We start from the raw sequence: 144,179 nt of genomic DNA on the forward strand, positions 1-144,179 counted from the left end.
ACCCAAATAACTTCCCTGGATGGATTTCTGGGACTATCCTCCCTCAGCACAGCTGTAATGCTGTCCCTTATCAAAAATGCCACTCCCCCTCCTGTCTTTTCAATCTTGATCTCAAAATGCCTGAGCATATTAGCCCACGCCACGCAAAGCCCACCATCCTTCAGATCCTTTTCCTGGTCAATACTGATGCAAAGTACTCATTTCGGATCTCATCCACTTCCTCAAAGCTGCACATCATTGGACTGTGGGAGGAAACCGGAGCACCCCACGCAGACACAGGGAGAATGTGCAAACTCCACACAGACAGTCGCCCTGAGGCTGGGATCGAACCTGGGTCCCTGGTGCCGTGAGGCAGCAGTGCTAACCACTGAGCCACCGGTATACTTGCCGTTTTTGGTCAGTCCGTTCAGTATAGGAGTGGGGAGTTCATGTTGTAGCTGTCCCAGGACATGGATTCACTTTTGGAAGACCACATTCACTTCTGGTCTTCCTGTCGTGGAGACAAATGACAAGGATGCAGCCAGGGCTGGAGGGTTTGAACAATGGGGAGAGGTTGGATAGGCTCTTTTACTGGGAGGGTCAGAGGCTGAGGAGTGTCCTTCTGAAAAATTATGAAGTCATGTGGGCTATGGATAGCCAAGATTTTCTTCCTGGGGTGGGGGAGCCCAAAACAGAAGGGCAGACATTTCACGTGACAGGGGGAAGATTGAAAAGGGACCCAAGGGACAACTGTTTCAGACAGAGAGTGGTCTGTCTATGGAAGGAGCTGCCAAAGGAAGGGTGGAAATAGATCCAGTTACAGCATTGAAAAGGCATCTGGGTGGGTACGTGAGCAGGAAGGGGTCAGCAAGTTTGGAGAAGATTTGTAGCTCAGGTTGAGGTTCTGAATGTAGGTTTGTTCACTGAGCTGCAAGGTTCATTTTCAGACGTTTCGTCACCATACTAGGTGACGTCTTCAGTGAGCCTGAGGTAAAGCACTGGTGTTACTGACCCACTTTCTCTTTGTGTGTTCAGGTTTCCTTGGGTTGGTGATGTCATTTCCTGTTCCTTTTCTCAGGGGGTGGTAGATGGGGTCTAACTCGATGTACTTGTTGATAGAGTTCCGGTTGGAATGCCGTGCTTCTAGGAATTCTCGTGCGTGTCTCTGTTTGGCTTGTCCTAGGATGGATGTGTTGTCCCAGTCGAAGTGGTGTCCTTCCTCATCCGTATGTGAGGATACTAGTGAGAGAGGGTCATGTCCTTTTGTGGCTAGTTGGTGTTCAGCTCAGCAAGCAAACCTATATCCAGGAAGGGTTTAGAGGGATATGAGCCAAATACTGGGAAATGGGAATAGCTTGATTTTTGAATATCTGGTTGGCATGGATGAGTTTGACCGAAGGGTCTGTACATCTCTATGATTCTAAGGCTGGTTTCTCTGGGGTGACCTGAGGTACCTGCTGGAATAGGGCTAAGAACGCAAACAGTTGTCAGTGATACTCTGGCTGTGATTAGATAGAGAAAAATAACATGTTGCCACGCAGGTGGATAGTGCTGTTAAGGAGGCATACGGTGTGTGAGGTTTTATTGGTAGAGGGACTGAGGGCTGCAGCCGTGGTGTCATGTCAAACAAAACGCTGGTGCGGCCATACTTGGAATATTGTGTACAGTTCTGGTCGCTCCATTACAGGAAGGATGTGGATGCATTGGAAAAGGTGCAGAGGAGATTTACCAGGATGTTGCCTGGTCTGGAGGGAAGGTCTTATGAGGAAAGGCTGAGAGACTTGGGTCTGTTCTCATGGGAGAGAAGAAGGCTAAGGGGGGATTTAATAGAGACATTCAAGATGGACAGAGGATTAGAGGGTGTAGACAGTGACAGTCTTTTTCCTAGGATGATGATGTCAATGTGTACGAGGGGGGATAGCTACACATTGAGGGGTGATAGATCTAAGACAGATGTCAGAGGCAGGTTCTTTACTCCGAGAGGGGTAAGGGTGTGGAATGCCCTACCTGCTAATGTAGTCACCTCAGCCACATTAGGGAGATTTAAACAATCCTTAAATAAGCACATGGATGATGATGGGATAGTGTAGGGGGACAAGCTGAGAATAGTTCACAGGTCAGCGCAAAATCGAGGGCCGAAGGGCCTGTTCTGCGCTGTATTGTTCTATGTTCTAACATCACACAAGTGCAGTTGGGCAATAGCAGAGGGTCATGGGGAAGAGGGAGAGTCTTTCAAAACGAACTAAATTGCATTACAGATGTTAACAAATACTCTCATTGTGTATTTAGCACAAAGCTGATTTATTTGACATTTCTCCAGAATAATCATCCTGATGACTGGGCTTAAGAATTATTGAAGATCTGGATCCCAGGCGGGACCCCTCAGCTTGGAGATCAGTCTAAGAATGAACAGATGCGGTCGGTATACAGCAAGGTGACCAGGTTAATAAAGTAAGGCAGCCTGACACAACTCTGTCCAGCAACACCGAGCTGAAAGCTTCTGTGCTCCATGGTGAAATTGTGCAATTACAATTGAGCACTGAGCAATTTTTATGTTTTTCAAGAATCAGTCCAGCCTTAATTACGAGAAAAGTCCAAACAACTATAATAAGGTGACATGATTGACATTCGGCTAATCCACCACTATTCCCTGGGAAATGGTTCTTGTTTTACGTAGATCAGTATCTCATGCTAGGAGTTCAAGGTTAGTTCAAGTGGTCAATTAATGCTTCATAATTTATTTTATCAAAACTCCAGTGTTTGTCCTGTCTTCTGTTCCAGCTAATCCAGCAAAGCAGTGGTACAGTTCACAAAGAGAAATCCGAATTGGCAGCCATTTTGTTGTGTTGTTTTAAATTGAAAAGCCATTTTGCTATTAAAGAAAGCCTACATGTATTTGTTGCTTCGGACAACAGCCAAGATTGAAATTTGGAAACCTCACCATAACATGAGCAGACTTCAATGAACTTGGTTCAGTCCTGGATGTGATTAGCACGAAATATTATCAGCATTGATACTTGTGAACTCCCTGGTGTGTGGTCACCTGAGAGGGATCCTTTTGCACAGTTCGAGCAGGTGAATGGTCTGTTGTCAGTCTGCGCGCACTGGTGGGAAGGTGGATTGGGTGACTGAGTGAATCCCTTCCCACCATCCAAGCAGATGGATGATCTCTGCCGAGTATGAACCCACTGGTGTACGGTGAGGTGGGATGAAGGAGCAAAGCCCTTCCCGCACAGCGAGCAGGTGAACGGCCTCTCCCCGGTGTGGACTCGCTGGTGGACAGTGAGTTGAGACGATCGCTTGAAGCCAGTCCCACAGTGAGAGCACCTGAACGGCGCCTCATCCGTGTGCACACGCTGATGGGATACCAGTCCCCCAGCACTTCCCACGCTCCGTACACCGGAACGGTCTCTCCCCTGTGTGAACGTGCTGGTGTATCGCTAGGCTGGATGGTGTAACACATCCCTTCCCACGCTCCGTACACCGGAACGGTCTCTCCCCTGTGTGAACGTGCTGGTGTATCGCTAGGCTGGATGGTGTAACAAATCCCTTCCCACGCTCCGTACACCGGAACGGTCTCTTCCCCTGTGTGAACGTGCTGGTGTATCGCTAGGCTGGATGGTGTAACACATCCCTTCCCACGCTCCGTACACCGGAACGGTCTCTCCCCTGTGTGAACGTGCTGGTGTATCGCTAGGCTGGATGGTATAACACATCCCTTCCCACGTTGGGAGCAGGTGAACGGTCTCTCCCCTGTGTGGGTGCGCCAGTGCATGTTCAGCTCGGATGGGTAATTGAATCCCTTCCCCCACACACTACATTTCAATGACTTGTCCCCACTGAGTGTGCACTGACCCGTCTTCAGCTGGGGTGGGTAACTGATTCCTTTCCCACTGTCCCCACATTTCCACAACTGTTTCCCAGTGTGACCATGCAGACCAGACTGACTGAAGCCTTGTTCTCTCACACACAGCATGAGTGCAGTTTCTCCCCACTATTCACCGTCCTTGTTATTTCCACGTTCAAATCTGATGAGATGCAGGTTGCAATAGATTAGTTCAATCCGACAGAATCTGCTCAAATTCAATTTCCAGATCGTCACTTTCCAATGCCCTGTAATATTGATGCAAAACAGAACAAAGTAAGAGACAGCCAACAAATCCCCACAAAGGTGACACCTGAAATTCACCTGAACGGATCGGATAAGTTGAGGGCCAGCACTCGAGAAGGGACAATGACATTTTCTGAATTGTTACGAAACCACAAATGGATCAGGCATGTCCTTCGGGGAGGAGAACCGTCTACACAGTTAAAAATCACACAACACCAGCTTAGAGTCCGACAGGTTTGTGTGGAAGCACTAGCTTTAAGAGCACTGCTCCTTTATCAGGTGGTTGTGGGGAATAAGATTGTAAGGCACAGAAATTATAGCAAAAGTTTACAGTGTGATGTAACTGAAATTATTTATTGAAAAAGACCCGGATTGCTTGGTAAGTCTCTCATCTTTTAGAATGACCTGATGGTTTCAGTTCTTTCATATGTAAATCGCAAAACTTTCTTTAAAAGTTACATTCTCAAGTGAACTTTAACAGCTGGTGTCACGTCAGCCTAGCCTGTGTGAGGCAGTCTGTGCCCCAATGGTCAGACTGGTTCCAATCTGAAAAACGGATTTACAGAATCTTGCATCGATTCATGCAGTTTTTTTGAGCAAAGTAGAGTATAATTCTGCAAGTCCAAATTCATCCCACAAACTTAAGTGTTTGTGTGTTGGGGGTGGGGGTGATGAGAGTGTGTGAGTCTAAAGGTGACTAAGTCTGTGAGAGGCTGTGTGTGTGTGAGTATGTGAGAGAGGGTCTGCTTGGGTGTGTGTGTCTGTCTGTGTTGTGTGATTTTTGACTTTGTACATTCCAGTCCAACACCAGCATCTCCAAAACCTGATTACACAAAACCTTGCAGACTCACCTGGAGAAAATCTAGAGGAAGAGAGAGCAGCAAATGAGCAGAAATGTCTTCCAGTTAAATTGTAGCAAGACCAAAACCCACTGTCTCCGTTCCCGACTCCACACTCTGCTGCCTTATCGCTGAAACCATCCCTCCTCCTGGCAAAGCAGTCTGAAGCAGGCAGTGCACAACCAAGGTGCTGACATACTGAGGAAGTGGGGAGGCTACAGAAGGATCTAGACAGGTTGGGAGAGTGCTCCAGGAAATGGTTGATGGAATTTAATGTGAGCAAGTGCGAGGTCTTGCACTTTGGCAAAAAGAATAAAAGCATAGACTACTTTCTAAATGGTGAGAAAATTAATAAAGCCAAAGTACAAAGGGATCTGGGAGTGCTAGTCGAGGATTCTCTAAAGGTAAACATGCAGGTTGAGTCTGTGATTAAGAAAGCGAATTCAATGTTGTCTCTTATCTCAAGAGGGTTGGAATATAAAAGCACCGTTGTGCTACTGAGACTTTATAAAGCTCTGGTTGGTCCCCATTTGGAGTACTGTGTCCAGTTTTGGTCCCCACACCTCAGGAAGGACATACTGGCCCTGGAACGTGTCCAGCGGAGATTCACACGGATGATCCCTGGAATGGTTGGTCTAACATATGAGGAACGGCTGAGGATCCTGGGATTGTATTCATTGGAGTTTAGAAGATTAAGGGGAGACTTAATAGAGACGTACAAGATAATACATGGCTTGGAAAGGGTGGACGCTAGAAAATTGTTTCCATTAGGCGAGGAGATTAGGACCCGTGGACACAGCCTTAGAATTAGAGGGGGTCAGTTCAGAACAGAAATGTGGAGACATTTCTTCAGCCAGAGAGTGGTGGGCCTGTGGAATTCATTGCCACGGAGTGCAGAGGAGGCTGGGACGCTAAATGTCTTCAAGGCAGAGATTGATAGATTCTTGTTGTCTCGAGGAATTAAGGGCTACGGGGAGAACGCTGGTAAGTGGAGTTGAAATGCCCATCAGCCATGATTGAATGGCAGAGTGGACTCGATGGGCCGAATGGCCTTACTTCCACTCCTATGGCTTATGGTCTTATACTTCACCCCAGGATGGCCTTCCACCCATTTATCCCCATCATCACCAAAACTGCTGACTCCCACCTCCGTAATTAAAACGGAAAGACTTGTAAGCTTCAGCAAGTCAGGTAGCTTCTGTGAACAGAAAGAGAGTAAACATTACACATCGTGATCAGGTTTTATCGGAGCTGACAAAAGGTGGAAATAACTTTGGTTTTGATTAGTGAACTGCCATTAGTATGGTGGATTTACATCAATAACATCCCGTGGGGAGGAGCGGGGGGTTGGGGAATGTAAGGATGGCAGTAATATCAGAACTTTGATTTTTCCTCAGCTCAGTTGTTTTGGAAACGCTTATTTATCCTTTTAACCCCAAATTTGATAACTCTGACACATTTCTATCCAGTTTCCTAATGCTCTTAAAGACTGTGAATATATAAAACTCTGCTGCAAGTGTTGCTATTCCCTGTCACTATCAAGACTGTGATCGACGTTACTCAGATTTTCATGAATTGACTGAATCTGTCAGATTCCGACATAAGCTTAAGTTTCTTGTTCGAAAATCCCTCACGGTTGACATTGTGTAAAAGGTGTCAGGATAAAACAAAAATCCCTCACTGTTGGTCCAGAATAGAAATTCAGAAGGGACAAACATCACAAGCTGGGGCAATACGGTGGCTCAGTGGTTAGCACTGTTGCCTCACAGCGCCAGGGACCCAGAGATGATGCCAGCCTCAGGGGACAGTCTGTGTGGAGTTTGCACATTCTCCGTGTGTCTGCCTGGGTTTCCTCCCGGTGCTCTGGTTTCCTGTCACAGTCCAAAGGTGTGCAGGTTAGGGTGAAGTGGCCATGCTAGATTGGCCATAGTATTCGGGGACGTGCATTGGTCAGAGGTAGATGTGGAGTGATGTGGTAGGGGGAACGGGTCAGGGTGGGTTACTGTTTGGAGGGTCGGTGTGGACTTGATGGGCTGTTGCCCCACGATAGGGATTCTACGATTCCAAACATAACTCTTGGTTTGAATTTGCTGGCTGTGAATCTTCCCTTCTGAGACGAGAAGGCTGCACCCAGTAAAGATGGGGGTGGCAGACTGAGCCTGTCTCTGCCTGGTGAGTCCCGTTGGCAGCACACCCGGACTGGGACCTTCTCAGTCAGACGTGAGCGTTTACAAAGCCTCGCAGACCAATCCTCCACCAATTCTTGCTTGCTCTGCCTTTTACTGGCCACCAATTTTACCTCCTTCATCATCTTCCACCCCATCACCCCCCCCCCAACACCAACTGGCACCCTTCACCAGGCCACTCTTGCCCACCAATTGGATGTGACAGGCTAATGCAGCTGGGTGGACAAATCATTTCCATTCTGAACCATGGCCACCAATGCCCCTCTCTCTCAGTGTTGTCAGGTGTTGCCCTTTACAAACATGGCGGCCGCCCCCACACAAACATGGCGTCTGCGCATGCGCTGGGCCCTTTCCTGCGCGAGAGACGCTGTCATTGGCGCTCTCGGCTGACGCGGCGCTTGCCCCATCCCCGACCTGGCCGATTCTCAACCGTTTGTCGGTCGGACCGGTACTGCGCATGCGAGCGGCTGATCGGCGGCGCCTCCCGACCAATTGGAAGCGATGGGGCGGGGCTGGAGGTCTGGTCCTCCGAGCGTTGGTCGTGAGTGAGGGGCGGGGCCAGGGATGTAACAAAGGCAGAGCCATGGTTACGCAACAATGAACAGCCTTCAGCAGGAGGGTTCCCCAGAAGGGGGCGTTGCAACATGGTGCCCGGGGAGAGGTGGTACCACCACCACATGTCATCATAGGATAGAATGGAATTCCTACAGTGTGGAAACAGGCCCTTCGGCCCAACCAAACCAAACCTATCCCTTAACACTATTGCCCCTGACTAATGCACCTAACCTGCACATCTCTCAACACTCTGGGCAATTTAGCCTGGCCAATCCACCCTGACCCGCACATCTTTGTGACTGTGGGAGGAAACCCACACAGACACGGAGAGAATGTGCAAACACCACACAGACAGTCACCCCGAGGCTGGAGTCACATGGGTCCCTGGCGCTGTGGGGCAGCAGTGTGAACCACTGAGCCACCTCCTTTTTGTTTCCAAAAAGACCGAGTGCATTGACCCTGCCTCTCCTGATCACAGGTAATAGCAAAAACATCAAAAACTGTGCATCGCATCGCGCAACAAACCTCAGGTTATTCAGCCAAGATGCTTAATATTATTGATCAGACTGGGGCAGTGTAAAACTCTATGTCTCAGAGGCATTTAGACAGGCACATCAGCAGGTGAGCAGTGAAGGGACCCAGGAGATGTGCAGGCGGGTGAGACAGGTTTGGAATGGTCTCACGGGCAGTGCAGACACAGTGGGGCGAACAGCCCTGTTTTGTGGTCTGCTTCCATTCGCAATCAGTGCACAACAGCTGGCGTTGTGACTTACTCAACTCCATGGAGGCAACTTCAAGGTTGCCTATTTTCCTACTAAGCTTGACCCTGTTGCTTTGGGACATCCCCGCTGTACTCCGATTTTAACTGCCATTTACCTCCGTTTACAATCAGCAGAGAACCTTACCCTGCAACAAGACTTTGTCATCTACAGTTCACATTCAGTAGTTGCCCTTTTAGGGAATTTGCAAACTCAGCATTTGACAGCAGCCCAACAAAACCTTTGAGATTAATCTTTTGAATAACCCTTGACTGACTTAAGAATTGCACTACCATCAATCCAGCCGATTTCTTAGCTCACCCTCCTTCAATATTGTTGATTCCAGACTGGACTGGACAATAAACTGTGAGGGGTCACATCAGATTGTTTTCTCCTCATTAATGAGAATGTCCAACTTCAGCCAGATCTCTCTGACATCCCAATCTCCAATCCAATCAAGGGCGCTGTTTCAAGGTCTGATACTAACTGTCGGTCAGAAATAGGAGTACCAGATGATGTCAAGAATCCCCTGATACTCCTAAGTTGCCCACAATCATACACAACCCCAAAAGCATATTGGGAATCAGTATACATGTTAGTGCAGAGCCCTGTCCCTGGAATGCAAGCACGAACGAGTGCAAAACGTTCGGCTTGCTGAGCTGAAAAAAGGGCTATCAAAGGCAGCTGACTCTAGGATAGAACCATAGTCATCAACTAGAGCATAACCTGTATGGTGGATAAAGGAATTTCCATCAGCAAACATATTGAGATCAGGATTGGAGATTGGCATGTCAGAGAGATCTGGCCGAACTTTGGACATCCTCATTAATGAGGAGAAAACAATCATCCTCTGGAGTTGTGACAATATTGAAGGAGGGTGAGCTCAGAAATCGGCTGGATTGATGGTAGTGCAATTCTTAAGTCAATCGAGGGTTATTCAAAAGGTTAATCTCAAAGGTTTTGTTGGGCTGCTGTCAAAGGCTGAGTTTGCAAATTCCCTAAAAGGGCAATTACTGAATGTGAACTGTAGATGACAAAGTCTTGTTGCAGGGTAAGGTTCTCTGCTGATTGTAAACGGAGGTAAATGGCAGTTAAAATCGGAGTACAGCGGGGGTGTCCCAAAGCAACAGGGTCAAGCTTAGTAGGAAAATAGGCAACTGCATGATGTTTACCTCGATGGAGTTGAGTAAGTCCTGAAGAGGCACAGTCATCCAAAATGGTAAAGTATAATTGGAAAGGTCTATCATGAAGTGGTCTTCCAAGAGCTGGAGCTATGATAAAGTTTGTTTCAGTTCATTAAAGGTGTGCATTGTTTCTGAGGAAAGGGTGAGTGTACCCTCGTTGGAGGTCTAAGGAGTTAACTTCTTAATGAGGAGAGCTGCGTTGGCAAGCCATTGTCTACTGAAGTTGACCATGCCCAGCCATTGGCGCATTTGCCTCGCGGTAGTTGGGGTTGGGAGGTTGACGATAGGAGTGATGCGGCTCTGTTCCAAAGAGCATGAATCAGCTGATATAATAAAACCCAAGAACTTGACTTGGCATAGTGCGATGGGAACTTTGTGAGGAAACTACACATCCTAAGTGCTTCAAGTGATTGAGGAGAAGGATGACATCGGATGGGTTTGGCTCTTCATCAGTGCTGGCTACAAGGAGGCCGTCCACATAGTGAACTAATGTAGATCCACTTGCTAAGGTCAGACATTTCAATTGTTTCTGTAAGATCTGAGAGAGAAAAAAAGTGTTGGAGAATGAACAAAGCCCTGAGGTAGTCGTAGAGATGTACAGCACGGAAACAGACCCTTCGGTCCAACCCGTCCATGCTGACCAGATATCCCAACCCAATCTAGTCCCACCTGCCAGCACTGGGCCCATATCCCTCCAAACTCTTCCTATTCATATACCCATCCAAATGCCTCTTAAATGTTGCAATTGTACCAGCCTCTACCACTTCCTCTGGCAGCTCATTCCATACACGTACCACCCTCTGGGTGAAAAAGTTGCCCCTTAGGTCTCTTTTATATCTTTCCCCTCTCACCCTAAACCTATGCCCTCTAGTTCTGGACTCCCCCACCCCAGGGAAAAGACTTTGTCTATTTATCCTATCCATGCCCCTCATAATTTTATAAACCTCTAGAAGGTCACCCCTCAGCCTCCGACACTCCAGGGAAAACAGCCCCAGTTTGTTCAGCCTCTCCCTGTAGCTCAAACCCTCCAACCCTGGTAACATCCTTGTAAATCTTTTCTGAACCCTTCCAAGTTTCACAACATCTTTCCGATAGGAAGGAGACCAGAATTGCACGCAATATTCCAACATTGGCCTGGTTAGCTGCTGTCCATTAAAGGTGAAGGGATATAAGCACTGGCTGTTCCCATGAAGAGGCAGTGAGAAAAAGGCATCATCAACAACAACAACATCATATTTAGTAGCTGCAGGTATCGTTGATAAAACATGGAGCTGGGTTTGGAACTAAGGCATGAAGTGATTGTAGAATGGCACCGATAGTTCCTAAATCTTGTACCATCCTGTATTGATCTGGTTTTCCAGGCTCTAGGAGAGCCATAATTGGAGTGTTTTGATCAGAGTGGTGCTGGAAAAGCACAGCAGGTCAGGCAGCATCCGAGGAGCAGGAAAATCGACGTTTCAGGCAAAAGCCCTTCTTCATTCCTGAGTTCCCTCTGACTAGTGCACCTAACACTATGGGGCAATATAGCACGGCCAATTCACCCTAACCTGCACATCTTTGGACTGTAGGAGGAAACCGGGGCACCCAGCGAAAACCCACGCACTCACGGGTAGAGTGTGCAAACTCCACACAGTCGCCTGAGGCTGGAATCGAACCTGGGACCCTGGTGCTGTGGGGCATCAGTGCTACCCACTGAGCCAGCATGCCATTAAAGCAGTAGTGCTCACTATACCTTGATGGTTCAGTGGGTACTGGCCAAATGGATGGCAGAACAACATTCGGCTTCAAAGCGACGTGGATGGGTTCCCAGTCTGTAAGTCCAACATGAGAGGATGTCTCAGCCCATACACCTGGGTTGACCAAGTCCTGACTGTCATGATGCTGAAGTGTAGCATTGCAGGAAGTAGGATTCAAATGGTATAGAACAGTCACTTCCTCCTGAATCGTCTGCAGCATGTAGCAATGTGGGTCAGCGCCTTGGGAACTGCACAGTGAGACAGAGGCATGGTGAGGCAGGTTGACTTTGAGTAATAGGAGGTGCTGATGAGTCCCCGTGCTTCCATAGATGAGAAGGTATTTCAACCAAAATCTGCCGCTCCTTCTAGACCGGTGACAGGGGTCAAAATCCGCACAGTCCATTTGGTTCCAACTCAATCTGTGAAGCAATTTGAGAATTTTATCTTGGCCTGTTCAATCATAAGCAAGAGTAATGTGATGGGTCAGTGGGGCTGGAAGAGCACAGGGATGGATCAGTGGGGCTGGAAGAGCACAGGGATGGATCAGAGGGGGTGGAAGAGCACAGGGATGGATCAGTGGGGCTGGAAGAGAACAGGGATGGATCAGAGGGGGTGGAAGAGCACAGGGGTGGATCAGTGGGGCTGGAAGAGCACAGGGATGGGTCAGTGGGGCTGGAAGAGCACAGGGATGGGTCAGAGGGGCTGGAAGAGCACAGGGGTGGATCAGTGGGGCTGGAAGAGCACAGGGATGGATCAGTGGGGCTGGAAGAGCACGGGGTGGATCAGTGGGGCTGGAAGAGCACGGGGTGGATCAGTGGGGCTGGAAGAGCACGGGGTGGATCAGTGGAGCTGGAAGAGCACAGGGGTGGATCAGTGGAGCTGGAAGAGCACAGGGATGGATCAGTGGGGCTGGAAGAGCACGGGGTGGATCAGTGGGGCTGGAAGAGCACGGGGTGGATCAGTGGGGCTGGAAGAGCACGGGGTGGATCAGTGGAGCTGGAAGAGCACAGGGGTGGATCAGTGGAGCTGGAAGAGCACAGGGATGGATCAGTGGGGCTGGAAGAGCACAGGGAAGGATTAGTGATGCTGGAAGAGCACAGGGATGGGTCAGTGGGGCTGGAAGAGAACAGGGATGGGTCAGAGGGGCTGGAAGGGCACAGGGATGGATCAGTGGGGCTGGAAGAGCACAGGGATGGATCAGTGGGACTGGAAGAGCACAGGGATGGATCAGTGGGGCTGGAAGAGCACAGGGATGGATCAGTGGGACTGGAAGAGCACAGGGGTGGATCAGTGGGACTGGAAGAGCACCGGGATGGGTCAGTGGGGGTGGAAGAGCACAGGGGTGGATCAGAGGGGCTGGAAGGGCACAGGGATGGGTCAGTGGGGCTGGAAGAGCACAGGGATGGATCAGAGGGGCTGGAAGGGCACAGGGATGGGTCAGTGGGGGTGGAAGAGCACAGGGGTGGATCAGTGGGGCTGGAAGAGCACAGGGATGGGTCAGTCGGGCTGGAAACCAGATTCTGGATTAGTGGTGCTGGAAGAGCACAGGGATGGATCAGTGGAGCTGGAAGAGCACAGGGATGGGTCAGTGGGGCTGGAAGAGCACAGGGGTGGATCAGTGGGGCTGGAAACCAGATTCTGGATTAGTGGTGCTGCAAGAGCACAGGGATGGGTCAGTGGGGCTGGAAGAGCACGGCAGTTCAGGCAACATCCAAAGTGCAGTGAAATCGACGTTTCGGACAAAAGCCATTCACCAGGAATACAGGCAGAGAGCCTGAAGCGTGGAGAGATAAGGGCTCACTGCCTTTATTCCTGATGAAGGGCTTTTGCCTGAAACGTCGATTTCGCTGCTCCTCGGATGCTGCCTGAACTGCTATGCTCTTCCAGCCCCACTGATCCAGAATCTGGTTTCCAGCATCTGCAGGCATTGTTTTAACCCCTTGAACAGGAGGGACTTCAACCCATTCCCGGTTATCGGTCTTCACTGTTGTGGTTACAGAGGGCGGCAATAACACCGAGTCTTACTGAGTATGGACAGCATTGAAATTTCCATCTGGATCTCCGGCATAAGATTCATAACATTCTCTAAAAAATCCTCAGCAGTCTGTTCATTTTCCAGAATGTGAGCAAGACCAGGCGGCTTTGCCGATACACCGGGCAGAACAGGGTCTGGTCTCTGTAGCTCCTGGACTACAGCCCGGTCAGGGAAATGGTTAATGGCTTCAACAGAAAGGGCATATTCACAGCAGGTAAAAAGGTTTGCTGGAAGAGAGCCCAAAGGGCTTTTGCATTGCCATCATAAACCTTAATTGTAGTGTTTAGGAGATGGACACATTACTGAGGATGGATATAATGTCAGGGGGATTCTGTGGTGGATAGTGGTGCTAGGGGCAGCCGCTTGTGGGCGCGGTAGTTCCCTCACAGAGTGTCTCATCCTCCCGCTGTCCTTTGTGGAGAAGTTTATGAAGAAAAACACCTTTGACCACAAGTCCATCAGGAAGTGGTCAGCACGTAGTGTCCTTGCGACCCTTCGGGAAAAGGAGAGGGCGGATCCTGTCGAGTGGTTCCCTGAGCAGACTGTCAAAGCAATTTGGCAGAATGCCTCATCGCCAGAACTTTCCAACAAGCACCAAGACATGGCTTGGCTGCTGGTGAGAAGGGCTCTACCTGTGAGATCCTTTATGCATGCCCGGACTCTCAGCCGCACCGCACGCTGCCCTCGAAGAGGCTGGGGGGGCGGGGGGGGGGGGGAACGAGACTGTCACACACCTCCTTCTGGAATGTGCCTAAGCAGAGGAAGTCTGGAAAGGAATGCAGTGGTATTTGTCGAGGTTCGTCCCGAGCAGCGCCGTGACGCGGGACTCCATGCTCTACGGTCTGTTCCCGGGGACGCACACCAAGATGAACATCAACTGCGCCTGGAGGATCATCACCTCGGTGAAGGACGCTCTCTGGGTGGTCCGAAACCTGTTGATCTTCCAGCTGAAGGCGTTGACCCCGACTGAGTGTTGCAGACTGGCACATTCCAAGGTCCAGGACTACGTGTTGAGGGACGCGCTGGAGCTTGGGGCAGCTGCTGCCAAGGCGCGGTGGGGAAAGACCACCGTTTAACATCTGCCTGTCTAAAGAAGAACAGGGGGCCCGCGCAGTCATTTTGGGCTCTGCTGGCACCTCAGCTAAATATATGGGCATATGATTGAAAAATGTACAGACCTGTATATAACAATGATAATTTCTGATCTGTGTATGTAAATGTTGACATATGTATGGCATGACCAACTGTACAGACCCACAAATTATTTTATGATGATTTTACGAATAAAGTATATTTTTGAAGTATATTTTAAAAAACCTCCTGCTTCCTCAGGAGAGGAATTTGGAAACGTTTCTGACCATGACACTTCCTAAAAGATCGGGACGGCCTTAAATCTTTTCTGACGGCGAGTATTGTATGAAACGTGGTGTGTATCCTGCAAAAAGCGAGGAGGAGGAGGAGGAACATTGGGAAGTCGAGGGAGCATTTCCAAGACGCAGGAATGGGCTGTGGGGTGGGGAGGAGGAGGAATGTGAGAATTCAGTGAAACCGCTGGACATTGCAAAGACGGAGCCCAGGCTGGAAGGAAGGGTTTGAAACGGGGTCCGCTTAAACCAAACCACCACCCCATCGGAATGGGAATCAGTCTCCCAGTGTCAAGGTGAAGCCGCCCAGTAAACCGTGTGCTGTGATGTTGTCCCAGGCAGTTTCCCTTTTGTTGCAGTTGCTGGTTTAACCCAGCACCCTCACTCTGGGGGACTTAGACAGATCCCATCGCACCTTTGGCGGTTCATTCAACCCCCCCCCCCCCCATATTCGGTGGCAGCAGGATCACAAAGCGGATTCCTTCTGCCTGTCCCCACAAAACCGGCGCCACAGCCCTGTTAACTCTTTGGTCCCCACTCCCATGTGAGGTTGCCAAAGCAATTGCTGAGGCCCATTAAACCGGTTGATCAGCTTCAGGGCCAGCTCATGCCCGTCCTTCCACCAGCCCAGTGTTTAGCTGAGACCTCACAGCCTTCTCAAGGCAGCAGAGTTTGCAGGAAATCCTTCACCTCATGTCCCTAAGGGTTGAGGATGGATCATCTGTTCTGTCTCTGTCATTCCCCATTTTTCAATCACTTCAGTTTTCTAGCAACTAATTTTTTAAAAAATTACTCACTCATCCACAAACCCTCATTAATTTCACAAACCATTTTCTTAAAAAAGTTTCTTTTATTAAGCAACTTAAGTTTTTTTTATTATTATTAAGTTCCAGCCCTCCTTTCTACCTATTATAAGCAGATCAATCTTAGTCAATACATCTTAACAGCAGCATCCACCGCCTGTGTTTACATTTCGGGGCCTACTCTCTCTGTAATCCGTCAAAAATATCGGATCTACCCCCATCTGAAAATTGCCGAGGATTCAAAGATCGGGAGTTTTTTAAACTTTGGAAAAGCCCGGGAGAAATTGGAGGGTTTTTTTTCAATCTGGAAATTAACAAAGCTCTAAAGATCAGAGGTGAACAATTTTTTCAGAAGCCCTTGTCAGTGACTACAAAAACACCCCTCCCCAAATTTCAGTTACTCTCTTCCTCCCCTCCCCCCCCCCCCCCCCCCCCCCGACCCCTTTTTCTAAAGTCTCCCAGACCCTACCCCCTTACTAAGACCGATCCTTTTGGGTTGGAAAATGAACACCGAGGGGTCAGGTCAGACGCCACTTGAATGAGGGGAAGAACCCAAACACTATAAAATACTCACATCTGGCCGCCGGAATTCCTCAACACTCAATGGGGGAAGGACATTTAACTCTTACAACTGCTGTTCACAATCTGTCCGAGCTAAAACAAGTCACGGCACCAAAATAAATACCTGCAGAGATCCCCTGTGGACATTGCCCTCAGCAATAAGTATCCCGTTTTGGAAACTACTGAGGGGGGAGGGGGGGGGCGGGGATATCTCTCCACCCTGCAGGCTCTCTGCCTTTATTCCTGATGAAGGACTGTTGCCAGAAACGATTTTCCTGCTCCTCGGATGCTGCCTGAACCACTAATCCAGAATGTGGCTTCCAGCATCGTTTTGACCTAGTTGGTTTTAACCCTACTGCGAATCCTCTTGCAAGGCTGCCTGCCTGGAAGAAGTTTTCCTCCTCTCTCTACAAGAATCTCAGGGAGTTCCCTCTCCCACTGCAACTCTATGCTACTTTCTCCCCCCCCCCCCCCCCCCCCCCCACTCTCCCCTAGCTTACCTCTCCACCCCTCAGGCCCTCTGCCTTTATTCCTGATGAAGGGCTCTTCCCCGAAACGTCGATTTCGCTGCTCCCTGACCTGCTGTGCTCTTGCAGCCCCACTAACCCAGTACCAGAGGGAAGGCAGAGTGGCCAGTTCTCTGGCACTGAGCCTGACACTGTGACCCAGATGGGAAGGGGGCCAGAATAGGAAAGGACTGGTGGTAGGGGAATCGACAGGAGATTCTGTGGTCAGGATCGGGATTCCCAGAAGGTATGTTGCCTCCCTGGTGCCAGGGTCCGGGATGTCTCCGATCGGGTGTATAAGGTTAAAGGGGAGGGCGAACAGCCAGAAATCGTGTTACATATTGGCACCAAGGATATAGCCAGGAAAAGGTTCGAGGATATAAAAAGTGATTTCAGGGAGTTAGGATGGAAGCTGCAGAGCAGGGCGAACAGAGTAGTGTTCTCTAGTTTACTACCGGTGCCACAAGATAGCGAGGCGAGGAACAGGGATTGGGCACAGCTTAACACATGGCTGCACAGCTGGTGTAGGAGGGAGGGCTTCAGATATGTAGATAATTGGGATGCCTTCTGGGGAAGGTGGGACCAATACAAGAAGGATGGGTTCATCTGAACTGGAAGGGGACCAATGTCCTGGGTGGAAGGTTTGCTCGAATAGTTCGAGAGGGTTTAAACCAGTATGGCAGTGGTGTGGGAACCTGAGCTGTATACCGGAGGTGAGGGTTGATGCAGATGAGGCAATAGCAAGAGGCAGATCAGCTAGTGGGAAGGATTTTCCTGGGAAGGAACCAAGGGATCAGTTACAGTGTGTTTGCTTTAACGCAAGGAGTATCAGGAATAAAAGTGATGAGCTTAGAGCATGGATCAATACCGGGTGCTATGATGTTCAGGCCATAACAGAGACATGGGTTTCTCAGGGGCAGGAATGGTTGCTGAATGTTCCAGGGTTTAGAGCATTTAAAAATAAAAGGAAGGGGGGGGGAAAGAGGAGGGGGTGTAGCACTACTAATCAGAGAGGGTATCACAGCTACAGAAACTTCCATTGTCGAGGAGGGTCTGCCTACCGAGTCAGTATGGGTGGAAATTAGGAACAGCAAGGGAGCAGTCACCTCATTAGGGGGTTACTACAGGCCCCCCCAATAGCAGCAGGGAGATGGAAGAAAGCATAGGTCGGCAGATTTTGGAAAAGTGTGGACGTAGTAGGGTTGTTGTAATGGGTGACTTTAACTTTCCCAATATTGGTTGGAACCTCCTTCGAGCAGAAGATTTGAATGGAGCTGTTTTTGTAAGGTGTGTTCAGGAGGGTTTCCTAACTCAGTACGTTGACAGGCCGACGAGGGGAGAGGCCATTCTAGACTTGGTGCTCGGAAACGAGCCGGGGCAGATCTTGTGTTGGGAAAGCATTTTGGTGATAGTGACCACAACTGCCTCACATTCTACATAGCTATGGAGAAGGAGAGGATTAGGCAAAATGGGAGGATATTTAACTGGGGAAGAGGAAACTATGATGCAATGAGACATGAGTTAGGAAGCATGGATTGGGAGAAATTGTTCCATGGTAAAGGCACGATAGACATGTGGAGACTGTTTAAGGAACAGTTGTTGCAAGTGATGAATAAATGTGTCTCTCTGAGACAGGCAAGAAGGGGTAAGATAAAGGAACCTTGGATGACGAGAGCGGTGGAGCTTCTCGCCAAAAGGAAGAAGGCAGCTTACATAAGGTGGAGGAAGCTAGGGTCAAGCTCAGCTCTAGGGGATTACAGACAAGCGAGGAAGGAGCTTAAAAATGGCCTGAGGAGAGCCAGGAGGAGACACGAGAAAGGCTTGGCAGAACGGATTAGGGAGAACACAAAGGCATTTTACACTTATGTGAGGAATAAGAGAGTAAGTGTGGAGGAACAGAGGGATCTTGGTGTGCAGGTACATAGATCCCTTAAAATGGCCACCCAAGTGGACAGGTTTGTTAAGAAAGCATGTGCTGTTTTGGCTTTCATTAACAGGGGGATTGAGTTTAAGAACCATGAGATCTTGTTGCAGCTCCATAAAACTTGGTTAGACCGCACTTGGAATACTGTGTCCAGTTCTGGTCGCCCTTTTACAGGAAAGAAGTGGATGCTTTGGAGAGGGTTCAGAGGAGGTTTACCAGGATGCTGTCTGGAATGGAGGGTTTATCTTATGAAGAGAGGTTGACTGAGCTCGGACATTTCTCATTGGAAAAAAGAAGGAAGAGAGGGGACCTAACTGAGGAATACAAGATAATGAGAGGCATAGATAGAGTCGATAGCCAGAGACTATTTCCCAGGGCAGAAATTGTTAACATGAGGGGTCATAGTTTTAACCTGTTTGGAGGAAAGTATAGAGGGGATGTCAGAGGTGGGTTCTTTACACAGGGAGTTGTGAGAGCATGGAATGCATTGCCAGCAGCACTTGTGGAAGAGAGAGGTCATTGGGGACATTTAAGAGACTGCTGGACATGCATATGGTCACAGACATTTGAGGGTTCATACATTAGGTTTACCTTACATGAGGATCAGTGGTCGGCACAACATGGTGGGCTGAAGGGCCTGTTCTGTGCTGTACTGTTCTATGTTCTAACCCCTCCAACGTGGCCTCTTGGTTTGAGATCGTTCAAAAGAATCAACGGAATGCAGTCTGTACAAAGCAAGGGTCGAGTTTATTGAATTAAGGAACCTTGATGCAATTCTGTCCATCAACTCAGAGGTTAAAGCTTCTGTGTTCCATGGTGAAGTTGCACAATTACATTTGAAAATTACACATTATTTATATGTTTTTTAAAAGACGGAACAGCCTTAATTACAGGAAAAGACCAATCAACCGTAATATGTTTGCATGATTGACAACAGGCTAATCCAATGATATTCCCTGGGGAATGAGTCTTAATTCCGTAAATGCCATATATCAGTTCAAGGTGAGTTGGACTGGCCAATTAATGTGTCAGTACTCATTTTATACAAACTCTACTGTCCTCTTATCTTTGGATTTCAGCTTAATCCTGCAAAATCAGTACTACTTCAATCATTATTCTCAGCCACGTTGTGTTATTTTAAATTGAAAAGCCATTTATGGTTAGTAAAACTCTACATGCTGGGGGCTCCTGACAATAACCAAAATTCAAATCTTAGATCCTCATGGGAACTCGTCTTTCAGGTTACACTGTAGTTGATGACTATGGCTCTATCCCAGAGTCTGCAGCCTTTGATAGTCCTTTTTTCAGCTCAGAAGTCGAACATTTTGCACTCATTCGTGCTTGTATACTAGGGACAGCGCTCCACACTAACACTTAAACTGATACCCGATATGCTTCTGGGGTTGTGTATGATTTGGGGAAACATTGGGGTAACAGGGGGTTCTTGACATCATCTGGTACCCCCACTTCTCACCGACAGTTAGCATCAGACCTTTCAACCAGGCTCCTGCTCCCAAAGCAGGAATCGGTTCTAACGTGTACTGCTCATGGAAAAGGCCAAAACTCGGTTGATGTTGGCAACCGTGCTGTTGGATATGGCCGACTGTGCCTAAAATGGAGAGTCAGACTGAAAGCTCTGACAAGAGTAAGTCTACCTCCGATAAACAGATGCCAACCATTCAAGATGTGGTTACCTTACAGAGGGACGCCTCGGAATCCGAAAGGCAGTGGGGGTCCACAGCTGGTTGCTTTTGTAATCCAGTGTAAAAACTTATTGGGTGGCACGGTGGCACAGTGGTTAGCACTGCTGCCTCACAGCGCCAGGGACCCGGGTTCAATTCCCACCTCAGGCGACTGACTGTGTGAAGTTTGCACGTTCTCCCCGTGTCTGCGTGGGTTTCCTCCGGGTGCTCCGGTTTCCTCCCACAGTCCAAAGATGTGCGGGTCAGGTGAATTGGCCATGCTAAATTGCCCGTAGCGTTAGGTAAGGGGTAAATGTAGGGGTATGGGTGGGTTGCGCTTCGGTGGGTCGGTGTGGACTTGTTGGGCCGAAGTGCCCGTTTCCACACTGTAAGTAATCTAATCTAATCTAATCTAAACTATGGACCACTCCAGCCGGACAGGTTTGTATGTCTGATCAACTTATTCAGAATGCTGCTCACTCAGTGTCTGACTAATAGAGTCATAGAGATGTACAGCACGGAAACAGACCCTTCGGTCCAACCCGTCCATGCCGACCAGATATCCGCAACCCAATCTCGTCCCACCTGCCAGCACCCGGCCCATATCCCTCCCAACCCTTCCTAGTCATATACCCAACCAAATGCCTCTTAAATGTTGCAATTGTACCAGCCTCCACCACTTCCTCTGGCAGCTCATTCCACACACGCACCACCCTCTGTGTGGAAAAGTTGGCCCTTAGGTCCCTTTTATATCTTTCCCCTCTAGTTCTGGACTCCCCCACCCCAGGGAAAGACTTTGTCTATTTACCCTATCCATGCCCCTCATGATTTTATAAACCTCTAAAAGGTCACCCCTCAGCCTCCAACACTCCAGGGAAAACAGCCCCAGCCTGTTCAGCCTCTCCCTGTAGCTCAAACCCTCCAACCCTGGCAACATCCTTGTAAATCTTTTCTGAACCCTTTCAAGTTTCACAACATCTTTACGATAGGAAGGAGACCAGAATTGCAGGCAATATTCCAACAGTGGCCTGACCAATGTCCTGTACAGCCGCAACATGACCTCCCCACTCCTGTACTCAATACTCTGACCAATAAAGGAAAGCATACCAAACGCCGCCTTCACTATCCTATCTACCTGCGACTCCACTTTCCAGGAGCTATGAACCTGCACTCCAAGGTCTCTTTGTTCAGCAACACTCCCTAGGACCTTACCATTAAGTGTATAAGATTTTCTTTCCCAAAATACAGCACCTCACATTTATCTGATTTAAACTCCATCTGCCACTTCTCAGCCCATTGGCCCATCTGGTCCAGATCCTGTTGTAATCTGAGGTACCCTCTTCGCTACCCACTACACCTCCAATTTTGGTGTCATCTGCAAACTTACTAACTGTACCTCTTATTGCTTTTGAATACCTGGTGGCATCCACGCCTCCAGCAGATGGCTCAACAACTAGGTGATGGGTGTCTCATTTGTCAGGGACACAATCCTGGAAAAGATATTCTTTGCCCTCCGGGTCAGATACCCCTCCCTGAGGAACCTTTTCAAACTCTTCAACTCGACTTTTTTGAATTAGAAAAGGGTCAAAATTATAAGTATGTTATAGTTCTTGTTGACGTTTTCTCTAAATGGGGCGGCACGGTGGCTCAGTGGTTAGCACTGCTGCCTTACAGCATCACAGACCTGGGTTTAATCCCAGCCTCGGGGGTGACTGTTTGCGTGGGTTTCCTCCGGGTGCTCTGGTCTCCTCCCATAAGCCATGGATCTGCAGGTTAGGGTGGATTGTCTATGCTAAACAACACCGTAGTGTTAGGTGCATTGGTCAGGGTGGATAACTTTGTGGGCAGCACAGTGGTTAGCACTGCTGCCTCACAGCGCCAGAGACTCGGGTTCAGTTCCCACCTCAGGCCACTGTCTGTGTGGAGTTTGCACATTCTCCCTGTGTCTGTGTGGGTTTTCTCCGGGTGCTCCAGTTTCCTCCCATAGTCCAAAGATGTGCAGGTCAGGGTGGATTGGCAATTTAGCATGGCCCATAGTGTTAGGTGAAGGGGAATGGTCTGGATGGGCTACTCTTCAGAGGGTCAGTGTGGACTTGTTGGGCCGAAGGGCCTGTTTCCACACTAAGTAATCTAATCTAAATCTTATCCTACTGCAAAAACTGTTGGAAGTAAGCAGATTATTCCCTTCATTGGTATTCCCCCTGTGTCTGTCTTCAGGTAATGGTCCTCATTTTATCGGTGATATAAATGAGGAACTGTGCCCTCAGTTTGGCATCAGACATCACCTTCACTGTGCGTATCACCTGCAGGCCGCAGGCCTTGTGGAAGGCTGTAACTGAACTCTGAAAACTAAATGTGCCAAATTAACTTCGGAGACAGGCCCTTCCTGGGCTAAATGATTGCCCCTGGCTCGGTTTCACCTGCACTGCACCCCAGCTGGAAAGACCCATTTATCCCTCGCCGAAATAATTAATGGCTGAGCCTTGGAACGACATCACTGTCCCGGTCCACTTCCACCATATGGGGGATGACATGACTTCCTATGTACCTTCCCTGACTAAACTTTTGTGAGGATTTCATTCTCGAGTGCGTACATCTTATAGAAAACTCCACTCCTTTGAAAGAGTTCACAATATTAAGCCAGGATTCTTTGTCTTTGTCAAAACTTGGATGCGGCGGGGCCTATAATTCCAATGGGAATGGCCCCATCAGGTCCCCCTCAGCACCCCAACTGCTGGCAGGGAGATCTGCATGGATTTACACCTGTCATTGTAATGTCATTGGAGATGTATCTCAGTAGGGGAGGGAACGACAGATCTGCTGGAGATGATGAGAGTTAATCGGAAGATGAAGATAGTCAGACTGTAAGAAAGCAGAGAAAGAAATCGGAGCCAGGCTATTAGGTCATAGCCTCCTTTTTGAATTGTAATTTTCTTTCTGTATGAGATATTTTACACCTTGCTACAGAAATGACGAGGGCAGAAGTGGGGAACCATTTCATGTTGGAAGGCGTTATGTTAGTTGTAATCTAATAAGGCCGCATCCAGGAAACTTCAATTAGATATTCTTCAAAGTTCACATTTTGTAAAAATCTAACTACTACGCACTAAGAAAAAGAAAAAAAATGTTAATTCTAAAGTTAATGACTTTGTTGAGACTGCTTTTTGTAGCAATCATGAGTATAGCAGGTGTCGAAATAGCCCTGATGACTTAACAATTTCTTTTAAATTGTGGCGGTCAGTCTGTGAGGATTACTTCGTTGAACTTTCTCTGGTATCTTAAATACATTCATTTTATGATTAAAATAAAAATAATAAAAGGACAAAAAAAATTAACAAAAAAATAAAAGATTTGTTCAGCAAAATTTGGATTCATTCAAAAGGCCACACCCAATGCCCTGGAAGGCCGCAGGTTCCCCACCCCTGGATTAGGGGATTAGAACCACTTCCATCCTCATATGTGGACTTGCCTTGGCCAGCATTAGTACACAAGAGGGGACCATCTATCGGTGTGATCCTGAACATCAAGACACTGCCTACCACCTCTGCCAGGGCAATGTTCTTGTATGCCAAGAGACGGATGAATGGAACATGACCCAAGAGGAAGGTCTACGAGACCAAGCAGCCCATTTACAGAACATCTCCCAATGGTCTTTGCCTTGTCAAGGTGGGATGTGTCAATTTGATTTCAGTTACACTCTGGGTAACCCTGGGAAGCCTTGTCCTCATTCAAATAGATCACGTAGTCAAAGAGACAAAGGGAGGTTATTCTCCTTCACTAACAATCTGGTTTTTAGAAACCCATAATCAAATATTTGGAGAGTTATGAAGTAGCTTGTTGCTCTCCTATTTTGAAGGGAGACTCCTTTTTTCCTTCCAAACCCTAAGGTGGGGGTATGGAATAGTACTAAAGTATCTGCAGGCTGTCATCTCTTTGTTATTACCTATCCCCACCTGCTGCTTGCTCATAGACTTTCTCCAATAAATCCACATTATCCTACCCAAATCACTACAATGGTAACGGGTGGGGGTGCGCTGATGTAAGAGTGCCTAGCTTTCCCCCCCCTGTGCTATGATTAAGTGTCTTAGTCGTCACTGCTTCTCTGTAGGCCCTTCCATCTCATGCGTGTGCCTTAGGGAGGAATGTGTCTCTATCACCACCGGAATTCAAACCCCTATGTGAAGACGATGACAACACCCAGCTTCGTTATGACACCCCTAACGGCACTAATATTTTCCCCGTTACTGGATGGGTAGAACCATTCTGGGTGGTCAACCACGTCTCTTGTCAAGAGACCCATCCTGTTCCATTAGCTGATTTTCACCCTCAGTGCCCAGGCCCACACTATATAAGCATGGACTATCCCACATACTCCAGGAAGTCACAAGGGTAGGTCTGCTTCTTACTGGGAAGGACCCTGCATTATCTGTACTAAACCGGGACAATATTTTTCCAGTTATATATAAAGGCATCTAACTACCTTGTACTGAATACAGGAAGTACTCCCCGAGCTGTAGGAACTCTTTCCAACTCGTGTTCCCTACCTGGCAACGAGATCTAACTCCCCTTTGGTCATTCTGTGACCACATGATAAAGGCAGGGATCAAGTTATTCCCATTTAATGCCAGCGAAAGACAGCCGGACATCCCCTTCCTCCGAAGGGGAACCGAGGGCAGCCTTCGGTGCAGAATAGAAGGATCCAAAGGCCATATCAAGGAGTAAGACTCCCTCATTGGTACATGCAGCTCTTAGTGTTCTTTCAGCAGGAGGGTCTTCAGGAGTCATTAGTCATCACAACCGTCATTCTCTCATTTGCGGACTCACGATTTTGGGAAATGGGACAACTGCTGCTTTAATAGAAGTTAGGGACATGCTGTCAGAATAGCGCCTATTCACCCAACAAAACCGCTGTGCCCTCGGTTAGATACCTGCGAAGGAAGGTGGAGGTTGTGCTATAGTTACAGGACAAGGCATCATGGGGTGGGGTGGAGGGTAGGGAAAGGGTCACTGATCTTATCGAAAAGATTAGTCGACATAAAAGATAACACCCACCAAATGACCGAAGGTGCGGGATGGGGAGATTGGGGTGTTGGCTCATGGAATGACTGGCTAATTGACGTGGCTGTGTATGCTGCTATTGTTTTAACTGGTCTTTTTCTTGGCATTGCTATAGTTGTGTGTATTATTGCTATAATATTGACAATATCGGTTCCACCTGGAGAATAATTCTTCTCCACTTGTTGGAAGGGGGAGGAAACCCCACTGGCTGCCCTCGGTTCCCCTTCGGAGGAAGGGGATGTCCAGCTGTCTTTCGCTGGCATCGAATGGGAATAACTTGATCCCTGCCTTTATCATGTGGTCACAGAATGACCAAAGAGGGGGAAATGAGGATCTAAAATTTGAATTTAGGTTATTATTAGAAGCAACAAGTGTATGTAGATTTTTTTACTAACCACAAAATGGCTTGTCAATTTAAAAGAATCCTATAAATGGCTGAGAATAGTGATTGAAGCCTGTGAACCGGTCCTGCTGATATGCAGTATGAAGCTAAAATCCGGGGACAATGGAGGTTTTTATAAAGTGGATACCGACACATTAATAGGCCGGCCGGACTAACTTTGAACTGCTGTCATGACGACGATTGACGGAATTAAGACTTCTTTCCCAGGGAATATCATTGGAAAAACCTGCTGTCAAACATGTCGCCGTATTGTGTGAGATTGGACTTGTCCTGTAAAATGGGCTGTATTGTCTCTTTAAAACAAATGTAAATAATGTGTGATTTTCAAATGTTCGTGGCGCCATTTCTCGGTGGAACACAGAAGCTTTGACCTCCGTGCTGCTGGACAGAACTGTGTCAAACGTTAACAAAGTAATGACTCTTGCTTTGTACGGACCACATTGCTCGTCAGAAGAGCCTCACAGTTCGAGATCGGTCAAAAGAATGGAGCAGAATGTGGTCTGGTAAAGCAAGGGGACCAGCTTCATAGATCAAGGCAGAATAGTCCAGCATCATGGAGGTTAAAAGCTTGTGTGTTCTGTGGGGAAATGGCACCATCACATTCAAAAACTACACATTATTTATATGTTTTCTTAACAGAGAGTACAGCCTTAATTACAGGAAAAGACCAAATCACACATAATAAGGTGACAAGGCCCTAATATAAAGATGGAGTTGGTTCGGGGAGTCTAGGTGGGCTGTTTTGGCTGCTGTAACTGCAGAGGGCGGGAGGCAGTTTTATAGCATGGAACTATACTGGACATGAATGGCATTTCCATCCCAAGCCCGATCGCCGGAATAGGACTCATAACATTCTCTAAAACGTCCCATAAAGTCCTCAGCAGCCTCCTGCACACGTGTAAGGTCAGGAGGCATCGCCAGTGCAGGAGATGCAGCAGCCAGGATGTTATCCTGTGGCTGTTGTTGCTGGCCTCCAGCATTAGCAAAGGCAGACACATTACCACCGTCCGTGTGGTCAATGAAACGGGCGGACTCAGAGCCGGTAAGCGCTTGCTGAGGAAGGGCCCAGAGATCCTGGGCATCGCCACCATAAACTTTATAATAAAAAAAACTCAGCAAACTACCGTGGCACCTTCTGGTGGCCCGGTGCATTACTGAGGATGGGTATAATGTCATGGGCAATAAAGGTGGATAGTGGTGTCAGGGGCAGCCGCTTGTGGGCTCGGTAGTTCCCTCACAGGGGACATTCCTAAGGTTAGATTAGATTAGACTTACAGTGTGGAAACAGGCCCTTCGGCCCAACAAGTCCACACCGACCCACCGAAGCGCAACCCACCCATACCCCTACACTTACTCCTTACCTAACACTACGGGCAATTTAGCATGGCCAATTCACCTGACCCGCACATCTTTGTGACTGTGGGAGGAAACCGGAGCACCCGGAGGAAACCCACGCAGACACGGGGAGAACGTGCAAACTCCACACAGTCAGTCGCCTGAGGCGGGAATTGAACCCGGGTCTCATCCTCCTCCTTCCTCAGGAGAGGAATGTAAAGGGGTTTCTATTTGCAGCACGGGTTACCTGTGCTGTTTCAGTCTTGGCTGGCTGCCGGGGGGGGGGGGAAAGCAACAGGGTCAGGGAATGGGGGAAGGAGGGAAGGGGGAAGGAGGGAAGGAGGGGAAGAGGGAAGGAGGGAAGGGGAGGAGTGGAGGGGAGGAGTTGTTTACTAGCCCAGAGTGGCTTCTCCCTCGGTTTGTGTTGGTGTTTTGCTCGGGCACATTCATTTTTGCGGACTCCGATAGATTTACAGCACCATCAGCTGTTAGTTCAATTCCCAAATGTAGTGGGATTATCCTGCCAGGAGCACAGACCGGACTGTTCATGGGCTTTCGCCACAATATTGTCTCCACGGTCTCATTAGTTCCTTTGCCCAGGAATTCATGGCCCTTTCCCAAACCACCTGCTGGGCTGGGATTTGATCAGTTGCATAGTTTGAGGGCCACCCAGTGGTTTCTGTCCATCACCCAGTGCTTCACTTAAAGGTGACAGAGAGTTTTCGAAAGGCTTGGGAGTTTTCCGGGAACCTCACTAACGGTGAGGTCAGACGTTCCACCTTCTCCCCGTCCTCAAACCCACTTCCTCATCTCACAGAACAAACCCTGGACCACTTTCAATAATACCAATCCGGCCGTGTCGGACTCTCTCAGCTCAGGGACTCACACCTCTCTCTCTCTCTCTCTCTGTGTTGTCAGAGCTGGGTCACAGGTCTGTCCGAACAGGCCACTCTCCCCCTTCCCTTCATATCGGGGTCTCTTCACCCACCCCCTGCCAAGGCCGGACCTTCCCGGCTGGACAAGAAAATAGACACAGTGAGGGGTCAGACCAGACACAGTGAGGGTCAATGCTGAGGGAGTGCCGCACTGTCGGAGGGTCAGTGCTGAGGGAGTGTCGCACTGTCACAGGGTCAGTGCTGAGGGAGTGGGCACTGTCGGAGGGTCAGTGCTGAGGAAGCGGGCACTGTCGGAGGGTCAGTGTTGAGGGAGTGCCGCACTGTCGGAGGGCCAGTGCTGAGGGAGGGCCGCACTGTCGGAGGGTCAGTGCTGAGGGAGTGGGCACTGTCGGAGGGTCAGTGCTGAGGGAGTGGGCACTGTCGGAGGGTCAGTGCTGAGGGAGTGCCGTACTGTCAGAGGGTCAGTGCTGAGTGAGTGGGCGCTGAGGGAGGGCCGCACTGTCAGAGGGTCAGTGCTGAGTGAGTGGGCGCTGAGGGAGGGCCGCACTGTCAGAGGGTCAGTGCTGAGGGAGTGCCGCACTGTCGGAGGGCCAGTGCTGAGGGAGGGCCGCACTGTCGGAGGGTCAGTGCTGAGGGAGGGCCGCACTGTCGGAGGGTCAGTGCTGAGGGAGTGGGCACTGTCGGAGGGTCAGTGCTGAGGGAGTGGGCACTGTCGGAGGGTCAGTGCTGAGGGAGCAGGCACTGTCACAGGGTCAGTGCTGAGGGAGCGCCGCACTGTCACAGGGTCAGAGCTGAGGGAGCGGGCACTGTGGGAGGGTCAGTGCTGAGGGAGTGGGCGCTGTCACAGGGTCAGTGCGGGGGGAGTGCCGCACTGTCGGAGGGTCAGCACTGAGGGAGTGCCGCACTGTCGGAGGGTCAGTGCTGAGGGAGGGCCGCACTGTCGGAGGGTCAGTGCTGAGGGAGTGGGCACTGTCAGAGAGTCAGTGCTGAGGGAGTGGGCACTGTCGGAGGGTCAGTACTGAGGGAGTGCCGCACTGTCGGATGGTCAGTGCTGAGGGAGCGGGCACTGTCAGAGGGTCAGTGCTGAGGGAGTGGGCACTGTCGGAGGGTCAGTGCTGAGGGAGTGCCGTACTGTCAGAGGGTCAGTGCTGAGTGAGTGGGCGCTGAGGGAGGGCCGCACTGTCAGAGGGTCAGTGCTGAGGGAGTGCCGCACTGTCGGAGGGCCAGTGCTGAGGGAGGGCCGCACTGTCGGAGGGTCAGTGCTGAGGGAGTGGGCACTGTCGGAGGGTCAGTGCTGAGGGAGTGCCGTACTGTCAGAGGGTCAGTGCTGAGTGAGTGGGCGCTGAGGGAGGGCCGCACTGTCAGAGGGTCAGTGCTGAGGGAGTGCCGCACTGTCGGAGGGCCAGTGCTGAGGGAGGGCCGCACTGTCGGAGGGTCAGTGCTGAGGGAGTGGGCGCTGAGGGAGGGCTGCACTGTCGGAGGGTCAGTGCTGAGGGAGTGCCGCACTGTCAGAGGGTCAGCGCTGAGGGAGTGTGAGGATGGAGGGAGTGTGCGGACGGAGGGAGTGTGAGGACAGAGGGAGTGTGAGGACGGAGGGAGAGCGAGGACGGAGGGAGAGTGAGGATGGAGGGAGTGTGAGGACGGAGGGAGAGTGAGGACGGAGGGAGTGTGAGGACAGAGGGAGTGTGAGGACAGAGGGAGTGTGAGGACGGAGGGAGAGCGAGGACGGAGGGAGAGTGAGGATGGAGGGAGTGTGAGGACGGAGGGAGAGTGAGGACGGAGGGAGTGTGAGGACGGAGGGAGAGCAAGGACGGAGGGAGAGTGAGGATGGAGGGAGTGTGAGGATGGAGGGAGAGTGAGGATGGAGGGAGTGTGAGGACGGAGGGAGAGTGAGGACGGATGGGCCCGGAGGGAACCCTCACAGACTCATGGGGAGAATGTGCCATTTCCACACAGTCACTGATGGAATCCTGTCGGGAATGCTGGGAGTGACCCATAGCTGGGTCACTGATGGAATCCCGTCGGGAATGCTGGTGCCACTGCAAGTTGCAGGATAATGGGTGGGTTGCTCTTCGGAGGGTCGGTGTGGACTTGTTGGGCCAAAGGGCCTGTCTCCACGCTGTAGGGAATCTAAAAGAAAATGTGGAGCTCCGACCGCACTCGAGGCAGGAGAATGTTCTCTCCCCAGGGACCCACCAGTGGGAGGAGTGGGCAAAACCCTTCCCTCACTCCCCTCAAGGACCATAGACATTAACCACATCCACTATAGGTATTAAGATCCTTGAGTATTGATGATTTGGAAATGCTGGGGTTGGACTGGGGTGGACAACGTTAACAATCACACAACACCAGGTTAGAGTCCAACAGGTTTAGTTGGAAGCACTAGCTTTCGGAGCGACGCTCCTTCATCAGATGGTTGTGGAGTATGAGATCGGAGGACACGGTCACGAAAGAAGGGAAACTATCACGGTATTTGAACAAATGAAAGACTCAACAAATAATCAAGGTCTTTTTCAGTGTATAATTTCAGTTACATCACACTGTAAACTTTTGCTATAAATTCTGTGTCTTACAACTGTGCCCTCCACAACCGCCTGATGAAGGAGCGTCGCTCCGAAAGCTAGTGTGCTTCCAAATAAACCTGTTGGACTCTAACCTGGTGTTGTGTGATTTTTACCATTGACCATCAATATTAAGAACAGCACCCCATAGGTATTAAGGATAGCCCAAGAACTTTGCTGCAAGTGTTGATTTTCATGTGCAAGGATTTAAGAATATGCCAGTACGTTGAAAAACTTTGCTGGAAGTGTCAATTTCACTGTGCAAAGGTGCTATCATGCTAAGCTCGGCAGTCAGGTTACTTCTTCCTCAGAGTTTAAGAGCATGCCAGTATTTTGGAGAACTGTTTGCAAACTGTTGCTAGAAATGTTGATTTCAATATGCAAAGGCCTTTATCTCACTGAGTTATACAATTGACTGACATCTGAAACTGACTGTAGAAACATGCCAGCACACTGGAAGCATTGGTTGGAAAGTGGAAATCCTCTTTTCCCAAGCCCCCTGTTGTGCACTTTCACATCATCAAGGGCAGGATTGAAGAGCGTGCCAGCATTTCTGAAAACGTTGCTACAAGTACTGATTGAAATCGGCAATGATGTTCTTCTTTCCCCCACTGATTTGTGGACTTTTGCATCATCCCCCAGCAGCTTTTGGATAATGTTGCTACAAATATTGGTTTGAATGTAGAGATGTGTACATCTCACCGAGTTATGCAATTTGGAAATATCTAAAACAGCTTGCAAGTAAATGCCATTATTCTGTGAACTAGAAATGTTGATTTCACTGTGCCACAGTGCTTATTTTACTGAGTGTTATGAAGATGCGGGTGTATTGCACCTTTAAGAGAGTTGAAGGACTTAGAGAGGCACACAATGTAACATTTGGTCTAGCAGATAGCAGTACCTGGGCCAATCAGTTTAAATTAAGATACTAACCACCAATCAAGTTTGAATTTGATATTTTGACAATATTAAGACCAATGACACAATCTGATTCTTGGGGGGGTGGGGGTGGGGAGAGGGGGGGTATAAGGCCAGAGAAAATTGAACAGTTGGGAGAAGAACTGCCAAGTCACTAGCATGTACAGAGTGCCTGAAAAATAGCTCTCTTATAGGTACCTTTATCTATCAATGACCTGTGTAATATAAACCCTAGGAAGAAGGAAAGATGGAGGAAAATACAAATAGAAGAACCAATAACTGGCTGGTTTTGAAATTTGATTTTTTTGGGTAAATTTTAATAGGGGTTTTTTTTATCAGACCAGTATTATAGAGGGGAAAGTAAATGATGGGTTAGAGGAAGGAGTTGTAAATAAGTGTTAATTATCTATTCTCTGTTAGACTTAAAAAAAATAAAATTGCTACTTTTTACTTGACATAATGACTGTTGGAACTAATTTTTGGCCTCTCGGACATTCACAGATTCCCACATGAGGTCTATCATTCCCGTGTTTCTGTGTTTAAATTAGTGGGGGTTACTCCGTGCCGTAACACCAAGTCATACACTTTCTCAATAGCTGTAACAGATTTTACAAATGTACCAGCACTTTGGAAAAGGTGGTTGAAAGAATCTGGCAGCATTTTGCAAAGCCTTGCTAGAAATGTTGATTTTAATGTGCCAGGGCCCTTATCTCACCGATTTGTATCCTGTGGTAGAACTACACATGAAGCAAATGGCAACACTTTGGAGATGTTTGTAAGAAACTGTGGTTTTGACCTTCAGCATTTGTTATCTGCCTGATGATGCGGTGTTAGATCATCGACAAAAGAACTGCTATGGCAACAACTTGGAAACATTTGTCAGAAATGTTGATTTTAATTTGCAAACTCGCGTATTTCACCGAGGTAGGCAGCATGTTGGTAACATCTACAACCAGTTTTAAGAACATTTTTGAGAAATGTTCGAAATCACACACATCAGGTGATAGTCCAACAGGATTTTTTGGAAGCACTAGCTTTCGGAGCGTTGCTCCTTCATCAGGAAGAGGCAGAGCTTTGAAAGCTAGTGTGCTTCCAAATAAACCTGTCGGACTCTAACCTGGCGTTGTGTGATTTTTAACTTTGTCCACCCCAGTCCAACACTGGCTCCTCCACATCATGGAAAGCAGTGTTGATTCTGTTATGCAGATTTGCTGATCATTCCAGTTGATGCACCGTTGTATCATCTTCAGCAGACTTTAAGAAAATGGAGACCAATGCTTTGGAGAAGTTTGCTAAACAAAAAAAAAGTGTGGTTTTGTTGTTCTGATCTTTCCAGTGAATGCTCCACACTCAAAAAACAAACTACCACGGTGATCTTAAATTGGGATCCAGTGGGGACTGCAGATTCTGGAGGTCAGAGTCGAGAGTGGGGTGCTGGAAAAGCACAGCAGGTCAGGCAGCAGCCGAGGAGCAGGAGAATTGGGCATAAGCCCTTCATCAGGGTGCTGCCTGAGTGGTGGCGCTTTTCCAGCACCGCACCTTTGGCCCCTGACCTTTAAATGGCTGCACTCTTGCTGTCATTCTCCTTCCCCAGCCCAGCCCTGAATGTACCTGCATTCCTTCATTGTGCCAGCCAGCACACTCTCCTATTCCCTTTTCGCTCTCTGAATCTTCCCTTTACACCGACTCTTGCGTGTTCTACGCTCCTTTCGAGTTGCTGCTGGTTTTGAAGTTGGTCACATTGACCTCCCAGTTTCCCTATGACGCTGACTGGATTTATACTCTCAGCAGGCACTGGGATGAGATTTGAAGCCCCCCCCCCCCATCTCAGAGGGTTCGCCTGCACCACAGTGCTAGGGGTTCCCCACCTGCCTGGGGAGACAGAGGAATTCCCTGTCGTTTTTATTTTTCCAAACTTTATCCCCTACCAATTATCCGGGTTAAATACCATCTGCCCCACTGATCTGTCTGTGCTCTCCTGTCACTGAACCCTATTTCCTGTCTCACTGTCAACCGCACAGCCCAGCTTTGTGTCATCTGCAAACTCTGCTCTTCACCATCTCCAGGTCGGCATTGTGCTGATCTTCCTGACTGCGGGGTGGTACTTACAAGCAAAGAGGTTCAGATGCTTTGGCGACACGGTGGCACAGTGGTTAGCACTGCTGCCTCACAGCGCCAGGGACCCAGGTTCGATCCCAACCTCGGGAGCGACTGTGTGGAGTTTACACATTCGCCCAGTGTCTGTGTGGGGTTTCCTCCGGGTGCTTCGGTTTCCGTCCACAGTCCAAAGATGTGCAGGTTAGGGTGGATTGGCCGTGCTATCTTGCCCATAGTGTTCGGTGCATTAGCCAGAGGGAAATAGGTCTGGGTGGGTTACTCTTCAGAGGATCAGTGTGGCCTGTTAGACTGTTTCCACACTGTAGGGAATCTAATCTGAGCAGCAGCCCCCCCAGCCACAATATATTATATAGTGCAGTACTGTCACCAAATTCAACTCCTTCTCCACAAGACATGCCAACAACCTGAGGACTGCTGTTCTCAAACGTTTATTGCGTGCACTTTCCCATTTCCAATCCGTGTGTGTGATGGAAGTGTGTCCAGCTCTCCCTGACTGGCTGCCTTGCTCGTCAGTGGGATGACTGACACTTCCAGTCAAAGGGTGGGGCAGATCTCTGTGGCATTTAACCCCTTCTCCCGCCAAACTCAGTGCACAATGTAGATGGGCCAATCCAAATTGAAATCAAGTTAAAAAATCACACGATACCGGGTTAGAGTCCAACAGGTTGATTTGGAAGTAGTTTTCAGAGCGCTGCTCCTTCAGCAGGTGCTTGTGGAGGTTAAGATCAGAGCAGAAGTTTACAGTGGGATGTAATGGAAATTATACATGGGAAAAGACCAATATATAATTTCAGTTGGCTCACACTGTCAACATTTGCGATAAATTCTGTGTCTTACAATTGTATTCTTCACAACCACCTGATGAAGGAGCATTGCTCTAAAAGCTAGTGCTTCCAATTAAACCTGTTGGACTATAACCTGGGGTGGTGAGAGTTTTAACTTTGTCCAGCCCAGTCCAACACCAGCTCCTCCAAATCAGAATGGAACCGTTTGCTGTTTCTGCCGCAATATCAACATTGCAGTGAATGCGAGGTGACAGCGTTGAGGGTGCCATCCTAACTCAAATTTATGACCTGTGCCCAAACGTGTAGGAAGGACAGATTCCGTGATGATAGCTTTAAGGTGTTGCCAATAATGGAAGGTTTACAAGGATGTTGCCAGGGTTGGAGGATCTGAGCTACAGGGAGAGGCTGAACAGGCTGGGGCTGTTTTCCCTGGAGCGTCAGAGGCTGAGGGGTGACCGTATAGAGGTTTACAAAATTATGAGGGGCATGGATAGGATAAATAGACAAAGTCTTTTCCCTGGGGTTGGGGAGTCCAGAACTAGAGGGCATAGGTTTAGGGTGAGAGAGGAAAGATATAAAAGAGACCTAAGGGGCAATGTTTTCACACAGAGGGTGGTACGTGTGTGGAATGAGCTGCCAGAGGAAGTGGTGGAGGCTGGTACAATTGCAATATTTAAGAGGCATCTGGATGAGTGTATGAATAGGAAGGGTTTGGAGGGAGATGGGCCGGGTGCTGGCAGGTGGGACTAGTTTGTGTTGGGATATCTGGTCAGCATGGACGGGTTGGGCTGAAGGGTCTGTTCCCGTGCTGTACGTCTCTAAAGCAGGCTCAAGGTGCAGATGGAGGCAAGAGCTGCTTTCAGATGGTGGTGCATCCGCCAGCAGGTGCAAGATGTAAGGAGCAGTGTGGGGCCATCTTCACCCTGCAACTCACCGTGTCCCCTCTGACAGTCCCCCACACACTGTCCACTCCCACCATGGTGGAACACGAGGAGGACAGCTAATGGTAACACCCCACCATCTGCAATTCTCCCCTGGGCCCTGCACCACCCTGACCTTGAACAGCGTCATTAAGGGGCACAGGAAGGAACATTCCACCCAACCTGCAGCGGGGTTCCAAGGCAGCATCTTACTCCCAGCTTCTCAGCGGGCAACATCGGATAGGGCAGTAAATGCCAGCCCAGCCGGTGAGCGCCACCTCCCCGTCGGCTGTCAGATGATTTGGTAGACGCCAAGGTTTGGGAAATGGTGGAAGCCCCATCCAGAATCCCCCATTTGACCCAAGTTTCTTTTCAATGTCAGGAGAATATAATGGAAAGGCAGGCTGGAACAGACACTGGGAATGCTGGGGACAGTACAATCATGAGGTGGCTGACCTTAACTGGTGTGGATCATTTTATCCTGGCTGAAAATGTGTTGCTGGAAAAGCGCAGCAGGTCAGGCAGCATCCAAGGAGCAGGAGAATCGACGTTTCGAGCATAAGCCCTTCATCAGGAATGGGCTGATGAAGGGCTTTTGCCCGAAACGTCGAATCTCCTGCTCCTTGGATGCTGCCTGACCTGCTGCGCTTTTCCAGCAACACATTTTCAGCTCTGATCTCCAGCATCTGCAGACCTCACTTTCTCCTTGGACATTTTATCTGGAGAGCAATTTTCTGTGCTGCAGACCTCCAGGTCTTTCAACTTAGAGTCAGAGAGATGTACAGCACGGAAACAGACCCTTCGGCCCAACCCGTCCATGCCGACCAGATATCCCAACCCAATCTCGTCCCACCTGCCAGCACCCGGCCCATATCCCTCCAAACCCTTCCTATTCATATACCCATCTAAACGTCTCTTAAATGTTGCAATTGTACCAGCCTCCACCACATCCTCTGGCAGCTCATTCCACACACGTACCACCCTCTGGGTGAAAACATTGCCCTTTAGGTCTCTTCTGTATCTTTCCCCTCTCATCTTACAGCTATGCCCTCTAGTTCTGGACTCCCCCACCCCAGGGGAAAGACTTTGTCTATTTATCCTATCCATCACCCTCATGATTTTATAAACCTCTATAAGGTCACCCCTCAGCCTCCGACGCTCCAGGGAAAACAGCCCCAGCCTGTTCAGCCTCTCCCTGTAGCTCAAACCCTCCAACCCTGGCAACATCCTGGCAAATCATTTCTGAACCCTTTCAAGTTTCACAACATCCTTCCGATAGGAAGGAGACCAGAGCTGCACGCTATATTCCCACAGCGGCCTGACCAATGACCTGTACAGCAGGTCTGTGGGAAGAGAAGCAGAGTTAACGTTTTGGGTTCGATGAGCCTCCTTCAAAACTTGCAAACTGGAAACATTTCACTCTCTCCCTGACCGCACAGATGCTGCCAGACCTGCTGCATTTCTCTGGGGCTGCCTGGGTATCCGTCACATTACTGCCGAGAAATACTTTTTGCTTTTACTAGGGCACGAGGTGGACAGGGAAAACTGCCAGCCCAGCCCACCAGGGACGGGTGTTTCCAGTATTTTGCATATCAAGCCCCCAGAGCGGGCAGGAGAATGGGAGGGCGCCAGATGCTGGAGATCGTTGCGGTGCTGGAAAATCGCAGCAGGTCAGGCAGCATCCGAGGGGCAGGAAAATCGACGTTTCGGGAAAGATAAATGGGAGGGGGGTTGGGGCTGGTGGTGGAGGTGGGAGAGCGGTGAGCGGTCGGAGAGGAGGGTGGAGCCAATTGGTGGGAAGGAAGATGGACATGGAGGTCCTGGGCCTCCTCCACCGCCGCTCCCTCACCACCAGACGCCTGGAGGAAGAACGCCTCATTTTCCGCCTCGGAACACTTCAACCCCAGGGCATCGAGGTGGACTTCAACAGTTCCCTCATTTCCCCTTCCCCCACCTCACCCTAGTTCCAAACTTCCAGCTCAGCACCATCCCCATGACTTGTCCTACCGGCCTATCCCTCTTCCCATCTACCCACTCCACCCTCCCCTCTGACCTATCATCTTTACCTCCTCCACCTCCATTCACCCGTTGCACGCTCAGCTCCCTTCCCCCACCCCTCTCCCAATAATCTCTCCACCACCCCACCCCCCCCCCCGAGATTCCCAGCCTCATTCCTGATGAAGGGACCATGCCGTAACGTCGATTCTCCCGCCCCTCGGATGCTGCCCTGACCTGCTGTGCTTTTCCAGCACCAAACCCTTGGTCCCAAAGCGTGTGGCGGGGTGGAGGGAATCTCTGGGTCTCTCCGCGGGGTGGGGGATTGGTTCTGAACGCTGATTGGTCTGGGCCGTGCCGGATTGGAAGGCGGGAACTGGGCGCGGGGCTTTGGCTGAGGTCGGGGGGGTCAACCAGCCGGTCTTCGATCCCCCTTCCCCACCCACCCCGTCCCCAACAGGGCTGACGCTGACTCTCCCAGCCCTGCCTCGCGCCCCCCCCCCCCCCCCCCTCGGCGCCCCGCAGTGCTGTCGCTGCCTCACTGGCGGCCGGAGCTTCCTGGCGTCGCCACCGTCACGCCGTGGCTGGTCCCCCAGTGCCCCCAGGCCCACCGCTCCCTCTGCCAGCACGCCCCAGCCTCGCCCTCGGGGGGCGGCCCCTTCCCGGGCCAGCCCTCCCGGCCCGGCGGCTCTGCCCGGGCGCCGCCAGGGTGCGCCCGCCGGTGGGCCAGCAGGTGGGAGCGGCGGGTGAAGCCCCTGCCGCAGACCGGGCAGGGGAAGGGCCGCTCGCCGGTGTGGGTGCGCTGGTGCCGCAGCAGGGCAGAGGACTGGGCGAAGGCCCGGCCGCACCGGCGGCAGGGGAAGGGCCGCTGGCCGGCGTGCCCCCGCTGGTGCCGCAGCTGGTTGGACAGCTGGGTGAAGCCGCGGCCGCAGACGGCGCAGCGGAAGGGCCGCTCGCCGGTGTGGATGTGCCGGTGGGTCAGCAGGTGGGAGGACTGGCTGAAGCCGCGGCCGCAGACGCCGCAGGTGAAGGGCCGCTCGCCGGTGTGCACCGGCCGGTGGGTCAGCAGGTGGGAGCTGCGGGTGAACTGCTTTCCGCACACGGCGCAGCCGAAGAGTCTCTCGCCGGTGTGGCTCCGCCGGTGGGTCTCCAGTTCCGAGGGGTAGTTGAAGGCCTTGCCACAGTCCCCGCACCGGTAGGGCAGCTGGCCGGTGTGGCTCCGCATGTGCACGTTGAGGTTGGACAGGCGGCTGAAGGCGCACTCACACACCGAGCACGGGTACGGCTTCTCCCGGGCCGGCCGCAGCTCCATCCTCCTTCCCCTCAGGCTCCAGGCCGTGGCGGCTCCTGAACCGACCCGATTCCCCCGGCAGCCTGCAAATGCAAAGACGGCAAACGTGTTCACGGCAACAGTCACCAGGGAATATCTGCGCCCCAACCCCCCCACCCCGCCCCGTTCCATCCCAACCCCAGCCCCAGGGAAAAGACTTTCTCTCTTTACCCTCCCTGTGCCCCCCTCAGGAGTCACCTCGACTGACAGCAACAGCCCAAGAGAATACCTGCAGGTTAGTCACAGCCGTGTTCGGGACTAGGCCAGAGCACGCAGCCCCACACCCGAACTTCGCAATGTGTCTCACCGAGTGTACACTGAGAATCACCCCGAGGGACTATTACGTTTTAAAACAGTTATTCACAAATTACTCAAAGAAACACAAGGCGTAGAGGAAAGAGCTACTACTGACCTCAAACTAGACTAAATTATGCTGTTCCAAACACACCCCACACACACACCCCCACAAACACACATTCACACACAAACACCCCCACAAACACACACACACCCACACCACACACACCACACACATATCCCACACACACCCCACACACACACTCACACCATACACACACTCACACCACACACACACATATCACACAGACACATCCATACACAGACACACACACACACACACATCGCACACACACATATCACGCACACACACACCCCCCCACACACACACACATACACAGACACACACACACAACCCCCCCACACACACACACACATCACACACACCCCACACACACACTCACACACACCCCACACACACCCCACACACACCCATACACAGACACACACAAACCCCCCCCACACACATCCCACACACACACCTATCGCACACACATCCACACCCCACAAACACACATACCACCCCACACACACACACATACCCCACCCACACACACACCCCACACACACACATACACACCCCAGACACACACATACACACCACACACACACACACACATACCACCCCCACACACACACACCCTACACACACACCCACACACACCCACACACACACAATAGTCCCAATAACCAAGGTTCCTTTAAGACATGCAGGTTAGGGTGGATTGGCCGTGCTAAATTGTCCCATAGGGCCCAGGGATGTGCAGGTTAGGGTGGATTGGCTGTGGTAAAGAGTTGAATGGTGTGGTGCTGGCAAAATGCAACCGCTCAGGAACAGGAGAGTCAGCCTTTCAGGCATGAGCCCTTCATTAACAATTCGAGGTGAGCAGTTTAGTTCAGTCTTGAACTGGTGAGGAGTTCAACACAGGGAGCTGGGTGGAAACTCGGTCTCCCTCTTTCTGCCCTTCAACTGTCAGCACATGGTTAGATGAAATTCCTTACAGTGTGGAAACAGGCCCTTCAGCCCAACCTATCCACACCGACCCTCCGGGGAAGAACCCACCCAGACCCATTCCCCAACGTTAGCCTCTGAATAATGCATTTAGCACGGCCAACCCACTCTAACCTGCACATCCCTGGGCACCGTGGGACAATTTAGGCCAGATCCACCGACGTCAAGCCGGTGTTCTTCTCTGACCACTGCCTCCTGCTGGCCGACTGTCACCTACAGGACGAGCAGCGGGCGGGTAAGGGAACGTGGAAGCTGAACACAAAGCTGTTGACCCCGGGAAACATTGAGGAGCTCAAGAGGGATTACGCAGGTTGGAGAACGGTGATGCCCCTCTTTGAGTCTCCAGCGGACTGGTGGGAAACAGTTAAAGGGAACATCAAGAGGTTCTTCATCCTCAAAGGTGTTCAGGAGGCGAGAGAGAGGCGGGGAAAACTGTCCCAGCTCCAGGAAAGTATGCAGAACCTGCTCCTGCTGCAGACGATGGGGGTCGATGTCACGGAGGACCTCAAGGAGGTGAAGGGCCAGCAAGCCTCGCTCTTTGCCTCAGAGGCCTCCAAGATAATCTTCCAGTCCAGGGTCTGCTCGGTGGAGCAGGACGAGACGTGCTCACGTTTCTTCTTCCAGAAGGTGCACAAAGAGAGCTCTGTGCTCAGCAGCCTGAAGGAAGAAGACGGCTCGATAACGTCATCTCAGGCTGACGTCATGAGGATCAGTAAATCCTTCTATGCCAGTCTGTATGACGTGAAGCCGACCGACAGCGCGGCCTCCCAGTCGTTCCTGTCGTCTATCACGGAGGTCTTAGACGTCAGAACACGCGAGAGGCTGGACCAGCCGCTATCTCTGGACGAGCTGACCAAGGCCCTCGAGTCCTTCGAAAAGAATAAAACTCCCGGAAGCGACGGCTTACCGGTCGAGCTCTATTCTGCTCTGTGGGACTTGATTGGCCAGGACCTGCTGGAGGTGTATGTCAGTATGCTTTGGGCAGGTACCATGAGCGAATCCATGAGGAAAGGCATCATCACCCTCATCTATAAGCGGAAGGGGAGAGGGAGGAACTCAAAAATTGGAGACCAATCTCACTGTTGAATGCAGATTACAAAATCCTGTCAAAGGTAATTGCCAACCGGGTCAGGTCTGCTCTGGGGTCGGTGATTCACCCTGACCAAACCTGTGCTGTGCCAGGCAGGAAGATCGCTGAGAGTCTCGCACTCCTCAGGGATACGATCGCCTACGTGCAGGACAGAGGGTTGGACACCTGCCTGATCAGCCTGGACCAAGAGAAAGCCTTTGACAGGATATCACACAGGAATATGAGAGATGTTCTCTCCAAAATGGGCTTTGGGGAGGGAATCTGCAATTGGATCAGACTGCTCTACACCAACATCGTCAGTGCAGTCTCAATCAATGGGTGGGAATCAGATAGCTTCCCAGTCAGATCTGGAGTCAGGCAGGGCTGCCCTCTCTCTCCTGCCTTGTTTGTGTGCTGCATAGAGCCATTTGCCGAGTCCATCAGGAAGGATGCGAGCCTGAGAGGGGTGACTATTCCTGGCAGCGGGGGCCTGCAGGTTAAGGTCTCCTTGTACACGGATGACGTCGCCGTTTTCTGCTCGGATCCGCTGTCCGTGCGCAGACTCATGTGCATATGTGACCAGTTCGAATGGGCCTCGGGGGCCAAGGTAAACCGGGGCAAGAGCGAGGCCATGCTCTTCGGGAACTGGGCCGACCAATCCTCGATCCCCTTCACCGTCAGGACCGACCACCTGAAGGTGCTGGGTATTTGGTTCGGGGGGGGCTGGGGCGTGCGCCAAGTCTTGGGAGGAGCGTATCAGCAAAGTGAGGCAGAAACTGGGCAGATGGAGGCTACGGTCGCTCTCCATCACGGGAAAAAACCTGATCATCAGGTGTGAGGCACTGTCATTGCTGTTGTACGTGGCACAGGTCTGGCCTATTCCCAGAACCTGTGCCGCTGCAGTCGCCCGGGCCATCTTCCAGTTCATATGGAGTTCAAAGATGGACCGGGTCCGAAGGGACTCACTATACAAAGATCTGGGCAACGGGGGAAAAAATACACCCAATGCCACCCTCACCCTGATGGCCACCTTTGTGTGTGGCTGCATCAAGCTGTGCGTGGATCCCCGGTACGCAAACACCAAGTGTCACTACGTACTGAGGTTCTACCTGTCCCCGGTGTTGCGAAGGATGGGCCTGGCCTCGCTGCCGCGGAATGCTCCGAGTAGTTGGACCGTTCCGTACCACCTGTCCTTCGTGGAGAAATTTTTGAAGAGAAACACCTTTGACCACAAGTCCATCAGGAAGTGGTCAGCACGTAGCGTCCTCGAGACCCTTCGGGAAAAGGAGAGGGCGGATCCTGTTGAGTGGTTCCCTGAGCAGACTGTCAAAGCAATTTGGCAGAATGCCTCATCGCCAGAACTTTCCAACAAGCACCAAGACATGGCTTGGCTGGTGGTGAGAAGGGCTCTGCCTGTGAGATCCTTTATGCACGCCCGGACTCTCAGCCGCACCGCACGCTGCCCTCGAAGCGGCTGCGGGGGGACGAGACTGTCACACCCCTCCTTCTGGAATGTGCCTATGCAGAGGAAGTCTGGAGAGGAATGCAGTGGTGTTTGTCGAGGTTCGTCCCAAGCAGCGCCGTGACGCGGGACTCCGTGGTCTCCGGCCTGTTCCCCGGGACGCACACCGAGACGAACATCAACTGCGCCTGGAGGATCATCAACTCGGTGAAGGACGCTCTCTGGGTGGTCCGAAACCTGTTGATCTTCGAGCTGAAGGAGTTGACCCCGACTGAGTGTTGCAGACTGGCACATTCCAAGGTCCAGGACTACGTGTTGAGGGACGCGCTGAAGCTTGGGGCAGCTGCCGCCAAGGCGCGGTGGGAAAAGACCACCGTTTAACATCTGCCTGTCTAAAGAAAAGCAGGGGGCCCATGCAGTCATTTGGGCTCTGCTGACGCCTCAGCTCAATACATGAGTGAGAGATGCACAGATCTGTATGGAATAATGATAATTCGGAGCTGTGTATGTAAATGTGGAAATATGAATGGCATTACCTAATGTACAGTGTATCAAATTATTCTATGCATATTTTATGAATATAGTATATTTTTGAAATAAAAAAAAATCCACCCTGATCTGCACATCCCTGGGCACTATGGGACAATTTAGCATGCCCAATCCACCCTAACCTGCACATCCCTGGGCACTATGGGACAATTTAGCACGGCCAATCCACCCTAACCTGCACATCCCTGGACACTATGGGACAATTTAGCAGGGCCAATCCCACCCTAACCTGCACATCCTTGGGCACTAGGAGACAATTTAGCATGGACAATCCACCCTAACCTGCACATCCTTGGGCACTATGGGACAATTTAGCACGGCCAATCCCACCCTAACCTGCACATCCCTGCGCACTATGGGACAATTCACCACAGCCAATCCACCCTAACCTACACATCCCTAGGCGCTATGGGACAATTTAGCACGGCCAATTCCACCCTAACCTTGACATCCCTGGGCACTATCGGACAGATTAGCATGGCCAATCCACCCTAACCTGCACATCCCTGGGCACTATGGGACAGATTAGCATGGCTAATCCACCTTAACCTGCACATCCCTGGGCACTATGGGACAATCTGGCATGGCTAATCCACCTTAACCTGCACATCCCTGGGCACTATGGAACAACATAGCATGGCTAATCCACCTTAACCTGCACATCCCTGGGCACTATGGGACAATTTAGCACGGCCAATCCACCCTAACCTGCACATCCCTTAGCACTATGGGACAATTTAGCATGGCCAATCCACCCTAACCTGCATATCCCTGGGCACGATGGGACAATTTAGCACGACCAATCCACCCTCACCTGCACATCCTTGGGCACTATGGGACAATTTAGCACGCCCAATCCACCCTAACCTGCACATCCCTGGGCACAATGGGACAATTTAGAATGGACAATCCCACCCTAACCTACACATCCCTGGGCACTGTGGGACAACATAGCATGGCCAATTTCAACCTAACCTATACATCCCTGGGCACTATGGGACAACATAGCATGGCCAATCCACCTTAACCTGCACATCCCTGGACACTATGAGACAATTTAGCACGGCCAATCCACCCTAACCTGCATATCCCTGGGCACTATGGGACAGTTTAGTATGGCCAATCCCACCCTGAACTGCACGTCCCTGGGCACTATGGGACAATTTAGCACGGCCAATCCCACCCTGAACTGCACGTCCCTGGGCACTATGGGACAATTTAGAATGGCCAATCCCATCCTAACCTGCACATCCCTGGGCACAATGGGACAATTCACCACAGCCAATCCCCCCTAACCTGCACATCCCTGGGCACTATGGGATAATTTAGCACGGCCAATCCACCCTAACCTGCACATCCCTGGGCACTATCGGAAAATTTAGCACGGCCAATCCACCCTAACCTGCACATCCCTGGGCACTATCGGAAAATTTAGCACGGCCAATCCACCCTAACCTACCTGCAGGTTAGTCACAGCCGTGTTCGGGACTAGGCCAGAGCACGCAGCCCCACACCCGAACTTCGCAATGTGTCTCACCGAGTGTACACTGAGAATCACCCCGAGGGACTATTACGTTTTAAAACAGCTATTCACAAATTACTCAAAGAAACACAAGGCGTAGAGGAAAGAGCTACTACTGACCTCAAACTAGACTAAATTATGCTGTTCCAGACACACCCCACACACACATCCCACACACACACTCACACACACCCCACACACACACTCACACCACACACACACACATCCCCATACACAGACACGCACATATCACGCACACACACATACAGACACACACACACAACCCCCCCACACACACACACATCACACACACCCCACACTCACACACACCCCACACACACTCACACACACCCCACACACACATCACACACACCCCACACACACTCACACACACCCCACACACACTCACACACACCCCACACACACACACCACCCCCCCACACACACACACACATATCACACACATATCGCACACACACACACACACACACACACACACTAGTCCCAATAACCAAGCTCCCTTTAAAACATGCAGGTTAGGGTGGATTGGCCGTGCTAAATTGTCCCATAGTGCCCAGGGATGTGCAGGTTAGGGTGGATTGGCTGTGGTAAAGAGTTGAATGGTGTGGTGCTGGCAAGACGCGACCGCTCAGGAACAGGAGAGTCAGCCTTTCAGGCATAAGCCCTTCATTAACAATTCGAGGTGAGCAGTTTAGTTCAGTCTTGAACTGGTGAGGAGTTCAACACAGGGAGCTGGGTGGAAACTCGGTCTCCCTCTTTCTGCCCTTCAACTGTCAGCACATGGTTAGATGAAATTCCTTACAGTGTGGAAACAGGCCCTTCAGCCCAACCTATCCACACCGACCCTCCGGGGAAGAACCCACCCAGACCCATTCCCCAACGTTAGCCTCTGAATAATGCATTTAGCACGGCCAACCCACTCTAACCTGCACATCCCTGGGCACCGTGGGACAATTTAGCATGGCCAATCCACCTTAACCTGCACATCCCTGGGCACCGTGGGACAATTTAGCACGGCCAATCCACCCTAGCCTGCACATCCCTGGGCACTATGTGACAACATAGCATGGCCAATCCACCCTTACCTATACATCCCTGAGCACTATGGGACAACATAGCCTGGCTAATCCACCTTAACCTGCACATCCCTGGGCACTATGGGACAATCTGGCATGGCTAATCCACCTTAACCTGCACATCCCTGGGCACTATGGAACAACATAGCATGTCTAATCCACCTTAACCTGCACATCCCTGGGCACTATGGGACAATTTAGCACAGCCAATCCACCCTAACCTGCACATCCCTTGGCACTATGGGACAATTTAGCATGGCCAATCCACCCTAACCTGCACATCCCTGGGCACTATGGAACAACATAGCATGGCTAATCCACCCTCACCTGCACATCCTTGGGCACTATGGGACAATTTAGCACAGCCAATCCACCCTAACCTGCACATCCCTTAGCACTATGGGACAATTTAGCATGGCCAATCCACCCTAACCTGCACATCCCTGGGCACTATGGGACAATTTAGAATGGGCAATCCCACCCTAACCTGCACATCCCTGGGCACTGTGGGACAACATAGCATGGCCAATTTCAACCTAACCTATACATCCCTGGGCACTATGGGACAACATAGCATGGCCAATCCACCTTAACCTGCACATCCCTGGACACTATGAGACAATTTAGCACGGCCAATCCACCCTGAACTGCACGTCCCTGGGCACTATGGGACAATTTAGAATGGCCAATCCCACCCTAACCTGCACATCCCTGGGCACTATGGGACAATTTAGCACGGCCAATCCACCCTAACCTGCACATCCCTGGGCACTATGGGACAATTTAGCACGGCCAATCCACCTTAACCTGCACATCCCTGGGCACTATGGGACAATTTAGCACGGCCAATCCATCCTAACCTGCACATCCCTGGGCACTATCGGACAGATTAGCATGGCTAATCCACCTTAACCTGCACATCCCTGGGCACTATGGGACAATCTGGCATGGCTAATCCACCCTAACCTGCACATCCCTGAGCACTATGGAACAACATAGCATGGCTAATCCACCTTAACCTGCACATCCCATGGCACTATGGGACAATTTAGCACGGCCAATCCACCCTAACCTGCACATCCCTTAGCACTATGGGACAATTTAGCATGGCCAATCCACCCTAACCTGCATATCCCTGGGCACGATGGGACAATTTAGCACGACCAATCCACCCTCACCTGCACATCCTGGGGCACTATGGGACAATTTAGAATGGACAATCCCACCCTAACCTGCACATCCCTGGGCACTGTGGGACAACATAGCATGGCCAATTTCAACCTAACCTATACATCCCTGGGCACTATGGGACAACATAGCATGGCCAATCCACCTTAACCTGCACATCCCTGGACACTATGAGACAATTTAGCACGGCCAATCCACCCTAACCTGCACATCCCCAGACACTGTGAGATAATTTAGCATGGCCAATCCACCCTAACCTGCATATCCCTGGGCACTATGGGACAGTTTAGTATGGCCAATCCCACCCTGAACTGCACATCCCTGGGCACAATGGGACAATTCACCACAGCCAATCCCCCCTAACCTGCACATCCCTGGGCACTATGGGATAACTTAGCACGGCCAATCCACCCTAACCTGCACATCCCTGGGCACTATCGGAAAATTTAGCACGGCCAATCCACCCTAACCTACACATCCCTAGGCGCTATGGGACAATTTAGCACGGCCAATTCCACCCTAACCTGCACATCCCTGGGCACTATGGGACAGATTAGCATGGCCAATCCATCCTAACCTGCACATCCCTGGGCACAATGGGACAATTTAGCACGGCCAATCCACCCTAACCTACACATCCCTAGGTGCTATGGGACAATTTAGCATGGCCAATCCACCCTAACCTGCACATCCCTGGGCACTATGGGACAGTTTAGCACGGCCAAACCATGCTAACCTGCACATCCCATGGCACTACAGGACAATTTAGCATGGCCAATCCATCCTAACCTGCATATCCCTGAGCACTATGAGACAATTTAGCATGCCCAATCCACCCTAACTTGCACATCCCTGGGCACAATGGGACAATTTAGCACGGCCAATCCACCCTGACCAGCTCATCCCTGGGCACTATGGGACAATTTAGCACGGCCAATCCACCCTAACCTGCACATCCCTGGGCACTATGGGACAAATTAACACGGCCAATCCACCCTGACCTGCTCATTCCTGGGCACTATGGGACAATTTAGCACGGCCAATCCACCCTAACCTGCACATCCCTGGGCACTACGGGACAATTTAGCATGGCCAATCAACCCTAACCTACACATCCCTAGGCGCTATGGGACAATTTAGCACGGCCAATTCCACCCTAACCTGGATATCCCTGGGCACTATGGGACAGATTAGCATGGCCAATCCACCCTAACCTGCTCATTCCTGGGCACTATGGGACAATTTAGCATGGCCAATCCACCCTCCTGCACATCCCTGGGCACTATGGGACAATTTAGCACGGCCAATCCACCCTCACCTGCACATCCTTGGGCACTATGGGACAATTTAGCACAGCCAATCCACCCTAACCTGCACATCCCTGGGCACTATCGGACAATTTAGCACGGCCAATCGACCACAACCTGCACATCCTTGGGCACTATGGGACAATTTAGCACAGCCAATCCACCCTAACCTGCACATCCCTGGGCACTAAGGGGACAATTTAGCATGGCCAATCCACCCTAACCTACACATCCCTGGACACTATGGGACAATTCACCACAGCCAATCCACCCTAACCTACACATCCCTGGACACCATGGGACAATTCACCACAGCCAATCCACCCTAACCTACACATCCCTAGGTGCTATGGGACAATTTAGCACGGCCAATTCCACCCTAACCTTGACATCCCTGGGCACTATCGGACAGATTAGCATGGCCAATCCACCCTAACCTGCACATCCCTGGGCACTATCGGACAGATTAGCATGGCCAATCCACCCAAACCTGCACATCCCTGGGCACTATGGGACAGTTTAGCAGGGCCAAACCACCCTAACCTGCACATCCCTGGGCACTATGGGACAATTTAGCATGCCCAATCCACCCTAACCTGCACATCCCTGGGCACTATGGGACAATTTAGCAGGGCCAATCCCACCCTAACCTGCACATCCTTGGGCACTACGGGACAATTTAGCATGGCCAATCCACCCTAACCTGCACATCCTTGGGCACAACGGGACAATTTAGCATGGCCAATTCACCCTAACCTGCACATCCCTGGGCACAATGGGACAATTTAGCATGCCCAATCCACCCTAACCTGCACATCCCTGGGCACAATGGGACAATTTAGCATGCCCAATCCACCCTAACCTGCACATTCCTGGGCACTATCGGACAATTTAGCACGGCCAATCCACCCTAACCTACACATCCCTGGGCACTATGGGACAGATTAGCATCGCCAATCCACCCTAACCTGCACATCCCTGGGCACTATGGGACAGTTTAGTACAGCCAAAACACGCTAACCTGCACATCCCATGGCACTACGGGACAATATAGCATGGCCAATCCATCCTAACCTGCATATCCCTGAGCACTCTGAGACAATTTCGCATGGCCAATCCACCCTATCCTGCACATCCTTGGGCACTATGGGACAATTTAGCATGGCCAATCCACCCTAACCTGCACATCCCTGGGCGCTATGGGACAATTTAGCATGGCCAATCCACCCTAACCTGCACATCCTTGGGCACTACGGGACAATTTAGCATGCCCAATCCACTCTAACTTGCACATCCCTGGGCACTATGGACAATTTAGCACAGCCAATCCACCCTAACCTGCTCATTCCTGGGCACTATGGGACAATTTAGCATGGCCAATCCACCCTAACCTGCACATCCCTGGGCACTATGGGATAATTTAGCATGCCCAATCCACCCTAACCTGCACATTCCTGGGCACTATGGGACAATTTTGCACGGCCAATCCACCCTAACCTGCACATCCCTGGGCACTATCGGACAATTTAGCACGGCCAATCCACCCTATCCTGCACATCCCTGGGCACTATGGGACAATTTAGCATGGCCAATCCACCCTAACCTGCACATCCCTGGGCACTATGGGACAATTTAGCACGGCCAATCCACCCTATCCTGCACATCCCTGGGCACTATGGGACAATTTAGCACGGCCAATCCACCCTATCCTGCACATCCCTGGACACTATGGGACAATTTTGCACGGCCAATCCACCCTAACCTGCACATCCTTGGGCACTATGGGACAACATAGCATGGCCAATTTCAACCTAACCTATACATCCCTGGGCACTATGGGACAACATAGCATGGCCAATCCACCTTAACCTGCACATCCCTGGACACTATGAGACAATTTAGCACGGCCAATCCACCCTAACCTGCACATCCCCAGACACTGTGAGATAATTTAGCATGGCCAATCCACCCTAACCTGCATATCCCTGGGCACTATGGGACAGTTTAGTATGGCCAATCCCACCCTGAACTGCACATCCCTGGGCACAATGGGACAATTCACCACAGCCAATCCCCCCTAACCTGCACATCCCTGGGCACTATGGGATAACTTAGCACGGCCAATCCACCCTAACCTGCACATCCCTGGGCGCTATGGGACAATTTAGCACGGCCAATTCCACCCTAACCTGCACATCCCTGGGCACTATGGGACAGATTAGCATGGCCAATCCATCCTAACCTGCACATCCCTGGGCACAATGGGACAATTTAGCATGCCCAATCCACCCTAACCTGCACATCCCTGGGCACTATCGGACAATTTAGCATGGCCAATCCACCCTAACCTACACATCCCTAGGTGCTATGGGACAATTTAGCATGGCCAATCCACCCTAACCTGCACATCCCTGGGCACTATGGGACAGTTTAGCACGGCCAAACCACGCTAACCTGCACATCCCATGGCACTACAGGACAATTTAGCATGGCCAATCCATCCTAACCTGCACATCCCTGGGCGCTATGGGACAATTTAGCACGGCCAATTCCACCCTAACCTGCACATCCCTGGGCACTATGGGACAGATTAGCATGGCCAATCCATCCTAACCTGCACATCCCTGGGCACAATGGGACAATTTAGCATGCCCAATCCACCCTAACCTGCACATCCCTGGGCACTATCGGACAATTTAGCATGGCCAATCCACCCTAACCTACACATCCCTAGGTGCTATGGGACAATTTAGCATGGCCAATCCACCCTAACCTGCACATCCCTGGGCACTATGGGACAATTTAGCACGGCCAATCCACCCTGACCAGCTCATCCCTGGGCACTATGGGACAATTTAGCACGGCCAATCCACCCTAACCTGCACATCCCTGGGCACTATGGGACAAATTAGCACGGCCAATCCACCCTGACCTGCTCATTCCTGGGCACTATGGGACAATTTAGCACGGCCAATCCACCCTAACCTGCACATCCCTGGGCACTACGGGACAATTTAGCATGGCCAATCAACCCTAACCTACACATCCCTAGGCGCTATGGGACAATTTAGCACGGCCAATTCCACCCTAACCTGGACATCCCTGGGCACTATGGGACAGATTAGCATGGCCAATCCACCCTAACCTGCTCATTCCTGGGCACTATGGGACAATTTAGCATGCCCAATCCACCCTCCTGCACATCCCTGGGCACTATGGGACAATTTAGCACGGCCAATCCACCCTCACCTGCACATCCTTGGGCACTATGGGACAATTTAGCACAGCCAATCCACCCTAACCTGCACATCCCTGGGCACTATCGGACAATTTAGCACGGCCAATCGACCACAACCTGCACATCCTTGGGCACTATGGGACAATTTAGCACAGCCAATCCACCCTAACCTGCACATCCCTGGGCACTAAGGGGACAATTTAGCATGGCCAATCCACCCTAACCTACACATCCCTGGACACTATGGGACAATTCACCACAGCCAATCCACCCTAACCTACACATCCCTGGACACCATGGGACAATTCACCACAGCCAATCCACCCTAACCTACACATCCCTAGGTGCTATGGGACAATTTAGCACGGCCAATTCCACCCTAACCTTGACATCCCTGGGCACTATCGGACAGATTAGCATGGCCAATCCACCCTAACCTGCACATCCCTGGGCACTATCGGACAGATTAGCATGGCCAATCCACCCAAACCTGCACATCCCTGGGCACTATGGGACAGTTTAGCAGGGCCAAACCACCCTAACCTGCACATCCCTGGGCACTATGGGACAATTTAGCATGCCCAATCCACCCTAACCTGCACATCCCTGGGCACTATGGGACAATTTAGCATGGCCAATCCACCCCAACGTACACATCCTTGGGGACTATGGGACAATTTAGCATGCCCAATCCACCCTAACCTGCACATCCCTGGGCACTATGGGACAATTTAGCAGGGCCAATCCCACCCTAACCTGCACATCCTTGGGCACTACGGGACAATTTAGCATGGCCAAACCACCCTAACCTGCACATCCCTGGGCACTATCGGACAATTTAGCATGGCCAATCCACCCTAACCTGCACATCCTTGGGCACAACGGGACAATTTAGCATGGCCAATTCACCCTAACCTGCACATCCCTGGGCACAATGGGACAATTTAGCATGCCCAATCCACCCTAACCTGCACATCCCTGGGCACAATGGGACAATTTAGCATGCCCAATCCACCCTAACCTGCACATTCCTGGGCACTATCGGACAATTTAGCACGGCCAATCCACCCTAACCTACACATCCCTGGGCACTATGGGACAGATTAGCATGGCCAATCCACCCTAACCTGCACATCCCTGGGCACTATGGGACAGTTTAGTACAGCCAAAACACGCTAACCTGCACATCCCATGGCACTACGGGACAATATAGCATGGCCAATCCATCCTAACCTGCATATCCCTGAGCACTCTGAGACAATTTCGCATGGCCAATCCACCCTATCCTGCACATCCTTGGGCACTATGGGACAATTTAGCATGGCCAATCCACCCTAACCTGCACATCCCTGGGCGCTATGGGACAATTTAGCATGGCCAATCCACCCTAACCTGCACATCCTTGGGCACTACGGGACAATTTAGCATGCCCAATCCACTCTAACTTGCACATCCCTGGGCACTATGGACAATTTAGCACAGCCAATCCACCCTAACCTGCTCATTCCTGGGCACTATGGGACAATTTAGCATGGCCAATCCACCCTAACCTGCACATCCCTGGGCACTATGGGATAATTTAACATGCCCAATCCACCCTAACCTGCACATTCCTGGGCACTATGGGACAATTTTGCACGGCCAATCCACCCTAACCTGCACATCCCTGGGCACTATCGGACAATTTAGCACGGCCAATCCACCCTATCCTGCACATCCCTGGGCACTATGGGACAATTTAGCATGGCCAATCCACCCTAACCTGCACATCCCTGGGCACTATGGGACAATTTAGCACGGCAAATCCACCCTGACCTGCTCATCCCTGTGCACTATGGGACAACTTAGCATGGCCAATCCACCCTTACCTGCACATCCCTGGGCATTATTGGACAATTTAGCACTGCCAATCCTCCCCAACCTGCACATCCCTGGACACTATGGGACAATTCACCACAGCCAATCCACCCTAACCTGCACATCCCTGGGCACTATGGGACAATTTAGCACGGCCAATCCACCCTAACCTGCACATCCCTGGGCACTATCGGACAATTTAGCACAGCCAATCCACACTGACCTACACATCCCTAGGCGCTATGGGACAATTTAGCACGGCCAATTCCACCCTAACCTGGACAACCCTGGGCACGATGGGACAGATTAGCATGGCCAATCCACCCTAACCTGCACATCCCTGGGCACTATGGGACAGTTTAGCACGGCCAAACCTGGCTAACCTACACATCCCTGGGCACTACGGGACAATTTAGCACGGCCAATCCACCCCAACCTGCACATCCCTGAGCACTATGAGACTATTTCGCATGGCCAATCCACCCTAACCTGCACATCCCTGGGCACTATGGGACAATTTAGCATGCCCAATCCACCCTAACCTGCACATCCCAGGGCACTATGGGACAATTTAGCACGGCCAATCCACCCTCACCTGCACATCCTTGGGCACTATGGGACAATTTAGCACAGCCAATCCACCCTAACCTGCACATCCCTGGGCACTATCGGACAATTTAGCACGGCCAATCGACCACAACCTGCACATCCTTGGGCACTATTGGACAATTTAGCACAGCCAATCCACCCTAACCTGCACATCCCTGGGCACTAAGGGGACAATTTAGCATGGCCAATCCACCCTAACCTACACATCCCTGGACACTATGGGACAATTCACCACAGCCAATCCACCCTAACCTACACATCCCTGGACACCATGGGACAATTCACCACAGCCAATCCACCCTAACCTACACATCCCTAGGTGCTATGGGACAATTTAGCACGGCCAATTCCACCCTAACCTTGACATCCCTGGGCACTATCGGACAGATTAGCATGGCCAATCCACCCTAACCTGCACATCCCTGGGCACTATCGGACAGATTAGCATGGCCAATCCACCCAAACCTGCACATCCCTGGGCACTATGGGACAGTTTAGCAGGGCCAAACCACCCTAACCTGCACATCCCTGGGCACTATGGGACAATTTAGCATGCCCAATCCACCCTAACCTGCACATCCCTGGGCACTATGGGACAATTTAGCATGGCCAATCCACCCCAACGTACACATCCTTGGGGACTATGGGACAATTTAGCATGCCCAATCCACCCTAACCTGCACATCCCTGGGCACTATGGGACAATTTAGCAGGGCCAATCCCACCCTAACCTGCACATCCTTGGGCACTATGGGACAATTTAGCATGGCCAAACCACCCTAACCTGCACATCCCTGGGCACTATCGGACAATTTAGCATGCCCAATCCACCCTAACCTGCACATCCTTGGGCACAACGGGACAATTTAGCATGGCCAATTCACCCTAACCTGCACATCCCTGGGCACAATGGGACAATTTAGCATGCCCAATCCACCCTAACCTGCACATTCCTGGGCACTATCGGACAATTTAGCACGGCCAATCCACCCTAACCTACACATCCCTGGGCACTATGGGACAGATTAGCATGGCCAATCCACCCTAACCTGCACATCCCTGGGCACTATGGGACAGTTTAGTACAGCCAAAACACGCTAACCTGCACATCCCATGGCACTACGGGACAATATAGCATGGCCAATCCATCCTAACCTGCATATCCCTGAGCACTCTGAGACAATTTCGCATGGCCAATCCACCCTATCCTGCACATCCTTGGGCACTATGGGACAATTTAGCATGGCCAATCCACCCTAACCTGCACATCCCTGGGCGCTATGGGACAATTTAGCATGGCCAATCCACCCTAACCTGCACATCCTTGGGCACTACGGGACAATTTAGCATGCCCAATCCACTCTAACTTGCACATCCCTGGGCACTATGGACAATTTAGCACAGCCAATCCACCCTAACCTGCTCATTCCTGGGCACTATGGGACAATTTAGCATGGCCAATCCACCCTAACCTGCACATCCCTGGGCACTATGGGATAATTTAGCATGCCCAATCCACCCTAACCTGCACATTCCTGGGCACTATGGGACAATTTTGCACGGCCAAACCACCCTAACCTGCACATCCCTGGGCACTATCGGACAATTTAGCACGGCCAATCCACCCTATCCTGCACATCCCTGGGCACTATGGGACAATTTAGCATGGCCAATCCACCCTAACCTGCACATCCCTGGGCACTATGGGACAATTTAGCATGGCCAATCCACCCTAACTTGCACCTCCCTGGGCACAATGGGACAATTTAGCACGGCAAATCCACCCTGACCTGCTCATCCCTGTGCACTATGGGACAACTTAGCATGGCCAATCCACCCTTACCTGCACATCCCTGGGCATTATTGGACAATTTAGCACTGCCAATCCTCCCCAACCTGCACATCCCTGGACACTATGGGACAATTCACCACAGCCAATCCACCCTAACCTGCACATCCCTGGGCACTATGGGACAATTTAGCACGGCCAATCCACACTAACCTGCACATCCCTGGGCACTATCGGACAATTTAGCACAGCCAATCCACACTGACCTACACATCCCTAGGCGCTATGGGACAATTTAGCACGGCCAATTCCACCCTAACCTGGACAACCCTGGGCACGATGGGACAGATTAGCATGGCCAATCCACCCTAACCTGCACATCCCTGGGCACTATGGGACAGTTTAGCACGGCCAAACCTGGCTAACCTACACATCCCTGGGCACTACGGGACAATTTAGCACGGCCAATCCACCCCAACCTGCACATCCCTGAGCACTATGAGACTATTTCGCATGGCCAATCCACCCTAACCTGCACATCCCTGGGCACTATGGGACAATTTAGCATGCCCAATCCACCCTAACCTGCACATCCCTGGGCACTATGGGACAATTTAGCACAGCCAATCCACCCTAACCTGCACATCCCTGGGCACTATGGGACAATTTAGCATGCCCAATCCCACCCTAACCTGCACATCCTTGGGCACTACGGGACAACTTAGCATGGCCAAAACACCCTAACTTGCACATCCCTGGGCACTATTGGACAATTTAGCACGGCCAATCCACCCTAACCTGCACATCCTTGGGCACTATAGGACAATTTAGCATGGCCAATTGACCCTAACCTGCACATCCCTGGGCACAATGGGACAACTTAGCATGCCCAATCCACCCTAACCTGCACATTCCTGGGCACTACGGGACAATTTAGCACGGCCAATCCACCCCAACCTGCATATCCCTGAGCACTATGAGACAATTTCGCATGGCCAATCCACCCTAACCTGGACATCCCTGGGCACTATGGGACAGATTAGCATGGCCAATCCACCCCAACCTGCACATCCCTGGGCACTATGGGACAGTTTAGCACGGCCAAACCACGCTAACCTGCACATCCCATGGCACTACGGGACAATATAGCATGGCCAATCCATCCTAATCTGCATATCCCTGAGCACTATGAGACAATTTCGCATGGCCAATCCACCCTATCCTGCACATCCCTGGGCACTATGGGACAATTTAGCATGGCCAATCCACCCTAACCTGCACATCCCTGGGCACCGTGGGACAATTTAGAATGGACAATCCCACCCTAACCTGCACATCCCCCGCACTATGGGACAAATTGGTTAGGCCAATCCCACCCTAACCTGCACATCCCTGGGCACTATGGGACAACATAGCCTGGCCAATCCCACCCCAACCTATACATCCCTGGACACTATGGGACAACATATCATGGCCAATCAACGTTAACCTGCACATCCCTGGGCACTATGGGACAATTTAGCACGGCCAATCCACCCTAACCTGCATATCCCTGGGCACTATGAGACAGTTTAGTATGGCCAATCCCACCCTCACGTGTACGTCCCTGGCCACTATGGGACAATTTAGAATGGCCAATCCATCCTAACCTGGACATCCCTGGATACTATGGATTATTTAGCATGGCCAATCCACCCTAACCTGCACATCCCTGGGCACTACGGGACAATTTGGCATGGCCAATCCACCCTAACCTGCACATCCTTGGGCACTATGGGACAATTTAGCACGGCCAATCCCACCCTAACCTGCACATCCTTGGACACTATGGGACAATTTAGCACAGCCAATCCACCCTAACCTGCACATCCCTGGGCACTATCGGACAATTTAGCACGGCCAATCCACCCTAACCTGCACATCCTTGGGCACTAAGGTGACAATTTAGCATGGCCAATCCACCCTAATCTACACATCCCTGGGCACTATGGGACAATTCACCACAGCCAATCCACCCTAACCTGCACATCCCTGGGCACTATCGGACAATTTAGCACGGCCAATCCACCCTAACCTACACATGCCTAGGCGCTATGGGACAATTTAGCACGGCCAAACCACGCTAACCTGCACATCCCATGGCACTACAGGACAATTTACCACAGCCAACCCATCCTAACCTGCATATCCCTGAGCACTATGAGACAATTTCGCATGGCCAATCCACCCTATCCTGCACATCCCTGGGCACTATGGGACAATTTAGCATGGCCAATCCACCCTAACCTGCACATCCCTGGGCACTATGGGACAATTTAGCATGGCCAATACACCCTAACTTGCACATCCCTGGGCACAATGGGACAATTTAGCACGGCAAATCCACCCTGACCGGCTCATCCCTGTGCACTATGGGACAATTTAGCATGGCCAATCCACCCTAACCTGCACATCCCTGGGCACCGTGGGACAATTTAGAATGGACAATCCCACCCTAACCTGCACATCCCCCGCACTGTGGGACAAATTGGTTAGGCCAATCCCACCCTAACCTGCACAACCCTGGGCACTATGGGACAACATAGCCTGGCCAATCCCACCCTAACCTGTACATCCCTGGACACTATGGGACAACATAGCATGGCCAATCAACCTTAACCTTCACATCCCTGGGCACTATGGGACAATTTAGCACGGCCAATCCAACCTAACCTGCATATCCCTGGGCACTATTGGACAGTTTAGTATGGCCAATCCCACCATCACGTGTACGTCCCTGGGCACTATGGGACAATTTAGAATGGCCAATCCCATCCTAACCTGCACATCCCTGGATACTATGGATTATTTAGCATGGCCAATCCACCCTAACCTGCACATCCCTGGGCACTACGAGACAATTTAGCATGGCCAATCCACACTCACCTGCACATTCCTGGACACCACGGGACAATTTAGCACGGCCAATCCCTCCCTAACCTGGACATCCCTGGGCACTATGGGACAGTTTAGCACGGCCAATCCACTCTTACCTGCACATCCCTGCGCAGTATGGGACAATTTAGCATGGCCAATCACACCCTAACCTGCACATCCCTGGGAATTATGGGACAATTTAGCACTGCCAATCCACCCTAACCTGCACGTCCCTGGGCACTATGGGACAATTTAGAATGGCCAATCCCATCCTAACCTGCACATCCCTGGATACTATGGGACAATTTAGCATGGCCAATCCACCCTAACCTGCTCATCCCTGGGCACTATGGGACAATTTAGCATTGCCAACCTACCCGAACCTGCACAACCCTGAACACTATGGGACAATTTAGCACGGCCAATCCACCCTAACCTACACATCCCTGAACACTATGGGACAATTTAGCACGGCCAATCCACCCTAACCTGCACATCCCTGGGCACTATCGGACAATTTAGCACGGCCAATCCACCCTAACCTGCACATCCCTTAGCACTATGGGACAATTTAGAACGGCCAATCCAACCTAACCTGCTCATCCCTGGGCACTATGGGACAATTTAGCATTGCCAACCTACCCGAAACTGCACATCCCTGAACACTATGGGACAATTTAGCACGGCCAATCCACCCTAACCTACACATGCCTGAAAACTATGGGACAATTTAGCACGGCCACTGCCACCCTAACCTGCACATCCCTGGGCACTATGGGACAATTTAGCACGGCCAATTCACCCTAACCCGCACATCCCTGGGCACTATGGGACAATTTAGCATGGCCAATCCACCCTAACCTGCACATCCTTGGGCACTATGGGACAATTTAGCACGGCCAATCCCACCCTAACCTGCACATCCCTGCGCACTATGGGACAATTTAGCATGGCCAATCCACCCTAACCGGCACATCCTGGGGCACTAGGGGACAATTTAGCATGGCCAATCCACCCTAACCTGCACATCCCTGGGCTCAATGAGACAATTTAGCATGCCCAATCCACCCTAACCTGCACATCCCTGGGCACTATGGGACAATTTAGCACAGCCAATCCACCCTAACCTGCACATCCCTGGGCACTATCGGACAATTTTGCATGGCCAATCCACCCTAACCTACAATCCCTAGGCGCTATGGGACAATTTAGCACGGCCAGTTCCACCCTAACCTGGACATCCCTGGGCACTATGGGATAGATTAGCATGGCCAATCCACCCTAACCTGCACATCCTTGGGCACTACGGGACAATTTAGCATGCCCAATCCACCCTAACTTGCACATCCCTGGGCACAATGGGACAACATAGCCTGGCCAATCCCACCCTAACCTGTACATCCCTGGACATTATGGGACAATTTAGCACTGCCAATCCTCCCCAACCTGCACATCCCTGGACACTATGGGACAATTCACCACAGCCAATCCACCCTAACCTGCACATCCTTGGGCACTATGGGACAATTTAGCACGGCCAATCCCACCCTAACCTGCACATCCCTGCGCACTATGGGACAATTTAGCACGGCCAATCCCACCCTAACCTGCACATCCCTGGGCACTATGGGACAACATAGCCTGGCCAATCCCACCCTAACCTGTACATCCCTGGACATTATGGGACAATTTAGCACTGCCAATCCTCCCCAACCTGCACATCCCTGGACACTATGGGACAATTCACCACAGCCAATCCACCCTAACCTGCACATCCTTGGGCACTATGGGACAATTTAGCACGGCCAATCCCACCCTAACCTGCACATCCCTGCGCACTATGGGACAATTTGGCATGGCCAATCCACCCTTACCTGCACATCCCTGGGCATTATTGGACGATTTAGCACTGCCAATCCTCCCCAACCTGCACATCCCTGGACACTATGGGACAATTCACCACAGCCAATCCACCCTAACCTGCACATCCCTGGGCACTATGGGACAATTTAGCATGGCCAATCCACCCTAACCTGCACATCCCTGGGCACCGTGGGACAATTTAGAATGGACAATCCCACCCTAACCTGCACATCCCCCGCACTATGGGACAAATTGGTTAGGCCAATCCCACCCTAACCTGCACATCCCTGGGCACTATGGGACAACATAGCCTGGCCAATCCACCCTATCCTGCACATCCCTGGGCACCGTGGGACAATTTAGAATGGACAATCCCACCCTAACCTGCACATCCCCTGCACTATGGGACAAATTGGTTAGGCCAATCCCACCCTAACCTGCACATCCCTGGGCACTATGGGACAACATAGCCTGGCCAATCCCACCCTAAGCTGTACATCCCTGGACATTATGGGACAATTTAGCACTGCCAATCCTCCCCAACCTGCACATCCCTGGACACTATGGGACAATTCACCACAGCCAATCCACCCTAACCTGCACATCCTTGGGCACTATGGGACAATTTAGCACGGCCAATCCCACCCTAACCTGCACATCCCTGCGCACTATGGGACAATTTGGCATGGCCAATCCACCCTTACCTGCACATCCCTGGGCATTATTGGACAATTTAGCACTGCCAATCCTCCGCAACCTGCACATCCCTGGACACTATGGGACAATTCACCACAGCCAATCCACCCTAACCTGCACATCCCTGGGCACTATGGGACAATTTAGCACGGCCAATCCACCCTAACCTGCACACCCCTGGGCACTATCGGACAATTTAGCACAGCCAATCCACACTGACCTACACATCCCTAGGCGCTATGGGACAATTTAGCACGGCCAATTCCACCCTAACCTGGACAACCCTGGGCACTATGGGACAGATTAGCATGGCCAATCCCACCCTAACCTGCACATCCTTGGGCACTACGGGACAACTTAGCATGGCCAAACCACCCTAACCTGCACATCCCTGGGCACTATTGGACAATTTAGCACGGCCAATCCACCCTAACCTGCACATCCTTGGGCACTATGGGACAATTTAGCATGGCCAATTGACCCTAACCTGCACATCCCTGGGCACAATGGGACAACTTAGCATGCCCAATCCACCCTAACCTGCACATTCCTGGGCACTATGGGACAATTTAGCACGGCCAATCCACCCTAACCTGCACATCCCTGGGCACTATTGGACAATTTAGCACGGCCAATCCACCCTAACCTACACATCCCTAGGCGCTATGGGACAATTTAGCACGGCCAATTCCACCCTAACCTGGACATCCCTGGGCACTATGGGACAGATTAGCATGGCCAATCCACCCCAACCTGCACATCCCTGGGCACTATGGGACAGTTTAGCACGGCCAAACCACGCTACCCTGCACATCCCATGGCACTACGGGACAATTTAGCACGGCCAATCCACCCCAACCTGCATATCCCTGAGCACTATGAGACAATTTCGCATGGCCAATCCACCCTAACCTGGACATCCCTGGGCACTATGGGACAGATTAGCATGGCCAATCCACCCCAACCTGCACATCCCTGGGCACTATGGAACAGTTTAGCACGGCCAAACCACGCTAACCTGCACATCCCATGGCACTACGGGACAATTTAGCACGGCCAATCCACCCCAACCTGCATATCCCTGAGCACTATGAGACAATTTCGCATGGCCAATCCACCCTATCCTGCACATCCCTGGGCACTATGGGACAATTTAGCATGGCCAATCCACCCTAACCTGCACATCCCTGGGCACCGAGGGACAATTTAGAATGGACAATCCCACCCTAACCTGCACATCCCCCGCACTATGGTACAAATTGGTTAGGCCAATCCCACCCTAACCTGCACATCCCTGGGCACTATGGGACAACATAGCCTGGCCAATCCCACCCTAACCTATACATCCCTGGACACTATGTGACAACATAGCATGGCCAATCAACCTTAACTTGCACAACCCTGGGCACTATGGGACAATTTAGCACGGCCAATTCACCCTAACCTGCACATCCCTGGGCACTATGAGACAGTTTAGTATGGCCAATCCCACCCTCACGTGTACGTCCCTGGCCACTATGGGACAATTTAGAACGGCCAATCCCATCCTAACCTGCACATCCCTGGATACTATGGATTATTTAGCATGGCCAATCCACCCTAACCTGCACATCCCTGGGCACTACGGGACAATTTAGCATGGCCAATCCACCCTAACCTGCACATCCTTGGGCACTAAGGGGACAATTTAGCATGGCCAATCCACCCTAACCTACACATCCCTGGGCACTATGGGACAATTCACCACAGCCAATCCACCCTAACCTGCACATCCCTGGGCACTATCGGACAATTTAGCACGGCCAATCCACCCTAACCTACACATGCCTAGGCGCTATGGGACAATTTAGCACGGCCAATTCCACCCTAACCTGGACATCCCTGGGCACTATGGGACAGTTTAGCACGGCCAAACCACGCTAACCTGCACATCCCATGGCACTACAGGACAATTTAGCATAGCCAATCCATCCTAACCTGCATATCCCTGAGCACTATGAGACAATTTCGCATGGCCAATCCACCCTATCCTGCACATCCCTGGGCACTATGGGACAATTTAGCATGGCCAATCCACCCTAACCTGCACATCCCTGGGCACTATGGGACAATTTAGCATGGCCAATACACCCTAACTTGCACATCCCTGGGCACAATGGGACAATTTAGCACGGCAAATCCACCCTGACCTGCTCATCCCTGTGCACTATGGGACAATTTAGCATGGCCAATCCACCCTAACCTGCACATCCCTGGGCACCGTGGGACAATTGAGAATGGACAATCCCACCCTAACCTGCACATCCCCCGCACTGTGGGACAAATTGGTTAGGCCAATCCCACCCTAACCTGCACAACCCTGGGCACTATGGGACAACATAGCCTGGCCAATCCCACCCTAACCTGTACATCCCTGGACACTATGGGACAACATAGCATGGCCAATCAACCTTAACCTGCACATCCGTGGGCACTATGGGACAATTTAGCACAGCCAATCCAACCTAACCTGCATATCCCTGGGCACTACTGGACAGTTTAGTATGGCCAATCCCACCATCACGTGTACGTCCCTGGGCACTATGGGACAATTTAGAATGGCCAATCCCATCCTAACCTGCACATCCCTCGATACTATGGATTATTTAGCATGGCCAATCCACCCTAACCGGCACATCCCTGGGCACTACGAGACAATTGAGCATGGCCAATCCACACTCACCTGCACATTCCTGGGCACCACGGGACAATTTAGCACGGCCAATCCCACCCTAACCTGGACATCCCTGGGCACTATGGGACAGTTTAGCACGGCCAATCCACTCTTACCTGCACATCCCTGCGCAGTATGGGACAATTTAGCATGGCCAATCCCACCCTAACCTGCACATCCCTGGGAATTATGGGACAATTTAGCACTGCCAATCCACCCTAACCTGCACGTCCCTGGGCACTATGGGACAATTTAGAATGGCCAATCCCATCCTAACCTGCACATCCCTGGATACTATGGGACAATTTAGCATGGCCAATCCACCCTAACCTGCTCATCCCTGGGCACTATGGAACAATTTAGCATTGCCAACCTACCCGAACCTGCACATCCCTGAACACTATGGGACAATTTAGCACGGTCAATCCACCCTAACCTACACATCCCTGAACACTATGGGACAATTTAGCACGGCCAATCCACCCTAACCTGCACATCCCTGGGCACTATGGGACAATTTAGCACGGCCAATCCACCCTAACCCGCACATCCCTTAGCACTATGGGACAATTTAGAACGGCCAATCCACCCTAACCTGCTCATCCCTGGGCACTATGGGACAATTTAGCATTGCCAACCTACCCAAACCTGCACATCCCTGAACACTATGGGACAATTTAGCACGGCCAATCCACCCTAACCTACACATGCCTGAAAACTATGGGACAATTTAGCACGGCCACTGCCACCCTAACCTGCACATCCCTGGGCACTATGGGACAATTTAGCACGGCCAATTCACCCTAACCCGCACATCACTGGGCACTATGGGACAATTTAGCATGGCCAATCCACCCTAACCTGCACATCCTTGGGCACTATGGGACAATTTAGCACGGCCAATCCCACCCTAACCTGCACATCCCTGCGCACTATGGGACAATTTAGCATGGCCAATCCACCCTAACCTGCACATCCTTGGGCACTATGGGACAATTTAGCACGGCCAATCCCACCCTAACCTGCACATCCCTGCGCACTATGGGACAATTTAGCACGGCCAATCCACCCTAACCTGCACATCCCTGGGCACCGTGGGACAATTTAGAATGGACAATCCCACCCTAACCTGCACATCCTCCGCACGATGGGACAAATTGGTTAAGCAAATCCCACCCTAACCTGCACATCCCTGGGCACTATGGGACAACATAGCATGGCCAATCCCACCCTAACCTATACATCGCTGGACACTATGGGACAACATACCATGGCCAATCCACCTTAAACTGCACATCCCTGGGCACTATGGGACAATTTAGCACGGCCAATCCACCTTAACGTGCACATCCCTGGGCACTATGGGACAATTTAGCACGGCCAATCCACCTTAACCTGCATATCCCTGGGCACTATGGGACAGTTTAGTATGGCCAATCCACCCTAACCTACACATCCGTGGGCACTATGGGACAATTTAGCATGGCCAATCCACCCTAACCTGCTCATCCCTGGGCACTATGGGACAATTTAGCACGGCCAATCCACCTTAACCTGCATATACCTGGACACTATGGGACAGTTTAGTATGGCCAATCCACCCTAACCTACACATCGTGGGCACTATGGGACAATTTAGCATGTCCAATCCACCCTAACCTGCTCATCCCTGGGCACTATGGGACAATTTAGCACGGCCAATCCACCCTAACCTACACATCCCTAGGCGCTATGGGACAATTTAGCACGGCCAATCCACCCTAACCTGCACATCCCTGGGCACTATGGGACAATTTAGCATGGCCAATCCACCCTAACCTGCACATCCTTGGGCACAACGGGACAATTTAGCATGGCCAATTCACCCTAACCTGCACATCCCTGGGCTCAATGAGACAATTTAGCATGCCCAATCCACCCTAACCTGCACATCCCTGGGCACTATGGGACAATTTAGCACAGCCAATCCACCATAACCTGCACATCCCTGGGCACTATCGGACAATTTAGCACGGCCAATCCACCCTAACCTACAATCCCTAGGCGCTATGGGACAATTTAGCACGGCCAATTCCACCCTAACCTGGACATCCCTGGGCACTATGGGATAGATTAGCATGGCCAATCCACCCTAACTTGCACATCCCTGGGCACAATGGGACAATTTAGCATGGCCAATCCACCCTGACCTGCTCATCCCTGTGCACTATGGGACAATTTAGCATGGCCAATCCACCCTAACCTGCACATCCCTGGGCACCGTGGGACAATTTAGAATGGACAATCCCACCCTAACCTGCACATCCCCCGCACTATGGGACAAATTGGTTAGGCCAATCCCACCCTAACCTGCACATCCCTGGGCACTATGGGACAACATAGCATGGCCAATCCACCCTAACCTGCACATCCCTGGGCACTATGGGACAATTTAGAATGGACAATCCCACCCTAACCTGCACATCCCCCGCACTATGGGACAAATTGGTTAGGCCAATCCCACCCTAACCTGCACATCCCTGGGCACTATGGGACAACATAGCCTGGCCAATCCCACCCTAACCTGTACATCCCTGGACATTATGGGACAACATAGCATGGCCAATCAACCTTAACCTGCACATCCCTGGGCACTATGGGACAATTTAGCACGGCCAATCCACCCTAACCTGCACATCCCTGGGCACTATCGGACAATTTAGCATGGCCAATCCACCCTAACCTACACATCCCTAGGCGCTATGGGACAATTTAGCACTGCCAATCCACCCCAACCTGCACATCCTTGGGCACTATGGGACAATTTAGCACAGCCAATCCACCCTAACCTGCACATCCCTGGGCACTATCGGAGAATTTAGCACGGCCAATCCACCCTAACCTGCACATCCTTGGGCACAAGGGGACAATTTAGCACGGCCAATCCACCCTAACTTGCACATCCCTGGGCACCGTGGGACAATTTAGAATGGACAATCCCACCCTAACCTGCACATTCCCCGCACTATGGGACAAATTGGTTAGGCCAATCCCACCCTCACGTGTACGTCCCTGGGCACTATGGGACAATTTAGAATGGCCAATCCCATCCTAACCTGGACATCCCTGGATACTATGGATTATTTAGCATGGCCAATCCACCCTAACCTGCACATCCCTGGGCACTACGGGACAATTTAGCACGGCCAATCCACCCTAACCTGCACATCCTTGGGCACTATGGGACAATTTAGCACGGCCAATCTCACCCTAACCTGCACATCCCTGCGCACTATGGGACAATTTAGCATGGCCAATCCACCCTTACCTGCACATCCCTGGGCATTATGGGACAATTTAGCACTGCCAATCCACCCCAACCTGCACATCCTTGGGCAATATGGGACAATTTAGCACGGCCAATCCACCCTAACTTGCACATCCCTGGGCACCGTGGGACAATTTAGAATGGACAATCCCACCCTAACCTGCACATCCCCAGCACTATGGGACAAATTGGTTAGGCCAATCCCACCCTAACCTGCACATCCCTGGGCACTATGGAACAACATAGCATGGCCAATCCCACCCTAACCTATACATCGCTGGACACTATGGGACAACATACCATGGCCAATCCACCTTAACCTGCACATCCCTGGGCACTATGGGACAATTTAGCAAGGCCAATCCACCTTAACGTGCACATCCCTGGGCACGATGGGACAATTTAGCACGGCCAATCCACCTTTACCTGCATATCCCTGGGCACTATGGGACAGTTTAGTATGGCCAATCCACCCTAACCTACACATCCGTGGGCACTATGGGACAATTTAGCATGGCCAATCCACCCTAACCTGCACATTCCTGGGCACTATGGGACAATTTAGCATGGCCAATCCACCCTAACCTGCACATCCCTGGGCACTATGGGACAATTTAGCATGGCCAATACACCCTAACTTGCACATCCCTGGGCACAATGGGACAATTTAGCACGGCAAATCCACCCTGACCGGCTCATCCCTGTGCACTATGGGACAATTTAGCATGGCCAATCCACCCTAACCTGCACATCCCTGGGCACCGTGGGACAATTTAGAATGGACAATCCCACCCTAACCTGCACATCCCCCGCACTGTGGGACAAATTGGTTAGGCCAATCCCACCCTAACCTGCACAACCCTGGGCACTATGGGACAACATAGCCTGGCCAATCCCACCCTAACCTGTACATCCCTGGACACTATGGGACAACATAGCATGGCCAATCAACCTTAACCTTCACATCCCTGGGCACTATGGGACAATTTAGCACGGCCAATCCAACCTAACCTGCATATCCCTGGGCACTATTGGACAGTTTAGTATGGCCAATCCCACCATCACGTGTACGTCCCTGGGCACTATGGGACAATTTAGAATGGCCAATCCCATCCTAACCTGCACATCCCTGGATACTATGGATTATTTAGCATGGCCAATCCACCCTAACCTGCACATCCCTGGGCACTACGAGACAATTTAGCATGGCCAATCCACACTCACCTGCACATTCCTGGACACCACGGGACAATTTAGCACGGCCAATCCCTCCCTAACCTGGACATCCCTGGGCACTATGGGACAGTTTAGCACGGCCAATCCACTCTTACCTGCACATCCCTGCGCAGTATGGGACAATTTAGCATGGCCAATCACACCCTAACCTGCACATCCCTGGGAATTATGGGACAATTTAGCACTGCCAATCCACCCTAACCTGCACGTCCCTGGGCACTATGGGACAATTTAGAATGGCCAATCCCATCCTAACCTGCACATCCCTGGATACTATGGGACAATTTAGCATGGCCAATCCACCCTAACCTGCTCATCCCTGGGCACTATGGGACAATTTAGCATTGCCAACCTACCCGAACCTGCACAACCCTGAACACTATGGGACAATTTAGCACGGCCAATCCACCCTAACCTACACATCCCTGAACACTATGGGACAATTTAGCACGGCCAATCCACCCTAACCTGCACATCCCTGGGCACTATCGGACAATTTAGCACGGCCAATCCACCCTAACCTGCACATCCCTTAGCACTATGGGACAATTTAGAACGGCCAATCCAACCTAACCTGCTCATCCCTGGGCACTATGGGACAATTTAGCATTGCCAACCTACCCGAAACTGCACATCCCTGAACACTATGGGACAATTTAGCACGGCCAATCCACCCTAACCTACACATGCCTGAAAACTATGGGACAATTTAGCACGGCCACTGCCACCCTAACCTGCACATCCCTGGGCACTATGGGACAATTTAGCACGGCCAATTCACCCTAACCCGCACATCCCTGGGCACTATGGGACAATTTAGCATGGCCAATCCACCCTAACCTGCACATCCTTGGGCACTATGGGACAATTTAGCACGGCCAATCCCACCCTAACCTGCACATCCCTGCGCACTATGGGACAATTTAGCATGGCCAATCCACCCTAACCGGCACATCCTGGGGCACTAGGGGACAATTTAGCATGGCCAATCCACCCTAACCTGCACATCCCTGGGCTCAATGAGACAATTTAGCATGCCCAATCCACCCTAACCTGCACATCCCTGGGCACTATGGGACAATTTAGCACAGCCAATCCACCCTAACCTGCACATCCCTGGGCACTATCGGACAATTTTGCATGGCCAATCCACCCTAACCTACAATCCCTAGGCGCTATGGGACAATTTAGCACGGCCAGTTCCACCCTAACCTGGACATCCCTGGGCACTATGGGATAGATTAGCATGGCCAATCCACCCTAACCTGCACATCCTTGGGCACTACGGGACAATTTAGCATGCCCAATCCACCCTAACTTGCACATCCCTGGGCACAATGGGACAACATAGCCTGGCCAATCCCACCCTAACCTGTACATCCCTGGACATTATGGGACAATTTAGCACTGCCAATCCTCCCCAACCTGCACATCCCTGGACACTATGGGACAATTCACCACAGCCAATCCACCCTAACCTGCACATCCTTGGGCACTATGGGACAATTTAGCACGGCCAATCCCACCCTAACCTGCACATCCCTGCGCACTATGGGACAATTTAGCACGGCCAATCCCACCCTAACCTGCACATCCCTGGGCACTATGGGACAACATAGCCTGGCCAATCCCACCCTAACCTGTACATCCCTGGACATTATGGGACAATTTAGCACTGCCAATCCTCCCCAACCTGCACATCCCTGGACACTATGGGACAATTCACCACAGCCAATCCACCCTAACCTGCACATCCTTGGGCACTATGGGACAATTTAGCACGGCCAATCCCACCCTAACCTGCACATCCCTGCGCACTATGGGACAATTTGGCATGGCCAATCCACCCTTACCTGCACATCCCTGGGCATTATTGGACGATTTAGCACTGCCAATCCTCCCCAACCTGCACATCCCTGGACACTATGGGACAATTCACCACAGCCAATCCACCCTAACCTGCACATCCCTGGGCACTATGGGACAATTTAGCATGGCCAATCCACCCTAACCTGCACATCCCTGGGCACCGTGGGACAATTTAGAATGGACAATCCCACCCTAACCTGCACATCCCCCGCACTATGGGACAAATTGGTTAGGCCAATCCCACCCTAACCTGCACATCCCTGGGCACTATGGGACAACATAGCCTGGCCAATCCACCCTATCCTGCACATCCCTGGGCACCGTGGGACAATTTAGAATGGACAATCCCACCCTAACCTGCACATCCCCTGCACTATGGGACAAATTGGTTAGGCCAATCCCACCCTAACCTGCACATCCCTGGGCACTATGGGACAACATAGCCTGGCCAATCCCACCCTAAGCTGTACATCCCTGGACATTATGGGACAATTTAGCACTGCCAATCCTCCCCAACCTGCACATCCCTGGACACTATGGGACAATTCACCACAGCCAATCCACCCTAACCTGCACATCCTTGGGCACTATGGGACAATTTAGCACGGCCAATCCCACCCTAACCTGCACATCCCTGCGCACTATGGGACAATTTGGCATGGCCAATCCACCCTTACCTGCACATCCCTGGGCATTATTGGACAATTTAGCACTGCCAATCCTCCGCAACCTGCACATCCCTGGACACTATGGGACAATTCACCACAGCCAATCCACCCTAACCTGCACATCCCTGGGCACTATGGGACAATTTAGCACGGCCAATCCACCCTAACCTGCACACCCCTGGGCACTATCGGACAATTTAGCACAGCCAATCCACACTGACCTACACATCCCTAGGCGCTATGGGACAATTTAGCACGGCCAATTCCACCCTAACCTGGACAACCCTGGGCACTATGGGACAGATTAGCATGGCCAATCCCACCCTAACCTGCACATCCTTGGGCACTACGGGACAACTTAGCATGGCCAAACCACCCTAACCTGCACATCCCTGGGCACTATTGGACAATTTAGCACGGCCAATCCACCCTAACCTGCACATCCTTGGGCACTATGGGACAATTTAGCATGGCCAATTGACCCTAACCTGCACATCCCTGGGCACAATGGGACAACTTAGCATGCCCAATCCACCCTAACCTGCACATTCCTGGGCACTATGGGACAATTTAGCACGGCCAATCCACCCTAACCTGCACATCCCTGGGCACTATTGGACAATTTAGCACGGCCAATCCACCCTAACCTACACATCCCTAGGCGCTATGGGACAATTTAGCACGGCCAATTCCACCCTAACCTGGACATCCCTGGGCACTATGGGACAGATTAGCATGGCCAATCCACCCCAACCTGCACATCCCTGGGCACTATGGGACAGTTTAGCACGGCCAAACCACGCTACCCTGCACATCCCATGGCACTACGGGACAATTTAGCACGGCCAATCCACCCCAACCTGCATATCCCTGAGCACTATGAGACAATTTCGCATGGCCAATCCACCCTAACCTGGACATCCCTGGGCACTATGGGACAGATTAGCATGGCCAATCCACCCCAACCTGCACATCCCTGGGCACTATGGAACAGTTTAGCACGGCCAAACCACGCTAACCTGCACATCCCATGGCACTACGGGACAATTTAGCACGGCCAATCCACCCCAACCTGCATATCCCTGAGCACTATGAGACAATTTCGCATGGCCAATCCACCCTATCCTGCACATCCCTGGGCACTATGGGACAATTTAGCATGGCCAATCCACCCTAACCTGCACATCCCTGGGCACCGAGGGACAATTTAGAATGGACAATCCCACCCTAACCTGCACATCCCCCGCACTATGGTACAAATTGGTTAGGCCAATCCCACCCTAACCTGCACATCCCTGGGCACTATGGGACAACATAGCCTGGCCAATCCCACCCTAACCTATACATCCCTGGACACTATGTGACAACATAGCATGGCCAATCAACCCTAACCTGCACATCCCTGGGCACTATGAGACAGTTTAGTATGGCCAATCCCACCCTCACGTGTACGTCCCTGGCCACTATGGGACAATTTAGAACGGCCAATCCCATCCTAACCTGCACATCCCTGGATACTATGGATTATTTAGCATGGCCAATCCACCCTAACCTGCACATCCCTGGGCACTACGGGACAATTTAGCATGGCCAATCCACCCTAACCTGCACATCCTTGGGCACTAAGGGGACAATTTAGCATGGCCAATCCACCCTAACCTACACATCCCTGGGCACTATGGGACAATTCACCACAGCCAATCCACCCTAACCTGCACATCCCTGGGCACTATCGGACAATTTAGCACGGCCAATCCACCCTAACCTACACATGCCTAGGCGCTATGGGACAATTTAGCACGGCCAATTCCACCCTAACCTGGACATCCCTGGGCACTATGGGACAGTTTAGCACGGCCAAACCACGCTAACCTGCACATCCCATGGCACTACAGGACAATTTAGCATAGCCAATCCATCCTAACCTGCATATCCCTGAGCACTATGAGACAATTTCGCATGGCCAATCCACCCTATCCTGCACATCCCTGGGCACTATGGGACAATTTAGCATGGCCAATCCACCCTAACCTGCACATCCCTGGGCACTATGGGACAATTTAGCATGGCCAATACACCCTAACTTGCACATCCCTGGGCACAATGGGACAATTTAGCACGGCAAATCCACCCTGACCTGCTCATCCCTGTGCACTATGGGACAATTTAGCATGGCCAATCCACCCTAACCTGCACATCCCTGGGCACCGTGGGACAATTGAGAATGGACAATCCCACCCTAACCTGCACATCCCCCGCACTGTGGGACAAATTGGTTAGGCCAATCCCACCCTAACCTGCACAACCCTGGGCACTATGGGACAACATAGCCTGGCCAATCCCACCCTAACCTGTACATCCCTGGACACTATGGGACAACATAGCATGGCCAATCAACCTTAACCTGCACATCCGTGGGCACTATGGGACAATTTAGCACAGCCAATCCAACCTAACCTGCATATCCCTGGGCACTACTGGACAGTTTAGTATGGCCAATCCCACCATCACGTGTACGTCCCTGGGCACTATGGGACAATTTAGAATGGCCAATCCCATCCTAACCTGCACATCCCTCGATACTATGGATTATTTAGCATGGCCAATCCACCCTAACCGGCACATCCCTGGGCACTACGAGACAATTGAGCATGGCCAATCCACACTCACCTGCACATTCCTGGGCACCACGGGACAATTTAGCACGGCCAATCCCACCCTAACCTGGACATCCCTGGGCACTATGGGACAGTTTAGCACGGCCAATCCACTCTTACCTGCACATCCCTGCGCAGTATGGGACAATTTAGCATGGCCAATCCCACCCTAACCTGCACATCCCTGGGAATTATGGGACAATTTAGCACTGCCAATCCACCCTAACCTGCACGTCCCTGGGCACTATGGGACAATTTAGAATGGCCAATCCCATCCTAACCTGCACATCCCTGGATACTATGGGACAATTTAGCATGGCCAATCCACCCTAACCTGCTCATCCCTGGGCACTATGGAACAATTTAGCATTGCCAACCTACCCGAACCTGCACATCCCTGAACACTATGGGACAATTTAGCACGGTCAATCCACCCTAACCTACACATCCCTGAACACTATGGGACAATTTAGCACGGCCAATCCACCCTAACCTGCACATCCCTGGGCACTATGGGACAATTTAGCACGGCCAATCCACCCTAACCCGCACATCCCTTAGCACTATGGGACAATTTAGAACGGCCAATCCACCCTAACCTGCTCATCCCTGGGCACTATGGGACAATTTAGCATTGCCAACCTACCCAAACCTGCACATCCCTGAACACTATGGGACAATTTAGCACGGCCAATCCACCCTAACCTACACATGCCTGAAAACTATGGGACAATTTAGCACGGCCACTGCCACCCTAACCTGCACATCCCTGGGCACTATGGGACAATTTAGCACGGCCAATTCACCCTAACCCGCACATCACTGGGCACTATGGGACAATTTAGCATGGCCAATCCACCCTAACCTGCACATCCTTGGGCACTATGGGACAATTTAGCACGGCCAATCCCACCCTAACCTGCACATCCCTGCGCACTATGGGACAATTTAGCATGGCCAATCCACCCTAACCTGCACATCCTTGGGCACTATGGGACAATTTAGCACGGCCAATCCCACCCTAACCTGCACATCCCTGCGCACTATGGGACAATTTAGCACGGCCAATCCACCCTAACCTGCACATCCCTGGGCACCGTGGGACAATTTAGAATGGACAATCCCACCCTAACCTGCACATCCTCCGCACGATGGGACAAATTGGTTAAGCAAATCCCACCCTAACCTGCACATCCCTGGGCACTATGGGACAACATAGCATGGCCAATCCCACCCTAACCTATACATCGCTGGACACTATGGGACAACATACCATGGCCAATCCACCTTAAACTGCACATCCCTGGGCACTATGGGACAATTTAGTACGGCCAATCCACCTTAACGTGCACATCCCTGGGCACTATGGGACAATTTAGCACGGCCAATCCACCTTAACCTGCATATCCCTGGGCACTATGGGACAGTTTAGTATGGCCAATCCACCCTAACCTACACATCCGTGGGCACTATGGGACAATTTAGCATGGCCAATCCACCCTAACCTGCTCATCCCTGGGCACTATGGGACAATTTAGCACGGCCAATCCACCTTAACCTGCATATACCTGGACACTATGGGACAGTTTAGTATGGCCAATCCACCCTAACCTACACATCGTGGGCACTATGGGACAATTTAGCATGTCCAATCCACCCTAACCTGCTCATCCCTGGGCACTATGGGACAATTTAGCACGGCCAATCCACCCTAACCTACACATCCCTAGGCGCTATGGGACAATTTAGCACGGCCAATCCACCCTAACCTGCACATCCCTGGGCACTATCGGACAATTTAGCATGGCCAATCCACCCTAACCTGCACATCCTTGGGCACAACGGGACAATTTAGCATGGCCAATTCACCCTAACCTGCACATCCCTGGGCTCAATGAGACAATTTAGCATGCCCAATCCACCCTAACCTGCACATCCCTGGGCACTATGGGACAATTTAGCACAGCCAATCCACCATAACCTGCACATCCCTGGGCACTATCGGACAATTTAGCACGGCCAATCCACCCTAACCTACAATCCCTAGGCGCTATGGGACAATTTAGCACGGCCAATTCCACCCTAACCTGGACATCCCTGGGCACTATGGGATAGATTAGCATGGCCAATCCACCCTAACTTGCACATCCCTGGGCACAATGGGACAATTTAGCATGGCCAATCCACCCTGACCTGCTCATCCCTGTGCACTATGGGACAATTTAGCATGGCCAATCCACCCTAACCTGCACATCCCTGGGCACCGTGGGACAATTTAGAATGGACAATCCCACCCTAACCTGCACATCCCCCGCACTATGGGACAAATTGGTTAGGCCAATCCCACCCTAACCTGCACATCCCTGGGCACTATGGGACAACATAGCCTGGCCAATCCACCCTAACCTGCACATCCCTGGGCACCGTGGGACAATTTAGAATGGACAATCCCACCCTAACCTGCACATCCCCCGCACTATGGGACAAATTGGTTAGGCCAATCCCACCCTAACCTGCACATCCCTGGGCACTATGGGACAACATAGCCTGGCCAATCCCACCCTAACCTGTACATCCCTGGACATTATGGGACAACATAGCATGGCCAATCAACCTTAACCTGCACATCCCTGGGCACTATGGGACAATTTAGCACGGCCAATCCACCCTAACCTGCACATCCCTGGGCACTATCGGACAATTTAGCATGGCCAATCCACCCTAACCTACACATCCCTAGGCGCTATGGGACAATTTAGCACTGCCAATCCACCCCAACCTGCACATCCTTGGGCACTATGGGACAATTTAGCACAGCCAATCCACCCTAACCTGCACATCCCTGGGCACTATCGGAGAATTTAGCACGGCCAATCCACCCTAACCTGCACATCCTTGGGCACAAGGGGACAATTTAGCACGGCCAATCCACCCTAACTTGCACATCCCTGGGCACCGTGGGACAATTTAGAATGGACAATCCCACCCTAACCTGCACATTCCCCGCACTATGGGACAAATTGGTTAGGCCAATCCCACCCTCACGTGTACGTCCCTGGGCACTATGGGACAATTTAGAATGGCCAATCCCATCCTAACCTGGACATCCCTGGATACTATGGATTATTTAGCATGGCCAATCCACCCTAACCTGCACATCCCTGGGCACTACGGGACAATTTAGCACGGCCAATCCACCCTAACCTGCACATCCTTGGGCACTATGGGACAATTTAGCACGGCCAATCTCACCCTAACCTGCACATCCCTGCGCACTATGGGACAATTTAGCATGGCCAATCCACCCTTACCTGCACATCCCTGGGCATTATGGGACAATTTAGCACTGCCAATCCACCCCAACCTGCACATCCTTGGGCAATATGGGACAATTTAGCACGGCCAATCCACCCTAACTTGCACATCCCTGGGCACCGTGGGACAATTTAGAATGGACAATCCCACCCTAACCTGCACATCCCCAGCACTATGGGACAAATTGGTTAGGCCAATCCCACCCTAACCTGCACATCCCTGGGCACTATGGAACAACATAGCATGGCCAATCCCACCCTAACCTATACATCGCTGGACACTATGGGACAACATACCATGGCCAATCCACCTTAACCTGCACATCCCTGGGCACTATGGGACAATTTAGCAAGGCCAATCCACCTTAACGTGCACATCCCTGGGCACGATGGGACAATTTAGCACGGCCAATCCACCTTTACCTGCATATCCCTGGGCACTATGGGACAGTTTAGTATGGCCAATCCACCCTAACCTACACATCCGTGGGCACTATGGGACAATTTAGCATGGCCAATCCACCCTAACCTGCACATTCCTGGGCACTATGGGACAATTTAGTACGGCCAATCCACCCTAACCGGCACATCCCTGGGCACTATCGGACAATTTAGCACGGCCAATCCACCCTAACCTACACATCCCTAGGCGCTATGGGACAATTTAGCACGGCCAATTCCACCCTAACCTGGACATCCCTGGGCACTATGGGACAGATTAGCATGGCCAATCCATCCTAACCTGCACATCCCTGGGCACTATGGGACAGTTTAGCACGGCCAAACCACGCTAATCTGCACATCCCATGGCACTACAGGACAATTTAGCATGGCCAATCCATCCTAAACTGCATATCCCTGAGCAGTATGAGTCAATTTCGCATGGCCAATCCACCCTATCCTGCACATCCCTGAACACTATGGGACAATTTAGCATGGCCAATCCACCCGAAACTGCACATCCCTGGGCACTATGGGACAATTTAGCATGGCCAATCCACCCTAACCTGCACATCCTTGGGCACTACGGGACAATTTAGCATGCCCAATCCACCTAACTTGCACATCCCTGGGCACAATGGGACAATTTAGCACGGCCAATCCACCCTGACCTGCTCATCCCTGTGCACTATGGGACAATTTAGCATGGCCAATCCACCCTAACCTGCACATCCCTGGGCACCGTGGGACAATTTAGAATGGACAATCCCACCCTAACCTGCACATCCCCCGCACTGTGGGACAAATTGGTTAGGCCAATCCCACCCTAACCTGCACAACCCTGGGCACTATGGGACAACATAGCCTGGCCAATCCCACCCTAACCTGTACATCCCTGGACACTATGGGACAACATAGCATGGCCAATCAACCTTAACCTTCACATCCCTGGGCACTATGGGACAATTTAGCACGGCCAATCCAACCTAACCTGCATATCCCTGGGCACGATGGGACAGTTTAGAATGGCCAATCCCATCCTAACCTGCATATCCCTGGATACTATGGATTATTGAGCACGGCCAATCCACCCTAACCTGCACATCCCTGGGCACTACGAGACAATTTAGCATGGCCAATCCACACACCTGCACATTCCTGGGCACCACGGGACAATTTAGCACGGCCAATCCCACCCTAACCTGGACATCCCTGGGCACTGTGGGACAGTTTAGCATGGCCAATCCACCCTAATCTGCACATCCTTGGGCACTATGGGACAATTTAGCACGGCCAATCCCACCCTAACCTGCACATCCCTGCGCACTATGGGACAATTTAGCACAGCCAATCCACCCTAACCTGCACATCCCTGGGCACTATCGGAGAATTTAGCACGGCCAATCCACCCTAACCTGCACATCCTTGGGCACGAGGGGACAATTTAGCACGGCCAATCCACCCTAACCTGCATATACCTGGGCACTATGGGACAATTTAGCATGGCCAATCCACCCTAACTTGCACATCCCTGGGCACCGTGGGACAACATAGCATGGCCAATCCCACCCTAACCTACACATCCCCCGCACTATGGGACAAATTGGTTAGGCCAATCCCACCCTAACCTGCACATCCCTGGGCACTATGGGACAACATAGCATGGCCAATCCCACCCTAACCTATACATCCCTGGACACTATGGGACAACATACCATGGCCAATCCACCTTAACCTGCACATCCCTGGGCACTATGGGACAATTTAGCACGGCCAATCCACCTTAACATGCACATCCCTGGGCACTATGGGACAATTTAGCACGGCCAATCCACCTTAACCTGCATATCACTGGGCACTATGGGACAGTTTAGTATGGCCAATCCACCCTAACCTGCTCATCCCTGGGCACTATGGGACAATTTAGCACGCCAATTCCACCCTAACCTGGACATCCCTGGGCACTATGGGACAGATTAGCACGGCCAAACCACGCTAACCTGCACATCCCTGGGCACTACGGGACAATTTAGCATGGCCTATCCATCCTAACCTGCACGTCCCTGGGCACTATGGGACAATTTAGAATGGCCAATCCATCCTAACCTGCACATCCCTGGATACTACGGGACAATTTAGCATGGCCAATCCACCCTAACCTGCTCATCCCTGGGCACTATGGGACAATTTAGCATTGCCAACCTACCCGAACCTGCACATCCCTGAACACTATGGGACAATTTAGCACGGCCAATCCACCCTAACCTACACATCCCTGAACACTATGGGACAATTAAGCACGGCCAATCCACCCTAACCTGCACATCCCTGGAGACTATGGGTCAATTTGGCACGGCCAATTCACCATAACCCGCACATCCCAGGGCACTATGGGACAATTTAGCACGGTCAATCCACCCTAACCTGCTCATCCCTGGGCACAATGGGACAATTTAGCATGGCCAATCCACCCTAACCTGCACATCCCTGGGCACTATGGGACAATTTAGCACGGCCAATCCCACCCTAACCTGCATATCCCTGCGCACTATGGGACAATTTAGCACAGCCAATCCACCCTAACCTGCACATCCCTGGGCACTATCGGAGAATTTAGCACGGCCAATCCACCCTAACCTGCACATCCTTGGGCACGAGGGGACAATTTAGCACGGCCAGTCCACCCTAACCTGCATATCCCTGGGCACTATGGGACAATTTAGCATGGCCAATCCACCCTAACTTGCAGATCCCTGGGCACCGTGGGACAATTTAGAATGAACAATCCCACCCTAACCTGCACATCCCCCGCACTATGGGACAAATTGGTTAGGCCAATCCCACCCTAACCTGCACATCCCTGGGCACTATGGGACAACATAGCATGGCCAATCCCACCCTAAACTATACATCCCTGGACACTATGGGACAACATACCATGGCCAATCCACCTTAACCTGCACATCCCTGGGCACTATGGGACAATTTAGCACGGCCAATCCACCTTAACATGCACATCCCTGGGCACTATGGGACAATTTAGCACGGCCAATCCACCTTAACCTGCATATCACTGGGCACTATGGGACAGTTTAGTATGGCCAATCCACCCTAACCTAAACATCCGTGGGCACTATGGGACAATTTAGCATGGCCAATTCACCCTAACCTGCTCATCCCTGGGCACTATGGGACAATTTAGCACGCCAATTCCACCCTAACCTGGACATCCCTGGGCACTATGGGACAGATTAGCACGGCCAAACCACGCTAACCTGCACATCCCTGGGCACTACGGGACAATTTAGCATGGCCTATCCATCCTAACCTGCACATCCCTGGCCGCTATGTGACAATTTAGCACGGCCAATCCCACCCTAACCTACACATCCCTGCGCACTATGGGACAATTTAGCATGGCCAATTCACCCTAACCTGCACATTCCTGGGCATTATGGGACAATTTAGCACTGCCAATCCACCCCAACCTGCATATCCCTGGGCACTATGGGACAGTTTAGCATGGCCAATCCCACCCTCACGTATACGTCCATGGGCAGTATGGGACAATTTAGAATGGCCAATCCCATCCTAACCTGCACATTCCTGGATACTATGGATTATTTAGCATGGCCAATCCACCCTAACCTGCACATCCTTGGGCACTACGGGACAATTTAGCATGGCCAATCCACACTCACCTGCACATCCCTGGGCACAACGGGACAATTTAGCACGGCCAATCCACCCTAACCTGCACATCCCTGGAGACTATGGGTCAATTTAGCACGGCCAATTCACCCTAACCCGCACATCCCTGGGCACTATGGGACAATTTAGCACGGCCAATCCACCCTAACTCGCACATCCCTGGGCACTATGGGACAATTTAGCATGGCCAATCCAACCTAACCTGCACATCTCTGGGCACTATGGGACAATTTAGCACGGCCAATCCACCATAACCTGCACATCACTGGACACTATGGGACAGATTAGCATGGCCAATCCATCCTAACCTGCACATCCCTGGGCACTATATGACAATTTAGCACGGCCAATCCACCCTAACCTGCACATCCCTGGGCACTATGGGACAATTTAGCATGGCCAATCCAACCTAACCTGCACATCTCTGGGCAATATGGGACAGTTTAGCACGGCCAAACCACTCTTACCTGCACATCCCTGCGCACTATGGGACAATTTAGCACGGCCAATCCACCCTAACCTGCACATCCCTAGGCGCTATGGGACAATTTAGCATGGCCAATCCACCCTAACCTGCATATCCCTGGGCACTATCGGACAATTTAGCACAGCCAATCCACCCTAATCTGCACATCCCTGGGCACTATCGGACAATTTAGCACGGCCAATCCACTCTAACCTGCACATCCCTAGGCACTATCGGAGAATTTAGCACGGCCAATTCCACCCTAACCTGGACATCCCTGGGCACTATGGGACAGATTAGCATGGCCAATCCACCCTAACCTGCACATCCCTGGGCACTATGGGACAGTTTAGCACGGCCAAACCACGTTAACCTGCACATCCCTGGGCACTATGGGACAATTTAGCACGGCCAATCCACCCTAACCTGCACATCCCTGTGCACTATGGGACAATTTAGCACGGCCAATCCACCCTCACATGCACATCCCTGTGCACTATGGGACAATTTAGCATGGCCAATCCACCCTAACTTGCACATCCCTGGGCACCGTGGGACAATTTAGAATGAACAATCCCACCCTAACCTGCACATCCCCCGCACTATGGGACAAATTGGTTAGGCCAATCCCACCCTAACCTGCACATCCCTGGGCACTATGGGACAACATAGCATGGCCAATCCCACCCTAACCTATACATCCCTGGACACTATGGGACAACATACCATGGCCAATCCACCTTAACCTGCACATCCCTGGGCACTATGGGACAATTTAGCACGGCCAATCCACCTTAACATGCACATCCCTGGGCACTATGGGACAATTTAGCACGGCCAATCCACCTTAACCTGCATATCACTGGGCACTATGGGACAGTTTAGTATGGCCAATCCACCCTAACCTGCTCATCCCTGGGCACTATGGGACAATTTAGCACGCCAATTCCACCCTAACCTGGACATCCCTGGGCACTATGGGACAGATTAGCACGGCCAAACCACGCTAACCTGCACATCCCTGGGCACTACGGGACAATTTAGCATGGCCTATCCATCCTAACCTGCACGTCCCTGGGCACTATGGGACAATTTAGAATGGCCAATCCCATCCTAACCTGCACATCCCTGGATACTACGGGACAATTTAGCATGGCCAATCCACCCTAACCTGCTCATCCCTGGGCACTATGGGACAATTTAGCATTGCCAACCTACCCGAACCTGCACATCCCTGAACACTATGGGACAATTTAGCACGGCCAATCCACCCTAACCTACACATCCCTGAACACTATGGGACAATTAAGCACGGCCAATCCACCCTAACCTGCACATCCCTGGAGACTATGGGTCAATTTGGCACGGCCAATTCACCCTAACCCGCACATCCCAGGGCACTATGGGACAATTTAGCACGGTCAATCCACCCTAACCTGCTCATCCCTGGGCACAATGGGACAATTTAGCACGGCCAATCCACCCTAACCTGCACATCCCTGGGCACTATGGGACAATTTAGCACGGCCAATCCCACCCTAACCTGCATATCCCTGCGCACTATGGGACAATTTAGCACAGCCAATCCACCCTAACCTGCACATCCCTGGGCACTATCGGAGAATTTAGCACGGCCAATCCACCCTAACCTGCACATCCTTGGGCACGAGGGGACAATTTAGCACGGCCAGTCCACCCTAACCTGCATATCCCTGGGCACTATGGGACAATTTAGCATGGCCAATCCACCCTAACTTGCACATCCCTGGGCACCGTGGGACAATTTAGAATGAACAATCCCACCCTAACCTGCACATCCCCCGCACTATGGGACAAATTGGTTAGGCCAATCCCACCCTAACCTGCACATCCCTGGGCACTATGGGACAACATAGCATGGCCAATCCCACCCTAAACTATACATCCCTGGACACTATGGGACAACATACCATGGCCAATCCACCTTAACCTGCACATCCCTGGGCACTATGGGACAATTTAGCACGGCCAATCCACCTTAACATGCACATCCCTGGGCACTATGGGACAATTTAGCACGGCCAATCCACCTTAACCTGCATATCACTGGGCACTATGGGACAGTTTAGTATGGCCAATCCACCCTAACCTAAACATCCGTGGGCACTATGGGACAATTTAGCACGGCCAATCCACCCTAACCTGCACATCCCTGGGCACTATGGGACAATTTAGCACGGCCAATCCACCTTAACATGCACATCACTGGACACTATGGGACAGATTAGCATGGCCAATCCATCCTAACCTGCACATCCCTGGGCACTATCGGACAATTTAGCACAGCCAATCCACCCTAATCTGCACATCCCTGGGCACTATCGGACAATTTAGCACGGCCAATCCACTCTAACCTGCACATCCCTAGGCACTATCGGAGAATTTAGCACGGCCAATTCCACCCTAACCTGGACATCCCTGGGCACTATGGGACAGATTAGCATGGCCAATCCACCCTAACCTGCACATCCCTGGGCACTATGGGACAGTTTAGCACGGCCAAACCACGTTAACCTGCACATCCCTGGGCACTATGGGACAATTTAGCACGGCCAATCCACCCTAACCTGCACATCCCTGTGCACTATGGGACAATTTAGCACGGCCAATCCACCCTCACATGCACATCCCTGGGCACTATGGGACAATTTAGCATGGCCAATCCACCCTAACTTGCACATCCCTGGGCACCGTGGGACAATTTAGAATGAACAATCCCACCCTAACCTGCACATCCCCCGCACTATGGGACAAATTGGTTAGGCCAATCCCACCCTAACCTGCACATCCCTGGGCACTATGGGACAATTTAGCATGGCCAATCCACCCTAACCTATACATCCCTGGACACTATGGGACAACATACCATGGCCAATCCACCTTAACCTGCACATCCCTGGGCACTATGGGACAATTTAGCACGGCCAATCCACCTTAACATGCACATCCCTGGGCACTATGGGACAATTTAGCACGGCCAATCCACCTTAACCTGCATATCACTGGGCACTATGGGACAGTTTAGTATGGCCAATCCACCCTAACCTGCTCATCCCTGGGCACTATGGGACAATTTAGCACGCCAATTCCACCCTAACCTGGACATCCCTGGGCACTATGGGACAGATTAGCACGGCCAAACCACGCTAACCTGCACATCCCTGGGCACTACGGGACAATTTAGCATGGCCTATCCATCCTAACCTGCACGTCCCTGGGCACTATGGGACAATTTAGAATGGCCAATCCCATCCTAACCTGCACATCCCTGGATACTACGGGACAATTTAGCATGGCCAATCCACCCTAACCTGCTCATCCCTGGGCACTATGGGACAATTTAGCATTGCCAACCTACCCGAACCTGCACATCCCTGAACACTATGGGACAATTTAGCACGGCCAATCCACCCTAACCTACACATCCCTGAACACTATGGGACAATTAAGCACGGCCAATCCACCCTAACCTGCACATCCCTGGAGACTATGGGTCAATTTGGCACGGCCAATTCACCCTAACCCGCACATCCCAGGGCACTATGGGACAATTTAGCACGGTCAATCCACCCTAACCTGCTCATCCCTGGGCACAATGGGACAATTTAGCACGGCCAATCCACCCTAACCTGCACATCCCTGGGCACTATGGGACAATTTAGCACGGCCAATCCCACCCTAACCTGCATATCCCTGCGCACTATGGGACAATTTAGCACAGCCAATCCACCCTAACCTGCACATCCCTGGGCACTATCGGAGAATTTAGCACGGCCAATCCACCCTAACCTGCACATCCTTGGGCACGAGGGGACAATTTAGCACGGCCAGTCCACCCTAACCTGCATATCCCTGGGCACTATGGGACAATTTAGCATGGCCAATCCACCCTAACTTGCACATCCCTGGGCACCGTGGGACAATTTAGAATGAACAATCCCACCCTAACCTGCACATCCCCCGCACTATGGGACAAATTGGTTAGGCCAATCCCACCCTAACCTGCACATCCCTGGGCACTATGGGACAACATAGCATGGCCAATCCCACCCTAAACTATACATCCCTGGACACTATGGGACAACATACCATGGCCAATCCACCTTAACCTGCACATCCCTGGGCACTATGGGACAATTTAGCACGGCCAATCCACCTTAACATGCACATCCCTGGGCACTATGGGACAATTTAGCACGGCCAATCCACCTTAACCTGCATATCACTGGGCACTATGGGACAGTTTAGTATGGCCAATCCACCCTAACCTAAACATCCGTGGGCACTATGGGACAATTTAGCACGGCCAATCCACCCTAACCTGCACATCCCTGGGCACTATGGGACAATTTAGCACGGCCAATCCACCTTAACATGCACATCACTGGACACTATGGGACAGATTAGCATGGCCAATCCATCCTAACCTGCACATCCCTGGGCACTATATGACAATTTAGCACGGCCAATCCACCCTAACCTGCACATCCCTGGGCACTATGGGACAATTTAGCACGGCCAATCCACCCTAACCTGCACATCCCTAGGCGCTATGGGACAATTTAGCATGGCCAATCCACCCTAACCTGCATATCCCTGGGCACTATCAGACAATTTAGCACAGCCAATCCACCCTAATCTGCACATCCCTGGGCACTATCGGACAATTTAGCACGGCCAATCCACTCTAACCTGCACATCCCTAGGCACTATCGGAGAATTTAGCACGGCCAATTCCACCCTAACCTGGACATCCCTGGGCACTATGGGACAGATTAGCATGGCCAATCCACCCTAACCTGCACATCCCTGGGCACTATGGGACAATTTAGCACGGCCAAACCACGTTAACCTGCACATCCCTGGGCACTATGGGACAATTTAGCACGGCCAATCCACCCTAACCTGCACATCCCTGTGCACTATGGGACAATTTAGCACGGCCAATCCACCCTCACATGCACATCCCTGGGCACTATGGGACAATTTAGCGTGGCCAATCCACCATAACCTGCACATCACTGGACACTATGGAACAATTTAGCACGGCCAATCCACCCTAACCTGCACATTCCTGGGCATTATGGGACAATTTAGCACGGCCAATCCACCCCAACGTGCACATCCTTGGGCACTATCGGACAATTTAGCATGGTCGATCCACCCTAACCTGCACATCCCTGGGCACTATCGGACAATTTAGCACGGCGAATCCACTCTAACCTGCACATCCTTGGTCACTATCGGACAATTTAGCACGGCCAATCCACCCTAACCTGCACATCCTTGGGCACCGTGGGACAATTTAGAATGGACAATCCCACCCGACCCTGCACATCCCCCGCACTATGGGACAACACAGCATGGCCAATTCCACCCTAACCTATACATCCCTGGACACTATGGGACAACATAGCATGGCCAATCAACCTTAACCTGCACATCCCTGTGCACTATGGGACAATTTAGCATGGCCAATCCACCCTAACCTGGACATCCCTGGGTACGACGGGACAATTTAGCACGGCCCCTGGAAGAGGGGAGGGGGAGGGGGAAGTGGGGGAGGGAGGGGTAGAGGAGGGAGGGGGAGAGGGAGGGAGGGGTAGTGGAGGGAGGGGGAGAGGGAGCTGGGGAGGGAGGGGGGAGTGGGTGGGTGTATGGGGGGGGAGCGGGAGGAGAGGAGGAGGTTGGTAGGGGGCAAGGGGAGAGTGGGGAAGGAGGAAGAGGAGTGGGGAGGGAGGAGGGGGAAGGGGAGTGGGGATAGGGGGAGAGGAGGATGTGAGGAGGAGAGGGAGGGAGGGGGAGAGGGAGAGGAGGAGAGGGAGGGAGGAGAGATGGGAGTGAGGAGGTGAGGGAGTGGTGAGGGGAGTAACAAGGGGAGTGACGAGGGTAGGGGAGGGGAGGGGGAGGGGATGGGACAGCGGGGGAGGGAGGGCAGGGGGAGGGGGAGGTGAGGGAGAGGGGGGAGAGGGAGGAAGGGGGAGAGGGAGAGGAGGAGGGGGAGGGGGAGAGGAGGAGAGGGAGGGAGGAGAGATGGGAGTGAGGAGGGGAGGGAGTGATGAGGTGAGTGACGAGGGGAGGGGGAGGGGATGGGGAAGGGATGGGGAAGGGATGGGGAAGGGATGGGGTGGGGAGGGGAGGGAGGGAGGGGGATGAGGAGGGAGAGGGGAGGGGGAGCTGAGGGAGGGAGAGAGTGGGGAAGGAGGAAGAGGAGTGGGGAGGGAGGAGGGGGAAGGGGAGTGGGGATAGGGGGAGAGGAGGATGTGAGGAGGAGAGGGAGGGAGGGGGAGAGGGAGAGGAGGAGAGGGAGGGAGGAGAGGTGGGTGTGAGGAGGGGAGGGAGTGGTGAGGGGAGTAATGAGGGGAGTGACGAGGGTAGGGGAGGGGAGGGGGAGGGGATGAGATGGAGGGGGAGGGAGGGGATGGGATGGAGGGGGAGGGAGGGGAGGGGGAGGGGGAGGTGAGGGAGGGAGGGGGAGAGGGAGGAAGGGGGAGAGGGAGAGGAGGAGGGGGAGGGAGGAGAGATGGGAGTGAGGAGGGGAGGGAGTGACGAGGGGAGGGGGAGGGGATGGGGAAGGGATGGGGAAGGGATGGGGAAGGGATGGGGTGGGGAGGGGAGGGAGAGGGGAGGGGGAGCTGAGGGAGGGGGAGGGTAGTGGGGGGAGGGGGAGAGGGAGGCGGAGGGGGAGGGGAGAGGGAGGGGGGGAAGGGTAAGGGGAGGGAGGGGTGAGGGGGCGGGGGAGGGGGCGTCGGAGGGGGCGGGGGAGTGGGAGAGGGAGGGGTTGGGGAGAAGGGAGGGGTCGGGGGAGCGGGAGGGGGAGGGGAGGGGGAGAAGGGATGGGGAGGGGGAGGGAGAGGGAGAGATGGAGGGTGGGTGATGGAGGGGAGGGGGCAGGAGAGATGGAGGGGGAGGGTTGGGGGGAGAGATGTGGAGGGGGGAGGGGAGGGGAGGGGGGAGAGACATGGAGGGGGGATGGGGAGTGATGGGGAGGGGAAGATGGAGGAGGAAGGGGAGGTGGAGGGGAAGATGGAGGGGGAAGGGGAGGGGGAGGGGAAGATGGAGGGGCGAGGGGGAGGGGAAGATGGAGGGGGAAGGGGAGATGGAGAGAGAGGGGGCAGGTGCGAGAGATGGGGAGCGGAGGGAGGGGAGAGGGGAGGGAGGGGAGAGGAGGGGGAAGGGGGAGGGGAGAGGGGGGATGGGGAGAGGGGAGGGAGGGGGAGGGGAGTGCGGGAGAGAGATGGAGGAGAGGGAGTAGGAGGGAGGAGGGGAGAGTGAAGGGGAGGCAGGGGCAAGGCAGGGACGGAGGGGGAGAGGAAGAGGGGGAGATGGAGCGAGGGAGGGGGAGATGGAGGGGGAGGGAGGGGGAGATGGAGGGGAGGGAGGGGGAGATGGAGGGGGAATGGGGAGGGGAGGGGGAGATGGATGGGGGTGGGGGAGATGGATGGGGGTGGGGGAGATGGATGGGGGTGGGGGAGATGGATGGGGGTGGGGGGATGGAGGGGGGAGGGGGAGGGGGAGATGGGAGGGGGAGATGGGGGAGAGGGGGAGATGGGAGGGGGAGATGGGGGAGAGGGGGAGATGGGAGGGGGAGATGGGGGAGAGGGGGAGATGGGAGGGGGAGATGGGGGGAGGGGGAGATGGGAGGGGGAGATGGGGGAGAGGGGGAGATGGGAGGGAGGGGGAGATGGGAGGGGGGAGGAGGGGGACGGGGGAGGGGGGAGAGAGGGGGGAAGGGGAGGGTGAGAGGGGGAGGGGGAGAGGGGGTGAGGTGGGAGGGGAGGGGAGGGGAAGGAGGGGAAGGGGGAGATGGGGGAAATGGGGGAGAGGAAAGGGGAGGGGGAATGGGGAGGGGGAATGGGGAGGGGGTGATGGGGGGGAGAGATGGGGGAGGGGTGATGGGGAGGGGGGGAGAGATGGGGGTGGGGGAGATGGGGAGGGGTTGGGGGAGATTGGGGGAGATGGGGAAGGGGTTGGAGGGGTGGGGGAGATGGGGGGAGGGGTTGGAGGGGATGGGGAGATGGGGGAGGGGGTGGTGGAGATTGGGGAGATGGGGGAAAGGGTTGGAGGGGTGGGGGAGATTGGGGGTGGGGTAGATGGGGGTGGGGGTGGGGGAGATTTGGGGAGATGGGGGAAAGGGTGTGGGAGATGGGGGAGGAGTTGGAGAGGTGGGGGAGATGGGGGGGGGGGTGGGGGAGATGGGGGAGGGGACGGGGTGGGGGAGATGGGGGAGGGGACGGGGTGGGGGAGATGGGGGAGGGGAGGGGGTGGGGGAGATGGGGAGGGGGGGAGATGTGGGGGGGGAGAGGGTGGGGGAGATGTGGGGAGGGGGAGAGGGTGGGGGAGATGGGGGGAGGTGGAGGGGTGGGGGAGATTGGGAGGGGGTGTGGGAGATGGGGGAGGGGACGGGGTGGGGGAGATGGGGGAGGGGAGGGGGTGGGGGAGATGGGGGAGGGGAGGGGGTGGGGGAGATGGGAAGGGGGGGAGATGTGGGGAGGGGGAGAGGGTGGGGGAGATGGGGGGAGGTGTGGGAGATGGGGGCAATGGGGGGAAATGGGGAGGGGGAGGTGGGATGGGAGGAGGGGGTGGGGGAGATGGGGGGTGGGGGAGATTGGGAGAGGGGGAGGGAGGGTAGAGGGATGGAGGGGGAGGGAGGGGAGGGGAGGGGAGGGGAGGGGGAGGGGGGAAGGGGAGAGACGGGGGTAGGGGAGAGGAAACATCCCCTGGACACAGACAGACGGAGGGAGGGAGAGAGAGACACATTAGGACACACACACACACAGAGGGACAGGCCCCGAGCTGGGGGGGGGGGGGGGGTGGTAGTGCACTCACCTCCAGCAGCACATCCGCCTCCTGATCCCGGGAACAGGCGGCCGGCAATTCCCGAGAGTGAGGGGCAGCCAGGGAGGGAGGGAGAGTATTCCTCAGATCCCGATAGGAGCAGCTCAGTGTCACTCACCCCCCCCCCCCCCCCCACATCCACAGAGAGGGAGGGAGAGGGGGAGAGAGAGAGGGAGGGAGAGAGAGAGGGAGAGGGAGGGAGAGAGAGAGGGAGAGAGGGAGAGAGGGAGGGAGGGAGGGAGAGAGAGAGGGAGGGAGGGAGAGAGGGAGGGAGGGAGAGAGAGAGAGGGAGGGAGGGAGAGAGAGAGGGGGAGGGAGGGAGGGAGAGCCAGTGTTCTTACATCAGTCAGAGAGAGAGGGGCAGGGCAGTGGGAAAGGCGGGGGGGGGGGGGGGGGGAGAGAGAGAGTCAATGTCTCTGATCAGTCAGAGACAGGGAGGGTGAGGGAGGGAGAGAGGGAGAAGGGGGCAAAGAGAGGGAGGGGGAGATGGGGAGAGTGTGTCAGCAAGGCGGAGGGAGAGCCAATGTCCCGCTCATCCCGAAAGCAGGAGCTCGGTGTCCGTCACCATTCCGACTGGGAGGTGTATCGGCTGTGCTTCCCCATCACCACAGGGTGGGGTTCTCTGGCGAGCTGCAGTGTGGTGTTGGTGGGGTGTTGGTGCAGTGGGTGTGAGAGAGTGTGTTTGTGGGGTGAGTGTGTGTGCGCATGTTAGTGTGAGTGTGTGTGTGTTTATGTGTGTAAGTGTGGGTGTGTGTTGGTGCAGTGTGTGTGTGTGTATGTGTGTTGGTGCAATGTGTGTGAGAGAGTGTGTGTGAGTGTGTGTTGGTGCAGTGTGTGTGAGAGTGTGTGCGGTGAGTGTGTGTGCACGGGTGTTGGTACAGTGTGTGTGAGTGTGTATGTGTGTTGGTGCAATGTGTGTGTGAGTGTGTGTGTTGGTGCAGTGTGTGCGTGTGAGTGTGAGTGAGTGTGAGTGTGTTTGTGTGTGAATGTGCGTGTGTTGGTGCAGTCTGTGTGTGTGTGAGTGTGTTTGTGTGAGAGTGTGTGTGTTGGTGCAGTGTGTGTGTTGGTGCAGTGTGTGTGTTGGTGCAGTGTGTGCGTATGTGTGTGTGAGAGTGAGTGTGAGTGTGTGTGTGTGTTGGTGCAGTGTGTGAGTGTGTCTGTGTTGGTGCAGTGTGTGTGTGTGAGAGTGTGTGTGTGTTGGTGCAGTGTGTGTTGGTGCAGTGTGTGTGTTGGTGCAGTGTGTGCATGTGAGTGTATGAGAGTGGGTGTGAGTGTATTTGTGTGTGAGTGTGTGTGTGTTGGTGCAGTGCGTGTGTGTGTTGGTGCAGTGCGTGTGTTGGTGCATGTGAGTGTGAGTGTATTTGTGTGTGAGAGTGTGGGTTGGTGCAGTCTATGTGTGAGTTGGTGCAGTGTGAGTGTGTTGGTGCAGTATGTGAGTGTGTCTGTTGGTGCAGTGTGTGTGTGTGTGAGTGTGTCTGTGTTGGTGCAGTGTGTGTGTGTGTGTGTTGGTGCAGTGTGTGTGTGTGAGAGTGTGTCTGTGTTGGTGCAGTGTGTGTGTGTGTGAGAGTGTGTCTGTGTTGGTGCAGTGTGTGTGAGAGAGTGTGTCTGTGTTGGTGCAGTGTGTGTGTGTGTCTGTGTTGGTGCAGTGTGTGTGTGTGAGTGTGTGTGTATGTTGGTGCAGTGTGTGTGTGTGTGTTGGTGCAGTGTGTGTGTGTGAGAGTGTGTCTGTGTTGGTGCAGTGTGTGTGTGTGAGTGTGTGTGTATGTTGGTGCAGTGTGTGTGTGTGTGTGTTGGTGCAGTGTGTGTGTGTGTTGGTGCTGTGTGTGTGTTGGTGCAGTGTGTGTGTGTGTTGGTGCAGTGTGTGTGTGTGTTGGTGCAGTGTGAGTGTGTGTGAGTGCGTTGGTGCAGTGAGTGTGAGTGTGTGTGTGTATGTTGGTGCAGTGTGTGTGTGAGAGTGTGTCTGTGTTGGTGCTGTGTGTGTGTGTGAGAGTGTGTGTGTGTTGGTGCAGTGTGTGTGTGTGAGTGTGTCTGTGTTGGTGCAGTGTGTGTGTGTGTGAGAGTGTGTCTGTGTTGGGGCAGTGTGTGTGTGTGAGAGTGTGTCTGTGTTGGTGCAGAGTGTGTGAGTGTGTGTATGTTGGTGCAGTGTGTGTGTGAGAGTGTGTCTGTGTTGGTGCTGTGTGTGTGTGTATGTTGGTGCAGTGTGTGTGTGTTGGTGCAGTGTGTGTGTGTGTTGGTGCAGTGTGAGTGTGTGTGAGTGCGTTGGTGCAGTGAGTGTGTGTGTGTTGGTGCAGTGTGTGAGTGTGTCTGTGTTGGTGCAGTGTGTGTGTGTGAGAGTGTGTGGTGGGGGTGAGTGTGTGTGGGGGGTGAGTGTGTGTGGTGGGTGTGAGTGTGTGTGTGTCGGAGTGTGTGTGTGAGAGTGTGTGTGTGTGGGGGGGGTGTGTGTAAGGTGTGTGTGTGGGGGGTGAGTGTGTGTGGGGGGGGTGAGTGTGTGTGTGTGGTGTGAGTGTGTGTGAGGTGTGTGTGGGCGGTGAGTGTGTGTGTGTGTGAGTGTGTGTGTGGGGGGTGAGTGTGTGTGTGGGGTGAGTGTGTGTGTGTGTGAGTGTGTGTGTGGGGGGTGAGTGTGTGTGTGGGGTGAGTGTGTTTGTGTGAGTGTGTGTGGGGGGTGAGTGTGTGTGAGTGTGTGGGGTGAGTGTGTGTGTGGTGTGTGTGAGTGAGGTGAGTGTGTGTGAGTGTGTGGGGTGAGTGAGTGTGTGTGAGTGAGGTGAGTGTGTGTGAGTGTGTGGGGGGTGAGGTGAGTGTGTGTGAGTGTGTGGGGGGTGAGTGTGTGTGTGGGGTGAGTGTGTTTGTGTGAGTGTGTGTGGGGGGGTGAGTGTGTGTGAGTGTGTGGGGTGAGTGTGTGTGTGGTGTGTGTGAGTGAGGTGAGTGTGTGTGAGTGTGTGGGGTGAGTGAGTGTGTGTGAGTGTGGGGTGTGTGTGTGTGTGTGAGGTGAATGTAGGTGTGTGTGTGTGTGGTGTGTGTGAGTGAGGTGAGTGTGTGTGAGTGTGTGGGGTGAGTGAGTGTGTGTGTGTGTGTGTGTGTGGGGGGGGTGTGTGTGTGTGTGTGTGTGGGGGGGGTGAGTGTGTGTGAGTGTGTGCTGGACTATCTGTGCCTCACACTAGAGAGTCCCCCAACACAATCAATCGCTTGGAACCCGCGGGACATGTTCGGAAAGGGGAGAGGACTCAGCAGGAGGGCATGGTCCACATTGGAACCAATGAGACAGGAAGGGAGAAGGTTGACATTCTGACGGAGATTATAGAGAGTTCGGCAGGAATTTTAAAAAGGTCTCGAGGGTAGTAGTGTCTGGTTTACTCCCGGTGCTGTGAGTTAGTGAGGGTAGGAATAGGAGGATAGAGCAGATGAATGCATGGCTGAGGAGCTGGTGTAGGGGAGAAGGATTCACATTTCTGAATCATTGGAATCTCTTCTGGGGTAGAAGTGACCTGTACAAAAAGGACAGATCGCACCTAAATCGGAAGGGGACTAATATCCTGGCAGGGAAGTTTGCTTGGGAGGATTTAAACGAGTAAGTTGGGGGGTGGGACCCAGGGAGATAGTGAGGAAAGAGATCAATCTGAGACGGGTACAGCTGAGAACAGAAACAAGTTAAACAGACAGGGCAGGCAGGGACAAAGCAGAGAACAAGATGAGACTGATAAATTAAACTGCATTTATTTCAATGCAAGGGGCCTAACAGGGAAGGCAGATGAACTCAGGGCACGGTTAGGAACATGGGACTGGGATATCATAGCAATTACAGAAACATGGCTCAGGGATGGACAGGATTGGCAGCTTAATGTTCCAGGATATAAATGCTACAGGAAGGATAGAAAGGGAGGCAAGAGAGGAGGGGGAGTGACATTTTTGATAAGGGACAGCATTACAGTTGTGCTAAGGGAGGATATTCCCAGAAATCCATCCAGGGAAGTTATTTGGGTGTAACTGAGAAATAAGAAAGGGATGATCACCTTATTGGGTTTATATTATAGACCCCCTAATAGTCAGAGAGAAATTGAGAATCAAATTTGTAAGGAGATGACAGCTATCTGTAAGAATAATAGTGTGGTGATGGTAGGGGATTTTAACTTTCCAAACACAGACTGGGACTGCCATAGTGTTAAGGGTTTAGATGGAGAGGAATGTGTTAAGTGTGTACAAGACTATTTTCTGATTCAGTATGTGGATGTACCGACTAGAGGAGGTGCAAAACATGACCTACTCTTGGGAAATAAGGCAGGGCAGGTGACTGAGGTGTCAGTGGGGGAGCACTTTGGGGCCAGAGACCATAATTCTATTAGATTTAAAATAGTGATGGAAAAGGATAGACCAGATCTAAAAGTTGAAGTTCTAAATTGGAGAAAGGCCAATTTTGCCGGTATTAGGCAAGAACTTTCGAAAGCTGATTGGAGGCAGATGTTCGCAGGTAAAGGGACGGCTGGAAAATGGGAAACCTTCAGAAATGAGATAATGAGAATCCAGAGAAAGTATATTCCTGTCAGGGTGAAAGGGAAGGCTGGTAAGTATAGGGACTGCTGGATGATGAGGGTTTGGTTAAAAAAAAAACGCAAGAAGCATATGGGCATGGGCCGGGTGCTGGCAGGTGGGACTAGATTGGGTTGGGATATCTGGTCGGCATGGACGGGTTGGGCCGAAGGGTCTGTTTCCGTGCTGGACATCTCTCTGACTCTGTGAGGCAGGTTAGCTGTGAAGAAATGTGGGATGTTTTATCTGCAGCCTGATGGTTAAAGGGGGGGCTCTGGTAAATGTGTATAAGTGGTGACGTCAGTGTTCAGGGTGAATATTAAGCAACTGTTCCCATTGGTTGCAGGGTCAGTAATAACAACTGGGAATAATGTGAAAGGGAAGGTTTTCAGGGATTTGTTTTTCATGGAGAGAGTGTTGGAGGTCTGGATAGCACTGCTTGAAAGGGGATTGAGGTGGGTACTGGATTAGAGTGGTGCTGGAAAAGCACAGCAGGTCAGGTAGATCCGAGGAGCAGGAAAATCGAGGTTTCGGGCAAAAGCCCTTCATCAGGAAGAGAGGGAATTGAGGTGGGTAAGCTCACAACCTTAAATAAGGATTTGTACGCACACTTAAAATGTCACGAAGTTCAGGATAATGGGGCTGGTGCAAGTTTGGATTATATTACTTACAGTGTGGAAACAGGCCCTTCGGCCCAACAAGTCCATACTGACCCTCTGAAGAGCAACCCACCCAGACCCATTCCCCTATATTTATCCCTTCACCTAACACTACGGGCAATTTAGCATGGCCAATTCACCCTAACCTGCACATCTTTTGGACTGTGGGAGGAAACCCACACAGACACGGAGAGAATGTACAAACCCCACACAGACAGTCACCCCAAGGCTGGGATCGAACCTGGGAGCCTGGTGCTGTGAGGCAGCAGTGCTAACCACTGTGTTGCTTTGGGTTCATAGACTCGATGGAAGAGGCCATCTTCTGTACTATACGATTCTGTCACGCGATGATTCTCTCAGGAATGTCAATGGCTCAGTGGTTAGCACTGCTGCCTCACGGTGCCAGAGACCCAGGTTCGATTCCCGCCTCTGGGTGACTGTGTGGAGTTTGCACGTTCTGCCCGTGTCTGCGTGGGTTTCCTCCGGGTGCTCCGGTTTCCTCCCGCAGTCCAAAGACGGGCGGGTTAAGGCAAATTGCCTCCGTTAATGTACCCAAAGCATTCAGAGATGGGAAAGTTTAGGTGGGTCAGCCATGGGAAATGCAGGGTTAGGGTAGGGAGTTGGGAACAGGACGAGATGCTCGTTGGAGGGACAGTGTGGACTTGCTGGGCCGAATGGCCTGTTTTCATACTTTGGGGATTCAGTACAAAGGGAGTAATCCTTGGCTGCCTTGCTAGAGGGGATGCTGAGGGATAGGATTTACATGTATCCATACATGTCAAGGACTGACAGGCTTTGTGGGTGGGAAATCATGTCTCACAAACTTGATTGAGCTTTTTTGAAGTAACAAAGAGGATTGATGAGGGCAGAGCAGTAGGTGTGATCTATATGGATTTCAGTAAGGCATTCGACAAGGTTCCCCATGGGAGACTGGTTAGCAAGGTTAGATCTCACAGAATACAGGGAGAACTAGCCATTCGGATACAGAGCTGGCTCAAAGGTAGAAGACAGAGGGTGGTGGTGGAGGGTAGTTTTTCAGACTGGAGGCCTGTGACTACAGAGCGCTGGGTCCACTGCTTTTTGTCATTTATATAAATGATTTGGATGTGAACATAAGACGTACAGTTAGTAAGTTTGCAGATGACACCAAAATTGGATGATGTAGTGGACAGTGAAGAGAGTTACCTCAGATTACAATGGGACCTTAATGGGTCGAGAATGTGGTGCGGGGAAAACACAGCCAGTCAGGCAGCATCCGAGGAGCAGGAGAATCGACGTTTCAGGCATAAGCCCTTCATCAGGAATTCTCCTGCTCCAGGGATGCTGCCTGACCTGCTGTGCTTTTCCAGCACCCACTCTCGACTCTGATCTCCAGTGTCTGCAGCCCTCGCTTTCTACTAGGGATCTTGATCGACGAAGGAGTGGCAGATGGAGTTTCATTTAGATCACTGTGAGGTGTTGCATTTTGGTCAGGCAGGTCAGGGCAGGAGTTATAGACTTAAATCATTGGGTCCTAAGGTATGTTGCTGAACAAAGAGACCTTGGAGTGCAGGTTCATAGCTCCTTGAAAGTGGAGTTGCAGGTAGATAGGATAGTGAAGATGGTGTTTGGTATGCTTTCCTTTATTGGTCAGATATTGAGTACAGGAGTTGGGAGGTCATGTTGCAGCTGTACAGGACATTGGTTAGGCCACTGTTGGAATATTGCATGCAATTCTGGTCTCCCTCCTATCGGAAAGATGTTGTGAAACTTGGAAGGGTTCAGAAAAGATTTACAAGGATGTTGCCAGGGTTGGAGGGTTTGAGCTACAGGGAGAGGCTGAACAGGCTGGGGCTGTTTTACCTGGAGCATCAGAGACTGAGGGGTGACCTTATAGCGGTTTATAAAATCATGAGGGGCATGGGAAAAGCTGAGGATAGGGGAATCCAAAAGTACAGAGCACAGGTTTAAGGAGAGAGATGAGAGGGGAAAGATTTAAAAGGAACCTAAGGGGCAACCTTTTCACACAGAGGGTGGTACGTGTATGGAATGAGCTGCCAAAGGGAGTAGTGGAGGCTGGTACAATTGCAACATTTAAGAGGCATTTGGATGGGTATATGAATAGGAAGGGTTTGGAGGGATATGGGCCGGGTGCTGGCAGGTGGGACTAGATTGGGTTGGGATATCTCGTTGGCATGGACGGGTTGGACCGAAGGGTCTGTTTCCGTGCCGTTTAGTTTGAAGTCTCTCTGCTTTCTGAAGGCGACTCCTTCCTATTTCTCCAGGCAACCTCTCGATCCAGTCATCCCTGCCCCACTGAAGCCGGCTCTATCCCACACATCTTTCTCACTCGGGATTGTTGCGTCTCGTTCTTTGCTGCCAACCTAACCCTCAGTGAGACAATGGCCACAAATACCTACTTCCCCCCCTCTCTCTCTCTCTCTCTCTCTCTCTCTCTATCCCTCACCACCACTGATCCACTTGACCCACCTCACCTCGAAGGACGTGGTTCGGCAGGACCCAGGTAAGTGCTGCAGCAAACGCTCCTGAACACAGTCCGGGAATTCCTGCCTTCTGCACAGCCAGTCCATATTCTGGGAAGTTCGGTCCCCCATTGTGACTGCTCCGCAATGCTGGCTGGAATTTCTCTGCAGGTGTGCTCCTCTGCATCTGTTCCATTCCCTGGTGGTCCACCCCACACTCACACAGAGACAATTCCCCCCTTCATGTTAATTCCCTGTGGCCTCTGTAACTGAACACATTCCTGCTCCAGAACCCGCACCAACCTCCGTAACCAAGAGGCCCTCTTCCCTGTTTTTACTTTCGATCGTTCCCGAACACATTCTTGTCCTGGCTGCAGTCAGGTCAGCCAGGTGGTCCTCACTGACTATGGGTTCCCCGATTGCCGCTGGTAATGGGTGGCTCAGGGGTTAGCACTGCTGCCTCACAGCGCCATGGACCCAGGTTCGATCCCAGCCTCAGGCGAATGTGTGGAGTTTGCACATTCTCCCCGTGTCTGCGTGGGTTTCCTCCGGGTGCTCCGGTTTCCTCCCACAGTCCAAAGGTGTGCGGGTCAGGGTGAATTGGCCGTGCTAAATTGCTCATTACTCAGAGGGAAATGGGTCAGGGTAGGTTGCTCTTCGGAGGGTCAGTGTGGACTTGTTGGGCCGAAGGGTCTGTTTCCACACTGTAGGGAATCTGATCTAATTTTCTCCAATCAGGGAGCCCTGGCTGACAGAAAAAGGAATTTACTGGGCAGTGGGGACTCCAGTGGAGGGCTCTCTATGCAGGAGTCCTTCCCCTTTCTCTCGGGGATCTGGGGTGGAGGGTGCTGCTGTGCTAAATTACCCCATAGTGTTAGGTGCATTAGAGTCATAGAGATGTACAGCACGGAATCAGACCCTTCGGTCCAACCCGTCCATGCTATCCCAGATATCCCAACCCAATCTAGTCCCACCTGCCAGCACCCGGCCCATATCTCTCCAAGCCCTTCCTATTCATATACCCATCCAGATGCCTCTTAAATGTTGCAATTGTACCAGCCTCCACCACATCCTCTGGCAGCTCATTCCATACACGTACCACCCTCTGTGTGAAAAAGTTGCCCCTTAGGTCTCTTTGATATCTTTCCCCTCTCACCCTAAACCTATGCCCTCTTGTTCTGGACTCCCCCACCCCAGGGAAAAGACTTTGTCTGTTTATCCTAGTTAGGGGTAAATGTGGGGAATGGGTCTGGGTGGGTTACTCTTCAGAGGGTCGGTGTGGGTTTGTTGTGAGAGGGAGATTGGGAGATTTGCTGGCGTGATTCGAGAGGGTTTAAACTAGTTTGGCGGGGGGGGGGGGGGGGTGGGGAATCAGAGCCACATGTCTGAGAGGGGGGTCAGTTGCAGACGGGACAGTGACAGGGTGTAGTGAATCTATCGGGAAGGGAGCAGTTAAAGTGTGTCTGCTTTAATGCAAGGAGTGTCAGAAATAAGAGTGATGAACTTTGAGCATGGATCAGTACTTGGGACTATGATGTTGTGGCCATAATGGAGACGTGGGTTTCACAGGGACAGGAATGGTTGCTTGACATTCCAGGGTTTAGAACGTTTAAAAACAACAGGGAGGGTGGAAAAGAGGAAGGGGGTGTAGCATTGCTAATCAGAGAGTGCATCACAGCGACAGAAACGAGGGTTGTTGAGGAAGGTTTGGCTACTAAGTCAGTATGGGTGGACGTTGGGAACAGCTAGCACATTTTCTACAGACCCCCTAATAACAGTAGAGAGATTGAAGATCTCATAGGCAGGCAGATTCTGGAAAAATGCAGATGTAGCAGGGTTGTTGTTATGGGTGATTTCAACTTTCCCAATATCGACTGGAACCTCCTAAGTGCAGATGGTTTGGATGGAGCCGTTTTCCTTACTCAGTATGTAGACAGGCCGACGAGGGGAGAGGCCATTTTGGATTTGGTGCTCGGCAACGAGCCTGGACAGGTGTCAGATCTCGCGATGGGAGAACACTTTGGTGACAGTGATCACAACTGCCTCACATTTACCATTGCCATGGGGAGGGAAAGGAGCAGTTACCGAGGGAAGACATTTAATTAGATTAGATTACTTACAGTGTGGAAACAGGCCCTTCGGCCCAACAAGTCCACACCGACCCACCGAAGCACAACCCACCCATACCCCTACATTTACCCCTTACCTAACACTACGGGTAATTTAGCATGGCCAATTCACCTGACCCGCACATCTTTGGACTGTGGGAGGAAACCGGAGCACCGGAGGAAACCCACGCAGACACGGGGAGAACGTGCAAACTCCACACAGTCAGTCGCCTGAGGCGGGAATTGAACCTGGGTCTCAGGCGCTGTGAGGCAGCAGTGCTAGCCACCGTGCCGCCCACAATTGGGGAAAAGGAAATCATGACACTATCAGACAGGAGTTGGGAAGTACAGACTGGGAGCAGTTGTCCCACAGAAAGGGCACAGCAGACATGTGGAGACTATTTAAGGAGCAGTTGTTGCGAGTGATGCACGAATTTGTTCCTCTGAGACAGGTAAGGAGGGGTAAGATTAAGGAGCCCTGGGTGACGAGAGTAGAAGAGCTTCTCATCAAAAGGAAGAAGGCAGCTTATGTAAGGTGGAGGAAGCAAGGATCTAGTACAGCTTTAGAGGATTACAGGCTTGCTAAAAACAAACTCAGAAATGGGCTGAGGAGAGCCAGGAGGGGGCTCAAAAAAGGCTTGGCAGGAAGGATTAGGGAGAACTCAACGGCATTTTACTCAGACGTGAGGAATAAGAGAATGATCGGGGGAAGGTAGGGCTGATCAGGGATAGCGTAGGGAACTTGTGTGTGGAGTCTGAGCAGATAGGGGAAGCCCTGAATGAGTATTTGGCTTTGGCTTTCTCTAAAGAAAGGGACCGTGTTGTAAATGGAAATTTGAGGAACTGGGATACAGACTTGACCAGATGAAGATTGATGAAGTTGATATGCTGGAAATTTTGGAAAACATTAAGATTGATAAGCCCCTAGGGCCAGACCAGCTTTATCCTAGGCTGCTCCGGGAAGTGAGGTAGGAGATTACCAAGCCACTGGTGAGGATATTTGCCTCCTCACTCTCCACGGGAGTCGTACCAGAGGTTTGGAAGGAGTTAAATGTTGTTCCTCTTTTCAAGAAGGGAAATAGGGAAATCTTTGGCAATTACAGACCAGTCACTCTTACATCTATGGTCAGTAAAGTTTTGGAAAGGATTTTGAGGGATAGTATTTATGACCAATTGGCAAAGCATAGTGTGATTAAAGGCAGTCAGCATGGCTTTGTGAGGGGCAGGTCATGCTTCACAAATCTTATTGAGTTCTTTGAGGAGGTGTCAAGACAGGTCGACGACAGTTGAGCAGTGGATGTGGTGTATATGGATTTCAGCAAGGCATTTGATAGGGTTCCCCATGGTAGGCTCATTCATAAAGTCAGGAAGAATGGGATACAGGGAGATTTGGCTATCTGGATTCAGAATTGGCTGGCTGACAGAAGGCAGGTAGATGGGAAGTATTCTGCCTGGAGATCAGTGTTGAGTGGGGTCCCACAGAGCTCTGTTCTTGGGCCTTTGCTCTTTGTAGTTTTTATAAATGACTTGGATGAGGAGGTTGAGGGGTTGGTTAGTAAATTTGCAGATGACACAAATGTTGGAGGTGTCGTCAATAGTATAGAGGGCTACTGCAGTCTGCAGATGGGATGCAGAGCTGGGCTGAGAAAAGGCAGATGGAGTTCAACCTGGACAAATGCGAAGTGATGCATTTTGGAAGATCGAACTAGAATGCTGAATAAAGGATTAAGGACAGTGTGGAGGAACAGAGGGATCTAGGTGTGCAAGTACATATATCCCACGAAGTGGCCACCCAAATGGATAGTGTTGTTAAGAAAGCATGTGGTGTTTTAGCTTTCATTAACAGGGCGATTGAGTTTAAGAGCCGTGAGGTTTTGCTGCAGCTCTACAAGTCCCTGGTGAGACCACACTTGGAATATTGTGTCTGGTTCTGGTCGCCCTACTATAGGAAAGATACCGAGGCTTTGGAGAGGGTGCAAAGGAGGTTTACCAGGATGCTGCCTGGACTGGAGGGCTTGCCTTATGAAGAAACGTTGAATAAGCTCAGACTTTTCTCTCTGGAGAGGAGGAGGAAGTGAGGAGACCTGATAGAGATATACAAGGTAATGAGAGGCATGGGTAGAGTCAATAGGCAGAGACTTTTCCCCCAGGGCAGTTTCGACTGGTACATGGGGTCATAGTTTTAAGATATGAGGGAAAAGGTAGAGAGGAGATGTCAGAGGTAGGTTCTTTACATAGAGAGATGTGAACGCATGGAGCGGTGGTGATGGAAGCAGAGTCATTGGGGACATTTAAGCGACTGCTGGACATGCCCATGGATAGCAGTGAGTTGAGGGGTGTGTAGGTTAAGTTGCTATATTTTACATTAGGATTAAACTTCAGCACAACATCGTGGGGCTAAGGGCCTGTTCTGTGCTGTACTTTTCTATGTTGGGCCGAAGGGCCTGTTTCCACACTGTGGGGATTCTAAGCTAATGTAAAAGCCCAAACTCGATGGGGGTGAAATTGGTTGAGAAAGACGCTCCTTGATTGGCTCGACATTTCTCGATCAAAAAATGGCTGCCTGAGTGAGGTCCTAATGAAAGAGCCACCTCGCTCGAATCTGCACGACCCGTCCAGTGCCATATGCCTTACATTTACTGAATCCTTTGCATACAGGGACTTAGGTGCAAAGCAGGGAGGGTGCATGGAGGTGGTGGTGCAGCTGTCTGTCATGGAGCTACATGTGAGTGCAGTTCGATAAGGATTCCTCGCGGTATTGCTGCTAATAATATCCACAAGGGTTTGGAATCAACTCGGGGGAGGCGAGGACTGCAGATGCTGGATATAGTCGAGTGAAGGGTTTATGGGCGAAACGTCGATTCTCCTGCTTCTCAGATGCTGCCTGACCGGCTGTGCTTTTCCAGCACCACTTTCTCGCCCCATAAGGGTTTGGACCAACGCAGTAGAACCTCGATTATCCGAACATCGGTTATCCGAATTTCGGATTGTCTCAACAAGATCCTAAGGTCACGTGAAGCAGCTCTCAGCATTCAGTTCTCCCTTCAACGGCGTTATGGTGGGGGTTGCTGGATAACAGAGAGATGTCCAGGTACCCAGCACTCATAAAATACTGCTTGTTTCTGAACGATCAATTGTCTGAACAAAATACTCCCCAGCCGTCTCGTTTGGATAATCGAGGTTCCACTGCATCCCTCGATTGCCTGATGGGGTATCATCAGCCTGTGCCATTTCCCAGCAGACCAGAGACAGAACCTTTTACAAGGGCCTACCCCAGGTCACCAGATCTTTCTGGATGACGTGCTAGTAGCCAGGAAGCCCATGTTAGATCATTTCGGGAAGATGGACACACAACGTTTCCCCGAGGTGGGGGGGGAGGAGGGTATGCCTTTGGAGGGAATGTTGTGCTCCATCACCCTCCAGTGATTTATTGGAGTTGGAGAATGGTAAGACGTGATTATACCCATTGGAAGTTGACGTGAGGGTGATCAAAGGTGCCCAGCTCTCACCTCTCTCCTTGGTTCGGTGAATTATTGCAGAATATTGATCCATAACCTGGCCTCCATCATGGCACCCCTTACATTTGCTGTTGAAGAACAGTCAGCCTTGGAAACGGTCTTGTAGCCACAGCATGAAACGTGGAAGGGTTCAGAAAAGAATAGCAAGCATGTAGGAGGGTTTCAACTACAGGGAGAGGCTGAATAGACTGAGGCTGAGGAATCCACCAACCATCCAAGCAACTGGCGTCCTGAAGCACATCCTCTCTTCAGGCACGGAATGGGTGACACCCAATTCTGAGGCGGGCCAGAAGGAAGGGCTATAGAGGAAACATTTCAAAGGACACTCAGGATGTGGGGTCGAAACGTGGGCTGGGAAGGCAAGTTTGGTGTAGGGAAACGGCCCGGATGGGGAGGAATTGGTCAAGTGTGTTCAGGAGAAGGTTCTTTTTCGAGATTCAGATGTAGCGACCAGAGAGGGAGCAAAACTAATCGTTCCCTTGGGAAATAAGGCGGGGAACGCGACGGAGGTGTTAATGGAGGAGGACATTGGGACCAGTGATCCTGTTTCTACTAGTTTGAAAACAGTTATGGAAAAAGAGAGGCCTAACTGAAAAGTTCCAAATGGGAGCAAGGTCAATTTTGATGGGAACAGACAGGAATGCCCAAAAGTTGATTTGGGGAGACAGTTGGTCAAGGCTTGACTGGCAAGTGGATGGTGGGGGAGGGGGCGGCTTCAGAAGTGTCATCACTAGAGTTCAGAGACACTATGTTCCTAGAAAAGTGAAGGTAAGGCTGGTAAAAGTAGGGAATACTAGATGACTAGAGATATCGAGGCCACGGTCAAGAAAAAGGAGATATAGACAGCTGGAATCAAGTGGATCCCTTGAGGAGTATAGGGGGAGCATTCTTAAAAGGGAAATCAGGAGAGCCGCAAGGGGACATGAGATAGCCATGACAGCCCAAGGTTAAGGAGAACGCAGAGAGAGTCTACAAATGCATAAAGGGCATAAGAGCAACTAGGGAGAGAATATACAGCCCCTTAGGATAACCAACACTGTCCTTGTGTGGAACTGCAGGAGATGGGTGAGATCCTGACTGAATATTGTGCCTCAGCATTTACTGCAGAGAAAGACACGGAAGCGAGGGAACTTGGGGAAATGACTAGTGATCTCTTGAAAACAGTCCACATGAGGGAAGAGCTGGTCCTGGAGCTCTTGAAATGCACAAAGGTAGGTAGATCTCCGGGACCCGATCAGATGTGGGCCTGGGACATTGTGGGAAGCTAAGGAAGAAACTGCGGGGCACCGAGCAGAGCTATTTGTATCGCCTACAGCCACAGGTGAGGTGCTGGAAGTCCAGAGGTTGTCTAACACTGTGCCATGATTTAAGACATGCTGTAAGGACACGCCAGGGAACTATAGACTGGCGAGCCTTACCTCAGCGGTGGTTAAGTTGTTAGAAGGGATTGTGACTGACCTGATTTAAACACATTTGGAGAATCAAGGACTGATTAGGGATAGTCAACGTGGTTTTGTGAGTGGGAAATCATGTCGAGGTTCTGCACAGATTAGTTAGTAAGGTTAGATCACATGGGAGAGCTAGCCAACTGGATACCAAGATTAGCTTGATAGTAGGAGCCAGAAGGTGGGGTTTGAGGTTATTGTATGGACTGGACGTCTGCGACCAGTTGTGTGCCACAGGGATCAGTGTTGTTGTCATTTATGTACACGATGTGAATGAGAATATAGGTAGCAGGTTTCATCAGTTTGCTGATGACAAACATTGACGGTATGGAGGACAGTGAATTTTAAAGAGTACAATGGGGTCAGCTGGGCCAAGGTGCTGAGGAGTGGCAGATGAAGAGAAACATAACGAATCCCTTCTGCCTGCCTTTAGTCCACATCCCTCCATTCCTTGCATATTCATGTGGTTATCTAAAAGTCCATTAAACGCCCCTATTATATATCCCTCCACCACCACCCCAGCAGTGCATTCCACACTCCTACCACTCGCTGAGTAAAAAGACTTGCCCCTCACATCTCCTTTCAACTGTCCCTCTCTACCTTCAATATAAATATGCCCCATAGTATTAGACATGTCAGCAATACGAAAAGGGTTCGGACTGTCAACCCTATCTGTGCATCTCATAATTTTATAGATGTCTATCAGGCTTCCCCTCAGCCTCTGTCACTCCAGAGAAAACAATCTGAGTTTTTCCAGCCTCTCCTTATAGCTCATACCCTCTAATCCAGGCACATGTGGGTAAACCTCGTCTGCACCCCCTCCAAAGAATCCCCATCCCTCCTGTAATGTGGTGACCTGAATTGAACACAATACGCTAGGTGTGGCCTAACCAAAGTCTTGTAGAGCTGCAACATGGTATCCTGACTCTTGTACTCAATGCCCCGATTAATAAAGGCAATAATGCCATACATCTTCTTTACCCCCATATCGACCTGTGTACCAATTTCAGCTATGGGCTTGAATCCCAACATCTCTCTTACATCAATGCTGTTTAAGACCTTGCCACTAACTTGATACTTGCCCTTAACACTCGACCTCCCAAAATGCAGTACCTCACACTTACCCAGATTAAACTCCATCTGCCATTTCTCTGCCAATATCTGCAACTGATCTACATCTCACTGTGCTATTTGACAACCTTCTACACTATCCACAACTCCACCGATCTTTGTGTTGTCTGCAAACTTATTAATTCACCCAATTACGTTTTCATCCAAGTAATTTCTATGTATATCACAGAGGTTCCAGTACAGATCTTTCCCATTCACAGACTTTCCCCAGTCAGAAAACACCCCTCCCATTACTACCCGCTTTCTTCAATGAGCAATTCTGAATCCAAATAGCCAAGTCACTGTGGATCCCATGTATTTTAATCTTCTGCATGAGCCTAGCATGAGGGACCATGTCAAAAGCCTTACTACAATCCATGTAGGCAACATCTACTACTCTGCCCTTCATCAAAATGTAGAGTAATATGGGTGTGTGTGTGGGTTATCCTTTGGAGGGTCGGTGTGGACATGTTGAGCTAAAGGACCTGTTTCCACGCTGTAGGGATTCTATGGAGGCACAGTGGCTCAGTGGTTAGCACTGCTGCCTCACATGAACCAGGGACACGGGTTCGATGCCAGCCTCAGGCAACTGTGTGGAGATTACACATTCTCTCTGTGTTTGTGTGGGTTTCCTCCCACAGTGCAAAGATGTGCAGGTTAGGGTGAACTGGCATGCTAAATTGCCCGTAGTGTTAGGTACATTAGTCAGAGGGAAATGGGGCTGGGTGGGTTGTTGTTCGGAGGGTTAGTGTGGACTTGTTGGGCTGAAGGGCCTGTTTCCACACTGTAGGGAATCAAATCAGATCAGATCTAATCTAATCACTTTTGTCACCACCTCAAAAAAGTTCAAGTTAGTAAGACATGACCTACCCTGTACAAAGCCATACTGACTGTCCCTTATTTGGCCATGCTTTTCCAAATGCACGTAATTCCTAATCTTGAAATTCTCTCCAATAGCTTGCCACCCACAGATGTGAGACTCCCTGGCCTACGGTTACCTGGATTATCCCTATTTCCCTTCTTAAATGGAGGAATAATATTAGCTCCTAACAGTCCTCCCAGACCTGTCTAGTGGCTAATGAGGATACAAAGATCTGGTTAACACCCCAGTAATCTCCTCTCTTGCCTCAAACAATAACCTGGGATAGATTGAATCAGGCCCTGGAGATATATCCACCTTTATACTCTTCAAGAGACCCCACACCACTTATTTCTTAATCTCAAAATGCCGTAGCACGTTCGTATGCTCCGCAGTAATCTCACTAGCTTCCATGTTGTTCTGCTTGGTGGATACTCATTTAGGATTTCACTCAGGTTCTCTGCCTCCAAGTACAAGTGCCGTCTGTTACTCTTGAGCGAGTCTGACCCTCTCCCTAGTTTTCCTCTCATTTTTAATGTCTGTACAAAATATCCTTGGGATTCTCTTTCAGTTTACTAGCCAAGGTCATTTCACGGCCCCCTTCCTGCTCCCCTAATCTCCTGCTTTCTTTATTTTCCTCATTGGTCCTATACAATTTTAGATTGTTTCTGTTTTGACCAAATTCCCAACCTTTTCCCGTTATCCAAGGGTCCCTCACCTTGCCATCTTTGACATTCCTCCTTATTGGAACATGCCAGTCCTAAACTGCTTAGCACTGGTTAGAGAGACTGGAATATCCATTCTGCCCCGTATCTCTGCTACGGGATATGGTGGAACGCCTCTCTGCTCAATTGATGCATCCAATATATTGTTTAAGTTGGGATCTGGGTGTCTGTTTATAAATAAACGCTTAGGTATACATGTGTACATATGTATAAGCATGTATTTATTAGCAAGGTTTGAGAAGATTTGTAGCTCAGGTTAAGGTTCTGGATGTAAGTTTGCTCACTGAGCTGGAAGGTTTGTTTTCAGACGTTTCGTCACCCTACTTCTTCAGTGGGCCTCAGGGTGAAGCACTACTGATGGCTTGTCCTTTCTATTTACATGTTTGGGTTTCTTTGGGTGATGTCATTTCCTGTAGTGATGCCATTTCCAGTTCTTTATCTCAGGCATGCATACTAATTTACAAGCATTTATACATATGGAACTTACCCGTGTCAAAATGTATAAATGTGCATAAATATTTACACACACACACACACATATATCAGCATGTATAAATGAATATAAATGTGCTGTTGTGTTTATATTCATGCACACAATGTGTTTTAATGGGCACATACAAAAATATGTACAGACAGGTGTGCATATATCAACATGTGTATGCAAATGTGCACATTACATGTATGTTTGTATATACACTATATAGGAAGACGTGGATGTAAAATGTATGTGAATATTTAAATAAATGTGCATACTTTATATAAACGTGTCTATATATAAACAAATGTGTATGCTTATATAGGTGTAATTATATATACACTTAAATATGCATGTATGTGTGGGTGTGTATGTATAGACAAGTCCATGTAACTGTACATGCATGTCTATTGAAAGCTCAAACTTAGGTACATCTGCTGTACCCTGACATGTGTTTCACACATTACTCATCATTCTACACATACAACGGAAATATAAATGTGCAAGTTCTATGAAATGCATAACGTCAAAGGGAACTTGGATTATTTTGACCTTATAAAATCCCTGGTGTTGAAATAGGCCATTCATCCGCTCGAGTGCACAGGGACCATCTGAAGAGCATCCCACCCTGATCCACCTCCCTACCCTATCTTAGTAACCTGGCATTTCCCAAGGCTAACCCACTTAACCTGCAGACTATGGGCATTTTAGCTTGGCCAATTCACCTGACCTGCACATCTTTGGACTGTGGGAGGAAACTGGAGCACCCGGAGGAAACCCACGCAGACACGGGAGAATGTGCGAACTCCACACAGACAGTTGCCCAAGGCTGGTCCCTGGCATTGAGGAAGCAGTGCTAACCACTGAGCCACCATGCCCACCCTCTTTTTGTAAGCTCAGCATTGCACTCACCCCTTCCCTTCCCCAGCTAAACCTGCCAGTCCAGTGCTTTCTAACCCACACCTCCCACAACTGTCCTGTCTACATTGATTAAGCCTCCCAGTGTCTGCTCTCTACCAAGCAAGTTCTGCTGTTACCACAATTTCATCCAACTGCCTTCAGCAAGGTCACACAGCGCCAGGGCCTCGGGTTCGATTCCTGCCTCGGGGCAATTCTCCGTGCGGAGTTTGCACATTCTCCCCGTGTCTGCGTGGGTTCCCTCCGGCTGTTTAGATGTGCATGTCAGGTGAATTGGCCATGCTAAATTGCCACCTCAGGGGTAAATATTGGGTTGGGGAATGGGTCTGGGTGGGTTTCTCTTCAGAGGGTCGGTGTGGACTTGTTGGGCTGAAGGGTCTGTTTCCACGCTGTAGGGAATCTAATGTAAAAAAAGTCTCTTCCCTGTTTCATCACTAAGGGTTCCTGCTGTTGCTCCGAGATATCTCCCTCAACACAATCTTTGGGACTCCTGACTGTCAATGAGCTGGCCAACACCCATGCAAGTTGTGCATTCAACTCCCTCCGATTTGGCCTCCTGGTTTTCATTGGAAAACGATTTGAGTACAGGAGGAGGACGCCATAGCAGCAGTACAGGGCCTGGGAAGACAACACCTGGAGTATCACATGCAGTTTTGGCTTCCTTACCTTTGAAGGGATACACACTGCCAGGGACGCACTGTTAGTGGACATTTACTCTGCTGATTTTGGGGATGACAGCACAAGATTGGTTCAACTACTGGAAAAAAAAGGTGTTGCGAACCTTGAAAGAATTCAGAGAAGATGTACAAACATGTTGCCAGGGTTGGAGGGTTTGAGCTATAGGGAGAGGCTGAACAGGCTGGGGTTGTTTTCCCCGGAGTGTCGGAGGCTGAGGGGTGACCTTGTAGAGGTCTATAAAGGTGCGAGGGACATGGATAGGGTCAACAGCCAAAGTCTTCTCCCCAGGGTGAAGGCATCCAAAACTAGAGGGCACAGATTTAAGGTGAGAGGGGAAATGTTTAAAAGGGACCTCAGGGGCACACAGAGGGTGGTGCGTGTATGGAGTGAGCTGTGAGAGGATAGGTATATGAATAGGAAGGGCCGAGCGATATGAGCCAACTGCTGGCAGTGATGAAGGTAGGATATCTGGTCAGCATGGTTGAAAATGTGTTGCTGGTTAAAGCACAGCAGGTCAGACAGCATCCAAGGAATAGGAAATTCGACGTTTTGGGCATAAGCCCTTCATCAGGAATGAGGAGAGGGTGCCAGGCAGGCTAAGATAAAAGGTAGAGAGGAGGGACTTGGGGGAGGGGCAATGGAGGTGGGATAGGTGGAAGGAGGTCAAGGTGAGGGTGATAGGCCGGAGTGGGTTGGGGGCGGAGAGGTTAGGAAGAAGATTGCAGGTTAGGAGGGCGGTGCTGAGTTGAGGGAACCGACTGAGACAAGGTGGGGGGAGGGGAAATGAGGAAACTGGAGTTCGGAGTCCGTGTGGGATCAGTCGGTTCCGTAGGCAGGTGCTGAGGAAGGAGATATGGCTGTGGTAGCGAGTCTGTTTGAGAACGTGGTTGAAGAGTTTCTGTGCAGAGGAGATGACCTGGGGGGTGCAGTGAGAGAGAAACTCACTGAAATCTTTGTAGAGGGAGGAAGAGAGCTTCTTCAAGGAAGGCATCCTTGCAAGAGGATTCGCAGTAGGTTAAAATCTTCGGGTAAAAAATGAGGTCTGCAGATGCTGGAGATCACAGTTGAAAATGTGTTGCTGGTTAAAGCACAGCATGCTGCCTGACCTGCTGTGCTTTAACCAGCAACACATTTTCAACTGTGATCTCCAGCATCTGCAGACCTCACTTTTTACCCTATCTGGTCAGCATGGATGAGTTGGACTGAAGAATCTGCTTCCTTGCTGTACACCTTTATGCCTCTATTACTGGGCCTTAGAAATATAAGAGGGGATCTGTTTGAAACATATAACATTGGGTAAGGCTAGACAGATCAGATGCAGGATGTTTTACCTGGCCTATACATCCGTGAAGACAATGTGTAGTTAAGCAGTCTTCTCGTATACTTTCTTATGTCGGTCAAAAGAACACTGCACACAACAGCAAGGTGGTTTCAATGGGGCTGCATATAGTCTGAGGCGAAAGTGAGGACTGCAGGTATGGTGCTGGAAAAGCACAGCAGGTCAGGCAGCATCTGAGAGGCAATTTTGCCCGAAACGCCGACTCTCCTGCTCCTTGGATGTTTCCTGATCTGCTGTGCTTTTCCAGCACCACACACTCGACTGCATAGAATACCAGTCAGGCCACAGGTGGAGTACCAGGTACTGTTCCTGTCACCACCTTGGAGGAAAGAGGTTATGGCACAGGATGATTGATCAGGATGTTGCCCTGGGATGGAGCAGTTCAGCTATGAAGACAGAATGGACAAGGCTGGGGTTGTTTTCCCTCGAGCAGAAATGCTGAGGGGAGATATGATTGAGGTGTACAAGGGGCCACTGACGGGGTATGTAGGCAGAACCCTCTCCCCTCAGTAGACACACCAATAACCACCGGGGTGCAGTTTCAAGGCAACAAACCAGAGGATTAAAAGGGTTCTGTGGAAACCGTTTCTCACCCACACTGAGTGGTGGGGCATGTGGAATTCTCTGCCTTAAAGGGTGCTAGATATGGGACTCCGTAAGATATGAACACTCAAAGCAATACAACATGCCAGGCCATGGGGGCTAAGTGCTGAAAAATGGGAATCAGAATGTATGGATGTTTGACACCCGACATTGGGTTGCCTTCTTAAGAGGACAGAAGACTAACAGCTAATGCTTCAGGTAGGGAAGATTGAGGGGCATGGACAGGGTGAATAGAGAGCAGCTGTACCCCTTGGTTGAAGGGTCAATTACAAAAGGACATAGGGATTCTTTGAAAACTACAGCGTGGAAACAGGCCCTTCAGCCCAACATGTCCACACCAACCCTCTGAAGAGTAACCCACCCAGACCCATATTACTCTACATATTTCCCCCTGACTAATGCACCTAACCTACACATCCCTGAACACTATGGGCAATTTAGCATGGCCAATTCATCCTATCTTTGGATCGTGGGAGGAAACCCACACAGACACGGGGGAGAATGTGCAAACTCCACACAGACAGTTGCCTGTGGCTGGATTCGAACCCGGGTCCCTGGCGCCATCAGGCAGCAGTGCTAACCACTGAGCCATCGTAATGTTTGAGGATAAAGGAAAGGAGATTCAGAGAGGAAAAAAAAAACCATGATAGGAATCTGGAATGCACAGGATGGTGGCTGGCGACCTTAAAATCTTTAGGAAATATCTGGAGGAGTACTTCAAATATCATTACATTCAGGGAAATGGGACAAGTGCAGAGAGTTGTGGGCCAAAGTGCTATTTCGGCTGTATGGATCTATGGCATGGACAGAATGGGCTGTAGGGCCTGTAGAGTTTCTGTACTGTAACAGAAACTCCATGGCTCTGTGATACAGTCGCTATTCCCCAGCCACTCCTGACTGGTGTCTAACCGCTCTGGCCATCCTCAGAACACCCACAGCGTGACCCCCCCCCCCCAATTCGGCAAAATTGACCCACATTGTCCAAGTTCCAAACTCCAAGATAAATCAATGTGTCGGCTTTTATTGGACAGACAGAAAGTACAAGCCATCTATATGTCTAGATACTTACAAATAGGATAGTGATCGAGAGTACATGAAATGTTCAAATTGAGTGAACTCTCAGCACTGAATATCAAACAACCAAAGACTAGTCAGATTTCCACAGAGAGAGAGATCCGAGCCTGGACAGGAGATGTTAGATGAGCTGATGGGATGATGCCAGTTGGAGATCCCTTCTTGGACCTGTAGCAGTGTCTGGTTGTATACAGCACCCCTGGCTGGCACCTGGTCAAGTGTGCCTTTTCTCATCAGGAGATCATGGGAATCTCACCCAAACATTGTTCCCCTGCCCGGCGTGTTTTTTGTTTGTTTGGTTCTCTCCTCCCAGCCCCCTCCCGATAGCCCCAGGCTTTTAAGAACAAAAATCAGAGACTTTCCACAGATGAGGCCACCCCACTTTGCATGTGCCCTTTGGTCCGTGTATTAGCTTGTCCCCAAGTGTATTCCGAACATACTGATGTTCCCACTGCCATGGGCGACTTTCCGTTTGTTCTCTCCTTCCCTGTTCAATGTTCATCAGCCGATGTCTAACATGGGCCCACAGTGTGTTCACTATATAACCTACACTGCTTTCGCTGACTGCAGCTAACTATCCCCCTTTCTCAGCTCCATCGGCCTATTCACCTACAATAAGATATACTAGCCCGAAGGCCTCGCTCTCCATCCATCCTCCTGACTGGTCAACAGATGCTTTTCGCAAGGAGTGTTTCAGAGATCGCAGCCTCCCTCCCGCTGATCTCTCTGGTCGGTCGGGGGGTAACAGACACCTCCCCCTTCTTCAACCTGGCAGCACAAATGCTTGTTCCTGGTGATTCTCCAAATCTCTGACCGCCGCTCAGCTTTCTGGAGTTGGACACTTGCAGGTGAGTCCAACAGTCACGTCTCGTGATCCAAAACGCTCAGGGGCTCCTCTACGTTCCACTGGGTTCACATGTCTCTCACCTTTAGCAACCGCCTCTCCTCTTCTCCCTGCGTACACTTCAGTCTCTCTCCCTCAGTGCCCTCTTTGTGCACACATCAGTCTCTCTCCCTCGGCAGCCTCTTCCCCTCCCTGTGTACACTTCAGTCTCTCTCCCTCGGCGCTCTCTGTGTACACTTCAGTCTCTCTCCCCCTCTCTAAGTACACTTCAGCCTCTCTCCCTTGGCACCCTCTCCAGTCTCTCTCCCTCGGCGTCCTCTCTGTGTACACTTCAGTCTCTCTCCCTCGGCGCTCTCTGTGTACACTTCAGTCTCTCTCCCCCTCTCTAAGTACACTTCAGCCTCTCTCCCTTGGCACCCTCTCCAGTCTCTCTCCCTCGGCGTCCTCTCTGTGTACACTTCAGTCTCTCTCCCTCTCTGTGTACACTTCAGCCTCTCTCCCCCTCGGCGCCCTCTGTATGTACACTTCAGTCTCTCTCCCTCTCTGTGTACACTTCAGCCTCTCTCCCCCTTGGCGCCCCCTTCTGTGTACACTTCAGCCTCTCTGCGTACACACAGTCTCTCCCCCTCGGTGCCCTCTCTGTGTACACTTCAGCCTCTCTCCCTCTCTGCGTACACACAGTCTCTCCCCCTCGGTGCCCTCTCTGTGTACACTTCAGCCTCTCTCCCCCTCGGCCCCCTCTCTGTGTACATTTCAGTCTCTCTCCGTTGGCGTCCTCTCCCCCTCTCTGTGCACACTTCAGTCTGACTCCCTCAGTGCCCTCTCTGTGCACACATCAGTCTCTCTCCCTCGGCAGCCTCTCCCCCTCCCTGTGTACACTTCAGTCTCTCTCCCTCGGCCCCCTCTCCAGTCTCTTTCCCTCAGCGCCCTTTCCGTGTATACTTCAGTCTCTCTCCCTCGGCCCCCTCTCCAGTTTCTCTCCCCTCGTGCCCTCTCTGTGCACACTTCAGTCTCTCCTCCCGGCACCCTGTCTATATACACGTCAGTGTGTCTCCCTCGGCGCCCTCCTCCACCTCTTCGTCTCCCCAGTCTGTCAGCCTCAGCGCCCTCTCTTATGTCCCCTTCTTCCTCGCGAGTTGTGTGTTGTTAATGGCAGCTGCTGTTTCCCCCCCACCACCCTGTGTCCTGTGGGACCACCCACACTTACCGGCAGACACAGCCTGGTACCCCAGCAGATGGGGTTGGCTGGGTGGTGAGTTTGTTGACATCAGCGGGGGAGTTTGTCCTTTCAGACCCCACCACAATCAACACTGGTAACCCGGAGGGCGGGCATGCACGGGTCACCTTCGGTGTGTGCATGTCGGTGTGTGCACGCACACGCACCCCTCGCTGGTGGGTAGGGGCCTTCTGTACGAGGAGGGTGCCTTGCTCCCACGGGGATTCGTTGCAAACTACACAACATCCCAACACCAGCACTCAAACATCAGCTCCTTCGGTCAGTCACAGCCAGCCCTTTGTTCACCTGCTCTGGTTACCATTGAAAGGGGGGACAGTAAGCGCTGTGCACGGCCGAGGAAGACAGATTGGAGCTGTGGTAACTGTCCCTCATGCAGCAGGAACCGGTCCGCTCTCCCTCCAGTGGACCTCCTCTCCCTTCACAGCGCTGCCTTTCCATCTCTGCACCCACCCGACCAGGACGCCGCCATCACCAGCGACGACGGAGAGTCGGGGAAAGATCCCAGGTCTTGTAGAGCGCTGGCGCACTGGGACTGACCTTCCCAATCCTCTGGTTTTGAGCTCCAGCAGCCCCTTCCCCGCCCCAGCCGCACTCTTCCTCACCTCCCTCCAGCGTTGACCCACTCTTCTCTGAGGATGCACCCATCTCCCCAGCCCCCTTTATGCCCTCCCTTGGGTGGATGGCACTGGGGGGGGAAGGGGACACGGGGAAGGGAGAAAAAGGGGAAGGTGCCCAGGCGGAGCCGCCATTGCTCTGGGGCTCCCTGGCACTCAGCAGTGCCCACCACAGCGCTCTACCTCACACGCCTCCCGCAGAGGGCACTCTCGGGCCCAGCCCTCCCTCCCCTGGCGTTGTCTGTGCCACCCCCCCCCACAGCAAGCCGGGGTGGGGAGCTGGCGGCATTGCTGCAGGAAGGGCAGCGTGCCGGGATAGCAAGTGAGTGCCCGATGTCCCCCGTCTCCCTGGCGCGCGGTGACCAAGTGGGGAGGGGATCCAGAGGTAGGAGGTCAGGAGGGGAGGGGTGGGGTGCAGCCTCTCTCTCTCTCTCTCTCTACACCTGGAACTGCACGTAGACCACGGGGTCGGCAGCTTGCTGTGCTTGGCCGGGCACCGCGCACTGGTGGGCCAGCAGCTCTGGCCACTGGGCGAAGCCCTTGCCGCAGGCGGAGCAGATGAAGGGCCTCTGGCCACTGGCGTGCAGCCGCTGGTGCCGCAGCAGGTGGGAGGACTGGGTGAACTCTTTGTTGCAGACGGGGCAGATGAAGGGCCGCTCGCCGGTGTGGACCCGCTGGTGGGTCAGCAGGTGCGAGAGCTGCCGGAAGCGCTTGCCGCAGAGCGGGCAGCCGCACGGCCGCTCGTCCGTGTGCACCCGCTGGTGCTTGACCAGCTCCTCCGAGCCCTTGAAGGTCTTGCCGCAGTCGGGGCACTTGAAGGGCCGGGCGTCGGTGTGCACCCGCCGGTGGGTGACCAGGTGGGAGCTGCGGGTGAAGCCCTTGCCGCAGACGGCACAGGTGAAGGGCCGCTCACCGGTGTGGATGCGCTGGTGGGTGAGCAGGTGGGAGCTGCGGGTGAAGCCCTTGCCGCACATGGAGCAGGTGAAGGGCCGCTCGCCGGTGTGGATGCGCTGGTGGGTGAGCAGGCTGGATGCCTGGGTGAACTCCTTGCCGCACAGCGTGCAGTTGAAGGGCCGCTCGCCGGTGTGCGTGCGCTGGTGGATCTGCAGGTTGGACGAGCCGGTGAAGCCCTTGCCGCACACGGAGCAGGTGAAGGGCCGCTCGCCCGAGTGGATGCGCTGGTGGGTGAGCAGGTTGGACGTCTGGGTGAATCGCTTGCCGCACACCGAGCAGCTGAAGGGCCGCTCGCCGGTGTGGCTGCGCCAGTGGGTCTCCAGCTTGGACGGGTAGCTGAAGCCCTTGCCGCAGACTCCGCACTTGTAGGGCTGCTCGCCGGCGTCGGCGCACTTGTGCATCATGAGGCTGTCGGAGCCGCTGAAGGTGCGGTCACAGATGGAGCACGTGTACGGTTTCTCGTGGCTGTGCAGGTTACAGTGGTTCCTCAGGCTGTGCAGCTGGTTGAAGCTCTTGCCGCAGTCCGAGCACTGGAAGACCCGGCCCCGCGTGTGCGTGTCCCGGTGCTTCTCCATCCACACCAGGGTCTTGAACCGCTTCCCACAGACGGCGCAGACAAAGCCCTCGCCGGCCTTCAGGGAGCGGGGGAAGACCGGCCGCGCAGAGTCCAACGGGCAGTTGCCGGCCTCGGGGCGTGGAGACACCTGCGCCGTCTTGCTCTTCTCCACCTTCCCACGCCCCGGCGCCCTGCGGAAGGAACGGACACAGAGAGGCGTTACCGTGAAGGCACAGCCACGGCCCTCCCACAGCCAAAGGCTCCAAATGGTTACCCTGCCCACCACCAAAACCAGACTCAACCATGGCCTCGCCGGATTACCAAAGAACCATACTCCCAGGCTAACCTGAACCCAGCCAGGGAAGGGGAGAGAGAGAAAGAGAGAGATGGAGAGGGAGAGGGAGGGACAGAGAGCGAGGGACAGAGAGGGAGAAAGACAGAGCACACAGGAAGCATGAGGTTCCTGCAGCTCCTCTCTCGGACAGAATTCCGGCTCCCCGCTCTCCCTCATTCACTCGCAGGAGCTTGTTTTCCAGTTTCTTCTCTCTCTCGGAGGGAGAACAGTTCCGTGCTCCTCCCCAGCCTTTCCCGGACTGGATGGAGCCTCCCATTCGCTAGTTAACCTCTGCCTCTCGGACCGGGGTCCAGTTCCACACTCGCAGGTTACACTTTCTCTTTCTCTCTCTTGGATCGGGGTCCAGTTCCACACTTGCTGGTCGCTCTCTTTCTCTCAGATTGGGCTCATGGCAGAATCTCACCTTCCAGTCTCTCCCTCGCGCTCTCTGACCCAGGGATGAATTCCTCACTGACTGACTCCATACTTTCCGTCCGTTTCTCGGACAGGTTTGGTTCTAAACTCTCTGGTTGACATCTCTCTCTCTTTCTCTCGATCTGGGTTCAGGCGAACTCCCACTTCTCTCTCTCTCTCCCCCTCCCTCTGAGTGGCTTCAGTTCCACACACTCAATTGTGTGGAATTCTCTCTAACTCTTGGACGGGGACCAATTGTTGGTAAAGTGTTGGAAAAGTATTTAAGAGATGGTTATAAATCCTATCTAGAAAAGAATAATCTGATCAGGGACAGTCAGCATGGTTTTGTGAAGGGTAGGTCATGCCTAACGAATCTTATTGAGTTTTTTGTCTAAGTGACCAAACCGGTAGACGAGAGTAAACCGGTTGATGTGGTGTATATGGATTTCAGCAAGGCATTCAATAAGGTTCCCCACAGTAGGCTGTTATACAAAATGCAGAGGAATGGGATTGTGGGAGACATAGCAGTTTGGATCAGGAATTGGCTTACTGAAAGAAAACAGAGGGTTGTAGTTGATGGAACATGTTCATCTTGGTGTCCAGTTACTAGCAGCGTACCGCAACGGTTGGTGTTGGGTCCACTGCTGTTCGCCATTTTTATAAATGACCTGGATGAGGGCTTAGAAGGGTGGGTTAGTAAATTTGTGGACAACACTAAGGTCGGTGGAGTTGTGGATAGTGACGAAGGATGTAGTAGGTTGCAGAGAGACGTAGATAGGATGCAGAGCCGGGCTGAGAGGTGGCAAATGGAATTTAATGTGGACAAGTGTGAGGTGATTCACTTTGGACGGATTAACCGGAATGCAAAGTACTGGGCTAATGGTAAGATTCTTGGTAGTGTAGTTGAGCAGAGAGATCTCGGTGTCCAGGTACACAGATCCTTAAAAGTTGCCACCCAGGGTTGTTAAGGCGGCATACAGTGTTTTAGCCTTTATTAATAGAGGGATTGAGTTCCGGAACCAGGAGGTTATGCTGCAGCTGTACAAATCTCTGGTGCAGCGATTGTGTACAGTTCTGGTCATCGCATTATAAGAAAGATGTGGAAGCTTTGGAAAGGGCTTAGAGGAGATTTACTAGGATGTTGCCTGGTATGGAGGGAAGGTCTTACGAGGAAAGGCTGAGGGCCTTGAGGCTGTTCTCCTCAGAGAGAACAAAGTTGAGAGGTGACTTAATAGAGACATACAAGATAATCAGAGGGTTAGATAGGGTGGACAGGGAGAGCCTTTTTCTAAGTATGGGGACGGCAAACACGAGGGGACATAACTTTAAAGTGAGGGGAGATAGGTATGAGACAGATGTCAGAGGTAGTTTCTTTACTCAGACAGTAGTAAGGGTATGGAATGCTTTGCCTGCATCGGTAGTAGATTCGCCAAGTTTAAGTGCATTTAAGTCGTCATTGGACAGGCATATGGGCGTACATGGAATAGTGTAGGTGGGATGGGCTTCAGATTAGTATGACAGGACAGAGCAACACCGAGGGCCGAAGGGCCTGTACTGTGCTGTAATGTTCTATGCTCTAATTCCACACACACACACCACACACACACCACACACACCACACCACACACACACACACCACACACACCACACCACACAGACGCACCCCACACACACACACACACCACACACACACACCACAGACACACACACACCACAGACACACACACACCACAGACACACACACACACACACACACCACACACAGTCCCTTCACGTTCTTGGATTTGGTTCAGTTTCACACCTCCTGGTTCCTCTCTCTCTCTTGGTCACAGACGCTGTTGACAGGTCATTGATGGCTGTGATACGGGACAAGTGCAGGAAATTGGGATTAGCATGTCGTTAATGGCTGTGATACGGGACAAGTGCAGGAAATTGGGATTAGCATGTCGTTAATGGCTGTGATACGGGACAAGTGCAGGAAATTGGGATTAGCATGTCGTTAATGGCTGTGATACGGGACAAGTGCAGGAAATTGGGATTAGCATGTCGTTAATGGCTGTGATAAGGGACAATCGCAGGAAATTGGGATTAGTGCGTCGTTAATGGCTGTGATACGGGACAATGACAGGAAATTGGGATTAGCGCGTTGTTAATGGCTGTGATATGAAGTGGGTCGGGGTGAGGGGATTGATGGATGTGTCTGGAGTGCGGTTCTGAGTTTGAGGCTTGGGCCGGAGAGGAAATGAGGAAGCTGGTGAAATCCAAATTGCTCCTGTGTGGTTGCAGGGTCCCAAGGCATCAACTGCCCTTCCCACTCTGCAGGTCCTGGACCTCCTCCACCAGCAAACCATCACCACCTGACGCCTGGAGGAGGAACGCCTCATATTCCACCTTGGGACCCTCCCTTCTCCACCCCTCCCCGACCTCTAACCTTCTCCCTATCGCTTGCCCCACTACCTTCGCTCCACCCCCGTCCTCTTTATCTCTCAGCCCCAGTCCATCGGCCTCATTCCTGATGAAGGGCTTATGCCTGAAACGTCGATTCTCCTGCACCTCGGATGCTGCCTGACCGGCTGTGCTTTTCCAGCACCACACTCGACTCTGATCTCCAGCATCTGCAGTCCTTACTTCCTCCACTGATGTTAGATTAGATTAGATTCCCTACAGTGTGGAAACAGGCCCTTCGGCCCAACAAGTCCACACTGACCCTCCGAAGAGGAACCCACCCAGACCCATTTCCCTCTGACTAATGTACCTAACATTTTGGACAACTTAGCCTGGCCAATTCACCCTGACCGACACATATGTGGACTGTGGGAGGAACCCCACGCAGACACGGGGAGAATGTGCAAACCCCACACAGACAATTGCCCTGAGGCTGGAATCGAACCTGGGACCCTGGTGCCGTGAGGCAGCAGTGCTAACCACTGAGCCACCGTGCTAAGATGTAGTAAGTGGTGTGCCACAGGATCAGTGCTTGGACCAGAGCTCTGTCCAAACGATCCAGACGAAGGGGCTAAAGGCATGCCTGCCAAATGTGACAACACAACAATAAGAGGGAACGCAGATTGGGAAGAGAACATAAGAAGCTGCACAGGAATTTGTAAAAGTTGGAATTTTGGGACAAGCTGGAGCAAAGTTGGGAAAATGTGAAATGGTCTATTTTGCCAAGGCCAAAAAAAAGCATTCGCCCTCAATGGTCAGAGATTGCTGAGCTGTGGTGTTCGCAAACTTGTGTATGAATTGCAAAAGGTTAGTACATAGGCACTGCTGGTAATGAGCAAAAGGGAATAAAACGGTCTCAGTTACTGTGAGGGAAACTGGGGACAGAAGTCAAGGTTTTGCTTCCGTCCTGGAGGGCGATGGCGGGATCAGATTTGGAATACTGTGCACAATGCTGACCACCTTATTCATTGAAGAATGGAAATTTGTTCAGAGAAGGATTAGCAGGCTAAGGTCGGGGTTATACTTTGAGTGAAGGCCAAAGAGGCACCGGGCCATGATGACTGGATTGCAACACAGGAGTCCTTGGTAGGATTGGTGTGGACAGGATGTTCCCACTTGGGGCAGAATCTCGAACTGGGAGTCACTGCTCAAAAACCCAGTGGTCACCCAATTAAATCAGAGGTGAGGTGATCTCGCCTTCTCTCTGAGGGCCATGAGCCTTCTAAACTCGTCCGCAAGTGATTGGCAGAGATAGTCTCATACAGCCACCGTACAGTACAGAAACAGAGCCCGTGCCTCCAGTGCGTCCATGCCAACCTGTTTCAGACAGAGATGGATAGATTCACGTTAAGCCAAGGGATGAAAGGTTTTCAGGTTCAGGCAGGAATGTGGTGACGATGTTATGGCAAATGGGAAAGGCCTTTGTTAGTTCAGGCAGAGAGGTTAAGAGTCGGGGATGGTGCTCGGACTGTATAAAAAGAGAGAGAGAGAGAGAGAGCAGATATACATATGTGCGTGTCAGAGTCAGAGCATGTACATGCATGTGCATACAAATCTCTTTCTTTATGTGAGAGAGGGCAAGAGAGAGACAGCATGGCAGACAGCAAGCAAGCACAGGAGGGAGCGAGAGAGAGAGCGCGCGAAACAGAACGAGCGAGTGCCGGATAGGGCGAGAGAAAGCGAGAGTGCGAGAGATTGAGTGTGCAACAGAGTCTGTCAGAGACAGTGTGTCCAAGTGAGTGTAAGAGAGAATGAGTGTGAGAGTCTGAGGGAGGGTGGGACGCTGAGAGTATAGGCGAGGGAGAGACACAGGCTGAGAGAATGAGAGGTGGAAAAGGGAGCACACAACGAAGGCAGAGCACACATAAGGGATCGCTGTGAGCATGGCTAGAGCGTGTCTCAGAGAGAACACGCGAGAGGGAGAAATGTGTGAGAGTACGAGGGTGTGCGAGCAAGTTTGAGAACGTGTCAGAAGATGAGACGCTGTGTGAGTTTGCAAGAGAAGGTGTGTGAATTAGAGTATGAGACAGTGAGAGTGTGCAACGGACAGGGATTATGTAAGAGAGAGGGTGAGATCATGGGAGAGCTCACGTGAGAGATTATGGACAGTGTCTGAAAGAAAGTTTGAGAACATGAGTGAGAGTCCATGACAACAGAGTATGGATATGACGGCACGAGAGACAAAGAATAGGCGAGAGTGTGAAAGGATGACGGCGTGTGTGTGAGCAAGAGGGAGAGAGAGGAGGTGAGACTGAGAGTGTCTTTGTGGGCGAAAAAGAAACACAGAAGGAGTAAGAGAGAGTGTGGACGTAAGTGAGAGAGTGTGTGTGAAAGCGTGATCGCGGGAATGAGGGAGAAGGTGTGTGAGACTAACTGTGAGTAACAGGGAGAGAGAAACAGAGAGAGAGAGAGAGCCAGTGGATGACAATAATTGTGAGAGGGAGAGATGGGCATGAACGAGCACGCTGAGTGTGTGAGGGAGAGAGAGTAATTGTACATGAACCGGACGGTCCGGGAGTCAGACAGCACACGTGTGAGAGAGAGTAATTGTACATGACCCGGACGGTCCGGCAGTCAGACAGTACACGTGTGAGAGAGAGTAATTGTACATGAACCGGACGGTCCGGGAGTCAGACAGCACACGTGTGAGAGAGAGTAATTGTATATGACCCGGACGGTCTGGGAGTCAGACAGTACACGTGTGAGAGAGAGTAATTGTACATGAACCGGACGGTCCGGGAGTCAGACAGTACACGTGTGAGAGAGAGTAATTGTACATGAACCGGACGGTCCGGGAGTCAGACAGCACACGTGTGAGAGAGAGTAATTGTATATGACCCGGACGGTCTGGGAGTCAGACAGTACACGTGTGAGAGAGAGTAATTGTATATGACCCGGACGGTCCGGGAGTCAGACAGTACACGTGTGAGAGAGAGAAACTGTACATGACCTGGACGGTCCGGGGGTCAGACAGTACACCATAAGACCATAAGACATAGGAGTGGAAGTAAGGCCATTCGGCCCATCGAGTCCACTCTGCCATTCAATCATGGCTGATGGGCATTTCAACTCCACTTACCAGCGTTCTCCCCGTAGCCCTTAATTCCTCGAGACAACAAGAATCTATCAATCTCTGCCTTGAAGACATTTAGCTTCCCGGCCTCCACTGCACTCCGTGGCAATGAATTCCACAGGCCCATCACCCTCTGGCTGAAGGAATGTCTCCGCATTTCTGTTCTGAATTGACCCCCTCTAATTCTAAGGCTGTGTCCACGGGTCCTAGTCTCCTCGCCTAACGGAAACAATTTCCTAGCGTCCACCCTTTCCAAGCCATGTATTATCTTGTACGTCTCTATTAAGTCTCCCCTTAATCTTCTAAACTCCAATGAATACAATCCCAGGATCCTCAGCCGTTCCTCATAGGTTAGACCTGCCATTCCAGGGATCATCCATGTGAATCTCCGCTGGACACGTTCCAGTGCCAGTATGTCCTTCCTGAGGTGTGGGGACCAAAACTGGACACAGTACTCCAAATGGGGCTTAACCAGAGCTTTATAAAGTCTCAGTAGCACATCTCTGCTTTTATATTCCAACCCTCTTGAGATAAGAGACAACATTGCATTCGCTTTCTTAATCACGGACTCAACCTGCATGTTTACCTTCAGAGAATCCTCGACTAGCACTCCCAGATCCCTTTGTACTTTGGCTTTACTAATTTTCTCACCGTTTAGAAAGTAGTCTATGCTTTTATTCTTTTTGCCAAAATGCAAGACCTCGCACTTGCTCACGTTAAAATCCATCAGCCATTTCCTGGACCACTCTCCCAAACTGTCTAGATTCTTCTGTAGCCTCCTCACTTCCTCAGTACACGTGTGTGAGAGAGAGAGTATTTGTACATGAACCGGATGGTCCGGGCGTCAGACAATACACGTGTGTGAGAGAGTAATTGTACCTGCACTGGATAGTCCGGGAGTCAGACAGTACACGTGTGAGAGAGAGTAATTGTACTTGACGCGGACGGTCCGGGAGTCAGACAGTACACGTGTGAGAGAGAGGAATTGTGCATGAACCAGACGGTGCGGGAGTCAGACAGTACACATGAGAGAGAGAGAGGAATTGTACATGACCCGGACGGACCGGGAGTCAGACAGTACACGTGTGAGAGAGAGTAATTGTATGTGACGCGGACGGTCCGGGAGTCAGACAGTACACGTGTGAGAGAGAGGAATTGTGCATGAACCGGACGGTCCGGGAGTCAGACAGTACACGTGCGAGAGAGAATAATTGTACATGAACCGGATGGTCCGGGAGTCAGACAGTACACGTGAGAGAGAGAGTAACTGTGTATGACCCGGACGGTCTGGGAGTCAGACAGTACACGTGTGAGAGAGAGTAATTGTACATGAACTGGACAGTCCGGGAGTCAGACATTACACTTGAGAGAGAGAGTAATTGTACATGAACAGGACGGTCCGGGAAACACAGAATACACGTGAGAGAGAGAGGAATTGTACATGACCCGGACAGTCCGGGAAACACAGAATACACGTGTGAGAGAGAGTCATTGTACATGAACAGGACGGTCCGGGAAACACAGAATACACGTGTGAGAGAGAGTAATTGTACAAGAACAGGACGGTCTGGGAGGCATCAGTACACGTGTGAGAGAGAGTAATTGTACATGAACCGGACGGTGCGGGAGACAGACGGTACACCTGTGAGAGTGAGTAACAGTGCATGACCCAGATGATCCGGGAGTCAGACAGTACACGTGTGAGAGGGAGTAATTGTACATGACCCGTGCGGTCTGGGAGTCAGACAGTACACGTGTGAGAGAGAGAAATTGTACATGACCCGGACAGTCCGGGAAACACAGAATACACGTGTGAGAGAGAGTAATTGTACATGAACAGGACGGTCTGGGAGGCAGACAGTACACGTGTGAGAGAGAGTAATTGTACATGACCCAGATGATCCGGGAGACAGACGGTACACCTGTGAGAGTGAGTAATTGTACATGACCCGGACGGTCCGGGAGTCAGACAGTACACGTGTGAGAGGGAGTAATTGTACATGACCCGTGCGGTCCGGGAGACAGACAGTACACGTGAGAGAGAGAGTAACTGTGCATGACACGGACGGTCCGTAAGTCAGATAGTACACGTGTGTGAGTGCGTAATTGTACATGAACCGTACAGTCCGGGAGGCAGACAGCACGCGTGTGAGAGTAATTGTACATGACCCGGACGGTCCGGGAGTCAGACAGCACACGTGTGAGAGAGAGTAATTGTACATGACCCGGACGGTCCAGGAATCAGACAGTACACGTGAGAGAGAGTAACTGTGCATGACCCGGACGGTCCGGGAGTCAGACAATACACGTGTGAGAAAGAGTAACTGTGCATGAACAGGACGGTCTGGGAGTGTGACAGTACACGTGAGAGAGAGAGTAATTGTACATGAACAGGACAGTCTGGGAGACAGACATTACACGTGAGAGAGAGAGTAATTGTACATGAACAGGACGGTCCGGGAAACACAGAATACACGTGAGAGAGAGAGGAATTGTACATGACCCGGACAGTCCGGGAAACACAGAATACACGTGTGAGAGAGAGTCATTGTACATGAACAGGACAGTCCGGGAGTCAGACAGTACACGTGTGAGAGAGAGTAATTGTACATGGCCCGGACGGTCTGGGAGTCAGACAATACACGTGTGAGAGAGAGTAATTTTACATGAACAGGACAGACCGGGAGACAGACATTACACGTGAGAGAGAAAGAGAGAGAGTAATTGTACATGAACAGGACAGTCCGGGAAACACAGAATACACGTGTGAGAGAGAGTCATTGTACATGAACAGGATGGTCCAGGAAACACAGAATACACGTGTGAGAGAGAGTAATTGTGCATGACCCGGACAGTCCGGGAAACACAGAATACACGTGTGAGAGAGAGTAATTGTACATGACCCGGACGTTTCGGGAGTCAGACAGTACACGTACGAGAGAGAGTAATTGTACATGAACCGGATGGTCTGGGAGTCAGACAGTACACGTACGAGAGAGAGAAACTGTACATGATCTGGACGGTGCGGGAGTCAGACAATACACGTGTGAGAGAGAGTAATTGGACATGAACCAGACGGTCCAGGAGTCAGACAGTACACGTGTGAGAGAGAGTAATTGTACATGAACAGGATGGTCCGGGAGTCAGACAGTACACGTGTGAGAGGGAGTAATTGTACATGGACTGGATGGTCCGGGAGTCAGACAGTACACGTGTGAGAGAGAGTAATTGTACATGAACCGGATGCTCCGGGAGTCAGACAATGCACGTATGATAGACAGAAACTGTACATGACCCCGACGGTCCGTAAGTCAGATAGTACACGTGTGTGAGTGCGTAATTGTACATGAACCGTACAGTCCGGGAGGCAGACAGCACGCGTGTGAGAGTAATTGTACATGACCCGGACGGTCCGGGAGTCAGACAGTACACGTGAGAGAGAGAGTAACTGTGCATGACCCGGACGGTCCCGGAGTCAGACAGTACACGAGTGAGAGAGAGTAATTGTACATGACCCGGACGGTCCGGGAGTCAGACAGTACACCTGTGAGAGAGAGTAATTGTACATGAACAGGACGGTCCGGTAGTCAGACAGTACACGTGTGAGAGAGAGCATTTGTACATGAACTGGACGGACCGGGAGACACAGAATACACGTGAGAGAGAGAGTAATTGTACATGAACAGGACGTTCCGGGAAACACAGAATACACGTGTGAGAGAGAGTAATTGTACATGAACCAGACGATCCGGGAGACAGACATTACACGTGTGAGAGGGAGTAATTGTACATGAACAGGACGTTCCGGGAGTCAGACAGTACACGCGTGAGAGACAGTAATTGTACATGACCCAGATGGTCTGGGAGTCAGACAGTACACGTGTGAGAGAGAGTAATTGTACATGAACCGGATGGTCCGGGAGTCAGACAGTACACGTGAGAGAGAGAGAAACTGTACATGATCTGGACGGTGCGGGAGTCAGACAACACACGTGTGAGAGAGCGTAATTGTACATGAACAGGACGGTCCGGGAGTCAGACAGTACACGTGAGAGAGTGTAATTGGACATGAACCAGACGGTCCAGGAGTCAGACAGTACACGTGTGAGAGAGAGTAATTGTACATGAACAGGACGGTCCAGGAGTCAGACAGTACACGTGTGAGAGAGAGTAATTGTACATGAACAGGACGGTCCGGGAGTCAGACAGTACACGTGTGAGAGAGAGTAATTGTGCATGACCCGGACGGTCCGGGAGTCAGACAGTACATGTGTTTAGAGAGAGTAATTGTACATTAACCGGACCGTCCAGGAGTCAGACAGTACACATGTGAGAGAGCGTAATTGTACATGACGCGGACGGTCCGGGAGACAGACAGGACACGTGAGAGAGAGAGTAATTGCACATGACACGGACGGTCCGGGAGTCAGACAGTACACGTGTGAGAGAGAGTAATTGTCCATGAACCGGATGGTCCGGGAGTCAGACAGTACACGTGTGAGAGAGACTAATTGTACATGACGCGGACGGTCCGGGAGTCAGACAATACACGTGTGAGAGAGAGTAATTGGACATGAACCGGACGGTCCAGGAGACAGATAGTACACGTGAGAGAGAGAGTAATTGTGCATGACCCGGACGGTCCGGGAGTCAGACAATACACGTGTGAGAAAGAGTAACTGTGCATGAACAGGACGGTCCGGGAGTCAGACAGTACACGTGAGAGAGAGACTAATTGTACATGACGCGGACGGTCCGGGAGTCAGACAATACACGTGTGAGAGAGAGTAATTGGACATGAACCGGACGGTCCAGGAGACAGATAGTACACGAGTGAGAGAGAGCAATTGTACATGACCCGGACGGTCCGGGAGTCAGACAGTACACGTGTGTGAGAGAGTAACTGAACATGAACCGGATGTTTCGGGATGCAGACAGTACATGTGTGAGACAGAGTAATTGTATATCACCCGGACGGTCCAGGAGTCAGACAGTACACGTGAGAGAGAGTGTAACGGTGCATGACCTGGACGGTCCGGGAGTCAGACAGTACACGTGTGAGAGAGAGTAATTGTACATGATCCGGACGGTCCGTAAGTCAGACAGTACACGCGTGCGAGAGAGTAATTGTACATGAACCGTATGGTCCGGGAGTCAGGCAGTACACGTGAGAGAGAGAGTAATTGTAGATGACCTGGACGGTCCGGGAGTCAGACAGTATATGTGACAGAGAGAGTAATTATACATGAACCGGACGGTCCGGGTGTCAGACAGTACACGTGTGAGAGAGAGCAATTGTACATGAACTGGACGGTCCGGGAGACAGACATTACACGTGAGAGAGAGAGTAATTGTACATGAACAGGACGGTCCGGGAAACACAGAATACACATGTGTGGGAGAGTAATTGTACATGAACCGGACGGTGCGGGAGTCAGACAGTACACGTACGAGAGAGAGTAATTGTACATGAACCGGATGGTCCGGGAGTCAGACAGTACACGTACGAGAGAGAGAAACTGTACATGATCTGGACGGTGCGGGAGTCAGACAATACACGTGTGAGAGAGAGTAATTGGACATGAACCAGACGGTCCAGGAGTCAGACAGTACACGTGTGAGAGAGAGTAATTGTACATGAACAGGATGGTCCGGGAGTCAGACAGTACACGTGAGAGAGAGAGTAATTGTACATGACCCGGACGGTCCAGGAGTCAGACAGTACACGTGTGAGAGGGAGTAATTGTACATGAACTGGATGGTCCGGGAGTCAGACAGTACACGTGTGAGAGAGAGTAATTGTACATGAACCGGATGCTCCGGGAGTCAGACAATGCACGTATGATAGACAGAAACTGTACATGACCCCGACGGTCCGTAAGTCAGATAGTACACATGTGTGAGTGCGTAATTGTACATGAACCGTACAGTCCGGGAGGCAGACAGCGCGCGTGTGAGAGTAATTGTACATGACCCGGACGGTCCGGGAGTCAGACAGTACACGTGTGAGAGAGAGTAACTGTACATGACCCGGACGGTCCGGGAGTCAGACAGTACACCTGTGAGAGAGAGTAATTGTACATGGCCTGGACGGTCTGGGAGTCAGACAGTACACGTGTGAGAGAGAGTAATTGTACATTAACAGGACGGTCCGGTAGTCAGACAGTACACGTGTGAGAGAGAGCATTTGTACATGAACTGGACGGACCGGGAGACACAGAATACACGTGAGAGAGAGAGTAATTGTACATGAACAGGACGTTCCGGGAATCACAGAATACACGTGAGAGAGTAATTGTGCATGACCCGGACAGTCCGGGAAACACAGAATACACGTGTGAGAGAGAGTAATTGTACATGAACCAGATGATCCGGGAGACAGACATTACACGTGTGAGAGGGAGTAATTGTACATGAACAGGACGTTCCGGGAGTCAGACAGTACACGCGTGAGAGACAGTAATTGTACATGACCCAGATGGTCTGGGAGTCAGACAGTACACGTGTGAGAGAGAGTAATTGTACATTAACCGGACCGTCCAGGAGTCAGACAGTACACATGTGAGAGAGAGTAATTGTACATGACACGGACGGTCCGGGAGTCAGACAGTACACGTGTGAGAGAGAGTAATTGTCCATGAACCGGATGGTCCAGGAGACAGATAGTACACGTGAGAGAGAGAGTAATTGTACATGACCCGGACGGTCCGGGAGTCAGACAGTACACGTGTATGAGAGAGTAACTGGACATGAACCGGATGGTTCGGGATGCAGACAGTACATGTGTGAGACAGAGTAATTGTATATGACCCGGACGGTCCAGGAGTCAGACAGTACACGTGAGAGAGTGTGTAACGGTGCATGACCTGGACGGTCCGTAAGTCAGACAGTACACGCGTGCGAGAGAGTAATTGTACATGAACCGTATGGTCCGGGAGTCAGGCAGTACACGTGAGAGAGAGAGTAATTGTAGATGACCTGGACGGTCCGGGAGTCAGACAGTACACGTGTGAGAGAGAGTAATTGTACATGACCCTGACGGTACGGGAGTCAGACAGTATATGTGACAGAGAGAGTAATTATACATGAACCGGACGGTCCGGGAGTCAGACAGTACACGTGTGAGAGAGAGCAATTGTACATGAACCGGATGGTCCGGGAGTCAGGCAGTACACGTGAGAGAGAGAGTAATTGTAGATGACCTGGACGGTCCGGGAGTCAGACAGTATATGTGACAGAGAGAGTAATTATACATGAACCGGACGGTCCGGGAGTCAGACAGTACACGTGTGAGAGAGAGCAATTGTACATGAACTGGACGGTCCGGGAGACAGACATTACACGTGAGAGAGAGAGTAATTGTACATGAACAGGACGGTGCGGGAGTCAGACAATACACGTGTGAGAGAGAGTAATTGGACATGAACCAGACGGTCCAGGAGTCAGACAGTACACGTGTGAGAGAGAGTAATTGTACATGAACAGGATGGTCCGGGAGTCAGACAGTACACGTGAGAGAGAGAGTAATTGTACATGACCTGGACGGTCCAGGAGTCAGACAGTACACGTGTGAGAGGGAGTAATTGTACATGGACTGGATGGTCCGGGAGTCAGACAGTACACGTGTGAGAGAGAGTAATTGTACATGAACCGGATGCTCCGGGAGTCAGACAATGCACGTATGATAGACAGAAACTGTACATGACCCCGACGGTCCGTAAGTCAGATAGTACACATGTGTGAGTGAGTAATTGTACATGACCCGGACGGTCCGGGAGTCAGACAGTACACGTGAGAGAGAGAGTAACTGTGCATGAACCGGACGGTCCCTGAGTCAGACAGTACACGTGTGAGAGAGAGTAACTGTACATGACCCGGACGGTCCGGGAGTCAGACAGTACACCTGTGAGAGAGAGTAATTGTACATGGCCTGGACGGTCTGGGAGTCAGACAGTACACGTGTGAGAGAGAGTAATTGTACATTAACAGGACGGTCCGGTAGTCAGACAGTACACGTGTGAGAGAGAGCATTTGTACATGAACTGGACGGACCGGGAGACACAGAATACACGTGAGAGAGAGAGTAATTGTACATGAACAGGACGTTCCGGGAATCACAGAATACACGTGAGAGAGTAATTGTGCATGACCCGGACAGTCCGGGAAACACAGAATACACGTGTGAGAGAGAGTAATTGTACATGAACCAGATGATCCGGGAGACAGACATTACACGTGTGAGAGGGAGTAATTGTACATGAACAGGACGTTCCGGGAGTCAGACAGTACACGCGTGAGAGACAGTAATTGTACATGACCCAGATGGTCTGGGAGTCAGACAGTACACGTGTGAGAGAGAGTAATTGGACATGAACCAGACGGTCCAGGAGTCAGACAGTACACGTGAGAGAGAGAGTAACTGTGCATGACCCGGATGGTCCGGGAGTCAGACAGTACATGTGTGAGAGAGAGTAATTGTACATTAACCGGACCGTCCAGGAGTCAGACAGTACACATGTGAGAGAGCGTAATTGTACATGACGCGGACGGTCCGGGAGACAGACAGGACACGTGAGAGAGAGAGTAATTGTACATGACACGGACGGTCCGGGAGTCAGACAGTACACGTGTGAGAGAGAGTAATTGTCCATGAACCGGATGGTCCAGGAGACAGATAGTACACGTGAGAGAGAGAGTAATTGTGCATGACCCGGACGGTCCGGGAGTCAGACAATACACGTGTGAGAAAGAGTAACTGTGCACGAACAGGACGGTCCAGGAGTCAGACAGTACACGTGAGAGAGAGAGTAATTGTACATGACCCGGACGGTCCGGGAGTCAGACAGTACACGTGTGTGAGAGAGTAACTGGACATGAACCGGATGGTTCGGGATGCAGACAGTACATGTGTGAGACAGAGTAATTGTATATGACCCGGACGGTCCAGGAGTCAGACAGTACACGTGAGAGAGTGTGTAACGGTGCATGACCTGGACGGTCCGGGAGTCAGACAGTACACGTGTGAGAGAGAGTAATTGTACATGATCCGGACGGTCCGTAAGTCAGACAGTACACGCGTGCGAGAGAGTAATTGTACATGAACCGTATGGTCCGGGAGTCAGGCAGTACACGTGAGAGAGAGAGTAATTGTAGATGACCTGGACGGTCCGGGAGTCAGACAGTACACATGTGAGAGAGAGTAATTGTACATGAACTGGACGGACCGGGAAACACAGAATACACATGTGTGGGAGAGTAATTGTACATGAACCGGACGGTGCGGGAGTCAGACAGTACACGTACGAGAGAGAGTAATTGTACATGAACCGGATGGTCCGGGAGTCAGGCAGTACACGTGAGAGAGAGAGTAATTGTAGATGACCTGGACGGTCCGGGAGTCAGACAGTATATGTGACAGAGAGAGTAATTATACATGAACCGGACGGTCCGGGAGTCAGACAGTACACGTGTGAGAGAGAGCAATTGTACATGAACTGGACGGTCCGGGAGACAGACATTACACGTGAGAGAGAGAGTAATTGTACATGAACAGGACGGTCCGGGAAACACAGAATACACATGTGTGGGAGAGTAATTGTACATGAACCGGACGGTGCGGGAGTCAGACAGTACACGTACGAGAGAGAGAAACTGTAGATGATCTGGACGGTGCGGGAGTCAGACAGTACACGTGTGAGAGAGAGTAATTGGACATGAACCAGACGGTCCAGGAGTCAGACAGTACACGTGTGAGAGAGAGTAATTGTACATGAACAGGATGGTCCGGGAGTCAGACAGTACACGTGAGAGAGAGAGTAATTGTACATGACCTGGACGGTCCAGGAGTCAGACAGTACACGTGTGAGAGGGAGTAATTGTACATGGACTGGATGGTCCGGGAGTCAGACAGTACACGTGTGAGAGAGAGTAATTGTACATGAACCGGATGCTCCGGGAGTCAGACAATGCACGTATGATAGACAGAAACTGTACATGACCCCGACGGTCCGTAAGTCAGATAGTACACTTGTGTGAGTGCGTAATTGTACATGAACCGTACAGTCCGGGAGGCAGACAGCGCGCGTGTGAGAGTAATTGTACATGACCCGGACGGTCCGGGAGTCAGACAGTACACGTGAGAGAGAGAGTAACTGTGCATGACCCGGACGGTCCCTGAGTCAGACAGTACACGTGAGAGAGAGAGTAATTGTACATGACCTGGACGGTCCAGGAGTCAGGCAGTACACGTGAGAGAGAGAGTAATTGTACATGACCCTGACGGTACGGGAGTCAGACAGTATATGTGACAGAGAGAGTAATTATACATGAACCGGACGGTCCGGGAGTCAGACAGTACACGTGTGAGAGAGAGCAATTGTACATGAACAGGACGGTCCGGGAAACACAGAATACACATGTGTGGGAGAGTAATTGTACATGAACAGGACGGTCCGGGAAACACAGAATACACATGTGTGGGAGAGTAATTGTACATGAACCGGACGGTGCGGGAGACAGACGGTACACGAGTGAGAGAGAGCAATTGTACATGACCCGGACGGTCCGGGAGTCAGACAGTACACGTGGGAGAGGGAGTATTTGTACATGACCCGGACGGTCCGGGAGTCAGACAGTACACGTGTGTGAGGGAGTAATTGTACATGGACCGGATGGTCCGGGAGTCAGACAGTACACGCGTGTGAGGGAGTAATTGTACATGAACCGGATGGTCCGGGAGTCAGACAATGCACGTATGATGGACAGAAACTGTACATGACCTGGACGGTCCTTAAGTCAGATAGTACACATGTGTGAGAGCGTAATTGTACATGAACCGTACAGTCCGGGAGTCAGACAGCACGCGTGTACATGACCCGGACGGTCCGGGAGTCAGACAGTACACGTGTGAGATAGAGTAATTGTACATGACCCGGACGGTCCGTAAGTCAGACAGTACACGCATGTGAGAGAGTAATTGTACATGAACCGTATGGTCCGGGAGTCAGATGGTACACGTGTGAGAGAGAGTAATTGTACGTGACCCGAACGGTCCGGGAGTCAGACAGTATATGTGAGAGAGAGAGTAATTGTACATGAACCGGATGGTCCGGGAGTCAGACAGTACACGTGTGAGAGAGAGCAATTGTACATGAATTGGACAGACCGGGAGACAGACATTACACGTGAGAGAAAGAGAGTAATTGTACATGAACAGGACAGTCCGGGAAACACAGAATACACGTGAGAGAGAGAGTAATTGTGCATGAACAGGACGGTCCAGGAAACACAGAATACACGTGTGAGAGAGAGTAATTGTACATGAACAGGACGGTCCGGGAGTCAGACAGTACACGTGTGAGAGAGAGTAATTGTACATGACCCGGACGGTCTGGGAGACAGACATTACACGTGTGAGAGAGTGCAATTGTACATGAACCGGATGGTGCGGGAGACAGACAGTACACGAGTGAGAGAGCGCAATTGTACATGACCCGGACGGTCCGGGAGTCAGACAGTACACGTGTGAGAGTAATTGTACATGAACCGGATGGTCCGGGAGTCAGACAGTTCACGCGTGAGAGACAGTAATTGTACATGACCCGAACGGTCCGGGAGTCAGACAGTACACGTGAGAGAGATTAATTGTACATGACCCGGATGGTCCAGGAGTCAGACAGTACACGTGTGAGAGAGCGTAATTGTACATGACGCGGACGGTCCAGGAGACAGACAGGACACGTGAGAGAGAGAGTAATTGTACATGACCTGGACGGTCCGGGAGTCAGACAGTACACGTGTGAGAGAGAGTAATTGTACATGACCCGGACGGTCCGGGAGTCAGACAATACACGTGTGAGAGAGAGTAACTGTGCATGACCCGGACGGTCCGGGAGTCAGACAATACACGTGTGAGAGAGAGTAATTGTACACGAGCAGGACGGTCCGGAAGTCAGACAGTACATGTGAGAGAGAGAGTAACTGTACATGACCTGGACGGTCCTGGAGTCAGACAGTACACGTGCGAGAGAGAGAAACTGTATATGACCCGGACGGTCCTGGAGTCAGACAATACACGTACGAGAGAGAGAGAAACTGTACATGATTCGGACGGTCCGGGAGTCAGGCAGTACACATGTGAGAGACAGTAATTGTACATCAACAGGACGGTCCGGGAGTCAGACAGTACACGTGTGAGAGAGAGTAATTGTACATGACCCGGACGGTCCGGGAGTCAGCAGTACACGTGCGAGAGAGACTAATTGTACATGATGCGGACGGTCCGGGAGTCAGACAATACACGTGTGAGAGAGAGTAATTGTACATGACCCGGACGGTCTGGGAGTCAGATGGTACACGTGTGAGAGAGAGTAATTGTTTGTGACCCGAACGGTCCGGAAGTCAGACAGTATATGTGAGAGAGAGAGTAATTGTACATGAACTGGACGGACCGGGAGACAGACATTACACGTGAGAGAGAGAGAGTAATTGTACATGAACAGGACGGTCCGGGAAACACAGAATACACGTGTGAGAGAGAGTCATTGTACATGAACAGGGCGGTCCAGGAAACACAGAATACACGTGTGAGAGAGAGTAATTGTACATGACGCGGACGGTCCAGGAGTCAGACAGTACACGTGTGAGAGAGAGTAATTGTCCATGAACCAGACGGTCCGGGAGTCAGACAATACACGTGTGAGAGAGAGTAATTGTACATGAACCGGACCGTCCGGGAGTCAGACAGTACACGTGTGAGAGAGAGTAATTGTACATGACCTTGACGGTCTGGGAGTCGGACAGTACACGTACAAGAGAGAAAGAAACTGTACATGATCCGGATGGTCCGGGAGTCAGGCAGTACATGTGAGAGAGAGAGTAATTGTACATGACCCGGACGGTCCGGGAGTCAGACAGTACACGTTTGTGAGAGAGTAACTGAACATGAACCGGATGGTTCGGGAGTCAGACAGTACACGTGTGAGAGAGAGAAATTGTACATGACCCGGACGGTCTGGGAGTCAGACAGTACACGTATGGGAGAGAGTAATTGTACATGACCCGGACGGTCCAGGAGACAGACAGTACATGTGAGAGAGAGAGTAACTGTGCATGACCCGGACGGTCCGGGAGTCAGACTGTACACGTGTGAGAGAGAGTAATTGTACATGACCAGGACTGTCCAGGAGTCAGACAGTACACGTGAGAGAGAGAGTAACGGTGCATGACCTGGACGGTCCGGGAGTCAGACAGTACACGTGTGAGAGAGAGAGTAATTGTACATGATCCGGACGGTCCGTAAGTCAGACAGTACACGCGTGCAAGAGAGTAATTGTACATGAACCGTATGGTCCGGGAGTCAGGCAGTACACGTGAGAGAGAGAGTAATTGTAGATGACCCGGATGGTCCAGGAGTCGGACAGTACACGTGAGAGAGAGAGTAACGGTGCATGACCTGGACGGTCCGGGAGTCAGACAGTACACGTGTGAGAGAGAGAGTAATTGTACATGATCCGGACGGTCCGGGAGTCAGACAGTACACGTGAGACAGAGAGTAACGGTGCATGACCTGGACGGTCCGGGAGTCAGACAGTACACGTGTGAGAGAGAGTAACTGTGCATGACCCGGACGGTCCAGGAGTCAGACAGTACACGTGTGAGAGAGAGGAAATGTGCATGAATCGGACGGTCTGGGAGTCAGACAATACACGTGTGAGAGAGAGTAATTGGACGTGACCCGGACGGTCCGGGAGTGAGACAGTACACGTGAGAGAGAGAGTAACTGTGTATGACCCGGACGGTCCGGGAGTCAGACAATACACGTGTGAGAGAGAGTAATTGTGCATGAACAGGACGGTCCGGGAGTCAGACAGTACACGCGTGAGAGAGAGTAACTGTACATGATCCGGACGGTCTGGAAGTCAGACAATACACGTGTGAGAGAGAGTAATTGTACATGAACAGGACGGTCTGGGAGTCAGACAGTACACGTGTGAGAGAGAGTAATTGTACATGACCCGGATGGTCTGGGAGTCGGACAGTACACGTGCGAGAGAAATTGTACATGAACCGGACGATCCGGGAGTCAGACAATACACGTGTGAGAGAGAGTAATTTTACATGAACAGGACAGACCGGGAGACAGACATTACACGTGAGAGAGAAAGAGAGACAGTAATTGTACATGAACAGGACGGTCCGGGAAACACAGAATACACGTGTGAGAGAGAGTAATTGTACATGACCCGGACGGTCCAGGAGTCAGACAGTACACGTGTGAGAGAGAGGAATTGTGCATGAATCGGACGGTCCGGGAGTCAGACAGTACACGTGTGAGAGAGTAATTGTACATGACCCGGACTGTCCGGGAGTCAGAGAGTACACGTGTGAGAGAGACCAATTGTACATGAACCGGATGGTCCGGGAGTCAGACAATGCACGTATGATAGACAGAAACTGTACATGACCCGGACGGTCCGTAAGTCAGACAGTACACGTGTGAGACAGAGCAATTGTAGATGACCTGGACGGTCTGGGAGTCAGACAGTACACGTATGGGAGAGAGTAATTGTACATGACCTGGACAGTCCAGGAGTCAGACAGTACACGTGGGAGAGGGAGTAATTGTACATGACCCGGACGGTCCGGGAGTCAGACTGTACCCGTGTGAGAGAGAATAATTGTACATGACCAGGACTGTCCAGGAGTCAGACAGTACACGTGAGAGAGAGAGTAACGGTGCATGACCTGGACGGTCCGGGAGTCAGACAGTACACGTGTGAGAGAGAGAGTAATTGAACATGATCCGGACGGTCCGGGAGTCAGACAGTACACGCGTGCAAGAGAGTAATTGTACATGAACCGTATGGTCCGGGAGTCAGGCAGTACACGTGAGAGAGAGAGTAATTGTAGATGACCTGGACGGTCCGGGAGTCAGACAGGACACGTGTGAGAGAGAGTAACTGTGCATGACCCGGACGGTCCGGGAGTCAGGCAGTACACGTGTGAGAGAGAGTAATTGTACATGATCCGGACGGTCCGGGAGTCAGGCAGTACACGTGAGAGAGAGAGTAATTGTAGATGACCTGGACGGTCCGGGAGTCGACAGTACACGTGTGAGAGAGAGTAATTGTACATGACCCGGATGGTCGATGAGTCAGACAGTACACGTGAGAGAGAGAGTAACGGTGCATAATCTGGACGGTCCGGGAGTCAGACAGTACACGTGTGAGAGAGAGAGTAATTGTACATGATCCGGACGGTCCGGGAGTCAGACAGTACACGTGAGAGAGAGAGTAACGGTGCATGACCTGGACGGTCCGGGAGTCAGACAGTACACGTGTGAGAGAGAGTAACTGTGCATGACCCGGACGGTCCAGGAGTCAGACAGTACACATGAGAGAGAGAGTAATTGTACATGACCCGGACGGTCCAGGAGTCAGACAGTACACGTGTGAGAGAGTGGAATTGTGCATGAATCGGACGGTCCGGGAGTCTGACAATACACGTGTGAGAGAGAGTAATTGGACATTAACCGGACGGTCCAGGAGACAGACAGTACACGTGTGAGAGAGAGTAATTGTACATGACCCGGACGGTCCGGGAGTCAGACAATACACGTGTGAGAGAGAGTAATTGTACATGAGCAGGACGGTCCGGAAGTCAGACAGTACACGTGTGAGAAAGAGTAACTGTGCATGAACAGGACGGTCCGGGAGTCAGACAGTACACGCGTGAGAGAGAGTAACTGTACATGATCCGGACGGTCTGGAAGTCAGACAATACACGTGTGAGAGAGAGTAATTGTACATGAACAGGACGGTCTGGGAGTCAGACAGTACACGTGTAAGAGAGAGTAATTGTACATGACCCGGATGGTCTGGGAGTCGGACAGTACACGTGCGAGAGAAATTGTACATGAACCGGACGATCCGGGAGTCAGACAGGACACGTGTGAGAGACAGTAATTGTACATGAACAGGACGGTCCGGGAAACACAGAATACACGTGTGAGAGAGAGTAACTGTGCATGACCCGGACGGTCCAGGAGTCAGACAGTACACATGAGAGAGAGAGTAATTGTACATGACCCGGACGGTCCAGGAGTCAGACAGTACACGTGTGAGAGAGTGGAATTGTGCATGAATCGGACGGTCCGGAAGTCTGACAATACACGTGTGAGAGAGAGTAATTGGACATTAACCGGACGGTCCAGGAGACAGACAGTACACGTGAGAGAGAGAGTAACTGTGCATGACCCGGACGGTCCGGGAGTCAGACAATACACGTGTGAGAGAGAGTAATTGTACATGAGCAGGACGGTCCGGAAGTCAGACAGTACACGTGTGAGAAAGAGTAACTGTGCATGAACAGGACGGTCCGGGAGTCAGACAGTACACGCGTGAGAGAGAGTAACTGTACATGATCCGGACGGTCTGGAAGTCAGACAATACACGTGTGAGAGAGAGTAATTGTACATGAACAGGACGGTCTGGGAGTCAGACAGTACACGTGTAAGAGAGAGTAATTGTACATGACCCGGATGGTCTGGGAGTCGGACAGTACACGTGCGAGAGAAATTGTACATGAACCGGACGATCCGGGAGTCAGACAGGACACGTGTGAGAGACAGTAATTGTACATGAACAGGACGGTCCGGGAAACACAGAATACACGTGTGAGAGAGAGTAACTGTGCATGACCCGGACGGTCCAGGAGTCAGACAGTACACATGAGAGAGAGAGTAATTGTACATGACCCGGACGGTCCAGGAGTCAGACAGTACACGTGTGAGAGAGAGGAATTGTGCATGAATTGGACGGTCCGGGAGTCAGACAGTACACGTGTGAGAGAGTAATTGTACATGACCCGGACGATCCGGGAGTCAGACAGTACACGTGTGAGAGAGTAATTGTACATGATCCGGACGGTCCGGGAGTCAGACAGTACATGGGTGAGAGAGAGAAATTGTACATGAACCGGACGATCCGGGAGTCAGACAGTACACGTGAGAGAGACAGTAATTGTACATGAACAGGACGGTCCGGGAAACACAGAATACACGTGTGAGAGTGAGTAATTGTACATGACCCGGACGATCCGGGAGTCAGACAGTACACGTGTGAGAAAGAGTAATTGTACATGAACCGGACGGTCTGGGAGACAGACAGTACACGCGTGAGAGAGAGAAATTGTACATGATCCGGACGGTCCGGGAGTCAGACAGTACATGGGTGAGAGAGAGAAATTGTACATGAACCGGACGATCCGGGAGTCAGACAGTACACGTGAGAGAGACAGTAATTGTACATGAACAGGACGGTCCGGGAAACACAGAATACACGTGTGAGAGTGAGTAATTGTACATGACCCGGACGGTCCGTAAGTCAGACAGTACACGTGTGAGACAGAGCAATTGTACATGACCCGGACGGTCCGGGAGTCAGACAGTACACGTATGGGAGAGAGTAATTGTACATGACCCGGACGGTCCAGGAGTCAGACAGTACACGTGTGAGAGAGAGGAATTGTGCATGAATCGGACGGTCCGGGAGTCAGACAGTACACGTGTGAGAGAGAGTAATTGTACATGAACCGGATGGTCTGGCAGTCAGACAATACACGTGTGAGAGTGAGTAATTGTACATGACCCGGACTGTCCGGGAGTCAGAGAGTACACGTGTGAGAGAGACTAATTGTACATGAACCGGATGGTCCGGGAGTCAGACAATGCACGTATGATAGACAGAAACTGTACATGACCCGGACGGTCCGTAAGTCAGACAGTACACGTGTGAGACAGAGCAATTGTACATGACCCGGACGGTCTGGGAGTCAGACAGTACACGTATGGGAGAGAGTAATTGTACATGACCTGGACAGTCCAGGAGTCAGACAGTACACGTGAGAGAGAGAGTAATTGTACATGATCCGGACGGTCCGGGAGTCAGACAGTACACGTGTGAGAGAGCGTAATTGTACATGACGCGGACGGTCCAGGAGACAGACAGGACACGTGAGAGAGAGAGAGTAATTGTGCATGACCCGGACGGTCCGGGAGTGAGACAGGACACGTGTGAGAGTAATTATACATGAACCGGACGGTCCGGGAGGTAGACAGCACACGTGCGAGAGAGAGTAATTGGACATGAACCGGACGGTCTGGGAGACAGACAGTACACGCGTGAGAGAGAGAAATTGTACATGATCCGGACGGTCCGGGAGTCAGACAGTACACGTGAGAGAGAGTAATTGTACATGACCTGGACGGTCCGGGAGTCAGACAGTACACGTGAGAGAGAGAGTAATTGTACATGACCCGGACGGTCCAGGAGTCAGACAGTACACGTGAGAGAGAGAGTAACGGTGCATGACCTGGACGGTCCGGGAGTCAGACAGTACACGTGTGAGAGAGAGAGTAATTGTACATGATCCGGACGGTCCGGGAGTCAGACAGTACACGTGAGAGAGAGAGTAACGGTGCATGACCTGGACGGTCCGGGAGTCAGACAGTACACGTGTGAGAGAGAGTAACTGTGCATGACCCGGACGGTCCAGGAGTCAGACAGTACACATTCAGAGAGAGAGTAATTGTACATGACCCGGACGGTCCAGGAGTCAGACAGTACACGTGTGAGAGAGGGGAATTGTGCATGAATCAGACGGTCCGGGAGTCAGACAATACACGTGTGAGAGAGAGTAATTGGACATTAACCGGACGGTCCAGGAGACAGACAGTACACGTGAGAGAGAGAGTAACGGTGCATGACCTGGACGGTCCGGGAGTCAGACAGTACACGTGTGAGAGAGAGAGTAATTGTACATGATCCGGACGGTCCGTAAGTCAGACAGTACACGCGTGCAAGAGAGTAATTGTACATGAACCGTATGGTCCGGGAGTCAGGCAGCACACGTGAGAGAGAGAGTAATTGTAGATGACCTGGACGGTCCGGGAGTCAGACAGGACACGTGTGAGAGAGAGTAACTGTGCATGACCCGGACGGTCCGGGAGTCAGACAGTACACGTGTGAGAGAGAGTAATTGTACATGACCCGGATGGTCCAGGAGTCAGACAGTACACGTGAGAGAGAGAGTAACGGTGCATGATCTGGACGGTCCGGGAGTCAGACAGTACACGTGTGAGAGAGAGAGTAATTGTACATGATCCGGATGGTCCGGGAGTCAGACAGTACACGTGAGAGAGAGAGTAACGGTGCATGACCTGGACGGTCCGGGAGTCAGACAGTACACGTGTGAGAGAGAGTAACTGTGCATGACTCGGACGGTCCAGGAGTCAGACAGTACACATGAGAGAGAGAGTAATTGTACATGACCCGGACGGTCCAGGAGTCAGACAGTACACGTGTGAGAGAGAGGAATTGTGCATGAATCGGACGGTCCGGGAGTCAGACAATACACGTGTGAGAGAGAGTAATTGGACATTAACCGGACGGTCTGGGAGTCAGACAGTACACGTGTGAGAGAGAGTAATTGTACATGACCCGGATGGTCTGGGAGTCGGACAGTACACGTGCGAGAGAAATTGTACATGAACCGGACGATCCGGGAGTCAGACAGGACACGTGTGAGAGAGACTAATTGTACATGAACCGGATGGTCCGGGAGTCAGACAATGCACGTATGATAGACAGAAACTGTACATGACCCGGACGGTCCGTAAGTCAGACAGTACACGTGTGAGACAGAGCAACTGTACATGACCCGGACGGTCTGGGAGTCAGACAGTACACGTATGGGAGAGAGTAATTGTACATGACCTGGACAGTCCAGGAGTCAGACAGTACACGTGAGAGAGAGAGTATTTGTACATGATCCGGACGGTCCGGGAGTCAGACAGTACACGTGTGAGAGAGCGTAATTGTACATGACGCGGACGGTCCGGGAGACAGACAGGACACGTGAGAGAGAGAGTAATTGTGCATGACCCCGACGGTCCGGGAGTGAGACAGGACACGTGTGAGAGTAATTATACATGAACCGGACGGTCCGGGAGGTAGACAGCACACGTGCGAGAGAGAGTAATTGGACATGAACCGGACGGTCTGGGAGACAGACAGTACACGCGTGAGAGAGAGAAATTGTACATGATCCGGACGGTCCGGGAGTCAGACAGTACATGGGTGAGAGAAAGAAATTGTACATGAACCGGACGATCCGGGAGTCAGACAGTACACGTGAGAGAGAGTAATTGTACATGACCCGGACGATCCGGGAGTCAGACAGTACACGCGAGAGAGACAGTAATTGTACATGAACAGGACGGTCCGGGAAACACAGAATACACGTGTGAGAGTGAGTAATTGTACATGAACCGGATGGTCCGGGAGTCAGACAATGCACGTATGATAGACAGAAACTGTACATGACCCGGACGGTCCGTAAGTCAGACAGTACACGTGTGAGACAGAGCAATTGTACATGACCCGGACGGTCCGGGAGTCAGACAGTACACGTATGGGAGAGAGTAATTGTACATGACCTGGACGGTCCAGGAGTCAGACAGTACACGTGAGAGAGAGAGTAATTGTACATGACCCGGACGGTCCAGGAGTCAGACAGTACACGTGAGAGAGAGAGTAACTGTGCATGACCCGGACGGTCCAGGAGTCAGACAGTACACATGAGAGAGAGAGTAACTGTGCATGACGCGGACGATCCGGGAGTCAGACAGTACATGTGTGAGAGAGAGGAATTGTGCATGAATCGGACGGGCCGGGAGTCAGACAATACACGTGTGAGAGAGAGTAACTGTACATGATCCGGACGGTCTGGGAGTCAGACAATACACGTGTGAGAGAGAGTAACTGTGCATGACCCGGACGGTCCGGGAGTCAGACAATACACGTGTGAGAGAGAGTAATTGT

At 51.6% G+C, this 144,179-nt stretch overlaps 2 protein-coding genes across 3 annotated transcripts in view; both read right to left on the minus strand.

Moving 5' to 3' along the window:
- Nucleotides 1–37,735: 37,735 nt before the first annotated feature.
- Nucleotides 37,736–90,459, minus strand: LOC132828733 (zinc finger protein 239-like). The gene is made up of 2 exons (XM_060845854.1): nucleotides 90,324–90,459; nucleotides 37,736–38,586 (listed from the first exon to the last, which is right to left on the minus strand). The coding sequence occupies exon 2, from the start codon at nucleotides 38,522–38,524 to the stop codon at nucleotides 37,751–37,753; it is 774 nt and encodes a 257-aa protein (XP_060701837.1). The 5' UTR covers nucleotides 38,525–38,586; nucleotides 90,324–90,459; the 3' UTR covers nucleotides 37,736–37,750.
- Nucleotides 90,460–112,769: 22,310 nt separating this feature from the next.
- LOC132828732 (zinc finger protein 436-like) overlaps nucleotides 112,770–144,179 on the minus strand; it is a 68,535-nt gene continuing 37,125 nt past the window's right edge. For both annotated transcript variants that reach the window (XM_060845853.1, XM_060845852.1), the window contains one exon: nucleotides 112,770–117,222. In XM_060845853.1, coding sequence (XP_060701836.1) covers nucleotides 115,959–117,222 — 1,264 coding nt within the window. In that variant the 3' untranslated portion in view covers nucleotides 112,770–115,958. The remainder of the gene's footprint in view (nucleotides 117,223–144,179) is intronic.

This window comes from Hemiscyllium ocellatum, chromosome 27 (assembly GCF_020745735.1).
Source record: "Hemiscyllium ocellatum isolate sHemOce1 chromosome 27, sHemOce1.pat.X.cur, whole genome shotgun sequence".
Classification (NCBI taxonomy): Eukaryota; Metazoa; Chordata; class Chondrichthyes; order Orectolobiformes; family Hemiscylliidae; genus Hemiscyllium; species Hemiscyllium ocellatum.

Bases quoted from the DNA above. Each gene is read 5' to 3' on its own strand.
- LOC132828733 (XM_060845854.1), bottom strand. From the start codon at position 38,524: ATGGAGCTGCGGCCGGCCCGGGAGAAGCCGTACCCGTGCTCGGTGTGT.